Raw genomic sequence first — 135492 nt, 5'->3', positions numbered from 1 at the left:
CTATCGTCTCTATCTCTCTCACAATTATGTCAGACTGTGAATTAACTTGCTGCTTTGTTCTCCATCTGACAGGACTGACTTCCCAGGGAGGAGGTAAGGAGGAAAAGGAACATTATTACAATTTTATATAAATTGTCACTATATTAAGTGCCTCATTATGGAGTTCATTTGGGATTCATGGAAATAGGTTAATCATAGTTAGGGCCAGACTAAGACAAAATCATGGAGTTTGGCACCCTGAACCTTCTCTTTTTGTCCTTTTCTCCCTAAGGGCTCCCTCCTCCCTTCCCCTTCCTCCCCCATCAAAGCCTGCTCTCTGGAAAAGTCCAGATGTCATCCTTTATACTTCAACTTGAAGGTAAAACACTAGGTTCTCTCTTTCAGCCAGGATTTACAAGTTAAGGCTGATCTCTAACAGTGGAGTAAAAAGGCCATATCCCTAGGCATTAGGTGGAAGCTGGAAGAGGTGGATCTGGAGCAAGAGTTGCCCTAGGGGAGGGTCCCAGTGGATGCAATGTGGTACTGTGAAAAGAAGGCTGTATTTCAACTCAAAAGTCCTGAGTTTGAATCCCCATTCTATCATTTATTATCTGTACAACCTTGGGCAAATCGCTTCATTTCCTAGGCCTTGGTTCCCTCCTCTGACCTCTAAGGTCCCTCTCAGATCTACAATTCTGTGACCCAGAAGTCACTTCAGGTAGGAAATCACCCATTCCACCTACCCCTAAGACTGGCCCAGCTTCATAGTGATTCCCTTTGTTCTAGGGTAAAGGTAGGATCTCACATTGTTCTGGCTCAGACCAGTGGGAGCCACAAGTGACCAACCACCACCAATCTACTTCTTAATGTCTTTTGTTTTAACTGATAGCATTTCTTTCTCTCTCTCTTTTTTTTTTGGGGGGGAGGGGCGGAACGGTGCTTTATCCACTGTGTGACCTAGCATTCCACCAATCTATTTCTAATTTGGTTGACACTTGGATTACCTTTACCTCCTATCACAGTCTGAGCCCCAGAAACAAGCATGGAATTCCCCTCCAGCTACAAGTCTGCAGACCTAGGCATCACCTAGCATAGTGCCTGATACATGGTAAGCATTTAATAAATGCTTGTAGACACTGATTACCAGTAGGATCTCCCCAAAGGCTCTCTGCTCTCCCGGGGAAGACAGCTCTCACTTGAAGCAACATTCATAGTGCTGGACTTGGGCACGTACAAATCACAGCGCGAGGGAGAACAAGGACTGGATCCTCCAGGTAGGACAGCTCTTGGACAAACCCTCCTTTATGTATGACGGTACAGAGTGGAACCAGTGCTTGGAACACCCTCAGCAAATGTGGCAGCTATCACTGCAGGTGTAACAGATGTGCAAGTGGATGGGAACCACCTGCTGGCCCCACTAATACCTGGTTTTCCCATCACAGAGATGTGTCCTCTCAGGTCAGAGCAGCAGCTCCCAGCACCCATTGCAAGTGGACCCCACAGCAGCCGGGTGCTCAACAGACCAGGCCAGCATGAGAAAACCCAGCCCAATGAGAGCTGGGGGTGGGGATGGTACAGTCCCAGAGCTCAGGGCCGAGGAGGTCCATAACAGCAAGTTCCTTTATATAGAGGACTTTCAGGTCTTCATGCATATGACTAAACATTGACTACTGGCCCTCCCATGATGCTGCTCCATTAACATGGACAAAAAAAAAAACAAAAACAAAAAACCAACTCCAAACACAAGAGTTCTTCCCAAAAGACACTTACCCTAAAACATGTCCCCTCCTCTTCCCTCACACCCATCAAGCAGAAATGCTTAGAGATTCCTTCTGGGAACTTCACTTTTTTTGTGTCATGGGACCCTCTGGGAGCATGGTGAAGGCTGTAAACCCCTTCTTAGAATAATGTTTTTAAATGCTTAAAATAAAATATGCAGGATAACTAAGGAAACCAGTTATGAAATAGATTATCAATTTTTAAAAACTATCAGGGTTAAGGAATTAAATTTCCAGAAATAGCCTGTTAAAAGGCAAATGCTTCTGGGAAATGTTAATTCAATATGAGCCATTAGTAGAGTAATAATAATTTACATTTATAAGCCCTTCTTTGTATCTCCAGTACTTGGCACTGTGCTCAGCACATAGTAGGCATTTAACAAATTCTAGTTGACTAATTGTAACCTTAGAGAAAGTATCTATTCTTCTGGGTCTCTATTATCTCATCTCTTAAAGGAGGGCAGTCAGACCAGATGATCACTAATATTCCTTCTTCTAACTCTAAGACTCAATAATACAATGATCTGATAGTGGTGGTTTCACATAAATTATCTCATGGGATTACTTATAACAGCCCTGTGAGGTAAGGTGGTAAAGGTAGTATCATCTTCATCTTACAAATAAGGAAACTGAGGGTAGGACAGGTGACATGATTTCCTCAAGGTCACGCTAGTAAATGTGGGAGCTCAAACTAGAGCACTTGTCTTCCAACTCTCAAACAAATGCTCTTTTCCATTCAACAATCAGTCAACAAGTATCTGTCAAGCACCTACTGTGCACCAAGTGCTGGGCTAAGTTCTGGAGATGCATTGAAAGGCAGAAACAGGGGCAGCTAGGTGGCGAAGTGGATAGAGCACAGGTCCTGGAGTCAGGAGTACCTGAGTTCAAATCCGGCCTCAGACACTTAACACTTACTAGCTGTGTGACCCTGGGCAAGTCACTTAACCCCAATTGCCTCACTTAAAAAAAAAAGAAGAAGAAAAAGAAATGCAGAAACAGTCCCAGACCTTGTGGTGAGCAAAACTATACGTGGTCGGGGCAGCTAGGTGGCTCAGTGGATAGAGCATCAGCCCCGGATTCAGGAGTACCTGAGTTCAAATCCAGCCTCAGATAATTAATACTTACTAGCTGTGTGACCCTGGGTAAGTCACTTAACCCCAACTGCCTCACCAAAAGAAAAAAAACAACTATATGTGATCGCCCTATTACTGTCCCAAGTGTAGAGAAAATTAGCTGGGGTTTATCATATATTTGTTACTTAGAAATTGGAGGCTACTGTATTAGTTTGGGGGCATTAAGCATTTATTAAAGCATATTAAATATTAGTAAAGAGAGTGCACATGGCTCTGAAAGTTAGGAAAGCCTAGCTAGGAAATAGAAAAGAGAAAACAGGGAACCCTAGTGGGCTGTGTCTTCTCTCACCAAGTTCCTGGGCCAAAAGAGGAAGTGTCTGTGCAAGCTCGCTGAGGACAGGAGCAGAGCCATATACATTGTTCAAAGCTCATTGGCTAGCATCACTTAAATCTATTGGTTCACTGGATTTGAGGGTGGTTCAGCACAGTCGTGCTGAAGTCAGAGCCCAAAGAACTGATCCTCTGTAGGGAACAAGGCTTTCAGGTAGGTGTGGTTTTGAGTGAGGTAACTTCCTGACTCTGGGCTGACCTTAAGAAAGGTCAGGGGCAGCTAGGTGGCACAGTGGATAGAGCACCAGCCCTGGATTCAGGAGGACCTGAGTTCAAATCTGGCCTCAGACACTTAACACTTACTAGCTGTGTGACCCTGGGCAAGTCACTTAACCCCAATTGCCTCACCAAATTAAAAAAAAAAAAAAAAAAAAAGAAAGGTCAGGCCCAGCTCTCTGGGGAGGGGGGGGTGCACCCTGGGAGTCCCCAAACCCCTATTATTAATAATTTTCTCACAACCTTAAGTTTACATTCTACTGTAAGAGATAGTAAGAAGATCATCAGGAACATACAAAGATATAGAGAAGATAGAAGGTGACCTGAGAAGGGAAGACATTAATAGCTGGGAAGACAGGGAAAAGTCTTCTGTGGAAGGTAGGATTGGAACTAAATTTGGATACAAACCAGGGATTCTATGAGGCAGAAGTGAAGGGGGCAGAGCATCCTCCACATGGGACACAGCCAATTAAAGGTATGAAGAAATGGCAAAGGTATGATGGGAGATGAAGAGTAGTCTACAATGAACAAGAAGGCCAGTCTAGCTCAATTGTAGAATGAATAAAAAGAAATAAAACAAAAGAGCCAGTTAGGCAGAACAGTGGATTGAGAGTCTGGAGTCAGAAAGACCTGAGTTCAAGACCAGCTTCAGACATTTACCAACTGTGTGATCTTGGGCAAGTCACTAAACCTCTGCAATGGGGATGATAACAGTACCTACCTCCCAGGATTGTTATGAGGATCAAATGAGATAATATTTATAAAGTGCTTTTCACAGTGCCTGGCACATAGTAGGCATTATATAAATGCTAGCTATTATTAGATGTTGCTTTGCTGCATGTGTGGAGGTTAAACTCATTGAGTTTATTTCTGGCTCAGCTGAAATTCTTGGCTACCTCTTCAAGAGAGCTGGTGAGATTGTGCTCCTTTAACTTAAAGCTCATAGGGTTTTTCTTACTACATTAAACTCTTTTAGAAAAGGCAGAGACTTGTGTCTTGAACCAGCCAAAAGCCTAGGTTTCCTTGTCTTGTTTCCTTTTGAGTCTTGGCCAAGTCTCTCCTCTCCAATAGAGGATTCTCAGCCCAAGATCCAAATTCTTTAGAACAAAAAAGCAGGGTCTACCTGGCCAGTAAGTTAATAACATCAATCTTAATCTTTTCTTCTGTTTTTTTTTTCATCCCCCATTCCCACCACCCTCCCCCACCCCACCTAGGTTCAGAGACATGGGTTTCTCTGTCAAAGACCTCTCCCTATAATATTCTATGTGCTTCCCTACACTTCATAATCCCATTTGAGGTTTTCTTGGCAAAGATACAGGGCTGTTTGCTCTTTCTTTCTCCAGTTCATCTTACAGATGATGAAAGTGAAGCAAACTGGGTTAAGTGACTTACCCAAGAACACATAGCTAGTAAGTGTCTGAGGCAAGATTTGAATTCATGAAAAGGAGTCTTCCTGATTCCAAGCCCAGTGTTCTATCCACTGCACCACCTAGCAGGTCTCCTTTTTCTTTTCTTTTCTTTTTTTAATTTTATTTTCAATGAATAAAACAAAAACAAGCATTTCCATAACACAGTACAATAAAAAATATGATAGCACATGAAATTGCAAATTTACCATATAACTTGGTATTCCCTCCAAAAATAAAGTAGAAATAGAAAAAATCATGGTTCATATTCATAGGAAGAGAGTGAGATAAAAAAAAAAAACCACACTCCTACCCCAAAGAGTAATGGGAAACAATCACAAGCCCAAAAAGATCTCTTGGAAGACATTAAAAAGGAATTCAAAAATCAAATAAGACAGATCGAGGAAAATTAGGAAAAAAATAAAATCAATCCGGGGCAGCTAGGTGACACAATGGATAAAGAACTGGCCCTGGATCCAAGAGGACCTGAGTTCAAATCCAGCCTCAGACACTTGATACTTACTAGCTGTGTGATCCTGGGCAAGTCACTTAGCCCTCACTGCCCTGCAAATCACCACCACCACCATCATCATCATCAATCCAAGAAAAGTATGAAGAGAAAGATAACAATTGGAAAATGAGGTACATAATCTTAAGGAAGAAAATAACTTCTTGAATACTAAAATTGGGCAAGAGGAGTTGAATGACATAAGACACCAAGAAATAATTAAACTAGAAAAAATAGAAGAGAATTTGAAACATCTCATTAGAAAAACAACTGATCGGAGAAACAGATCAAGGAGAGACAATGTAAGAATTGTCGGACTACCTGAAAGTTATGATCATAAAAGAATCTAAATATAATATTAGAAGAAAATGTTAGGATCTCCTTTTTCAAAAAGATGTTCTTGTTCAGGGTATGGTTTCATTGTGTCTCCCTTGCATCTGTGACCCTGGAATGGAATCAACTTCTACTCTTCCTGACTTTATGATTCAGCCTTAGTGAATCTCTACACAGAGAAGAAACCTTTCCCCAAATCCAGTGGTAAATGCAATGTTTAACAATTGGCTTTTGGGATGGAGATGGTGCGGGGCAGGAAATGTAATGAATAACATGCAAAGTTTAAACTAAAACTTAACTAAACATTTTTTCCATCACTTAAGGTCTGGACAACAGAAAAAGCAATATCAAGCTCTGATTTGTGGCATTTTGGAAATTTCTGGGGTATAAATGTTCATACTGAAAATTTAATAACCAGGTCTCTTGGGAGCCAGTTTGAGCTGGTTCTAGCACATTCCTACAATCTACTTCTACCAGCTTTCATCACTCAGACAAGTGTGAGAAAACAATTATTAATAATTGGGGTTTTTTTTTGGGGGGGAGGGACCCAGGGACCACCCCCACACCCCACTCAGAAACTCTGGCTGGTTTCTCAGAGCCATCCCAGAGACAATAGAAATGGAAATCAAACTCTCAGTAGAGAGTCTTGTCTTTCATTAGACCTTGAGCTCAGCACAGTACAGCTCATTTTGATATGGACCACCCTCAGGTCCCGTAAACCAATAGAATTGAATGATGCTAGTCAATTAGCTTTGAGCAGTGTGTAAGAGCTGCCTCTCCTCTGGGCTGAGGGAAGCTTACGTTCTCTTGCCCTGGGAACCCCTAGGGAATCAGCCACGAGTTCTCGGCTCTCTCCCTCTAGGTAATGTAGGGCTTCTGAACTCAACTCTGGAGCCATGTGCTCTTACTTCTCTTGCTCTCTAGCACCAGGACCCCCTTGAACTAGGCACGGGCTTCTCTTCTTGCCCCATCTCTCCCAGATTCTGACTTATCTTATTATTACCTTACCTGGGAACTAACTCTTCCCAGTCCCCCCATCCCCCATTCTATGCTGGGTTTACACGTGGTCAAATGAATAATAAATGTTTGCTGACAAAACTGGTACAATAGTCTCTAATTTATAAGTGGCAATATATTAGAAACTCCAATAATTTAGAACAGAGACAGACTTCTCCACAATATTTCAAACGACACACAATGATTGGTGACCACCAGATGTTCTTTTATATAAAATATAAAATAAAGTTGTTGTCCCTTTTATATGAAAATAAAGTAAGCAATGGGGAGAAAATTGCTTTGGATCAGAAGGCTATTAAAGACAATCAATTTCTCCTTCCTTTAATTTTTACTTCATGGCAAGGAAGGAGACACAAAAACCTCAGAGAAGCTGGACAGATAATGGGGAGCTTCTCCTTCCCCCAAGATAGAAGCATCAGGTAAAGTTCAACATTTGAGCAAGGGACTTCCTTGGATTTTCTCACTAACCATAATTCTTGACTCTTGAAATTCTTTTGGTACCTAAATAATCCCATGGCTCCGTCCATAGCAGCAGCACACCAAAGTCTTGGAGGAGGAGAAGGCAAATTCTGAGATTAGCTGTACCATTTGATCCTGTCTGCCCTCAGTTTCTGTTCCAGCTTCCTCTCCCAGAATTCTCCAAAAATACAGTCCCACAGAGAACATTAGGGCAGCTAGATAGCACAGCAGATACATCAGGTCTGGAGTCAGGAAGATGAGTCTTCCTGAATATATATATATATATATATATATATATATATATATATATATATATATATATAAACTGTAGTGGCAGCCACTGTAGTGGCAGCCACTGTAGTGGCAGCCTGATAGGGCTGAGTTCAGTCAGGGATGCTCTGGCCCAGAGGGGACACTATGATCATAGAGAAATGTGGTTGATCAGCTTATTGGGGTCAGTTAAAGATTACTCTTTCCTTGGAGAAACAAAGTAGTCGATTAACCAGGTAGTGGTTGGTCAAACAGATAATAAGGCAGCCAACCAGAAAGCTGCTGGGCTGCTTGAATTTACAACATGAGTTTAGTTGGGAGCCAGTCGTGTTTGCTATGTGAGTAGAACCAGGTAGTGACAATAATCTCAAGTTAGAAATGTGGAATTTTTATTATCCATATATCCAAATAGCTAACATCATCGTTTTCCAACTGCTGTAACTTTTCAGTCTTAGGTCTCTATCCCCACCCCCTTCTCGCCTCTGTAAAATTGTGATCTTTTCCTTTGTTCTGGGAGTTGAAGTTAGACTTCTTCTCCCAGCCATACCTATATGTGCTGTCTGATTAAGGAACATGCCATAAACCTGTACCTCCCTAGGAGTTGAAGTTAGACTTCTTTCCTGGCCATGCCTCTGTGTGCTAAATAATAATAAAAACTTTTACTTAAATTTTGATTGGATTGTCTGGGCGAGTAATTCTTTGAAAGAAGAATGTTTGGGGGGGCAGCTAGGTGCAGTGGATAAAGCACCAGTCCTGGATTCAGGAGGATCTGAGTTCGAATCCAGACTCAGACACTTACTACCTGTGTGACCCTGGGCAAGTCACTTAACACGCATCGCCCTACACAAAAACACAAACAAGACAAAAGAAAGAAAGTGGTATCATTCACAAGAATCCAGGCCAAGGTGCCAAAACAGAAAATGAACCTGGCCCAAATAGCAGAGAAATGTGAGTGAGAATCAGGAACATTAGCTCATGTTTCTTTGACGCAGTAAGATTTACAAACCAGGAGGGCAGCTAGGTGGCGCAGTGGATAAAGCACTGGCCCTGGATTCAGGAGGACCTGAATTCGAATTCAGACTCAGACACTTACTAGCTGTGTGACCCTGGGCAAGTCACTTAACCCCCATTTCAGGGGGGGGGGGGATAGATTTACAAACCAGGTAGACATAGACATGCATACATAATTACCTAACTTTACACAAATACACAACCCTGACATATATTTGAACATATATGCACAAATATGCATGTGGGTACATGCATACACACTCTCACACAAGGAGCTCCAGTGCACACATACATTTGATTCATTAAATTAATAAAGATCTGTAAGGTGCCTACTATGTGCCAGGCACTGTGATAGATGCTGGAGACACAAAACCAAAACCAAAATAGTCTTTGGGTCTCCAAAAGGTAATATTCTACCAGAAGGATAGAACATGATAAGTAAATACAAGGCAATTTGAGGAGAGAAAGAAATACTAACAATTGGGATGATTAAAGAAGGCTTTGTGGAGGCCATAAAGATTCTGAAAGTGCATTCTAGACGGTGAGGGTGGCCTGTGTGAAGGAAGGCGTGGAGACTGGAGATAGAATGCCAAGTTTAGTGAATAGATGATAGTCATTTGGCTTGAATGTAAAGTGTTTGAAGAGAAATGTGAAATAAGGCTGTAAAGGCAAATTGAAGCTAGAAAGTGAAAGACTTAATGACTTTATGCATACACATATTTACTTCTACATTGTGGTAAAAATTATTGGAGTTTAGCCGACTCATTTGGGAGGGGGCACACCTGACCCACCCTGAAGTAACGTGTGCTATTGAGGTCAGAAGGAGAAACCCCTCCATAGGCAGTTTTTGAAGGACCTCCCCTTTTTGGGGGAGGAAGATTGAACGCTAGCTGAGGGGAGGCTGAGTCGCTTCTGAAACACTGGCTCTCTTCTCTCTCTTCTGCCCTTCAGCTAGAGCAGATGTCCCAGGTGATGAGTTAACACAAAAGCCCTGTTTTCTTTTGAATTAGCTTAACTGGAAGCAATTTGGGGATTGTATAGACTTAGGTTAGAGCTAGGAGAATTTATCTGTACTTCTTTTTCCCTACTTCCTTATCTTTGCTTTTTATTAATTTCACCTTTGTTGTTTAATTAATTCCCAAGTAACAAAATCTGATCCTTTTGTGGAAAAGAAACTGTAAGGCTCCTTTCTTATTGGCCTGCGAGAAATATCTAAAAGGGCAGTTTGGAGGGGAGGGAGCTTTAAACCTAGAGGTCCCTCATTATTTTGGCGTCACCCAATTAACTCTCCATATATTAAATTTGACCCTCACAACATACATTTAGGCACAAGGAAATATATACTTAAAATGCATATATTCACAATCCTGACATACACATCAATATAGACACATATCTATTTAACTTCCCCCAAACTCATAATATGTACACCAAATGCCCTGAAACACAGACATGGATCCTCTTTGTTCCCTATTCACAGTCATTCCTGATACCCTTGACCTATTTCCATAGGATTTACTCCCTGGAGACAAATAACAGCTGCTTTTTACAACTCTGTCCTATGAGTAGCTGAAATGAGATTTTGTTCATCTGCCAACCCTATGACCTCCCCTCCCCTTGAAAGTGGCCAGCTTCCAAGACACTTGCAGTGGGCCAGAGTCCTCCTCTCTTCCAAGTTTCCTCATTCCTACTCCCATCCAAGGTACTACATTCATATTCATAGGGGATGGGCAGGAAGAAATAGATGGACTTGTGGCTCAAAGAACTCTCAGGTGAGAAAGCCAATAGAGAGAACTGGAAAAGTGAGAATATATGGGTGGAGCACAGGGAACCTTATCCCTGATTTAGAGAGGGGAAAGGATGTAGGTAAAGGAACCTGAGCTATTAGGAAGTTAGGCTCCATGGCCTTTGCCTTTTATATTTTTTGGTTTTAGTTTTGTTTTGGGGTGGGGCAGTGGGGATTAAGTGACTTGCCCAGGGTCACACAGCTAGTAAGTGTCAAGTGTCTGAGGTCGGATTTGAACTCAGGTCCTCCTGAATCCAGGGCCTGTGCTTTATCCACTGTGCCACCTAGCTGCCCTGCCTTTTACAACATATATTAATATATACACTCTCTGTGTGTGTATGAGAGAGAGAGAGAGATGTCAACATTAGTGCTGATTATAGGTACTAGAAATATAACAAAGTAAGAAGAAAAAAAAACAAAAAAAGTAGTTTGGTTGAATAAAAGTAATGTCAATACTGATCATAGAAATACTCAGAGCTAGATGGGACCTTAAATACCATTTAGTTTAACTCTGTCACTTTACAGATTCAGAAACTGATGGCCACAGAAGGTTTTTTCCCAGCTAGTAAATGACAGAGACTGAATTTGAACTCAAGTGCTCTGCCTCCAAATTCAGGACTCCTGCCACACCACACTGCCTGTTACTAATTCATATCAGCACAGTAACAATTATGTATAAAGGGCTCAAATAAATTTTAAGAACTTGTGAGGGTATGAGCCTTTATTTGTGACTTGGAAGCTTTCTATGGATGATATAGATGGTTTCCCTGACAGTCTTGAAAGATTAGGGTATGTATGCCCTGTAACACTTCATTGAAATGAAGATTTGTCTTAAGTCTCATCTATGGGGATTGAATTGACTTATTTGGACTGGATTGGAGATTAATTGGTTAGTTTAGATGGAATTACCCTTTTTTGCTAAGCAGGCTTTTAGCAGACTCTGATCTGTTTTCCGTTCTTAGCATGGATCTGAGAGGTGAGAATGAACCCAATTTGTCTGGGGAGTGGGGGGAGTGGGGACGTGTACCACCCTTCCCTCCCAAGGACTGAAGCACCATCATCGTCTCAGACATCCTCTCAGCCCAAGAGATGACAGCAGGCAGGGTAGTACTGGGGTTTTGAGTTCCTGGATCCTTAGTGAGAGAATGTACATGGAATGCTGGAACTCAGCCCTGGAGAAGCAATAATAAAGGCACACTTTCAGCCAGCAGCCTCCTGCATAGAGGAGGAGAGATTTTGAGTTATTCAGATAGTTCAGGTCCAATGAGAAGGGAGTTGGCTCTTTAGCAAACCCAAGCAAGTCTCTTTTGGGGGAAGAGTCCAAGACTAGAGTCTTAAGTATTAACTGGATAGTCATTCTTCCGTGGAACCTCCATTAAGTTTCCAAACTGCAATGAACTGGGACACAAGTGAAACACCTTTATAAGCATATTATCTCCATTTAATGTCACAGTTAGCTAGTAGTCAGAAAATGGTTGCATACAGTTAGTTTTGTGGTTGCATTTATCAAGGAATCTTGTATGGCCTGTAACGATTGGAATGACGCCACCTGCTGGATACTTACTGTAGAAGAGTTCTGCCCATGAAGCGAAGGTCTTTGAGGGCAAGACCAGGAGTCTTTTCTTTGGCATCAGGAAGTGACGCGGGCTAGTGGGAGGAGGAAGGAAGAGACTGGCGCTCAGTCTCGAGCTCTCTTTCCTCTGGACTCTGGTGGAGAAGGGAGCTAGAAATGTGCTCTCCCTTTAATAGATAGGAATCTAGGCCTTTCTCTCTCTCTTTACCAAATTCTTATTCTCCTTAATAAATGCTTAAAAGTCTAACTCTTGCTAAAGCTTGTAATTGATTGGCGACCACTCATTAGATATTTTAGACAGACTAGCTAGAATTTTAACCCTTAACAGGCCTTAATAAATACATGAGAAACTCATTTCTGGGGGAGAGCCTAAAAGCCAAATTCTGTTCTGCAGCATCTAGGTGAAACAGTGGATAGAGCACTTGGCCTGAAGTCAGGAAGACTTGAGTTCAAATCGTCTCAGACCCTTACTAGCTGTGTGACCCTGGGCAAGTCATTTAACCTCTGTTTGCCACAGATTCTCCCCCTATAAAATGGGGATAATAACAGCAACTTCCTCCCAGAGTTATTGTGAGGATCAAATGAGATAATATTTGCAAAGTGTTTAACACATTGTCTGGCATATAGTAAGCATTACATAAATGTTCACTATTATTATTAGAGCTTGAGTTCCCAACCTTTTTTAGTCCTTGTACCTCTTAGCTTCCTCTATTCAATATGAAAGGAAATATATATTAGGGTTTGTATGCATACATAGATAACTGAGTATATTTTTCATAAAAAATTTTATTTGGTATATAAAAACATTTTAACAAAAGCATTTGTTAGTTGTTTATCTGAAGACAAATAAATTAGTGAGACCTTTCATTCTATTTCTTGTCAACTAAGTTTTATTCTTTTATTGTTTTTAGCTTTTTGGGGGGGGGGCAATGAGGGTTAAATGATTTACCCAGGGTCACACAGCTAGTAAGTGTCAAGTGTCTGAGGCTGGATTTGAACTCAGGTTTCCTGAATCCAAGGCCAGTGCTTTATCCACTGCACCACCTAGCTGCCCCCATCTTGTATTGGGTTTTTGTTTCGTTTTGTTTTTGTTTGTTTGTTTTGCAGGGCAATGGGGGTTAAGTGACTTGCCCAGGGTCACACAGCTAGTAAGTGTCAACTGTCTGAGGCCAGATTTGAACTCAGGTCCTCCTGAATCCAGGGCCGGTGCTTTATCCACTTTATCCACTACGACACCTAGCTGCCCCCTTGTTTTTGAAAGAGATACTTCAGCCTCCAGTTTGCTTCTTGCTTTGGACTTGATTAAAAACGGGACTGAGAAAATGGGTATGTGATTTAGACACAAAGGGTGATGCCATAAGCAAATTAGGGGAACATGAAATAGTTTATCTGTTATCTTTGGATAAGGGAGGAGTTTAGGACCAAACAAGAGACAGAGAGCATTACAAGAGTTAAAACATTTTTGCACAAACAAAACTAATACAACCATGATTAGAGGGAAAACAGAAAGCTGGGGGGGGGGGAATTTACAGCAAGTGTCTCTGATAAAGGCCTTGTTAGAAACGCAGCTAACAGCTCAAATAGTGTTGCACAGCTCAAGTGTTTACAGCTCACAGCTTAAAGAATCCAAGCTGGCAGCAGAGGGTGGGTGAAGGCTTCTTTATTCATCTTTTTGAAGATGGGCACTCTTCTGAATGTGCAGGAGAGTGCACTGAAGTGAGGTCCCTCACCATGATTTATACCCAGCAAGGGTCCCTCTTGACCAATCACATTACAGTTCCCATTTACACACAGCATTACAGAAACAACCAATAAAGTACCAACCTCCCATATATGGTGACTATAACAACAAATTAGATTGTATCAATTGACCAACCAGATTATATCAATCAACCAATCAGACTGCCCCATTAATGAATGCTCAGATTGCTCCAGTTGACCAATCAGATTGTGAGACTAGGCTTTAACTTTATTTTGGGCAAGAATGTCCATTCCTCACTAGAACAGTGCTGTGCTAACATGCATAAACATACATAACTTTTCAAGAAACAAAACTTAAGTCAGGGTTTGCACACCAGGGTCTTGTGGGAATCACCTCAGGAGCCTTGAGGTGAACTCCCAGTTTAGCTTGGTTCCCATAAAACACAGATCCCGTTCCAGGCCCTGCTCTGGCCTAAGGCCCAGGGGCCTTGGCTTCTCAGAGCCTTGTATGCCAGGCAGCCCCCTACTGGGAAGTTCAGGCAACAAAGTTGTGGGACTTGAAACTAAACCCACTCTCTGCCCTTAGGGCTCTAAGAAGAGTCCAAATAGGGTCTTTTCTCTCAGGCCTTATTTCTCAAATATGTAGAGAACTGAGTCAAATTGACAAAAATACAACTGATAAATGGTCAAAGGATATAAACAAACAGTTTTCAGACAAAGAAAGCAAAGCTATTTATTGCCATATGAAAAAATGCACTAAATCACTCTTGATTAGAGAAATGCAAATTAAAACTTCTCTGAGGTACCACCTTATACCTATCAGATTATCTAATATGACAGAACCAGGAGAACATTGTACACAGTAATAGCAATACTGTGTGATGATCAGCTATGAATGATTTAGCTATTCACAGCAATACAAAGATCCAAGACAGTTCTGAAGGACTTATGATGAAAAATGCTACCCGCCTCCAGAGAAAGTACTGATTGAATCTGAATGCAGATCAAAGCATACTATTTTTTACTTTCCTTCTTCTTTTTTGGTTCCAGTTTTCTTCCACAAAATGACTAATATGGAAATGTTTTACATGATTGCACATGTATAACCTGTATCAGATTGCTTACTGTCTCAAAGAGGGGGGGGGGGGGAAAGAAAGATGGAGAGAGAAAATTCGGAACTCAAAATTTTAAAATGTTGAAAATTGGTTTTTACTTGTAATTGGAGGAAAATAAAATATTATTCAAAAAACAGGACTGAGAATCTCTATTCACAGAAATCAAATGTTATAAGTGGAGTTAAATTCTAATGAATCATGTTTAGTGTGAATGGGAGATGCTTTTTTAAATATATAACAATATTGGGGGCAGCTAGGTGGCGCAGTGGATAGAGCACTGGCCTTAGATTCAGGAGGACCTGAGTTCAAATCCGAACTCAGACACTTGACATTCACTAGCTGTGTGACCCTGGAAAAGTCACTTAACCCTCATTGCCCTGCAAACAACAAAATAAAACATATATATACAATACTTTTGTAACTTCACTGACTAGAAATCAATTTGGAGTTTCTGGTTATTCTGGAAATCAATTAGTTCATATTTCACTGGGAATATTGCTACTGACTTTTTTTCTAGCTTAGTATGAAAAGGGTTTCATACCCAAATTTCATTTGGATGATCCATAGGAATTATTCCTTCAAGTTTCTCATTCAATTTTTTTAGATACACTATAATATTCATTCTCTTTTCCCATCCCATCTCTGACTCCTCACTATTCTCTCTCCAATCCATATTTTTAAAGAAAAATACTATTTTAAATACTTAAATAGGATAACAGTTATTTCCCAAACATTACTCATGTTCCTTGACAAGCTTCTCATAACTTGAGGGGTATGTATCCCTGAGTTTGGGAATTTGGGCTCCCAAATAATAAGTTTTGATTTGTTTTGGACAGTGTGTGTGTGTGTGTGTGTGTGTGTGTGTGTGTGTGTGTGTGTATGTGTGTGTGTGCATGTGTGGGGTTTTTTAAAATTATTTTAAGTTTTTTTGCATGTGTGGTTTAAAAAAATACTTACTATGTTATTTTTCCCCAATTACATGTAAATTTTTGACATTAATTTTTAAAATTTTGAGTTCTAAATTCTCTCCCTTCTTCCCTCCCATTAAGATGGCAAGTGATTTGACATAAATTGTACATGTGTATTTAGTCATGCAAAACATTTCCATATTAGTCATATTGTGAAAGAAAACATAGTCCAAAAAAAAATCAAGAAAAATCAAGTAAAAAAATATATGCTTCAATCTGTATTCAGACACCATCATCAGTTCTTTCTTTGGGGATGGATAGCATTTTTCATCATAAGTCCTTTAGAGTTGTCTTGGATCATTGTATTGTTGAGAATAGCTAAGTCACTCATTGCTGATCATCTTATAATATTGCTTCCTTTGTACACAGTACATTTCATTTTGCATCAGCTCATGTAAGTCTTTCCAGGTTTTTCTGAGAGCATTTGGTCATCATTTCTTATAGCACAATAATATTTCATCATAATCACATGCCACAATTTGTTCAGCCATTCCCCAATTGATGAACATTCATTCCCTCTATTTCCAATTCTTTGCCACCAGAAGAGAGCTGCTAAAAGTATTTTTTGTACATATAGGTCTTTTTCATTTTGGGGTTTTTATCTCTTTTTGGATACAGACCTAGTAGTGGTATTGCTAGGTCAAAGGGCATGCATGCTTTTATAGCCCTTTGGGCACAGTTCCAAATTGCTCTACAGAATTGTTGAATCAGTTCACAACTCCACTAACAATTCATTAATGTCTCATTTTCCCCACATCCCCTCCTCTGTTTTTTAACCACAAGTACCATGTAATTGCTACATCTTTCAGTTAACTGTGTGAACTGCTATAGAAAGTAATTTCTGAAAGCTCACCTGTTTCTTTTTCATATTTTCATCAAGGATAGCTTCCATATGTGTGTGGATCAATATCTTTAATATTTTGGAGATGAGAAAACAAATAAGCACTCCCTTTTTGCATAACAATATCTCTGGTGATTTCCCACCCAGCCCCCAATTCTTCTGATATCTTCTCTACCTTTAATCTTTTTAAATTGCAATCAATGCTTTCAAGATCAATGCTTTTCAAGATTGTGTCACCATAAGTGTGGGTGTTCTGGGCTGTGTACTTGGTCTGTTAAGCTAATGTTTATGCAAAGTCTAAAGACAGCATGGACAGCTAGGCACAGTGGATAGAGGAAGACTCCCCTTCCTGAGTTTAAATCAGACCTCAGACACTAGTTGTATGACTCTGGGCTAGTCACTTACCCCTGTTTCCCTCAGTTTTCTCATCTATAAAATGAGCTGGAGAAGGAAGTGACAAAGCACTTCTGTATCTTTGCCAAGAAAACCCCAAATGGTGTCATGAAGAGTTAGACATAGCTGAAATGACTGAACAAGAACCAAGACAGCATGATTCCGAGGTTGAGGGCGATACCTCCTGGAGAGATATGGTATATCTGTACAACACTGTGGCCTTTTTTCCGAGGGTGACCTCTACTCAATGCCTCTGTATATGTGCTGTCTAAGGGACATCACCGAGAATAAATACAATTAGAAAAGGTGATAGTCCAGTCATGTAGAAAAGTCAGGGGATAATGGCAGAATAGTCAATGTTCCAGTGGTCCTAATGAGACATAAAAAGAAGCAGAGAAAGTTTTCCAATATATTGGTTGCATTATCTGGGGAGGATCTTTGGAAAAACAAAGGCAAAAAATTATACATGATGAGCAGGCACACACGGGATGCTCCCTGTACCAATGAAGGGAATATACACATCAGTGAGATCACAAATTCACTGAAATGTTACAACATAAGGAAATATTTAGGCAAGTTTGAATTTCTGTGAGTTTTTGTTTTGGAACAAAATAAATACCATGAGGTCAAAATGCCATTCTAATGTCTGAATTTTTTCAGTTAAATGCAAGACTCTAAAGATGTGGAATGCTATGGAAAAACTTTTTTTTACATTATGAAAGTATTTTATTTTCCAGTTACATGTAGAGATAGTTTTCAACATTTGTTTTTATAATATTTCTAGTTTCAAATTTTTTCCCTCCCTCCCCTCCCTCCCCCCTCCCCAAGACAGCAAATAATCTGATATAGGTTATATATGTACAATAACATTAAACATATTTCTGCATTAGTCATGTAATGAGAGAAGAATCAGAGCAAAAAGGAAAAACCTCAAAAAAGAAAAACAACAGCACCCAAAACAAAAGAAATAGTATGATTCAGTCTGTATCCATATTCCACAGTTCTTTTTTTTCCCTGGATTTGGAGAGCCTTTTCTATCATGAGTCCTTTGGAACTATCTTGGACCATTGTATTGCTGAGAAGAATCAAGTCTATCACAGTTGATCAACACATAATGTTGATGATACTGTGTATAATGTTCTTCTGGTTCTGCTCATCATCAGTTCATGCAAGTCCTTCCAGGTTTCTCTGAACTCTTCCTGCTCATCATTTCTTACAGCACAATAGTATTCCATTACATTCATATACCACAACTTGTTCAGCCATTCCCCAATTAATGGGCAGCCCCTCAATTTCCAATTCCTTGCCACCACAAAAAGAGCAGCTGTAAATATTTTTGTAAATGTGGGTCCTTTTCCATTTTTTATGATCTCTTTGGGAAAAAGACCCAATAGTGGTATTGCTGGGTCAAAGGGTATGCACAGCTTTATAGCACTTTGGGCATAATTCCAAAGTGCTCTCCAGAATGGTTGGATCAGTTCACAACTCCACCAATGATACATTAGTGTTCCAATTTGGAAAAACATTTCTTAAAGCCTTCCTGTTCCTTTCTCATGTTTTCATCAGTTATATACTCTGCAGTGCATAGGGTATTGGGCCTGGAGTCAGAAAAACTCACTTTCTTGAGTTTTAATCTGGCCTCAGACAATTACTAGATGTGTGACCCTAGACAAGTCACTTAATCCTGTCTATCTCAATTTCCTTATCTGTAAAATGAGCTGGAGAAGAAAATGGCAAACTACTCCAGGATCTTTGCCAAGAAAACACCAAATAGTATCAGAAAGAGTTGGACATAATTGAAAAACAACTGAACAATAACAACAAAATACTCTGTACCTAGGGGCAGCTAGGTGGCGCAGTGGATAGAGCACCGGCCCTGGAGTCAGGAGGACCTGAGTTCAAATCCAGCCTCAGACACTTACCACTTACTAGCTGTGTGACCCTGGGCAAGTCACTTAACCCCAATTGCCTCACTAAAAAAAAAAAATACTCTGTACCTACTCAACTCCCATGACCTCCTCCCCCTTCACTCTATTTTAGCTGATCACAGGGCTCACTCTTGATTTTGCTGTCATCTACAGTGTTCCACTTATACTGTCAAGAACTCTGAAATTATTTCTTTAACTTAATCTCCTGTGATTCCATAGCTCCCTATGCCTTATTCCTCCTAAATCTTTTCTTTATCCTCACTGTGATCTCCAATCCTTCCATCCTTCAGTACTTTTCCAGTACAGTCTTTGCTGTAGTGTCCCTTTCTACCCTTTCCCAGTCTCCACCCATTAATCAATTCATCCCTCTTCTCTCTAATCTCTTGCTCCTTTGTCCTACTGACACTCACTCCTTGCCAGGCTTCAACTTCCGATTACTGCTCCTACCTATGTGCTTTTGGACAGAGCTAGATGTAATCTTGCAACCTTACTAACTGGGTGCACTACAAATGTCTATTATCTGATCTCAACTGTTATCACCACGAAAAGGCAAGCTTTTCACTCCTACTCCCCATACTGGTTGTTGGAAAGCTTCTCTGTTCTCCTCAGGCTTTCTTTACCATCCTCTCTCCTCACTCTCCCAACTGAGGCTTTCATCTCATACTTTATTGAGGAAAATATAGACCATCCACCATAAGTATCCTCTTCTTTTCTCTACACATTCTCACAAACCCTTAACATTATCCTCCATCCTTTCCATCTTTTCTTTAGTCTCTAATAAAGTGGTGGCCCTTCTCATTGCCAGGGTCAACTCCTCTACATGTATACTTGACCTCATATTTTCCTAAAAGATTGCCCCATGGGGCGGCTAGGTGGCGCAGTGGATAAAGCACCGGCCCTGGATTCAGGAGTACCTGAGTTCAAATCTGGCCTCAGACACTTGACACTTACTAGCTGTGTGACCCTGGGCAAGTCACTTAACCCCCATTGCCCCGCAAAAACAAAAACAAAAAATTGCCCCTTCTCCCTCCCTCCCTCCCTCCCTCTCTTTCTCTCTCTCTTCCTCCCTCCCTGTCTCCCCTCTCCCTTCTTTCTCTCTCTCTCCTGGATCCTTCCCTTTCATCAAGCATACTCAAATCTGCCCTATCCATAAAAAGCCTTCACTAGACCCTACCCTTTTCTCAATTTATCATGCTTTACCTCTCATTCCTTTCTCAAGCAAACTTCAAGAGAAGGCTATCTATACAGATTGCCACCACTGTCTCTCCTCTCACTTTACTCCTCAACCCCTTTATAGCCTGGCTTCTTATCTTACCAATCAACTGAAACTACTCTCTCCAAAGTCATGATCTCTTAATTTCCAAATCCGATGGGATTTTCTCAATACTCATCCTATTTGACCCATCTGCTATATTTCACACTATTGACCATCCTTTCCTCCTAGAGACTCTCTCCTCTCTGAGATTCGATGGCACATATCTCTCCTCGTTTTCTCTTATCTATCTCACCATTACTCCCTAGACTCCTTTACTGGATCATCATTGGTATCACAGACCCAAATGTAGGTGTTCCTCAAGGCTCTGTCGTGGGCTCTTCCCTCCCTCTCTCTCTCTCTCTCTCTCTCCCTGGCAAGTAGGTGTTATTATTATCCCCATGTTATAGATGAGAAAATCAAGGCTGAGAGATTTCAAGTGACTTACCCAGGGTCATACAGCTAACAAGTATCTAAGGCTGGATTTGAATTCAAGTCTTCCTGAATCCAGATTCAGCACCCTATCCATTGAGTGGCCGTAACTACCTCAGCTAGTATTAATTCTCTTCACATTTATTCTTTTTTTTTTTTTTTTTGGTTGGGCAATGAGGGTTAAGTGACTTGCCAGAGGTCACACAGCTAGTAAGTGTCAAGTGTCTAAGGTCAGATTTGAACTCAGGTCCTCCTGAATCCAGGGCCAGTGCTTTATCCACTATGCCACCTAGCTGCCCCCTACATTTATTTATTTTTTTTTTTAAGTGACAAAGGCTTTATTTTCTTCTCATGAGGAGGCACCCTAGTGTGCAGCTAGTGGGTGCCCAGAAACGGGGCTTGCAGGCCCTCTTTTATACCCTAGTTCATAACGTGAATGGACCCTCCCCTTTTTCATCACTGGTGGGGTTACAATCTATGCGCAAAAACAAGCTAATCAGAACGCAGTATTCCCACCCCTCTTCCTTGTATGGGCATAACTCAGGAGTGGACCTTATACTTCCTTATATAGACACAACTCTGGAGCAGACCTTACTGAGACCAGGGCTCCTTGAACCATGTGACCTTGCTAACCTGAGGGGGAGGAGGGGATCTGAGACCTTTGTCCTACAAATAGGTCAGGGGGAGTATGACTGACTGTTATATCCTCATTGAGAGGAGACAACTACCCATTTCTCACAATCCCTCCTCTTTATTTTTGACTATTTGGCTCCTCTCATTCCATTTATTGAATATCTCCTCTGCCTGTTGGTCTAAATCTGTGAATCCTATGCTATCTAGGCAGATTAGAGCATCAGATTACCCTTTTTGCCCTTCTGGGCTGTGTTTATTTCTTGATTTAGACTCAGATTCGGAGAAATGCTCAGATGCCATGGTAAAGGGGGTGGCCAGTCACACTAACCCACAAGTCCCAGCCCAGTTAGGGGGTAAGGTTGATCTTCCACCACAATACCACCATACGTCAGCTCAGAGGAGGATCAGGGATGAAAAATCTACCAAGTTGTTCTCGGTTACTTCCCATGTTTGGACACAACTCATATTACCCAAGACCAGAAAACCTCTCACCCATCTGGAGAGACAGGCAGGATGGTTTCCTGGGACTCCAACAAAAGTGGGTATGATCTTTTCTGCTGTTCTTTTTATTACAGGGAAGAGTGGCTCCAAATTCCTGCAACTCTCACCCTCTGCCAACCCGTTCTGGTATAATCGAAGGAGACACTGGAACCCCTTCATGCTAAAATGTGGACTTAGAGAATGGGCAGCTAGTCTTCCTAAAGCGTTGACCCATTCCATCTGAGCATTTGAATCTCCAAACCCAGTCTCTGTCTCCACTGTCTGTCTTACATCCTTAACTTCACTGGCCTGTAATGCAGGAGTTTCAGGGTTTCCTAATTTTCCTTCTGGACTTGGAGAGGTTATTTCTGGAGTCTTAAGAGGATAGGGGGATATAGGATCCATGAGATTTTCAAATGATATTCCTTTTCTGCCTATGGGATCAGTTCCTCCTTCAGATGCCCATATACCAAATCCTTTTTGCTCCTCCACTACTTGTTTGCCTGAGCAGCTCCCACTACCCCAAAATGTTACCTCCCTTCCCCCTTTTTGTACCAGGCTTGGTATATTATACATTAAAGTCTTCTTAAACTTCACCCTCGGTTGATCAGATTCCTTATTAACAGTCCACTGCTCATTATTTGGCTCTTTTTCTTCTGGAAAAGGTGCCCCTTTTACTTGAGAGTAGTGCATTGTGAGTCCAGTTTTGCTCCTTGGTCCTCACTGCAATGTCAGTGAAAAGTAACACCACGAACGGCCCTTCCCAATCAGGTTCCAACTTGTTGCTCTTCCAGGCTCTTATTGGTGAGCTGAAAACTCGAGAGGAGTCTGGGCCAGAAGTCCCTTCCCCTTGGTGAACATGCTCCACCCTGCGTTTCTACTGAGTTCCTCGGACTCAGGAGTGTGTGTGGTGGGGGGGGGGGGCCCCCTCTGGGCTCCAACCATCACTGGCAAAGAGCGCTGGGAGTGCTGGAACACAGAGAGAGAGTCCCCCCAGCTCCTTACATCTCAGTAGAACCTCCAATTGTGAGGGAAAAATCCATCCTCTTCTCAATAATTCTCAGGAACTCAGCAGCGAAGTGACTAAGGCTTTATTTTCTTCTCATGAGGAGGCACCCTAGTGTGCAGCTAGTGGGTGCCCACATTTATTCTTATTACACTTGTTGATGTACACGCTATTTTCCTGTTTGAATATAAGCTATTTATGAATAGGCATTATTTCATTCTTTGTATTTGTAACCCAAAGTCTAAGTTCTTAATAAATTCTTATTGGTTGGTTGATGATTCCCTGATCAATAAATCTGGGTCTAGTCTCTCTTCAGAGCTCCAGGTCTAGATCACAAGCCAACTTTTGAATGTTTCCAGTTGGATGTGCTTAGACATATTACATCCAGCATGTCCAAAACAAAATCGAGTTTCTCTCAAACCCACTTGTCATAGGCCCAGCCTGATGCAGACCAATCTGCTGCTTTAGGTTCAGAATTAAAATGAAATAAGATAATCTCCTAGATCATCTAGGGGCAGGGACAGCTAGGTGGCACAGTGGATAGAGTGTTGGACCTGGAGTCAGGAAGCCCTGAGTTCAGATATGAACTCAGAAGCTAACTAGCTGTGTGACCCTGGGCAAGTCACTTCACCCTGTTTACCTCATCTGTAAAATGAGCTGGAGAAGGAAATGACAAACCACTCCAGTATCTTTTCCAAGAAAGCCCCAAATGGTGTTATGAAGAGTCACACACGACTGAAAAAAATGACTAAACAATTGAATAGATCATCTAACAGTTAACAAAAAGAAGTTTACTTATCTGTAGCATAGAAGGGCTCCTCAACAAGGATATAACATTTAGCTAGGATAAATCCAACCATTCTCATCTCTAACAGAAACTCACTGTACCCCACCCCAGTCAATAGAGCAAGTTGTGTTGTCTTGGGATATCCATAAAGTCTGAAGGACCCTGACTCTATGTGGATGGGCCTCTTATATGCCCTTAAGTGACCAGAAAGCTGTGTCAACACTCCAAGCCCTAATTCTCTAAGCAAACCAAATCTTAGAACAGTTTAAATACCTTTTAAGGAAAAACTAGTGTAGCCCTGTGGGAGAGGACTCTCATAACATAATATTGTACCTATCACATCGGCACTCTTCTAAAGTTTCCAATTACAGATGCAGCTAGGTAGAGCAGTAGATTAGACCACCAGCCTTGGAGTCAGGAAGACCTGAGTAGAAATCTGGTCTCAGACACTTACTAGCTGTGTGACCCTGAGCAAGTCACCTAACTCCGATTACCTTAAAAATTAAAAAAAAGACTAAACTTTTCCATTTACTGTTGAGGAAATCATCATCCTCCCACTCACCCAGGTTCAGAACATCAGTGTGATCCTCACTCTACCTTACCCCACATTTCTTTTTTTGTTTTTTTGCAGGATGATGGGGGTTAAGTGACTTGCCCAGGGTCACATAGCTAGTAAGTGTGAAATGTCTGAGGCCAGATTTGAACTCAGGTACTCCTGAATCCAGGGCCGGTGCTTCATCCACTGTGCCACCTAGCTGCCCTACCCCACATTTCTAATCAGTTGCCAATCTTGCATCTCCAAATTCCTCTCAGCAGAAATCTCTGCTTCATATTTTATAGAAATATCTCTTGTATTCACCCCATACTCTCCATTAACTCAGCCACCACTACACTAGTTTGGACCCTCATCACCTCTTACCTGGCCTCTCCTGCTAGAATGCAAAATCTTTATAAGTAGGGATGGTTCCATTCATTGTATTGGTATCTCATGCCAAACACCCAGCTAGGTCTGTTCTCAATAAATACACATTGATTTGTAAGGTTTTTATCTTAGCAGCCTCCTAACTGGCCTCCTTGTCTCAGGCATCCTCCACACAGCTTTCAAAATGATTTCCTAACACACATGTCTGGTCATGTCACTGCCTGCTCAATTAAACTCCCGTACTTTCCTATCTCCTCTAAGATTAACTGTTTGACATTTAAATTCCTTCACAACCTGGCCTCAATCTAACTTTTCCAGGATTATTACACTCCCCTTCAAGTACCCAAGAGAACTGGACTTCCTATCATTCCCCAGCTATAACATCCATTTCTCATCTCTGTCCCACATGCCTGGAATTCTCTCCTTCCTTCCCTCTACCTCTCAGAAGGTCTAATTCCTTTCAAGGCTCAGTTTGAATACTGCCTTGGGCCTGAATCATTTCCTGATTCTGGCAACTATTAATGCCCTCAAGTAATCCTGCACTCATTTTGTGTATATTTAACACATACTTGCGGCATCTAAGCAGCACAGTGAATAAAGCACCTGCCAGCCCTGGATTAAGGAAGACCTAAATTCAAATCTGGCCTCAGACACTTGACACTAAAGTAGCTGTGTGACCCTGGGCAAGTCACTTAACCCTCATTGCCCTGCAAAACAAAACAAAACAAAACAAAAAAACCCATATACTTGTCTATGTAAAATGTATGTGCCCATGCAAGCTATAGTTATGCCCATGGGTTATCTTAACATTGAGAAGAGAGGCTCTTGGGAGACATGGATTGATATATTTGTAAATGTTCCATTAACTCTCTCTTCTTCCTTCTCAGCACCATTATTGATCTTTCCCTTCCCCACTTTGTAGTTGCTGTTCAGTTATTTTTCAGTCGTGTCAAACTCTTTATGATCCCATTTGGGGTTTTCTTAGCAAACTTACTGGAGTAGTTTGCCATTTTCTTCTCAAGATCATTTCTACAGATGAGGAAACTGAGGTAAACACGGTTAGGTGTTGTTAATACCTGAAAGAAATTCAAATTTTAATCAATAAAAATTTAAATCTTTGAAGAAAAGAATCAGTGAATAATCTTAAGGAATTGGTAGTTAGTTCAAAGAACAAATCATAAAAGAAGTATATAATTTCATTTAAGAAAATTGTACTCTGCACAGTGCAAAGAATTTAGAAACTTGAGGGAAAAAGTGGGAGGAATATACCAGCACTTGAAGAGCTTGCTGCAATTTAAGGTGCACCAAGTGCTCACCTGCAATTTCGAGGTCTGTGAATTCAGGGGGGGGGGGAATAGAGAGTAATTGAGTTTGATTGGAAAACTGAAATACTGTTAAAATACTGTTGTTTTAAAGTTACTTTTAAATTGACATGTGTGTGTGTTAAAATTAGGAACAACTGTAAATTATGGGATTCCTACCTATTTTTGTTAAGACTATTAATTGTTTTGTTTCCTCTAAAACACAGAGGAAAGCACTGGAAGAATTTTGGAACTAAGGGTATTAAGTTGGTAAATTATTACACAGAAGAAAAAGACCTTCTAGACTTCTTTTAATTTGTAAATTTTCCAGAAAAGAGCTTATTATGGGTTGTGAAACATAGAAGTAATTTCTAATGATTGATCTTTACACCAGGATAAAGTTTAAACTTGAGAAGAAGGAAAGAAAAACCAAGCAACACGTGTATGTCTCCTGTTAACTTTTTTTTTTTTTTTGCTCATTGCAACTGCATGAGAGTAGAGGTTTGCTATTTAAGATAAAATATTGTGGGACCGTAATTTGTATTGTTTTGAGTTTTGAATTCAGGTATAATTGTCTGGATCATTAAGCCAGGAATCCACTGGAGAGAATGTCACAAATCAATGCCACAAGAGGGAATGTGCTGCTTACAGGTAGAGGTATCTGGGAAACAGCCGAAAGGACAATCTGGGTCTCATCCGAGGTAAGATCCTTCTGACTCAGCTCCCATTGTGTTTACAGGAAAATTTCCCCACCTGACTATCCCTGAATCTGTTACTGCATGACTGTGGTCTTATCTGAAATCAAACAGAGCTAAAGATATTTTATCCTAGGCATTATGATCATGTCCCTGATTTTTCTTTTATAGCGGATTTCTTTCTTTTTTTTTTTTTTTGTGAGGCAATTGGGGTTAAATGACTTGCCCACGGTCACACAGCTAGTAAGTGTTAAGGGTCTGAGGCTGGATTTGAATCCAGGTCCTCCTGAATCCAGGGCCCGTGCTCTATCCACTGTGCCACCTAGCTGCCCCATAGCAGATTTCTATAATCAGAGCAAGTAGTCAGGAGAAAATATGAGCACAATGCAAATATGTAAGATCTTACTGTTTTTAGTCAAAATGTATGGTCACTTGATGTGCCAAACAGCTAACTATATTAATATTCGGGTTTTCCACCTGCCTGCAGATGTTTATACGGTATCATGTTAAGGTTAAATTAACTGGGTATCCTGCTGGGAAAACTGGAAGATAGTATGGCAGAAATTAGGCATAGACCAACATCTTACACCTTATACTAAAATAAGGTCAAAATGGATACATGATTTAGACATAAGAGGTGATACCATAGGTAAATTAGGAGAGAAAGGAATAGTGTACCTATCAGATCTTTGGAAAGGAGAACAGTTTTTGACCAAACAAGAGATAGAGTATATTATAAAATGTAAAGTGGATGATTTTGATTATATTAAATTAAAAAATTTTTGTACAAACAGAAGCAATGCATCCAAAATTGGAAGGGAGGCAGAAAACTGGGAAACAATTTTTGAGGCCAGTGCTTCTGATAAAGGCCTCATCTCTAAAATATATAGGGAATTAAATCAAATTTATAAGAATCCAAGTCATTCCCCAATTGAGAAATGGTCAAAGGATATGAACAGGCAGTTTTCTGATGAAGAAACCAAAGCTATCTATTCCCATATGAAAAAATGCTCTAAATCTCTAATGATTAGAGAGATGCAAATTAAAACAACTCTGAGGTACCACCTGACACCTATCAGATTGGCTAAAATAACAAAAAAGGAAGATAATAAATGTTGGAGAGGCTGTGGGAAAATTGGAACACTAATGCATTGTTGGTGGAGCTGTGAGCTGATCCGGCCATTCTGGAGAGCAATTTGGAATTATGCCCAAAGGGCAATAAAGCTGTGCATACCCTTTGACCCAGCAATTCCACTTTTAGGTCTTTTGCCCAAAGAAATCATGGAAGGGGGAAAGGGACCCACATGTACAAAAATATTTATAGCTGCTCTTTACATGGTAGCAAGGAATTGGAAGTTGAGGGGGTGCCCATCAATTGGGGAATGGCTGGACAAGTTGTGGTATATGAATACAATGGAATACTATTGTGCTGTAAGAAATGATGAGCAGGAAGAGTTCAGAGAAACCTGGAGGGTCTTACGTGAGCTGATGATGAGTGAGATGAGCAGAACCAGAAGAACATTGTACACAGTATCATCAACATTGAGTGTTGACCTACTGTGATGGACTATATTCTTCCCACCAATGCAATGGTATAGAAGAGTTCCAGGGAACTCATGATAGAAGAGGATCTCCAAATCCAAGAAAAAAAAAAGAAAGAAAGAACTGTGGAGTATAGATGCTGATTGAACCATATTATTTCTTTTGTTTTGGGTGCTGTTTTTTTTTTTTCTATTTTGAGGTTTTGCATCACTGCTCTGATTTTTTCTCTTGTAACAGGATTAATGCAGAAATAGGATTAATGTTACTATGTGTATATATATATATGTGTGTATATATATATATATGTATATGTATATGTATATAGATATATAGATATAACCTATATCAGATTACCTGCTGTCTAGGGGAGGGGGGAGGGAGGGGAGGGAGGGAGAAAAATCTGAAATTGTAAAGCTTGTATAAACAAAAGTTGAGAACTATCTTTACATATAACAGAAAAAAATAAAATACCTTATACATTAAAAAAAAAATTAACTGGGTATCTTTTTTGGTTTAAAAGAAAGTGAAATTCCTCCCCATTGCAAAGAGGGAGGATGGTAACTAGGAAACAGTTATGCATTAAAGAAAGGGGACTTACTTGAGGCCGTAAATCTGACCTGTCAGATCTCTGTTATACACTGCCCCTGGCACCAAGCTATCAACTCCATTGCATAAAGGAATCTAGCAGACCTTGCTGCTAGATTGGTTGCCAGGTTCATTCACCTGCCACCATAGCCTTGGTCCCCTTGCACCCTATTGTGCCCCAAGGCATCTCCCCTTCCTATACCAAGGAGGAGACTAAACAGGCTAAAATTCAAGGTTTTGTTCCTGAGATATAGGCTCTCATGGTTTTGCTGCTTGCCGCCCAGGAATCCACTCACCTGGGTAGGAAAGCTCTAACCACTTTAGTAAAGCCTCTCTTTATAGGCAAGGGCATCTCTAAGACTATCTGGGATGTCTGCAATTCCTGTGCCCTCTGCCTCACCACTGGGCCCCTCAAACCTCCCCCTCCTTAAATCAATCCAAGGACAGGGGAACTACCAGGGGGAAGATTGGCTGATAGATTTTACACACGTCTCTCTATGTCAAGGAGAGTTAGAAGGAGAACCGGGGATAATTTACTTTGGTCAGTCTGGAAAACTGCTGCCCCGACTATACCCTGGGTTGGGTAAAGTGTGCTTACAAATTTAACTTTGGCAATAGAACAAATTTCTAATCCTATTGCATTAGGGTTACAAGAATTGGAAGAGTCCTTAAATTCACTGGCATATGTGGTCCTTAGGGGCAGCTAGGTGGCGCAGTGGATAGAGCACTGGCCTTGGATTCAGGAGAACCTGAGTTCAAATCCAGCCTCAGACACTTAACACCTACTAGCTGTCTCACCAAAAAAAAAAAGATTGCCCTGGAGAGAGGTTGCACGATGTCTTCACTTGGATGGCTGACAACTGTTTGCTTTGTCCAGTTTTTCATGGACCTCTTGTATTTATTCTGTATTCTGTTGCCCCCTTGGTCTGTTAATCATTTGTGTTTTTTTGTTGTGGCCCTTGCATCTGTACTCTAGCTCCTAGATCTCCCTCAGCTCATAGACCCCAGTGGGCCCTTATGTTGCCCCCCCCCCACTCAGCAGGAAGTAGATACAGAAGAAACGATCTTTGTCCCTTTTCCCAGGGTATATGAAAGGGGGGGAGTGATGGAGAAGGCTAAAGAGGGTTAAAAGACAAACTAAGACCCGAGCTCTAAAAGGGGCTAATAGATAACCTATCAACTATAGCTAAAAGGGCTAGCAGATTACCTAAGACTTGGGTTCTTATCAATAGTACTTAAAAGGGTTAACAGAGAAACTGAGGTTTGTGTTCTTATCAACAGGACTGTAACCAAGAGGGTTCAAAAGTCCCTATCAACCAATACCATCAACAGAGACAGTAACCAGGGACCAGATGACAGGACACCTAGAAACCAGATCTTAAGTAAAGAGGTATCATAAACACAGAGACCCTCTGGGTCTGACAAGTTTAAGCATGTCTTTAGGAACATGCACAGAAAGGACCAGATGTGTGTCCTTCAGTTCACCTTATGATGTGTAAACCCCAAAAACACACCTCCAAGGAAAAAGGTGCCTGCCTTGGAGGTTGTCTTAGGACCCCAGGAAGTCCAAATTAGGATAAGACCTCCCATGTACCTCCTTAAAGAGGAGATTAAGATGAGGAGATAACCTACTTTTTCTCAATATATATAACCATTTCCATCTCCCAAATCGAGACACTTCCCTGGTACTCTCCCAGTAGTTATCAGTCTTTCAATAAAACTTAGGAAACTGAGTCACTGAGGCTTGTAATTCTTTGGGATGCCTCATGATCAATTTGATCAATTAAATCCATCCCCCACATCAAAGTGACTTACCCAGGGTCACACAGTTAGTAAATGTCTGCTGCCAGATTTGAACTCAGCAAGGTGAGGCTTCCTGACTCCAGATCTGGCACTCTACTTACTATGCCACCTAGCCCCTCTCTGACTATATTTCCCCCCTCCCCCACACATAAAAAAGCTGAGCTATTTAAAATTTTTTCTTTGTTATATTGGTTGCCATAGCCACATAACTCATCATGTAGTAGCCAACATACAAGAAGCCTCACTACAAGGTCCTCAAATAGCACACTCAATCTTTTCCTGGGACAATAGCTGAGAACTTTCCAATGTGGTAGAACTTACACCCTACTAGCCTACCCTTCAAAAACCCAGGATCCTTTCTGTCTCAAATAAAGAATTTGACTACTCTAGTAGCATTTTTTGTAGGCATCCTTAAAGGAGAACTCCTTCACATCCTCTTTCATCAGCTTCCAAATCCCATCCTCAAATATGTCATACTCATTATATCCCAAGGAGAGAGTCTTGGTACTGTCAGCCCCCATTCAAGAGACCAGGAGCAAATTACAGGATTTAGAGCTGAGAAGGACCTTAGAGATCATGTAGTCCAGTCCCCCCATTTTACAGATGATGAAACTGAAACCCAAAAAAAAGAAGTGACTTATCAAGGACATAAACACCTGGACTCAAACTCAGGTTTTCTAATCTTGTTCTCAAGATGCCCAAACATCACTAGTAAAAAGCAAATAGGAAGTTAGTCTAGACTAAGGGATAGGACCTGCATGTGTAGAAGGGAGGAAACAACACTGACAGTAAGACTAGGATTTATGGGTGGGTTATATCCTAGCCTGGAGGAGACCCTGTTTATCTTCGTGGAATGAAGACCCTGGGAGGCAATTGGGGTTAAGTGACTTGCCCAGGGTCACACAGCTAGTAAGTGTTAAGTGTCTGAGGCAGGATTTGAACTCAGTTACTCCTGACTCCAGGGCTGGTGCTCTATCCACTGCGACATCTAGCTGCCCCCCTGGGATATTCATTTTTTTTTTTTTTTTTTTTTTTTTTTAGTGAGGCAATTGGGGTTAAGTGACTTGCCCAGGGTCACACAGCTAGTACGTGTCAAGTGTCTGAGGCCGGATTTGAACTCAGGTACTCCTGAATCCAGGGCCGGTGCTTTAACCACTGCGACATCTAGCTGCCCCCCTGGGATATTCTTTTTTGTTTGTTTGTTTTTTTTGTTTGTTTTTTTGTTTTTTTGAGGGGCAATTGGGGTTGACTTGCCCAGGGTCACACAGCTAGTAAGTGTTAAGTGTCTGAGGCCAGATTTGAACTCAGATACTCCTGAATCCAGGGCCGGTGCTCTATCCACTGCGCCATCTAGCTGCCCCGGGATATTCTTAAAAGATAACTGGTTCTAGGGGCAGGTAGGTGGCACAGTGCATAGAGCACCAGTCCTGGAGTCAGGAGTACCTGAGTTCAAATCCGGCCTCAGACACTTAACACCTACTAGCTGTGTGACCCTGGGCAAGTCACTTAACCCCAATTGCGAAGAAGAAGAAGAGGAGGAGGACGACGACGACGACTGGTTCTAACACTTAGGACAAGAATTGTGTCTTCTGGACCCATGAACACTGCCTGCCTGTTAGCAAGCAAGGCCTTCTGGAAATAATCACCCCAGATCTGCTGCCACAAAGCAAGCTTATAGGAGATGTGTCTGGGCCTGCCCTCATTCTGGAGATTCAAAGAACTAACCAGGCCTCTAGTGGCAGTGTGCCCTAGTGGACAGAGCGTTGGAGTTGGAGTCCAAGGACCTGGGGGTTTGAACCCCAGCTCTGCTGCTGGTGTGATTTTTAAAACAAATGACTAACTTCCTGGCCTCAATTTCTTCAAAGGTTAGATGATCTGGTTTGAACTAGAAGGTCCACAAATTCTCTCTGTAGCTCATAGATTTAGAGCTACAAGGGAGAAAGAAATTAAGTGAAGCTCACAGAGATTAAGTGATTTGCCCAGGGACATCTGGGGCCGGGCAGGCAGGCAAGGAGGCAACAGATATTCATTAAACACTTACAATGTGCAACACTAGGATTTAAACCCTAGGCCTTGGACTCCAAATACATCATTCTTTCTCTTACAGGACACTTTCTCCTTCTGGCTCTAAAGCCTATGAACAAAACTATGCCCAGGGTCTTCTCAAATGCTCAACAGTGACTCAATGGGGGGAAAAAAGTCCTTTGCTGCCATTGGAAGAAATCTGATTCTAAGCACACATCCTACAGAGAGTGGGTCAGTGAGATCATAGGACTTAGAACTAACAGCCTCCTTAGAAATCATCTAATCCATCCCCAAGCCTAAATTTGTGGTTTTTTGGGTTTTTTGCGGGGCAAAGGGGGTTAAGTGACTTGCCCAGGGTGACACAGCTAGTAAATGTCAAGTGTCTGAGGCTGGATTTGAACTTGGGTACTTCTGAATCCATGGCCGGTGCTTTATCCACTACGCCACCTAGCTACCCCGCCCTCAAACCTAAATTTAATATATGAAGAAACTGAGGACCAGGAAGTCATTATTTGCTCATGGACACACAAGTAGTAGAGCCTAGATTTGAACAGAAGTTTTGTTATTTCTCTCTCGAAATCTACCTATTACCTCGCCTCTTCCTCCCATATAAAGGGCAATGGACAATTACTTGGTGCCCATAAGGGATGTTACCCTGTTCTGGCTAGTGTCAGGTATACAAGGCTTTTAGCTAAAATCAATCCCTCAAAGAAGTACATGCTCTGGGAAAAGCCACCATCACGTTAGGGAATGCATTCAGAATTCACAGACCTTTCTACACAGACCACAGGGAGCCTGTGTCATGGCATGGAATTTTAAGTTATGTTTCTGAATCCAGGCCTTACTCCTCTTTTTAGCTCCCTGTCTCAGCCTGCATGTTCTCAGAGAAACTATACTGGCTTGAAACCTCTGTGCATGTGTTTGTTTCTTTCTAATTTCAGTTGGTTTGAGGCCATCTGGTGCAGTTAGTGTGGTTTTCTATACTTCATTAACTCTGGTTTGTTTCAAATCACTTTGAACATTTTCCTTCTACCCCTCCAGCCAGTCTCCTTTGCTCCTGCCGCTAGCTCCTCTAAGGAAATGAGGCTACAGCACCTCTCAGTCTCCCCTAAGGACTACTCCTAAATAAATACTAAGAACAAGTCCCCATATAAATAGCCAGACTGAAAGCAGATCTCTGTGTTGCTAACAGCTTGGTTCCTAGGGGAAGGCATCAAGTGTTGACTGTTCCCTCACCATCACCCTCCAGCCAACACATGCATACACACTATCAAATAGCCAGTTTGCTCAAATGTGGCCTGGGGATCTAGAATACCCATTGGGCTGAATTCAGTTCAGAGTTGGAATTTTTCTTTGCTTCTCAGAGGGAACTGTATAAAAAGGATACTTTGGACTGTGGCAAACAAGTGGACCCCACTTTAAACAGTTCCCAGTAGAAGCAAAGCCAAACCTGGAAGTGGTAGAATTGTGAATCGATCAAGTCTATCTCCAGGCCCCCAGCTTCCCCTTTCTAAAGCTTTTATGTCAGGCCCCCCTCACCTCCCAGGGTCCCCCTAAAATGTTCTCATGCTGCTCCATGCCTTTTAACCCAGAAAAAAAGTGTCTGCTAAAGTCATTCATTCATACTTACGACTAGTTGTACCTTCATTCATCCTTGACTCACTGGTTGAGGCAGGAGAATTGGAATATCCCTTGCTCCCCATTGCACTTTCAGGCTCTCCCCTTTCCTCCATCACTCAGTAACCTTTCTTCCATTAAGGTTCACACTATTAATATCTACCACCCAATCAACATCTTGGTAGCTATTATCTACAGATCATCAGGTCACTCCCCTTCCTTTCTCAATGAGGTCAGTACCTGGCTTACAATGTTTCTCTTCTCCCTAACTCATGCACTCATATTAAGGAACTTCAACATGCATATTGATTTTCCCTCAAATAAACTAACCATTCAGTTTCACAATCTACTCACCTCCCTTGCAATTGGGGTTAAGTGATTTGCCCAGGGTCACACAGCTAGTAAGTGTCAAGTGTCTGAGGCCGGATTTGAACTCAGGTCCTCCTGACTCCAGGGCCAGTGCTCTATCCACTGCAACACCTAGCTGCCCGTGTCCTCTTCTCTTGAATCCCTAGCCCCCTTATCATAATGTTGATTATGCCTTGGGTTACTCCCACCAATCATCACCTTTGTACCCACACACATGCTGCTGAACCAACATGCAGAAAATCACACAACCATTCTGCCTGAGTACACTACAATTGTATGTTACATAACCTCAACAGGGCCCTCACTGCTGCTAGGCAATCCTACTTCACTACTTTATCAACTTGCTCTCCCACTCTCCATATTGGTTTTTCCAAACATCTTCATCCCTCCTCAAAACTCCCGTGGTTTTCTCACCCTCAACTCTTTGCTGAAATCTCTGCCTCATATTTCACAGAAAAAAAAAAAAATAAAAGCCATTTGCTGGGAGCTCCTCCCCTCTTCCTCATCTCTTATCACTCAGATGTCTCCTGCCATTTTCTCCTCCTTCACCTGTTTCATATGATGAATTGACCTTACTTCTTACTGAGGTAAATGCCTCTCCCTGTTCAAGTGATGCCATTCCATCTTATCTCCTCCCATAGACTGCTCTCTCTGTCATCCCCACTTGTTCACTTATTTTCAATCTCTCTCTACTGGCTCATTTCCTTCTGCCTTTGAACATACTCATGTCTCCCCTATCCTGAAAAAAACCTTCACTTGAACCTTCCCTCATCACTGTCATCCTATATCTCTTCTGCTCCTTTATAAAAGCTAAACTTAAGACAGCTATCTGTGGGGCAGCTAGGTGGTGCAGTGGATAAAGCACCAGCCTGGAATTCAGGAGTACCTGTATTCAAATCCAGCCTCAGACTCTTGACACTTACTAGCTGTGTGACCCTGGGCAAGTCACTTAACCCCTCATTGCTTTGCAATCAATAAATAAAAAGCTATCTGCAATAGGTGCCTCTACTTTCTCTTCTCACCCACTTCTTAAACCCTTACAATCTAGCTTCTGACCTTACAATTCCATTGAAGCCACTCTTTCCAAAGTTGTCAAATCCAATGACCTTTTCTCAATCCTCATTTTCCCTGACCTCTCTGAAACTTTTGAAACTGTTGATCACTCTCTCCTCCTTGATAGTCTCTTCTCTCTACGTTTTCAGGACACCACAGTCTTGATTGGCTTCGTACCTATCTGACCATCCCTTCTCTGTCTCTTTTGTTGAATCCTCCTCCAAATTATACCCTCTAATGTAGGTGTCCCTCAGGGTTCTTCCTGGGCCCTCTTCTCTTCTTGCTCTATACTACTTCACTTGATGATCTCATCTGCTTCCATGGATTAAATTACCACCTCTATGCTGATGATTCTCAAATCTACCCATCCTGCCCCAGCCTCTGTGCTGAACTCCAATCTTTCATTTCCAACTGCCTCTCAGACATCTCAAACTGGATGTTCAGTAGACATCTTTTTGTTGTTGTTGTTTTTTGTTTGTTTTGTTTTAATGAAGCAATTGGGGTTAAGTGACTTACCCAGGGTCACACAGCTAGTAAGTGTTGAGTGTCTGAGGCCGGATTTGAACCCAAGTCCTCCTGACTCCAGGACTGGTGCTCTATCCAGTGCACCACCTAGCTGCCCCTCTAGTAGACATCTTAAACTCAGTATGTCTAAAACAGAGCTCATCTTGTTCCCTAAATGCACCACTGCCACCACCCCTGCCATCTTCCCTGTTACTGTGGACAGCAACATCATTCTCCTAAGACCACCAGGCTCGAAACTCAGGAGTCATTCTGAATTCCTTTGTGAGAAAATAATGGGCTTTGCCAATGCCCAAAGGCCCCAGCTCACAAGGGGATTGATTTGGAGTGACTGAATTGAGTGAGACTGACGATGCTGATTAAAGTTAATTCAGTTGAAGCCACAGCTGCCTGGGCCTCAAGAGAGTATTGTTCTCAGAAGCTGTGGACTCTGACCTCAACACAGGACCACCCTCAACTCCAGTGAACCAATGGATTTGGATGAGGCTAGCCAATTAGCTTGAAGCAGGGTAGAAGGACCGCCTCTCCTTGGGACAAAGAGGAAGTTTGCTCTTTCAGTTCTTGTGGGGAACAAGCTTGTGGTAGAACTTGAGAACTCTAGGTTAGATAGGCCTTTTCTTGACTTTCTGACCCAGCTGTTCTCTTTTTACTAATAAATGCTTAAGGCCCAAAACTTGGTGCTAAAGCTCCTAATTTATAAGTAAACCCTGGCTAGTTTTCCCTATACTTGGGGGATTATTATTAATTAGAGAGATTAATAAAATTAAAAGTAAAAATACCATTGAACTAATAAATAGAACTAGGAGCTTTGGGGGGGGCAGAAACAATGAAATAGATAAATCATTGGTTGATTTGATTTTTTAAAAAGGAAACTAAATTACTAGCATAAAAAATGAAAAAGGTAATTATGACATCAATGAAGATAAAATTAAAGCAAATATTAGGAGCTGTTTTGCCCAATTATATGCCAATAAAACTGACAATCTAAGTGAAATGGGTGAATATTTTTAAAAAAAATATATAAACTGTTCCAGGGAGGAGCCAAGATGGCGGAGGAAATGCAGTGAGCTCTTGAACTCATAAGACGATTGCTCCAAAAAACATCCAAATAACGCCATAGGAAAATGCCCGGAGCAGCAAAACTCACAGAAGAAGGTGCTGAAATCATCTTCTAACCAAGAATGGCTTGGAAGGTCAGAAGACAGGAAATGCTGTGCTGATACAGAAATCGAGCCCAACCCCACAGTCACCCTGGCACAGATCCAGTCCCAGGAAGGCCTCACCAGAGAAGCAGACCCCCAGAGCCTCTGAATCAGCTGAAGCACCAGTGTCGTCTGGAACTAAGCTCACAGTCTGGTGAGAGGGTTGAGCCCTGGGCAAGGGGGAGACTACAGGGGTCTATGCTGGTGCTGAGGCAGAACTTGGATTTTTCACCCCTGCTGAGAAGCAAGAGGTAGGCTTGAGTAGCAGTGGCCCAGGTAGGGGAGGGGCACAGGCTAGTCAGAGCTAACAACCACAACACACAAAGCTGATTGATTAGCAAGTTGGTCTGGGATCATCTACAGACCAGGGAACAGGCCAGGTGAATGAAGAACCTGATCCTCCTTAAATCATACCACCTGGGACTTCTGAAGCTTGGGATACTGCAGCCTGGAAATAGTGCCCCACTTTAAGGAGCTAAAAGTCTAGTAAAAGAAAGGCAAGATGAGCAGACAGAGAAAGGTAAGGACCATAGAAAGTTTCTTTAGTAACAAGGAAGACCAAGGGGCACCCTCAGAGAAAGATGTCAACATCAGGACCCCTATATCTAAAGCTTCCAAGAAAAATATGAATTGGTCTCAGGCCATAAGGTGCTCAAAAAGAACTTTGAAGATAAAGTTAGAGAGGTAGAGGAAAAAATGGAAAGAGAAATGAGGGTGATGCAGGAAAGACATGAGAAAAAAGTCAACAGCTTGAAAAGCCAAATGGAAAAGCTCTCTGATGAAAATAATTGCCTAAGAATTAGGACTGAACAAATGGAAGCCAGTGACTTTATGAGAAACCAAGACAAAATAAAGCAAATCCAAATGAATAAAAAAATAGAGGGCAATGTGAAATATCTTCTGGGAAAAACTGCTGACCTGGAAAATAGGTCCAGGAGAGATAATTTGAAAATTATTGGTCTACCTGAAAATCATGATCAAGGAAAGAGCTTAGACATCATCTTCCAAGAAATTCTCAAGGAAAATCCCCTGAAATTCTAGAAGAAGCTAAAATAGAAATTGAAAGAATCCACCAATCACCTCCAAAAAGAGATCCCAAAAGGAAAACTCCTAGGAATATTATATCCAAATTCCAGAGCTCTCAGGTCAAGGAGAAAATATTGCAAGCTGCCAAAAAGAAAGAATTCAAGTACTGTGGAGCCCCAATCAGGATAACACAAGATCTAGCAACTTCTGCATTAAAGAACCAGAGGGCATGGAATATGATATTCCAGAGGGCAAAGGAATTGGGATTACAACCAAGCATCACCTACCCAGCAAAACTCAGCATTATCTTTCAGCAGAAAAAAATGGGACTTTAATGAAAAAGAGCACTTTCTGGGGCAGCTAGGTGGCGCAGTGGATAGAGCACTGGCCCTGGAGTCAGGAGTACCTGAGTTCAAATCCTGCCTCAGACACTTAACACTTACTAGCTGTGTGACCCTGGGCAAGTCACTTAACCCCAATTGCCTCACTTAAAAAAAAAAAAAGAAAAAAGAGCACTTTCAGATATTTGTGATGAAAAGACCTGAACTGAATGGCAAATTTGACTTTCAAATACAAGACCCTAGAGAACTATAAAAAATTGGAGTTGGGGGACATGCCTGGGGTCATACAGTGGGTGACTGTCTTGAGTCTGAGGCCAGGTTTTGGCTGGGATCCCCCTGGGTCCAGGGATGATGCTTTGTCCACTGTGTCACCTAGCTGCCTCATGATGACATCTTTAGGGTTAAATTGAGGGGTGAGGGGAATGCACTGGGGGAGGGGGAAGGGCAGAGGTGAAATCCTACATGAAAGAAACAGGAAAAGGCTTATGGAGTACGGAGAGGAGCAGGGCAGTAAATGAATTTTACACTCATCAGAAAAGGCTCAAAGACCTTAAACTCATCAGAGTTGCCTCAAGGAGGGACTAACAGACACACCCAACTGGGTGGAGTAATCTTTTTAATCTGGGCATAAATGAGCCTAACACTCATCAGAATTGGTTCAAAGACCTCAATCTCATTAGAATTGGCTCAAGGGGCAGCTAGGTGTCACAGTGGATAAAGCACTGGCTTTGGATTCAGGAGGACCTGAGTTCAAATTCAGCCTCAGACACTTGACACTTACTAGCTGTGTGACCCTGGGCAAGTCACTTAACCCTCCTTGCCCTGTCCAAAAAAAAAAAAAAAAAAAGAATTGGCTCAAGGAGGGATTAATGTACACACTCAATTGGGTGGAGTAATCTCTCTAACCCTACAGGAAAATAGGGGAAGGGGATAAAGAGAGGGGTAAAAGAAGGAAGGGCAGAGTGGGGGAGGGGACAGACAGAAGCAAATCCCTTTTGAAGAGTGATAGGATGAAAGAAGGGGGAGAATAGAATAAATATTATGGGGAAGGGAAAGAGTTAACAATTGTAATCATGAAAAAGAGAAAGGGGGGAAAATTGTACAAAAAATATTTATAGCAACTCTTGGTGGAGGCTAAGAATTGAGAATCAAGGGAATGTCCATCAATTGAGGAATGATGGAAGAAGATGTGCTATATGATTGTGGTGGAATGGTCTTGTGCTATAAGAAATGACAAACAGGATGATCCCAGAAAAACCTGGAAAGACTCATGAACTGATATATAGTGAAGTGAGCAGAGCTGGGAGGACATTGTGTGTAGTGACAGCAGTATTGTTCAATGAGCAATTGTGAATGACTTAACTATTCTCAGCAGTGCAATGATCCAAGACAATCCCAAGGAACTAATGAGGAAGCTTACTATCCACCCCCATAGAAAGAACTGATAAAAAGAACACTTGTGGATTGTACATATATAACCTGGTTGCAATCTTGTGGAGGGGGGAGGAAAGGGAGGAAGGAAGGGAGAAAAATTTGGAACTCTAAATTTTAGGAAAATGAATGTTGAAAATTACCCTTACATGTAACTGGAAAAAAATATAATAAATGTTTGTTGCTAAAAGAAAAAAAAATAAACCAAAAAAAATACAAACTGCCCAGATTAACAGAAGAAGAAATAGAACACTAAAATAGAATAAATAAATAAATAAATAAGCCATAAAAGAGTTCCCTAAGGGAAAAAAAACCCAGGTCTGGATGGATTTATAAGTGAATTCTACCAAACATTTAAAGAACAATTAATTCTAATACCATATAAACTATCTTTAAAAATAGGTAGAGTCCTACCAAATTCCTTCTATGACACAAATATGGTTTTGATACTTAAACCAGGGAGAGCAAAAACAAAGAAAACCATAGACCAGTTTCCCTAATGAACATTGATTAAAAAAAAATTAAATAAAAAATAAGGAAGGAGATTATAGCAATATATTACAAAGATCATACTCTATGACTAGGTGGGATTTATACCAGGAATGCAGAGCTAGTTCAATATTATGAAAACTATCAGTATAATTGACCATATCAATAACAAAAACAACAAAAATCATATTATTTCAATAAATGCAGATAAAGCTTTTGACAAAATATATAATCAACATTTCTATATATTACCAACAAAAAAAGCAGGAAAAGATAGAGAAATTCCATTTAAAATAACTGCAGACTACATAAATACTTAGGAGTCTATCTGACAAGATAAATGCAGGAACTATATGAACACAATTGCAAGATACTTTTCACACAAATAAAGAGAGATCTTAACACCTGGAGAAGGTCATTGCCCATGGGTAGTCCAAGCCAATATAATAAAAATGATGAATCTACCTAAATTAATTTACTTATTTAGTGTCATACTAATGAAACCACCAAAGAATTATTTTATAGAGCTAGAAAAACTCATAACAAAATTCACCTGGGAAAACAAAAGGCCAAGAATACCAAGGGAATCAATTTTTTTAAATGCAGTCTAGCAGTACCAGGTTTTAAATTATATTACAAAATAGTAATCATCAAAAAAATCTAGTACTGGCTAAAAAAATCTAGTTGGTGGATCACTGGAATTGATTAGGTACATAATACACAGTAGTAAGCAACCATAGTAATCTAATGTTTGTTAAACCCAAAGATCCAAGGTATTTTTTGTTTGTTTTTTGTTTTTTGGGGGGGGAGGTGGGGGCACGCTCACTATTTGACCAAAATTTCTGGGACGACTGCAAAGTGGTTTGGCAGAAACTAGGCACAGACCAACATTTCACATGGTATACCAAAACAAGATCAATATGACAACATGATTTAGACATAAAGAGTGATATCATAAGCAAATCAGGGGAGTATGAAAAACTTTACCTATCAGATCTACAGAAGAGGAATATAAAGAAATGAGATAGGGGCAGCTAGGTGGCGCAGTGGATAGAGCACCGGCCCTGGAGTCAGGAGGACCTGAGTTCAAATCTGGCCTCAGACACTTAATACTTACTAGCTGTGTGAACCTGGGCAAGTCACTTAACCCCAATTGCCTCACTAAAAAAAAAAAAAAAAGAAATGAGATAGAAAGATATTAAATGGATAATTTTTATTACATGAAATTAAAAAGAAGTATAAAAACAAAACCAATACAACCAAGATTAGAAGGAAAGCAACAAACTGGTGGAAAATTTTTACATCAAGTTTCTCTGATGAAGGCTTCATTTCTCAAATATTTAGGGAACTGAGTCAAATTTGTGAAAATAAGAGCCATTCCCCAATGATCAAAGGATATTGTGATGTTTAAAATCTAAATTGTGGTCGCCTTAAATTAGAAGCTTTAGCACCAATCTTTGGGCATTAAGCATTTATTAAAGCATACCAGGTATTCACATGGAGTTCAGAAAGTTAAGAAAAGATGTATATAGCCTAGAGTTCCAGCCTGGTCTGGTTCTTCCTCAAGTCCTCCACCATGAGGTTAAATGACTTGGTCAGGGTCACATAGCGAGTAAGTGTCTGAGGCCAGATTTGAACTCAGGTCTCCCTGACTCCAGGCCCAGTGTTCTGTAAGGGCCAAAATTTAGTAAGGAAAGAGTTAATTGGGTGGCTCGGCATAATATTGGGGTAAGAAAGGAGATTAACAACCTTTTTCAAAAAACAAAACGGGGTTTATTAATGGGAACAAATGTAAACACAAGTAAGGTTAATAGAACTAGGGACAATGAAAAAGGGAATAGGAGAAGGAAAAAAAATACAACCCGCAAACTTACCACCACTCAAAAATAGCAGTTTCAAAGAGAATCAGCTGTGCAGCGTCCTTCTCCCTCTCTCGCTTGCCCGAAGTGTACTCTCCTCCCTTCTCTCTCCCACAAGCCCCCTCTCCCACAGGAAACAGGGCTGACCGCACACACAACCCCAAGCTAATTGACTGGCAGTCCTGATTGACAAAACTAACAAGCATGTCTACAGAGACGAGTTCCGGATGCCAAAGACAACCTGACCTGTCCTCACCAGGCTTCCTGTCATGGCAGGGCTAACCTCATTTTAATTTGGCCAGGCCCATGCAGGCACCCAGGTGTCTGGCTTGAGGCCAGTGCTCATGAGCGCATGCTGGGACCTCCAATCCCAGCCAAAGATGGGGGTCACAGAAACCCCAAATCACAACCAATTCCTTACAGTTCTATTATTGAAGAAACAAAGGGGGGACTGCAACGATTGGAATGATGCCAGCTGCTGGAGACTTACTGTAGAAAAGCTCCGCCAAGAGGACAAGGCCTCTTGAGGGCAAGCCATGCGGTCAAGGTCCTTGGCATCAGGAAGTGACGTTTGCTCATGGGTACTATCTATCAAAGCTACCAGCCAATCAACTTAAGGAACCTCTCATTTCTGGGAGGAGGACAGAAGGAGGAAGTGGATGCTGGTGGGACAGTGCTTCCTCTTTGGCTGCAAGACATCGGCATGGTGGCAGGAAACTTCAGAAGTGGGAGATTAGGAAGGCTAGGATTTCCAGGTTATAAGAAATCTCTTCTCAGTCTTTCTCTTTCTTTTACTATCTTTCAATAAACCCTTAAGAAATTCTAAACTCATTTATCAGTGATTTTAGTCAGTTTCCCCCCAAAACTGGGGGGGACAGATTAGAACCCACATTTAGAATTTTAAATTACACAGTCACTATGTATGTGCTTCCGATATAAAATGAGCTGAGCCCAGAACTAAGTAGGAGGAAAAAGACTGGCTGGATTATATTCAGGAAATTGTTCATGCTTTCAATGATCGCTAAGTACTCACTGCTTCAAAACCAAAAATCACCAGCACCAATATATTCCCACTGACGCTACTTTGATATTGAAATAGCACAAGTTCGGAAGAACTCAAATGACAAATAACCCCAAATGGAAAGAACAATGGTGGGTATAAATGGTCTGTAGCATATTATTAAAGATGACTCATGTAAAACAGTGACATATACACTTCATTAATGACCTGAAAAAGGAATCTAATTGATCACATAGGAAAGAGAAGCAATAGATGGACAGCCTGAGTGCTATTACTGACAACCAGGAAATGCCAAAAGAGTTGAAGACTTCCAGCATGTTGGGTAAATTATCTGAGAAAATAGATGCATGAGATAGGGAATGACTGCTGGAACTATGTTCTGAGTGGGGCAGGAGAGGATGTGATCATGGGGCATGGGATGAGAGATGCAATTTCACAAGGACTAAGGATACCTGTCCATCTGAGAAAGGAGGAAAGAATGCTGGACAGGGGGCAGCTGGGTGGTGCAGTGGATAGAGCACTGGCCCTGGATTCAGGAGGACCTGAGTTCAAATTTGGCCTCAGACACTTGACACATACTAGCTTTGTGACCCTGGGCAAGTCACTTAACCCCAACTGCCCCCCCCCCACAAAGAATGCTAGACAAAGCTTCAAATCCAGCCTTTATCATTTAAAAGTTGTGAAAATGGGGCAGCTAGGTGGCGCAGTAGAGCACCGGCCCTGGAGTCAGGAGGACCTGAGTTCAAATCCAGCCTCAGACACTTGACACTTAGTAGCTGTGTGACCCTGGGCAAGTCACTTAACCCCAACTGCCTCACTAAAAAAAAAAAAAAAGTTGTGAAAATGATGGGTAAAACCAAAACAAAACCAAAACACTTACCTTCTCAGAATCTCAGCTTCCTCATCTGCAAAATGGATATGCTAATACATGTACTAGATGTACTAGGGACAGCTGGTGGCACTCCAAGCTGGGCCTGGAGTGCCAGGCCCATAGTAGGTGCTATATAAATGTTTCCCCTTCCCTTGTACCACCTACCTCATAGATCACTTTGCAAACCTTAAATAGAATTGGTCTGCAAAGTTTAAAGACGAGAACATTGAAATGGCCATTGAATTTAATGAGGAAAGGAAGAGTATTGCTGAGTAGGAGTGAGGGTCCAGCCAATGTCATATCAGTTGTGTCGGGATGTCCTTCAGCAAATAATCAGCAGCAGGAGAGAAGCAGAAGAACAATGGGATATATAATATATAACATATGTAATAAGGGTTACTCAGAGATGAACATGAGCAGGTAGAGAATGAGGGGCACAAGGAACTTTAGGTTGCTGGTCAGCAAATCATTAAATTGGCAAAGCTGGGAATACAAAGCAGTGATGTAAGTCATTATGGGAAAGATGGCTGTAGGATAAAGTGGATGGAAGCTATATCCCACAGAACATGTATATGCATGTAAGTATATGCATTTGTACATATGGGACAGAAGGATAGAGAGATCATATAATGAGTGAAATGAAGGCTGAATAAAAGAGGAGAGATGGGAGGAGTGGGGGTGGTGTTCAGAGAATACAATTATTATTGCTGTTGAACTTCAAGGGGAATGAAAGCAGAGTCTAGTCTTTCCTGGACATGTTCTCTCCCTTCTCCTCCTCCCATACCCGCCTCCCTCTACAGAGAATCTTAACCTGGGGTGTGTGAAATTTTTAAAAAATGTTATATTTGCGTTTCAATATAAGTGGTTCCCTTTGTAAGCCTATGTATTTGTGCATTTAAAAACATCATCTGAGAAAGGTTCCCTAGGCTTTATCAGATTCCCCAAAGGATCCATGACACATAAGAAGGTTAAGACCTTGCTCCAGGAGGTTTTGAAGTGTGGTTGGTCTCCAAGCTGCTACTCAGTGAAGCAGGATAGTTACAAATGACCCTACTGGCACCCAGTATTCATGGGCCTTGAATCTGCAATACAGGAGGTCCCCCAGGGACCCAGGCTCCGATTTTGTTTGGGGTGGGGAAGGTGAGGGCACACCAACTATGGAATGGTGGCTCCACTCCTAGCCCTGCTATTCACCAACAATGTCCCTGATCAAGCAGAACACAAATATGCTTTCAGAAACAATTCAAGTCACAGTAGCTATCAGCATAAGATTTTAAACATTTTGAGAATTCAAGGTTTGATCATTCTCTCTTGAAAGAAGTATTAAGCGTTTATGCCTTTATTTTTTTAAAGCAAGTGATTCAACTTTTGTGTGCCGAGTACTTGCTGTAAGGTTGAGTTGCCCTAGGTTTCTGCACCTAGTCGTACAAGCTGTTCTCTCCTGCCTAGATGATTATACTCTTTATTCCCTTGCCTGGAAATGCATTGTCTGGGGATCACTCACTCAGCTTTTGGCACCATTCTCTTCAAGAAGCAAGGCACGACGGTCAGATCTGATCAATTTGGACTTTGTCCATTCTGAAACGGTGAGCGACTAAGTTTGGATTGGTTGTAATACCCTCTATTTCTCTTTTCCCCTTAAAAGAGGCGAAAAGGATGAAAAGCTCTTTTAGCAAACAGTGCAAATTAGATCCATGCCTGAGGTGGGTTAAGCCTATCTGGTTCATTTTATTCCATGCTTATTACTACTGCCAGGCACTGTCCTAAGTAAGTACCGTGGATACAAAGGCAAAATAGTTTTTGACCTCAAGGACCTCACATTCTAATGGTGGAAGGAGGAAACTATAACTAACTATATACACTATATATATATATATATATATATATATGTATAAATTAAGGAGATACAAGATCTATAGAGTAGATCAAAGTGAATCCGACATGTGAAAGATACTACTAGCAGCTGCAGGGAACAGTAAAGGCTCCCTTTACAGAAGGTGGGATTTGAGTCGTCTGGGAAAAATTAAGGGAAACTAAGGGGCCCCGTGGAAGTGAGAATTACATATATGCAAGGGTGCAAAGGCAGCATCAGAAGTGGCAAAGACTTCAGGTATGGAGAACAGCAAATAGGTTAATGCAGCTGAATCAGACTGAATGAAGATATGTGAAGTTTAAGAAAGCTAGAAGCGTAGAAAGGGGGCATATTGTGAATGGCTATCTGCTTTCTCAGCCAAAGGCTGATTCCCACTGGAGTAGAGGTCAGGTAGGTTTGGATAGGTGTTGTTTTAGCAGTTCCACAGTTGGAGGGCCAAAGCCTGGGTTTTTCAGATGCTAAATTCTATCAGGCTTTAAGGCAGGTGCTTGATCAGGTAAGCTGGGGGTCATACTGGGAGATGAGGCCCGTCTGGAAGGCAAGATTACTTTCTTGGGACAGGTCTATCAAGCAGACAAATTCTTTGGTGGGAATGGAAGGGGAGTGAATGAATGTACAGAGAAGCTTGTTCATGAACCAGAGATGCTTAGTGTGCAGGCAGATAGGAATCAGGATGAGACCAAATTCAACAGCCAGGAATCTCCTGTAACAAAATGAGTTGTGCAAGCTAGACCTTCTGGTTTAGCCTCTCTTAAACAGTTCTGTTCTGCTGATCTCCACTGTAGGGGAGTTCTGTCTCTCAAGGCCCAAACTCCAAACATTAGTGTCTTTTCTTTTGACTAGTATTCGTACCAAACCTAGATTCCCCAGTCCCAGCTGAATCAGATAAGGAAAGTTGTGCTACATCCTCAGAACAAGATATAAGACCTCCAATATGATCTCTCCCCAGTTCTTGTGGCCTCACTGATCCACCTGGGGATGGGGTGCTTCTCTGGTGCACTGACAATCAATCAGAAAACAATTCCTAACTCATCTTAATTACAAATGTTAAGTACTTCGAAAACATTCATTTGCATACAACTTTTATGCTAAGTATAACATCCATATTTATTCAAAGTTATCTATTAAGGTCCCTCAAATCTTGGACTTAAAAAACTTAGGCGTTAGTTTCTGAAAGTATTTAAAAGTATAAAAAATACATTTTATTAAAATTGTTCCCTAATTTAGACTCAGACCGGTCTTTCAGTCAGCCTATATTCACTAGGTTTGACTTTATCAAGGAATTAGTGCATGTAGTTGATCTCAGGAAGATGGAAACCTGGTTCCATCAAAGAAAGAAAACACAAGGAATGTATATCGCATTGGTCAATGAAGGGCAATGTCAGCAAGAAGGAAAGTCTACCTTTGTAGCCAGGCTCTGTTCTCCCAGTCTATTAATTACTGGTTGCAGTTCAAATCTCCAGAGTTAAGTACGAAGCAGTATTTATTAAAACAGCAATATTGGATCAAAGGGGCAAAAAAATCTGGGCAAATGCAACACACAAAAGTTCCAGGTGTCAGAGATTAATTGCAGGCCCTCATTTACTCCATGCAGAAATTCACATGACACAAAGGCCCCAGGAATACCTTGAGGATTTTCTTATTCTCACAACTCACCACTCCTACACAGGAAATGCTAAATACTCCTCAGTGGTCTAAGATGAACTCTCCTTTTGCAAACTTGGTGCCCTAATATGGATCATAGAAAGCTCTTAAAATATATTTCAGATAGGGTGTAGCATGCCTAGCACAAAGAAAGTGCTTAATAATGTTTTCATTCAATTGATTGTGGGTAGGGGCCATTTCATATGGCTGGGGTAAAAAACTGAGTTTTGGATTTGGAGTGAAGACTAGGATTCAACTGCTACGCTACCTCTGTGAAACCCTGGGCAAGCCACCTAACTATAAGTCTTAGTTTCTTCATTCATAAATGGGCTATCTATGGCACTTGCTTCAAAGGGATATCTTGATCAAATGAATTAATGCACATTAAGGCACTTAGCAAACCTTAAAATGCCACATGACTGGAAACTATTACTATTATTAGAAGGTTACTTTATAGGTTTTCCCAAGAAATCCTAGTTCATCTATTGTTTAGTGCCTAGGACAGTCACATAGGATTGGTTGTAATACCCTTAAAAGAGGAGAAAAGGATGAAAAGTACTTTTAGCAAACAGTGCAAATTAGATCGATGCCTGAGGTGGGCTAAGCCTATCTGGTTCATTTTATTCCGTGCTTATTACTACTGCCAGGCACTGTCCTAAGTAAGCACTGTGGATACAAAGGCAAAATGGTTTTTGACCTCAAGGACCTCACATTCTAATGGTGGAAGGAGGAAACTATAACTAACTATATATATTTATATATAAACTAAGAAGATACAAGATCTATAGGAAAAGTGACCTGGGGAAAAAACAATCTACTCAATTGGGAGTCAGAAGACCTGTGCTTGAGTCCTTAACACTTGGTAACTGAGATATCATTTGGTGTAGTGACACCCTCCAGTGATTCACATTACAGCTCTTTTAGTACTTCTCTACAGCTCTTTGTGACTGAAGTAGAAAAAAAAAATCACTTAGTAGTCAACCTTTGGGTGTGGGCATTCTCAAAATTAGGCTGGTCATCACACTAAACTTGAAGACTTGCACTCTGCTGCTCAGCCTTCTAGAACCCACTATGAAGAAGATTCAAATAGATATCTGAGGGAAAAGCAGATTAGCATTATAAACTTCTAAACTTGATTCTTTCTCTCAAGATTAGGAATAAGCAACAATCACATTAGTAAGTGATCCCCCAGCTTTTAAACTGACATTTAGAACAATTTAACTTCATGTGTATATACACATATATTTCTTTAATATATAAATATATAGGGGCAGCTAGGTGGCACAGTGGATAGAGCACCCACCCTGGAGTCAGGAGGACCTGAGTTCAAATCTGGCCTCAAACACTTGATACTTACTAGCTGTGTGACCCTGGGCAAGTCACTTAACCCTCACTGCCCTGCCCTGCCCTGCCCCCGAAAAAAATTGATTATCCTGTATTTAAAGGCAGGGATAAATTATTTATATGATCTAACATAGGAAATTCCCTGTTTGAGGAAACTCCCTCAACTAATATAGGTCAACACCTTTGTAGTTTTAAGAGTTGACAAAGGCACAGCTAGGTGGCGAAGTGGATAAAGCACCAGCCCTGGATTCAGGAGTACCTGAGTTCAAATCTGGCCTCAGACACTTGACACTTACTAGCTGTGTGACCCTGGGCAAGTCACTTAATCCTCACTGCCCTGCCCCCCAAAAAGTAAAATTAATTATCCTGTATTTAAACACAGGGATAAATTATTCATATGATCTAACATAGGAAATTCCCTGTTTGAAGAAATTCCCTATAAATTATTTATATGATCTAACATAGGAAATTCTGTTTGAGGCAACCCCCTCAATTAATATAGGTCAACACCTTTGTAGTTTTAAGAGTTGACAAAGGGACGGCTAGGTGGCACAGTGGATAAAGCACTGGCCCTGGATTCAGGAGTACCTGAGTTAAAATCCGGCCTCAGACACTTGACACTTACTAGCTGTGTGACCCTGGGCAAGTCACTTAACCTGCATTGCCCTGCAAAAAAAAAAAAAAAGTCGACAAGAAGAAAGCTTCTTAAACTGTGGGTCATAACCCTATTTGGGATCATGTAACTGAATGAAGGTAGTAGTTGTGAAAAATATGGCATCAGTAAAAGGTTATGTCTTTCTTTGTTGAAAAGGGGTCATGAATGGGAAGTTTAAGAAGCCCTGCACTAGAACACTGAGAGCAACTTGACCGGGGTTGCCCAGATAGCCTACGTCATAAGTAAGACTTGAAACCAAGTCTTCCTGATTGATTCTAAGGTTACTTCTCTATCATGCCATGCTGCCTCCCTATACTATGCTTCTATTATCAAAATACTTTCCATTTTATTTGCAAACATGTAGATAAATTAGTCAATACCAAGCAGAGCAAAGCAAAAAAGTTTTAGAACATCCGCCTACCCAAAGAAAGCATACTTTTCTTCTTACTTGGACATGATAACTCTGCTTTGGTCCTTCCCAACTAAAGCAGAAAAGAATAGAGAACTAAGTCTCCCCAATGATTGATCATTATACTCACACAATGGCTCAGGTTCATGTGGTTTGCTTCTGACTTAATTCTTCAGAGGAGTGAGACTTTTCTCTGGACTTCCTGGAAGTATTCCCCAATGGAAGAGCCTGGAGCAACCTTTCTTTAAAACCCTGAAACAAGGGGCAGCTAGGTGGCGCAGTGGATAGAGCACCAGCCCTGGAGTCAGGAGTACCTGAGTTCAAATCCGACCTCAGACACTTAACACACTTACTAAGCTGTGTGACCCTGGCAAGTCACTTAACCCCAATTGCCTCACCAAAAAAAAAGAAAAAGAAAAAAAAAAACCTGAAACAAGTCTCCCTTCTAAAGCAATAATCTCCTAATTTTCACATTAGAGGTATGCAGTGATGTCATTCTGCCTCATCTGTTTTACAAGATTTTCTAAAGGCAAAAGAATTACTCTTTTAGAGGTACTGAATTATCCCTCTGCAACTAATATAGGTTATATAGGAGACAAGACTGGAGTCAGAAGGGAAAGATTTCACCTATGGCTTATGAAAATGAGTTATTTTGCTGGGAAAACTGGAAGATAGTATGGCAGAAACTAGGCACAGACGAACATCTTACACCATATACTAAAATAAGGTCAAAATGGGTACATGATTTAGACATAAAGGGTGATACCATAGGTAAATTAGGACCGGAAGGAATAGTTTACCTCTCAGATTTATGGAGAGAACAATTTATGCCCAAACAAGAGATAGAGAATATTATGAAATGTAAAATGGATGATTTTGATTACATTAAAAAGGTTTTGTACAAACAAAAGCAATGCAGCCAAAATGAGAAGGGAAGCAGAAAACTGGGAAACAATTTTTATAGCCAGTGTTTCTGATAAAAGCCTCATTTCTCAAATATATAGGGAACTAAATCAAATTTATAAGAATGCAAATCATTCCCCAATTGAGAAATGTTCAAAGGATATGGCAGTTTTCAGATGAAGAAATCAATGCTATCTATTGCCATATGAAAAAAAAAATGCTCTAAATCACTATTAGAGAAATGCAAATTAAAACAACTCCAAGGTACCACCTCACACCTATCAGATTGACTAATATGACAAAAAAGGAAAATAATAAATGTTGAAGCAGCTGTGGAAAAATTGGAACACTAATGCATTATTGGCAGAGTTGTGACCTGATTCAACCAATTGGAATTATGCCCAAAGGGCTATGGGGCTGTGCATATCCTTTGATCCAGTAATACCACTACTAGATCTGTATCCCAAAGAGATCATAAAGGGGGAAGCTAGGTTGGTGCAATGGATAAGGCACTGGCCTTGGATTCAGGAGGACCCGAGTTCAAATCCAGCCTCAGAAACTTGACACTTACTAGCTCTGTGATGCTGGGTAAGTCACTTATTCCCCCATTGCCCAACAAAAATAAACAAAAAAACAACAAAACCAAAGAGATCATAAAAAAGGGAAAAGGACCCATATGTACAATAATATTTATAGCAGCTCTCTTTGTGGTGGCAAAAAAATTGGAAATGGAGGAAATGTTCATCAGTTGGGGAATGGCTAAATAAGTTATGGCATATGAATGTAATGGAATACTACTGTGATATAAGAAATGATGAGCAAGCAGATTTCAGAAAAACCTGGAAAACCTTAAGTGGACTGATGCTGAATGAAGTGAGCAGAACCAGGAGAACATTGTACACAGCAACAGCAACGTTATGTGATGATCAACTGTGATAGACTTAGCTCTTCTCAGCAGTACAGTGAGCCAAGAGAATTCCAAAGAACTCATGATGAAAAATGTTCTCCACATCCAAAAAAAAGAACTGTGGATTCTGAATACAGATTAAACCATACTGTTTCTACTTTTGTTTTTACTTTTTTGAGGATTTTCCCTTTTGTTCTGATTCTTTTCACAAGACTAATGCAGAAATATATTTAATGTGATTGTACATATATAGCCTATATCAGATTGTTTTGTCTTGGGAAGGGGAGAGGGAGAAAAATTTGGAACTAAAAATCTTATGAACACAAATGGTGAAAACTATCTTTACATGTAACTGGAAAATAATAAAATACTCTTATGATTTAAAAAAAAGTTATTTTTATAAAGTCACACACGGTTAGATCCACATACATTTCTTCAAAACTTTTATGCTAGTGACTCCCAATACTGTTAACTCTAAGCCTAGTCTTTAGTTGCATATTCCCAACAAAATACTTGATGTTTCCACCTTTTATAAACTGCTCTATCAGTCATCACTTGGGGACAGGCTCCTGTCTTCATTCAAAATGTGTCACCATAAACTCAACTGGGTTTATCATCTTTCCCTGAAAACTAGCCTTGCCCCCTCCCAAATTCTCATTAATAGTCTCTCAATCTGGGGCAACCTAGCGCAGTGGATAAAGCACCGGCCCTGGATTCAGGAGTACCTGAGTTCAAATATGGCTTCAGGACACTTGACCACTTACTAGCTAGGTGAACCTGGGCAAGTCACTTAACTCCCTATTGCCCCCCCCCCAAAAGGTCCCAATCACCTAGTCACAAAACTTGTTTTGTCCCTTTTCTCCATTTCCCTTATATCAGTTTCCAAATCCTTGATTCTCCCTTTAAAGAATCTCAAAATTTCATCCTCGAGTACCATCCATGTACAATTCATATCCCACTTTCACATGCATTATAAAGCTGATCTTCCCCACGTCCCAGTTTCAGTTCTTTCCAATCCATCCTAGCACGACATTGGCACATTACCAGATCCTGTGTCATTCCTTAACTCCCAACTGAAAGCAACTCCTTATTTTATACTGTATGAAGTGTAAGCTTCCCTTTTAGGCTGCCATGGTCTTCTGAAATTCACCTATGATCTATCTCTCAAACTTTATTTGCTACTACACCCACCACATGTACCCCTACTCCCGGCCCTAAGATCTAATGTCCAAGCATGACCATTCCTGGAACACATCCTTAGAAATTTGTTACTTCTGGCCTTCATGAGGTTCTTGGAATGGTATTCCTCTCTTCTCCATCCAACTCATGCCACTCTTTCAATATCACTTCCTCCATTTAGACTTTGTTTCACTGAGCTCACCCTCTTTTCTAAAGCTCAACTTCACATTTAATTATTTCCTGTCATACTGATCTTCCTTCTGCTTCATGAGTTATTTACTAATAGTGCCAACTAAAACACCAGCTCCTTGAAGGCAGCAGCCATGCCTTATCCCTGGCATGTAACAAAGTACACATTATGCAGAAGACTCAAGTATTTTTCAAATGAATTCTATTTACACGCCCACTTCAGAATGGGGGATGCTCAGGAGGATGGGGGAAAGACACAACTGTCTATTTAAAGGACTGTCCATTGAAGAGGAATATCAAACTTGTTCTGCATGGCAGCAGAAGGGAGAGGGCAAAAAATAGGTAGAGGTTGCATTAAGGAAAAATTAAGCATGATATAAATTACAACTTTTTTTTGTTTCGTTTTGGTTTTGGGGGACAATGAGGGTTAAGTGACTTGTCCAGGGTCACACAGCTACTAAGTGTCAAGTGTCTGAGGCTGGATTTGAACTCAGGTCCTCCTGAATCCAAGGCTGATCTTATGCACAACACCACCTAGCTGCTCCTAAATTACAACTTCTAAAAGTGGAATGGCCTGACACAGCAGATAATGGGTTGCCTCTCATAAGCAAAATATTAAATGCGTATGTACTGAGTGATAGAGGTATCCTTATTCAAGTACAGATTGAACTAGATGGCCTCTTAACAATCCCCTTCATTAGAAGAACTTAGAATTATATTCAGAAGGTGAAACACCAAATGGGAATAGTATGAAATAGCAAAAATGGAAAAACACTAATGCAAGTTTTTCAAATTCAGGAATCAACCGTAAGAGCCAAGGAAACATCCAGACATGAATTTCTAGAAGTCATTTCTTTTAACCTACCGTAAACCTGTTGGTTAAATGAAGAGCAAATTATCGTTAACATTCTAAAAGGTGACAGAATGGTAAACAATATACATCATGTTTTATTAAACAAACTGTCAGACAAACTGGGATACCACTACTATCTGATTACAAAGTTAGAAGACAGACAAGGCAGCTGTAAATAAGTGAAGCATCTGGCATGGTGCCCCAAGAAGGCTTCTTGGAAAAGCAATATTAGTTTCTGTTTTGAAACAAAATTGTCACATGGATGGGGAAACCTGCTGAAGGAGCATGATATAGTAATGAAAAGAAGTTGTGAATAACAATTGGTGTTTGCTTCATTATATTTCACATCTTCTATATCCATTCCCAAGAGGTCATATGGTGTTTACCACCATAGTTGAAGCCCTGAAAATTAATCTATAAGCTACCTAAAATTAAATCTGTACAAACTTAATATAACCCACAAAAGAAATTAAGCAAAGCCCACAAGTAGTGAATACGTGGTAAAATACTTGCAAAAATCAACCTGGGACAGTGGTGAGCTTCTCAAGCCACAAGGAAAGAATTGAGTACAAATTAATCTCCTCGGGACTCAGTTTCCAAATCCATAAAATGAGGGGAAGTGAACTAGATGGCTCCTGTTGGCTCTATATCCACGACCCTATGAACCCAGTCATTCATCTGCAGTGGACTATTTTACAGACTTTTCCCTCTGACCCTGGTTAAGACATGCTAAGAGTCCACAGGTACTCATTAAGGCACCTCAGTTTTAGAAAAAGATTAGTCGATTGTATGGCAGTCAAAGAAGAGATTTAGTTTCAAAGTTAGGTGGAATGACTGCATCTTAGAAAAGAAAAACACACAAACTAAAGAATAGTATTTGAAGTAATTTAAATCCTTGAGAACCAACAACTTGCTCAAGTTAATTAAATTAAACAAAGAACATGATGCTGTTTCCAAAGAAAGTTAATTAAAGGTTATGGGTACCAAATTTAGCAAGTGGAAAAACCAAGTTCTTTGAATTATTTTCAACTAAACAAAGGAAACAAATATCCTACAGCAAACTAGCTTCTTAGGGCAGGAAAAAAACGTGCCTGTAGGCTCTCAAAGGTTTCAGTGTTAGCGTTGCCTTCCTGAGCACTAGAGTGAAAATGGATCTCTGTATCCTATACCATAAAATGAAAGAGAAAACACAGCTTTTGCAAACAAATTCAGATTTCTTATTCTCAACTCTCCCTAATATCCCGCTACATTCCAAACTTTTCACAAAAAGGGAAACTATCTTAGTTTATAACATTCAATCAATATTACCAAACTCCTTTAGTCCATCCACAAAAGTTGTGACTGAACTGTTTTTAGTCCATAGCTGTATAGTATTTCCTTTTTGAGAAAACAAATAAAACTCCAAAAGGTGGCACGAAGTACCAGGAATGTACATCCACTAACAGTAAAACATATTATGCCTAGAGCAGAATTTGCAGTGATCTCTCTATAGAATAAAAAATGTCCAAATACCAGAATTTCATTTTGCATTCATAAGCAATACTACAGTGTCAATGACAATCTGGGGAAAATGAGACCTTTCCTTTGGATAGAAAGAGAAGTTGTAACAGCATAAGTAAGCCAGGATTTTCACAAGGATTCCTTCAAGTCAAAGTTAGATCTGTGAAATACTCATTCAGCAAAGCAGACTCTCACATAGACTGTGTGGCGTACATTTTTCTAGAATAGTTAATTGCCTTTTATTAGAAAAAAATTTGACTATTTACATAATTTTATTGCTGTGTATTACAACAAAAACTTACTTTTAACCAGTTTGTAGAATCCATCCAGCAACAAAAGAAACTGAAACCATTTTTAAAAGATGGCAACTTTGGCTGAATATATTTGATACTCAGTATTTTATGAATAAGAAAAAAAAAATCCTTCAAAGCTATTTACTTCTTGCTGCACATAATCTTTTTTTTCATTTTCAGAAGGTAACAGATCCATTTGTCTTCAATAAATATCAACCTAACTGGCAATAAAATCGATTCCATGGACCAGAGATGCACGAAAGAGCAGCGCTGGCTAATTATTCCTGTAGTCCAATGAGTCCTTTTTAGTCCAAAGAGATTATGTCTGGAATGTTGTTCCCACTGCTGGTAATAACCCCAGCTCACTCCTGCTTGATGAACTAACATGAGTGGCTGCTTTCCTGGGGGCTTGTGGATGTGATGATGTTTCCAGCTGTGCTGCGTGTTGACAGGGTTGAGGGAAAGACTATCCAAAAACATGGGAGGACAGTACTGCTTGAAACAAACAATGATGACAATGATGAGAAAGAGATTACACTGGTTTTAAACGAAATATTGACTTTTACATTATCTCAGTGGTCTCTATCTAATACATGCAGAGGTGAAAATTTTCCTAATGCTTCATAAGGTGGCTTTAATGTACATATCTTGTTCTTAAGTAATGCTTAAACTAAATGATAAAGTCCTAAATTCATCAATGACTAGTTTACCTTAAAATACAAAATAGACACTGAACAAAATACTTGTTCCTTGAGTATAGCCAAATAATTCTGGATAATGTTAACCTTGAGAAACAGAGAAGAGTTGCTAATTAACATGGCTTTAAAGGAGTATCTCACATATTCTGGAAGAGTTAATACACATTAATTTTCAATGATGCTAATTAAGTAAGAGGCCTTCTATTCTTTTAGAACCTGATGGAGGTCAAATCTGGAGTATCAGTCCTCCTTTTCCCAACTGTCGAATCCACTAAGAAGCTTTAAAGCCTCCCTCAAATGCAACCTTCCCTAGGAAGCTTTCCCCAATTCCCACATTAATAATGGACCGTCCCTCTTGGATCTCAAATAGGATTTGTTTCTATATTATAAGACTGTGCTCCTTGAAGGCAGGAATCAACATGTTCTACATACATTCAGTACTTAACAAACGTAACTAAATTTAACCGAATATTACAACCATATCTTCTAGTTAAGGCTGTGTGTGACATGACCCCAGAGGGCCCTCTCAGGGGGCCCCCCTTCTCCGCCATCCTCTACTCACACTCTCATTGCCTTCTCATATTTGCTCTCTGAAAGCCCCTAAGGCAAAAAGCACTCCCACACTTAGAACATGACTGGGCTTCCATACTTCACTATAACAAACTGATACTATCTGAATGGATGGTCACCTCTTCTATTACAACATTCCTAGACCATTCTCCATATTCTCCATTTCCCCTCTTATCTCAAGAAAAAGGCATCCACCCCTCCCTATACTTTGTGGATGATCCCTCCACTTGAGCCTTTGCTCCTATCTATCCTAACATTTCATGAAGCAGGGCACTGTTGTAGCTAAACTTGGTACCTTCCCCAATGACCATTATTACAGAGTAGATATTTAATAAATATGTAATGTACTGGAAGGCCTGGTCAGCTGACTTCAGTTTTGACATATAATATTTACTGACACAAAATGACTAAACTACTTTTAAAATAAATGTCCACTGAGTACTACATAGTAAGAGCAAAAATGTTTAAAAGCATATGACCTGGGGGCAGCTAGGTGGCACAGTGGATAGAGCACCGGCCCTGGAGTCAAGAGTAACTGAGTTCAAATCCGGCCATCAGACACTTAACACTTACTAGCTGTGTGACCCTGGGCAAAGTCACTTAACCCCAATTGCCTCACTAAAAAAAAAAAAAGAAAGAAAGGCATATGGCCTGTCTTTATAACTATAAGGAATAGTTTTAGTCAAATAAAAATCTAAAATACAATGAATAGGGAGATACCCTAGATTTACTGCAAGTATAAAGATGTTCTGAAAGGAAATATGTTGGCTACCTTACAAGTGTTATTCCTGCCCTGCATAGGACCTATTTTTAAGAAAGGAACATTTTCACTATTTAGAAATATCTAAGCTCACCAAAAAAAATGATCAGATACATGGTGAATTTATAAAGTTTTTAGTAGCTTCTCCAAAACCCATAAATGCAACAATCAAGTATTTTAAAAGACAGAAGAACATAGGGAAAAAATTAACTCCCAATTTCTCAACTCATAGGGATAAAAATCGTCAAATGTCACAATGTCTTTGTATTCCTCAAGCCTTAACTCTACTATTAAAGCTCCCTTCTTTAAAAATCTACTTTAATAAAAGTAGTGTCATCCTTCATTTGCAAAATGGTTGCTATGGATGTTATTAGCACATCACATTTAATTTTTCTCCATTACTGGAAATGGGTTTGTGGTGATCTAGCCATTTAACTTTGTTTCTCTTGTTAACCCTTGCAATGGAATGTATTTTACTTTTAAAAGAGCTATGCATTAACTGTACAGTAAGGATAGTGAAACAACAATGTCGACTGGTTTATATGAAAGAAAATTAACCTTCAATATGACCAAACAAGACCATCAGCCACAAAGTTTATTCAATAGAGTTTAGGAATTTATTTTCTTTCTCTAGAGCTGATTAGTATCATCCAAAAAGATGTTCACAATAAGATGCATAATCCCCTCAAGTCTAAAGGATAACCTAGGAATGTACATAGATGATTTTGCCTCAGAACTTACTAATACAGTAATTACTAGAAAGTGAAAACTCCTCCTATAGGGAATGATTTAGATTTCATTTGACTTTAATTGCTTCTAAGCATAGGTTCTTTGTTCCCACTGTTCAAACTTGACAGTCAAGTACACGATATCAAAGTAAAAGAGAGGAAAATCTTATGTCCTTGTTTAACTGAGTTGTTGTTTGTCCTTCATTCTCAAAGAGGACAATGACATCAGGGTGATGTCATGACTTGCAGTGAACTGGATTTAAGTGAGGGAGGGCTGTACCAAGTCACCAACCACTTTCTCCTCCAGAGTCATCTGTGTGCAGTGACAAGATATACATCAGGATAACTGGAGATGGCCCTGGATGTTTACAGCAATTGGTGTTTAAGAGATTTGCCCAAGGTCCCACAGCTAGTAAGTGTCTGAGGTGAGATTTGAACAAGTCCTCCCAACTCAAGGTCAGTAACTCTACCCACTGCACCACCTAGCTGCCCTAGGTGTAACTGAGTAAGAGCACTTGGTCTATTCACTAATTCTTACTAACTTGAGCAATGCTCTCCTTCCGGGTCTTATCTTCTTTTCTTTTGCTGAAGCCCTTAAGGATTGAGCAAGCATGGTTAAGTGCTATGCCTGGACTGGGACAATCTAGCAGAGAGGTTCCTTGCTATCTTAAATAGAACAAACAGTGATGACCATACACACACACACACACACACACACACACACACACACATCAAGGTTGGTCTACTATAATTTACATGACAGCTTTATAAACATCTGTCACTTCTTTGTGCACTATGTGATGGTGTATTTATTTCTACTCCTAGGGTCAGCTTTGCCGGCCATGTAGGATACCCTCAAAGCTACATTCCATCATCTTCCTGGCTCCTTCATTCTCAGGAAACACACACATCTTTAAGCTAAGGATATAATGTTTAAAATTACAGAACATATTCTGAAGGTTAAATTAGCTCAATTAGTGTAAATAAGTGAGTACCAGCTCTAATGTTATTAATACTTGTCAAAATAACAAATTCAGCTCTCTTAAATTAAATATCATAACTAATAAAATGCAATTAATTGCTAAATTGAGGTAACATACCTGTGGATCAAACTGGAATTAAGGAAAGGAAATCCAAACCTAAAATGAAAATGATATGTTAGCAGTATACTTTCTATTTGGAAAATAGGAATTAATTCCAAGAATTCTCTTGTTTTATTAGGCATTTATATTAAGTGAAAGTAGGAGGCCCTAGATGACTCAGTGGATAAAGCCTGGCCTGGAGTCAGGAAGACCTGGGTTTAAATCTGGCTTCAGACACTTACTTACTAGCTGTGTGACTCTGAGCAAGTAATGTAACCTGTTTGCCATATCCACTGGAGAACGAAATTGCAAACCACTCCAATATCTTTGCCAGAAAAACCTAACAAACCGTATAGTCCAGAGGGTTGAGAGGAGTTGGACATAACTAAACAACAACTACATTAAAACTGATCTATATTTCACCTAATAGAACTGGCACATTATTCTCTGCACTACTTTACAAATAGGCATAAATATGTACAAGTTCCCCCACACAAGTGACATATGCATCTCCCTGCCCAAATGTTTCAACTTAGAAACTGTTATTGTTAATTTTTATGTAGAGCATATCAGGTAGGTAGGTCAGTCATTGACACAATGCATTTAAATTAATACAAGCCACGAGCAAATGAATCTGGAGAAAATTAATGATGAATAAATGACAATTATATTAAAAAATTACTGGGGGCGGCTAGGTGCGCAGTGGATAAAGCACCGGCCCTGGATCAGGAGGACCTGAGTTCAAATCCAGCCTCAGACACTTGACACTTACTAGCTGTGTGACCCTGGGCAAGTCACTTAACCCCCATTGCCCTGCCAAAAAAAAAAAAAAGAAAAAAAAAAAGAAATTAAAAAAAATTACAAGATTGAAAGAGCCACCTGCCAGACCTGTTTATCTTCCATTCATTTTCATTCACCAAAAAAAAAAAAAAAAGTTAATGGCCATGGCTGTTCTCAAGGGACATTGCATGTACCATTGTAGCCTTAGCACTTAGCTTTGCAGGTAATAATTGCTTAATAAATGGCCCATGGCCATTAACTTTAAAGGTAGCACCAAAAGGGCAGCTAGTTGGCACAGTGGATAAAGCACCGACCCTGGATTCAGGAGGACCTGAGTTCAAATGCAGCCTCAGACACTTGACACTTACTAGCTATGTGACCCTGGGCAAGTCACTTAACCCTCATCACCCCACAAAAAGATAAAAATAAAAATAAAGTAGCACCAGACAAGGGCAGTTTAACTGGTTTACACTAAGGCCCTTCATGTACTGTCACTCAGGATCTAGAGATGTAAGGGACTAACATGGGGCATATAGAAAAAAACATTTCACCTTTACACATCTAATGCACATAGCGTTCAATATATTTATGTATGTTATTAGCACACATGTGTGTATGGTGTATGCATGTCTGTTAAACACTGTGGCTTCCATTCAAATCACAGTATTTTTCATTGATATTTATATAACTGGTGAAGATGACCAAATTTTAAGTTATAGTCTAATTTTCTGCTATGCATATAATTTCAGCAGCTTTAAATGATACCCTACTAGGAAGAAGTGCTATCAATTTTCAGTCCTTGAAAAGACTCAGTCCAATCCTCTCATGAAGCTGTCCAAATCATATTGGGCCTGAGCAACAAAAATTGAACAAATCCTTTAATAAAACACCATGACAGAAACTGAGGAGAAAGTTGGTACTTAGGATACAATAAAACCTCATGTTTTTTTTGTTCTGCAGTTGTTTCAGTGTGTTTGATTCTTTATGACCCCATTTGAGGTTTTTTTGGCCAAGATAATTAAGCGGTTTGCCATTTCCTTCTCCAGCTCATTTGACAGATGAGGAAACAGAGGTAAAGAGGGATAAGTGACTTGCTCAGGTTAAGTGTCTGAGGCTGGATCTGAACTAAAATATCCTGACTACAGGCCCGGTTGCTCTGTCCACCACACCACCAAAAACTTCATTAGAACAAAACAAAAACTTAGGCCAGATCATTTTCATGTTCTTTCAACAGTGGAAAGAAAGAGAACAAGAACCATAGCTCATCAAATGTATCCTGGAAGAGGAAGAAAGACAGGATAAGTAGTAGTAACTTATGCAAAACTGGAAGAAAAACAAGATATTATCTGACAACTCTGTGTGTGCTTTGAGTGGGGAGCAATTTGAGGAGGGCAGCATTCATTTGAAAATATGAATTTCACCTGGAAATCTTATTACTCAGACAATTTAAGCAGCCTCAGTTTCATTTCTCAATGTTATAGTTAACATTCACAGAAAAGACAAACTTAAATGTCAAGCATTTTGACTGTGAAACCAGCTGGTACATACTACCCCTTTTAAGAAAACAGGATGAACAGAATAAAGCTGGAGGGGGGGAAATAAAACAGTACTTGTACAGTCTTGATAATGAATAAAAAATATGCTGACACATTCTACTGATAATACAAACACTTGTTCCATATCCTATATAGCTAGCCAGTAAATTCATGATAGAGGATATGTGTCTTATAAATCTCTCTCTGTTGCGTATGTAATGTACCCTCAAGCAGGAAGTTATTTCTGTTCCAAAAGCTCTGGGAAGACAGCGGTGATAGTAGCTTACACTAAACATAACATTTTCCATCTATTACTTTAATCTTTGGACCACCCCTGTAAGCTAGGCAAGATAAATATAATTGACTGCTCTACGGATGAGATTGAGTGACTTATATAAGGTCATACAAGTTATATATGGAAGACTTGAGACTGAACCCAAGTCATTTGACTTTAAGTACAGTCTCTTCCCACTACTTCACTTGCCTTCCTTCAAACACGATCAGAATATGACCTGTTAAAATGACTAAGAGATGTCATCTATAAACATGAAAATTTTATTCATGTAATATTATTAACAGACTATCATTTAGGGAAGAAGGGAAGAACATTTATTAAGTGCTTACTATGTGCCAGTACTGTGCCCAACATTTTCCAAATATTATCTTATATAATCCTTGCAATAACTCTGGAGATTGGTGACAATTTTAAACCCATTTTACAATAGAGGAAACTGAGACAGGTGAAAATTAAATGACTGGCCCGGGGTCAGATAGCTAAAAGCTAATGGTCCTACTTAAAATCTAGATCACAGATCCATTGAAGAATAAAGTTTAAAATTTAAAATTACACATGATACAGCTGTTTTAAAAGTATTCAGGAATTCAGGAGGACCTGAGTTCAATGCAGCCTCAGACACTTGCACTTACTAGCCGTGTGACCCTGGGCAAGTCACTTAACTCTCATTGCCCTGCAAAAAAAAAAAAAAAGTAGGTTGGAGGGGCAGCTAGGTGACTCAGTGGATAAGCACTGTCCCTGGATTCAGGAGGACCTTACTCAAATCTGGCCTCAGACACTTGACACTTGCTAGCTTAACCTTCATTGCCCTGGGGTGGGGGGTAGGTTTGTTTTAAAATATACTTTAAAGTAAGAGAGGAAAATCTCATAAAATACATACCTGGCAAATCTGTTGAAATACTGATATTGGTGTGTGGTGGAATGGCACTGCGTAATCTGTTAATGAAGTGGAATAGCAGCATTCGGCAGTTCACACTGGGCACCCTGACGGGCACAGATGTTGATACATGAGAACCCTGTTTTAAACATGCACAAAAATTACAACGCAATCTCGCTGTTAGTTATTAGGAGAGAAGAGCTGCACCAATGGTCATTGTCAGTGCAACACAACTATATAGTGGCTACTCACAAACATTGTACTGCATTCTAATCTCATCTTTCATAAGTCTTCATTATAAACATGAATGATCTTGTTTCTCAACAGCAGCTGTGACATAAGAGCAAGTTGGCATTAAAATAAAGTACAGTGCTGGAGTCATCATATTTTCATCCAAAAATATAAACATATAAAGGCCATATACATACACAACTTTTTAGAGATATATGCTTTTACGTATGTGTGTGTGTGTGTGTGTGTGTGTGTGTGTGTAAGGAAATTTAGAAATAACATGAAGGAACTGTTCAGGTTGAATTAACCCAAGACCGTCTCCAAAGAGTATGTGGAAGTGATGGCCTTCTCTGAATAGCACAGCCAGAAGAAGACTTGCTCAATTCTGACCAAACTGCTTAAACAGCAGTTCTGATCCTAGCCTAGTGAAAGAGATCTGAGTTTCTTCAGAGAGTTGAGAAACCCAAACTCACATGGTTTGACACAATGAATGCTAAACATGACATCCATGTTGGACTAATGTTTGAGGCCCAATGGCTGATAAGCCTGGTACAAGAACCTCATGTGCCATTTAGTCTTCTGAGAGATCTGCACTTTTCAAATAAACTGTTTTTGGCTATTAAAAATACACATCAATAAATAATCACATTACTGTCATTTCAGTATAAGCACAGTTCAAACAACTATAGTTTAACTAGATTTTCTGTTTATTCCTTAAACTCTTGATAACTATTTTCCTAGTATTATCTAATGAAAACACATTCTCATTTAAGTCATAACAATCATTGGACATTCACAAGCAAGAAATACATCTCAAATATCAAAAGCTTCACAATTATTTTTTGACCACAAAACTAGTGGCAACCATCAATTGTCAATAACTGACACTGCTAGAGACAAAAGTATCAAACGAATTACAAAATGCTGTCAGGCAATTGCTATTAGAATTAGTTAGTTCTAAGGACAGCTAGATGGCACAGTGGATAGAAGCACCGGCCCTGGAGTCAGGAGGATCTGAGTTCAAATATGGTCTCAGACACTTGACACTTAACTACCACCTGTGTGACCTTGGCAAGTCACTTAAACCCAATTGCCTCACCAAAAGAAAAAAAAAATTTAGTGAACCCTGGAATAAGGAATCTTAAAGATCTAGCCAAGCCCATATTTTCTAAAAAAGGATATTTGAGGTCATGAGTAGCAGCAAAATGGTTTGACCAAAGTCACAAAGCTAAGTTAGCAGCAAAGCTGAACCCAGACCCCAACGTATCTTGTCCAGAGTTCCTACCATAGCACTACATTGATTTGTGACTAGTTTTAATTATTAAATGATGAAGGTAAGAATCAAGAGATTTTATAGAGTGCTTTTCATGTTCAAAGAACTTTACAAAACAATTGTGATACATAAGCTGATTTAATTTATTTTATGATGTTACTATGAACTTCAAATTTATTTTTGAACCTAGAAGAAATGTTTTGCAAGTTTTTACTACTCTAAGGAAGTCATCTCGGCAAACATAGTTACAACCAGTGTAGTAGTCCACTTAAAATGAAATGAAGTGCATCTCTAGTGGTGACAGCAAAAATAGCGCCAGGACCCGCTTTGAAAAAAGTAGCTTGGGGCAGTTAGGTGGCACAGTAGACAAAGCACTAGCCATGGATTCAGGAGGACCTGAGTTCAAATCTGACCTCAGACAATTGACATTTGCTAGCTGTGTGACCCTGGGCAAGTCAATTAACCCCCACTGCCTTGCAAAAAGAAAAAGAAAGAAAAAAGTAGCTTGCAGATCACACAAATACTTAGGTGAATTCTTTCAACTAGCTTCTGTTAAGCACCTCCTACATGCACAGCACTGTGGTAGCACTGGGGATAAAAAGATAGAAGAAAAACCAGTCAAGGAACTCAAATTCCACTGGTTGTACAAACCATTCGTAGAAAGTATGCAGTAGAATTTTCTTAAGGTAAGACCAAAATACCAGTGGCAACAGGCAAACCTTCTAGGGGATGAGAGCAAAGGTCACCTTCCAAATATAAACCTTGCTTACTTAGAATGAAGAGATTTCATGGATTTTGGATGCCATTTAATGATCTGCTGAGAAGAATGCACTATGATGAGGTCATAATGAACAAGGTAGAAAAGTGATAGGGTTGAGAGAACGTGGAGATGGAGTTAACTAAGCATACTTATGTTAAAGCTCATTTTTTTCTTTCTTGAGGCATTTAAAGGTCAATATTAGAGAACAAGCTGAAATTAAATAAATTTTAATGCTTAAAGAACTTGGACTTACTTAAAAAATTCTCAACAGCCTATCAAATGAGATACTCCATTATGTAGAACTTTTTTTCATTTTTTTTGCAGGGCAATGGGGGTTAAGTGACTTGCCCGGGGTCACACAGCTAGTAAGTGTCAAGTGTCTGTGGCCACATTTGAACTCAGGTCCTCCTGAATCCAGTGCTTTATCCACTGGCCACCTAACTGTCCCCCATTATGTAGAACTTTTAACAAAAATCTCTGGGTATTATGCGGTATAATAATTTATCTTAATTTCTCTTCCTTTACTTCGTTCCTCATAAGCTAGAGGAGTTTTTCTTTCAATCAAGGTCTCAGCCTAAACATCTTAGCTTTTTTTATGCAACAACCACTCTTCCTCCCTCACATTGGCCTTTCTTCTGTAAACTGTAGAAATGACAGTACTGTGGCAACACGCTGAACTGGATGATCTCTATGGAATACTGTGAACACCTGCACCTTTATTTGATGTTGTGCTTTTGGGACACATATATCACACACATTATATGTGTCAAAGTTAAATAATGTTTGAGCTTCTGGCTACACTACTAAATGTGGCATGCATTAGTTTGGGTAAAAAGGCATGTCTCAGCCTGGGGGCACAAGTTACTTGAGTATAACCCTAATACTTGAAAAAATTTGGGACCGGTTCCTCAATACTGGCCTTTTCAAATGGTGATGGATGAGGTAGCAATGTCATCACACAGACAGAAGAGTAGTAGAATGCAATTCAAAAGGCCCAGGTTGTAGGCATCCTCTGCTACTACTTTTCTGTGTGCCAGTGGACAAATCATTTTACCTCTGGGCCTCAGTTTCAATCATCTATCAAGTGAGAGGGTGGACTAGATGATTCCCCTAAAGTCTTTTAAAGCTCTGATAGTATACCTTTCAGTATTCTAAAGTACAGTATATTCTATGGCCAGAATGAGGTGGGAAAGCTACTAACAATAAGATGAGAATTTTTGTTTAGATCAGAATTTTTACAAGAACTCTATCAAGATATACAAGGACACCCACAAGGACAATGAAAGTATGTGATGTATATGATGGTCCGTGGTAGATTACCCTATGTAAATTTTCCACACTTAAATGGCATTCCATCTATCAGAAAGCAGTTTGCTACTGGCCTATTAATGCATTACATTGGCCGTGAAATGAGAGCTTGAGTTGCTTCAAGAGCTTCTCCAACACTGGTCATCTTCCACAGAATCGATGTTGTAAATAAAAGTCTCATTCCTACATGGCCCTTAATGTCCTTTTGATTCTTGGTTTCTATAAATCTGGGAAATGAAACTCCTTATATCCTTTCTGCCAACTTGACTCTCTCCACAATGCCAAGAAGGCTGCCAAAATACTTCCACCAGAGGGTGCTGTACTTTCATGGAAAAAGCCTAGGCTCTATTTCTGTTCATTAGGTGATAAGACATATTCTAACTATTGAGTGGAAACTGATATACTAGTATGCCCCAAAGTACTGGGTCACTGACAATCTATTCAGATGAGAATAGTACTTGGAAAAGCCACAAGGAAGCTGTTCAGGCTAATAAGGAAACAGAATGAAATGCTTCCTTCCATGCTTTGGTATAATGCCTTAAAATTAAAATAGATGTGAGAGCGTCTCTGAAAAATAAAAAATTTTAATGCTTATAAAATTACTCTTACTTCATGAAGTTGATGATAATTACTAGTACTAGGAAATACAAACTAGCCCAGTAGTTTGCATGAGATCAGAGAGTATAAACAATAAAGATGCCTGTTTAGGGACTTTTCATGGAGGCCCTACAAAGAAAAAAATAGAGGGGGCAGAGAGGTGGGGAGAAAGAGGGGAAGAGGAAGAAAGACCTGGGGAGGGATGACTCCAAAACTCAAGCTGAGAGAGGATAAAGGGAGAGGAACTCTCGACTGAGGCCATAGTTCTGTCTTATTCAGAATTTAGTCTTGGGTTTGTTTTGTTTTTTGTTTTGTTTTTTTTTTTTGGGGGGGGGGCACCTAAGCTGTGTCTCTCTCATTCATTTAATTTCTGCATTCCTGGCTCTTTCCACCCCTTTCCCTCAATACACTGTCCCCAACTGAAACGACTGTTCAGATATGTTCACTTTATCCTTTCAACGCAACTCAACTTTGTTCAATCTCATTACCTTTATCAGTGCTACTTCAGAACTTAAGTTAAAACCAAGGGTGGGAAGTGGGGACTTATTTTGGCCCCTGACATACTGTGTTATAATTTCCTCATAACTTTGAAGTTCAGGAATGGCTTTCCCCAAATCAGGCATCTTTACCTACTTAAGAAAAGAGAGCTTTACTTTTCAGCAAATCTACTCCTCCATGCAACATGTGTTGCTAATGATGCTCTGGTTGATTTTTAAAATGATTTTCAACCCTATAGCTTCCCTGTTAAATTCCAACACAAATAAAAACTATAAAAAACAATATCAGGTCCAAAGCCAGAACAAAAGAGGTAATATAACCAAGGTAATTCAATATAATATGTCTAGCCTGTCTTTAACTTTCTTCAGGGAGGTCGATAAACCATCGTGACTTTCAAGATGGGCACAAAGGTAAGCTCATCAAGAAACCTGATGAAATTTGACATATGACAAGTATAGTCTATAACCATTTAAAAAAGGGTCACCACAGATCAGAATGGGTTTATCAAGAACAATTCCAACCAATTCCATTTCTTTTTTTTGGACAGGATTACTACACTTGGAAATAGTATAGATATCAGGGAAATTGTATAGTCAGTGCATTAGCTGGATTCAATAAGACATCATTTCTAGGGGACAGCTAGTGCTGCAGTGGATGAAGCACCAGCCCTGGATCAGGAGGACCTGAGTTCAAATCTGACCTCAGACACTTGACATTTACTAGCTGTGTAACCCTGGGCAAGTCACTTAATCCTCATTGCCGCCCCCCCCCCAATAATAATTTCTCTTCATAGAAATGATGGAGAGAAATGGGCTTTATAATGGATTGATATGAATACTGTAGAATGTAAGATTCTTGAAGACAGGGACCATTGGGGGGGGTGGGGGGGGGGTTTGGCGCCGGCCGCAGGTCTGTTCTCTAAAGCCTACCACAGTACTATGCATATACTAGGTGCTTGAAACAGAACTGAACCTGGAAAGAGGCTTCTAGAAAGAGGGTGTCTTAAAGACTGCCTTTGGCTCTGGGAAGGTCATCATTTTTATTAATGACCTGGATGAAAATCATATCAAACTTTAGTAACATGATGGATGATAGAGCTAGAAACAAAAACAAAAAACCCGGCAGTCTAGAGCAATGAATTGTGAGAAAATTATTACAGGTGGCTCCCATGCTAAGAACCTGGCTGACCTTTTTAAGTCAGCCAGTGTCAGGAAGTTTACCTCACTAAGTCTCTAGATCCTAACTAGGCTTTCCTACCTTTAATAGGCACGTGTTCTCTCTTTATATACTTTAATAAATGCTTAATGCCCAAACCTTAGCTAGTTTTCCCTACACTTGGGACAAAGATAGACCACCACACATTTACTGTTTTATTCATCACAGTTGGCAACCACCAAGTGGGTAACTGAACGGCTCAATCTTCTGATCTTCCCTGTAAAAGAAGTTGGGTAAGAAATTTTATGTTTGTAGGTTTCTACCTATTTTCACTGATTTTATATGCCTGTCCCTTTAAATTTCAAAGTACATCCTAAATACCCGATTTTTTCCCTTTAAATTTCCAATGGGTTTATTCAGCATCCTAAGACCCTTTTTTCTAACTTTAGTCTGGTTAATCAGACAAACAGAGATAAAGATCATGCTAATACTTGGTCCTTTTGAATGTGATATTTTATTACTATTTTATTTTTGCTTTTTTCGTGTTATTAAGTTATTTAAATCTTAAATTTTTGAATTACAAGAATGGAATTAGAAATAGCATAACACATGAAATTCCCCAGGACCCTCCATCAGGAAAGCTACTCATGGATTGGGATTAGGGAAAATTTACAGTGCAATCATGTATGACCAGCAGAACTGTGTTTTATGTGGCATAGCATATAAGAGGAAGAATGGACAGAATATGGGTCACTGGATCCCCAAACATTGAGGCATTTGCAAACAATGCTATGCCACTGGCCACCTAAACAGTTACTTTATTGGAAAGTCTGGAGCAAAGCAAGCAAGGAACTGACACAAGGGGATACAAGAGAAGGGGGATCCAAGCCTGAGTTTGAATCTGAGACTGTTTGTCAGGCTAGAACGCCAAATGGCCCAACTCTCTGTGCAGCAGGCCAAGAGGAGAACAACCTATATCACCTTTTGAGATGCTTTTTGGACACCCCCCCCATCCAAGTAAAACCTTTTCCCCCTGTATATACATCATTAGTGGGGGGAGATACTTGTATTGCTTCCTATATACAGGAATTACAAGCTAGGCTACGTGAACTCCACGAGGCAAGAGCAGCAGTACAGGCTTCTTACATGATTTGAGACCAGGAGACAGTGTATATATCAAAACTTTTCAGTGGATTAGTGGGACCCAGCCAGCTTGGGAAGGTCCTCTCCAAGTATTGCTAACAACTCCGACTGCCATCAAAATGGGAGAGAAGGAGGACTCTTGGGTCCATTGCTTCCACGTAAAACCAGTACCAACACTTGACGAATAATGCATTCATGGAAATGATGTAATAATGTCAGTTCAAATGTTCCATAAGGGTTTCTTTTTTATGCTATTGCATCTACATTTTGAAATTAATAGTATGGGTTTATTTTCATAGAGATTTTCATTTTTTTAAGATTGTGTTTTAACTTGTATTAAAATATGTTCTGATTTTTCACAAAGGTAATTGTATACTTAGCTTTAAAAAGTTGTTATTTGGAATTATTGCATATTGTATATTATATCCTGAGTCAAAGCAAATTCACATATTTTGCTATCATCCTCAGTTGTTAAATCCATATGAGCCGAGGATTATGGGAATTTAGGATTTGAGACATTAATTGCCTTTATTCTGAGTTATCAGATCTGAGTAGCCAAGATGCCAGCCATCCATGAGAGGAATACATGTAAGAGCAAGCACTGAACTGTCACAGAAGGGGAGACACGCACGAAGTCCAGGCACTGTACTGCCTTGGAAAGGCTGAGAGAATGGCCATTGACAAGAGCTGAGGTTGATTTCTCTTGGTTTAATCTCTCACTCACAAACACACACACACACACACACCACCAGATGGTCCAGCATGCCATCTCATTCTTCGCCTGACTTTGATTCCCCCCTCCTATATGCCTGATGCCATGGACATCCTATGCATCTAATTAAGCCTGACTCATTTCCCCTCAACATACTGCACTGGCTGCCTGCAGAGTCACAAAGTTTGGTAATGCTCATTTCTCTTCCTCTCTGTTCTGTTATGTAACCCCATAATTATCTCAGATTGTCATGATAAACACTATGTTGAATTTGGCCTTGACATCTGCCAGTTATATTAGATTCTTTAATTTCTCATAATGGCATGAGGATAATTAGCAGATGATGCGAAAAGTGATGAAACAAAAGTAAAAAATTATTTTCTTAATTAATATCACAATTGTCTTAGCCCTGCATTAAAGAAGGGTATACCAGCATAACTTGTGTACTCTCTTGCAAGTAACATAAGGAGACATCCACTTTTGTTAGAAGTTACATCTTCTCAATTTATTCTCAACAGGGTAATATTAAGTTAAAAAAACAAACAAAAAAAAGTTTCAATTTTTGTTTTTATTATATCTCTAAAGATTCTGAATTTCCTTCGACATATATTTTGAGAACTCTCATGGTTTGATTTGGCTACTGGCAAAGCTATATAAACTTGTATTAATATCAATCTAATAGGAAACTTTTCAGCTGATCATCAGTATCTGAAACACCTGAGAAGACTTCTATACACCCACACCCAAAACTCTCCAGCTGAGACTTGCTAGCTGATCATCAGAATCCACACCTGAAAGACTTTAACTCTACAACTATACCCAGACGACATTCAAAGAATCACCTGAGAAAAGACTTCCAAAGACTTAAATGGACAGTTTCCTGTTTCCATTTTCCACTGCATACCTATTTATAATATTCACCTCCTAAAGGGAGTTGACCCTTTAGTTTGTTTGTAATGTCCACCTACTAAAAGGGACTTCCCCCTTTAGTTTTTGTCAATGCGTCCTTCAATTTCTTTTCTTTTCATTCCCTTTACATTGTTAGTCATAAGTAAGGTAACATCTGTAATGTTATTGCTTCATTTAAGGAAAACTATTTTCTTAATGAAACACAGGGGGGAGTGTGAGAAATTATTAACAGGGGGCCCCTTGCTGAAAAAGCCTGTCTGACTTTTTTTAAGGCAGCCACGTGTCAGGAATTTACCTCACTAAGCCTTGTCCCCCTCCCAGAGGACCTGAACTATGACCTCAGCATGTTCTACTTCATGGACTACCTTCAAATCTTGTCAATCAATGGACTTGAATGCTACCAGCCAAAAATTAGCTTGGAGCATTGGGTTAGGGACGCACCTTCTTCTGGACCACAGGGAGTTGGTGCTCTCCCAAGCACAGGAGTTCCTCTTATTGGCCTGAGACTCGTAGGTGAGGGCAGCTTTTTCTCTTCTCTCTCCCCCCTTGAATTGTAGCTAGGCTTTCCTATCTTTCAGAGCACGTGTTCTCTCTTTACTAACATCTAATATACTTTAATAAAGGCTAAATACCCAAAACTGGTAGTAAAGCTTCTAATTTATAAGTAAAACCCTATTTAGTTTTCCCTACACTGGGACAGAGATAGCCACCACACATTTAGTTTACATGTCACCAAAGTATAAATGTTTCCACATCCATAAAATTAAGAAGTTGGACTAAATCACTTCTATGGTTCCTTCTTAAACTAACTCTATGATTCTGGGTTCAAGAAAATTAACTGACAAAATGCAGGATGTGGGAAATGTGGCTGTAAGATAGTTCATGTGCATGTGAAAAAGACCTAGGGGTTTGAAACAGATTGTAAGCTCACTGAGTGAACTGTGATGTGGCCAACAAAGCTGTCAAGGAAACCTAAAGGAGACATGGAGGGAAAGGATTAAACTAAAAGCCATCAGAAGACAACTGTGAGATTCTATGTCAACCATAAAGATTAAAACAAAAACATTTCAATGTATTTAATAGGCACAATGCATTTATCCATTTTATAAAGGCTTAGCTATTAATATTTTCAACCTTACTTGCTACCTTCTCAAGAAAATAAATCCTACTTTACTATCAGATGCATAAAAAGCAGTATCTTATTTGTCCCAAAATTCCCTCTTTGAATTGTTATGGGGATACTCACCATTTCTAATTTATTGGGATTTGACAGATCTGTGTTCACCTACCCAATGAATCATTACAATATTTTAGCTTTTGTTTATTCATTCACCTGAGTCCTTATTGAAAGCTGCTATGCTCAAGGCTGAGGAGGCCTATCTTTAGAGTCTGCTCATATGACAGCCCCCACCTCTCTTTTCTTCATTTTACTTGTCCTCTGGTCTCCTATAGCTCAATTGTCTTCCCTGAAAGCAGTGACCAGAGAATTACCTACTGCACAGGTATGTTATACACAAAGTTCTTTGTAAACCTCAAATAAATGTGAGCTTTTACATTCATTATTCTAGAAATAGTTGCACAACACCATGGCTCTGGAACAAGGTTCCAGGAATTCTGACAATACCTGGCACTTCACTGGCCTTTGTGGCCATAGCAGCCTATCAGGTTGAAATAGTCAAAAAAAACCCAGAAATTGACAAAGATGTCTAAGTTCCTTTCCTGAATCATAATCAAAGCCTAGAGCTCTTCATTCGGTATATGTGGTTTCAAATATTTTTCTTTAACTGAATTACTTTGCTCGTATTAAAATGTATATGTTGGGGCAGCTAGGTGGCACTGGCCTTGGATTCAGGAAGACCTGAGTTCAAATCCAGCCTCAAACACCTGACAGACACATACTAGCTGTGTGACCCTGGGCAAGTCACTTAATTCTCATTGCCTTGCCGCCGCCCCCCCCCAAAGTATATGCCATTCTCTCCAAAAGATAACAAAATGCCAAAATAGGTAAAACTATTGACACTAACTACAAATTGCAGAGGTGTCATGGTTACTTTCTCTTCCTAACTATCTTCACTTACTTTATTCCACCTAGAAATATCTTTCCTGTGTATTTTATTCTGCCATTAAGCCACCCCACAATAATCACTACAATTCCATGATTAGTCAACTTTTTTTGTTGCCTTTGGCAAGAAAACTTGTCAAAGACTTTTAAAGGGTCTAAATATATTGCATTCAATGGTTCTTACTTATGATTACATACTTCCTTATAGAGGTCTAATAACAGGTAAGTCAGACACGATTTTTCCTTGATATAGAACAAGCTATCTTTCTCCCAACATGACATGCTTAAGTATTTGGTGATCCTACCTATTATCAGAGATTCCATCCATTTGTATTCTATGCAAGGGACAAAGTGCTTTGAAAAAAAAGCTCTTTAATGTATTTTCAACTCAAAACAATAATTTCTTAATTCCTCTCTTCCTTATCTCTCCATTTATCCCCCAAAGTGAAATCATTATATTGCCCTTTTTATATAAAACGCAACAAAACAAAAATTAAATAGGAAAGATCATGGCAAGACCCATTAGAAAACATTCAATTAATATATTCTCTTTCAATTTTTGCTCAAAAATTCATGAAGTGTCAATTGTCTTTTTCAAAAAGGCAACATTCACTCAGGATCTTTAAAAAGTCTCTTTTTTTTTTAACTCATCAAGTCTTATGCTAAACAAATGTATAAAATCAAATGTTTGTCCTACTCGTGTGATAAAGATTCTAATATTCAAACTGACAAGATTTTTAGTGGCATAGAAGGCAGTTTAAAATATTCTGGTTTCCACAACTGATTAAAAAGTAAAATGCAGAAATGATTCCAAGAAACTAAAACACTAAGACACCAACACAGACTAAGTTTTTCAAGTCTGTTTTCTTAGCTGGTGTAAAGAATTCTGGGACTCCCTTCAGTATCCCAAGTTCAGAGTCTCCAAAAAGAATCTACTGGTGAATATTGTTATCTAGATAGCTCTTACTTTACAGTAGGTGAGGAATGGTTTGTATCAGATATGCAGAAAAGGAAATTGATGTTATCTATATTCTTAAATACCCTTCTCTTTTTTTTATTTTTTGGCGGGGCAATGAGGGTTAAGTGACTTGCTCAGGATCACACAGCTAGTGAGTGTCAAGTGTCTGAGGCTGGATTTGAACTCAGGTCCTCCTAAATCCAGGGCCAGTGCTTTATCCACTGCGCTACCAAGCTGCCCCATCTCTTATTTTGATGACTCCTGGTAGAATTCCTAAAAATTTTCAAAAGATATATCAGCATAAGCTCTCCTTTTGTTTTTTTTTGTTTGGTTTTTTTAGTGAGGCAATTGGGGTTAAGTGACTTGCCCAGGGTCACACAGCTAGTAAGTGTTAAGTGTCTGAGGCCGGATTTGAACTCAGGTACTCCTGACTCCAGGGCCAGTGCTCTATCCACTGCGCCATCTAGCTGCCCCAGCATAAGCTCTCAAGGAGCAAGCCAGAAAAGCTTTTTGAGTACAGAACCAGAAGCAGATTAAGTGTCTATCAGTCAATCATCCAAGGACCAAACTTGCCAAGTTTACAAAAGGTCATCAATAGATGGGTTATCTAATAGGTAATATATATTTTTGGGCACAGCAACTAATCAAGACTTTCTACTAGAGTATGGAAGGGTTATGATTGGAAATGGTGGAAAACAGCATGTAGCACTCTTGATCAAGTAGCTTTCCTTATTTTTCCCTGGGAGAAAGTAGCCATTTTAAAAAGAAAAAATGTTTTTTGAGCTGTCAAATTCACTAAAGGAAAGAAGCAATTTATCACACACTCTGTAATAAAAAGCCCCCCCCAATCCCACTTCCCTTGACATGAGGTTCTTAGTGGGTCACAACATCTTCTTCCTCAAGAATAACTTCGCAGCATGTGCAGCAAAACTGCTTTGAACACACTGCACCTAGACAAAGGCACATTAAAATATCCTTCAGGAAACAAATGACACCAAACATCAAATTATGAACTGTAGTCCATAGTGGTGCTTACAAGTGTCAAGCTCACTTTGAAGAGTTAAAGAAAAGTAATAAAGTTTAAATGAACAAACCCTTTGGTTGGACTGCTTGGTGTCTCTGCCATAAATATGCATTTCCTCTTAGCAGGAGGCTCTTCTTCATCATCAGAAGAGCTCTCTACTGTTAAGTCAATAACATCTACTTTTTTCTTGCTTGTTTCACTGGCTATGGTCACAGAACAGGGTTTACTGAGGACACTTGAACCTAGACAGAAAAGAGGAAAAGAAATCAAGGTTTTAAAAGGGAAAAAAGGCCCTAGTCCCAAAAGACAGGCTGCTTAGCTCAGTATGAGAACAGTGCCAACTCATCCATAATCACAAATTTAATTATCATGTGAATCATATTTATCTGTTGGTAAATGAGCATTAGCCCAAAAGTACTAAATGAATAGGTAGATGAGGAAAGTTCCATGAATGTTGAGAAAAACACACCTTCATATAAAAAAATAAACTATTTTGTCTCAAACATAAAAATCAAGGAATCTCAACTACCAAAATTATTTTATACATTTTTAAAAGCTGTGATTATTATAGTAATATGACTGGGTTTGGCTGTTATCCATTAATAAGGACTAATTATAGTGGTATTAATTCCCTTATTTTTTCCTTTCTATTTTACGCAATGTGATTCCTTACAAGCAGGGTAATGAACATTATTCTACTGAATATTATCTCCATCAAAATTTAGGTCGGAAAAATGGGAAGGAAGAGAATTAAAATTAATCAATTTTGGTACTTACTAGATGTGGGACCCAAATTTATTAACTAAGCTGAAATAATGAGAATAATGGAAGATTTCAGTTCATCTAAGATATCCTTTCTTTTTCTCAATTAGTTCAAAGAGCAGAAATACAGCATAATTTAGGACATCGAGAGTCATAACTGAATTTAGTCATAATGGGGACTACTTAAAAACAAACAAGGTAAATTCTTTGTCAATACCACTATCAATAAAAACTCTAAATTATTCTTTACTTATAAATTTTTTTAAAAAGTCAGAAGACACACTGGTCCTTACATCTAACCTTCAAGTTGAATTGGATTATTTCCCTTGAAATTCTGGAGTAAAATAAAGACATTTGTACGGTCTCCTTTATTTTCTTTTTTCACTCTATAACAAGCAAAAGGAATGGAGATGAATATGAGGGGAATGGAATAGGTAGCCCTTAAGATCCATGCCAGGTCTAAAGCCCTCATCCTATGTGTCTGTATTGTTTCTTTAAATGTGAAGCAAATGCAAAAATGTATTCACAGCTTGGGATACACACTTGTAACGATTGGAATGACGCCACCTGCTGGAGACTTACTGTAGAAGAGTTCCACCCATGAAGCGAAGGTCTTTGAGGGCAAGACCAGGAGTCTTTTCTTTGGCGTCAGGAAGTGACACAGGCTAGTGGGAGGAGGAAAGAAGAGACTGGCGCTCGGTCTCATGCTTTTGTGCTCTCCCTTTAATAGATAGGAATCTAGGCCTTTCTCTCTCTCTTTACCAAACTCTTATTCTCCTTAATAAATGCTTAAAAGTCTAATTCTTGCTAAAGCTTATAATTTATTGGCGACCACTCATTAGACATTTTAGACAGAATAGCTAGAATTTTAGCCCTTAACACACTTAAGCATAAAATAATTTTGATTTACAAATGGAAATCCAAACTGAGATCTGGTAACCAAAGGGAAAAAACTGTAGGACAAGTCCCTGATTTTTAAAAAATTAAGTATTCTGTACTTACTTTCTATTTTTGTACACTGTGGGCTTGAAACTTTCAGTGCTTCTTTCTTCGGTCTCATAGGGCACCAAGAACCATCTTCTTGGAATTTAATCTCATCCACATCAGAACACTTATTGAGAATTTCCATGAAGAGCCTTTAAGCCAAAAAAGGGTGAAAAAAACCTAAACTTAAGTATAATACAAATTTTTGTTTACCAGTGAGACAATAAAGAAAGTGATAAAAGTTATGCTGTTGACTAGAACTATGATGATAATGAGTGGCATTTTCCAGGGTCTTTCCTTTCAAAGTATTTTCTTCCTGTTTTCTTAAATGAAATAGCAAAGAAAGATTAATCAGGTTATTCAGATATATGGAAAAAGTGAGAAAAGAATACTGTGGTATCTCTAGGCTTGTAACAGCATTCCCTAAAAAATTATCTGCCTCAAGTCAACAAACAAAAACTGGAAAAACATTAATACTTTTCTTTTTAAAATATAGAACACTTCATAAATTTGTGTGTCACCCTTACTCAGGGGCCATGCTAACCTTATTTGTATTGTTTCAATTTTAATGTACATGCTACCAAAGCAAGCACAATAGTTACTTTTCTAACCTTCATTTACTAACATGGCTTTCTCAAAGCAACTCTTTTTTTTCAAACCTTTCAATGTGGCAGTTTATAAAATATGACCAAGGTTAGTACAGTAAACAAGGAAAGAGGGCTCAACCAAATTAAAGGAAATATATGTCTAACCCCATTTTAACCAATAAACATTACCAATAAAAAAATCACAAAATGTCAAGACAATTTAGTTTAGAAATAGTTAATGTAAAAAAAAAAAATTCATCATTTCTTAATGATCTCTCTCAAAAGAACAGTCTTTACAATGCAGGATTATTGAAATCTTGACCCTTACAATACTTATTAAAATAAAAAAGAGAGTGTTTGGTTTCATGGCAGAGAATGAAAAGTGTAAATTATATAATGAAAAATAAATGTTATAAGCATCCTCAAATTTAATAAAACTACATGAGTTATATTTCCCTCCAAAATGCAAAAGAACGCAACAACTGGTAGAGTGATGCAATGGAAAGAACACTGGATCTGAAGTCGTAGGATATGAGTCTGACTCCTGGCTTGTCATTTACTACCTGGTTTCCTTATCCCTTATCTTTAAGAACTCAGGAGTTCCTGAGTTCAAATCCGGCCTCAGACACTTGACACTTACTAGCTGTGTGACCTTGGGCAAGTCACTTAAGCCCCATTGCCCAGCAAAAAAAAAAAGATGAAGAGAGACTAGATGCTCACTAAGGTTCCTCACAGCTTTGAATGATCCACCCAACATAATAAAGTAAAAATATAAAATCTGTTGTATAATAAACATTTCCTTTTCCCCCAACTACAAATCAAGAGACTAAGTTGTAGAACTCTAAAATTAGCATCAATGTACTAACAATTATGATGGTATTCCCGGTACAGACTATGGTTAAAACATTTCAAACTACTTCATACTCTATAAATTAGCTCAATAAAGACACAGACCAAGTCAATTTTCTTTGTCTCTCCCCAATACCAAACACATTAGTTAGCTTATAGCAGGCATTTAGAAATGTCTGATGAATAAACAGGAAAAAGTAGGCCTAAACACAAATATAAAATACAAAATACAAAGCATGACCTGTCTAGGAGAAATATAGAAAGAAAGGACTATAGTACACTATGTACTGAATATATCACCACTACAACATCACTACTAAAAAAGTGACAGATGACCTTGTTATATAAACAGGAATATTACAATATTAGCAACGGCTCTTGCTTGTCTTTAGATTCTTTTTTTTTTTTTTTAATTTTTTGCAGGGCAATGGGGGTTAAGTGACTTGCCCAGGGTCACACAGCTAGTAAGTGTTTGAGGCCGGATTGAACTCAGGTACTCCTGAATCCAGGGCCAGTGCTTTATCCACTGTGACACCTAGCTGCCCCCTTGTCTTTAGATTCTTAAAAGATAATCTAAATTGGTCTCTCCTGAGAGTTATCGTAAAGAAACTTAAAATGGCCAAGATTAAATAAACAAACAAACAAAAAACTCTCAAAAAAAAAAAAAAAGCATTCACAAACCAGTGGTGGAGGGGGGAAGGGATGAAAGTAGGGTGAAGCAGCCATAAATATTCAGTAGCTTTTGAGAGCCATGAGGAAAAAAATATACTTCATTTTATCTTACATAGTTTAGACAGAATAAATTAGGAGTTTGTTCAGTGTTTAGGATTTTATTACTGAGCACTGAATAAAATTAGCTTAATTACATTGGGAATTCAAAGCCCTGGCTTGTGCAAAAAATTAAGAAAACTAATTAATAAAAGAAACTACGGAAGTGACAAAAGGATTCGTGACGCCAATTAAGCCACGATCTTTATTATGGGATCCTCTTATACTCCCTGTCATCACCACTAATGTGTTCTACTTTAAAATATAAGCTCCATGAAGCCAGACACTGTCATTTTTGCTTTTATTTGTATTCCCAGCACCTAGGGCAGCGCTTGACACATAAGCACTTAATAAATGTTTCTTGCCTGCGTGTTTATGAAGGCATCACCAAAGAGAAAGGATGATTCTACCTTGTACCAAAATCTATCAACAATCTATATGTGTCTATAGAGATCAGCTAATTACTGATTTTTTAGGCTTGAATCTCCTTGACTCTGGGGAAATTACCAATTATTGGAATAAGAGGGATATTAAGAAGCCAATGAGTTTGGATTTCTTTTTTTGGTCAAAGTTTCTTGGTAACATCCCCTAGTTAAGACTGCTACTTGCGTTTCAGAAATTTATGTAATAGGCAGACAACTGTTATTTTTTTTGGGGGGGGGGGGGGGCAGAGCAATGAGGGTTAAGGGATTTGCCCAGGGTCACACAGCTAGTAAGTGTCAAGTGTCTGAGGCAACATTTGAACTCAGGTCCTCCTGAATCCAGGGCCAGTGCTTCACCTACTGTGCCACCTAGCTGCTCCCAACAACTGTTAATTATTAATTACACCTGAGAACAGGTGAGTAGAAGAAGAGCAACACAAAAATTTGATGGCTATAAAAATCCAAGGTTTGGCTATTAAGACCTTTTTCTTTTCTTTTTAAAAGAAAGCATTTAACCATATGCATTTAACCAGCAGCGAAAAATAACAAAAACTTCAACTGCACAACTGAGAGGGTGAGGACTTTTTTTTGAAATGGCAGATGGGAGGAGCTAGGTGGCTCAGTGGATAGAGGACCAGCCCTCGGCGTCAGGAGTACCTGAGTTCAAATCTGGCCTCAGACACTTCACACATACTTACTAGCTATGTGACCCTCGGCAAGTTCACTTAACGTCAATTGCCTCACTAAAAAAAGAAAAAAGAAAAAAAATGTGCAGAGATTGTACCAAAAAAAGGTCCGTTTGTTCTGTTTTCAGCACTAAACAAGCATGTGGAGTACTGGGCTATATGCAAACTTGTCTCCTTCCTAGAAATACATCTGAAGAACAAACTTCTTGCTATGAAGAATATCAAGGAAGAGTAACAGCTTACCCAGAAAGTTGGGGGTGTTTCAGGCCTTTCCTGGAAGAAGATAAAGAATGAAAAAAAAGAAAAACTATAGAAAGAAAGGGAGTATAAACCTGGGACACAAGTCCTAAGGGAGTAGAAGAATCAACCCAGATGAAGTAATGAAAGACTATCGAGTTTCTGAATATATGTGTGTATAATGATTTTCATCCCCCCCAAATGGGGTCTTTTTTTCATTATAAATGAAGGCTCACTGAGACAGATAGGGGTATGTGTACAGAAAGAATTGTTTTAGAAAAACAAGGGCATCGATAAAACTTAAATAAAACCAAGTATTTTTAAAATGAAAAAGCAAAACAGACTAGGGAAAATACCCCTAAACTAAGGAATCCAATCTTCAGGATGTATGATGCCAAAGGCTGTTCTCTCTTCAAACAAGAGAAGAAAGGAAGGGTTTTAGCCAATAGGTAACCTAAATATGGTTTAACTGAAAGACCTGGTCAATAGCTGAGATATAATCATGGAGGATAGAGGTGTTTTTTTTTCAAATCTACTGTTTAGTCCAACACAAATATAACATGTTCTATGGTAAGGAGACCTTAAAAACCATTCCCAAAGAAGGACCCAGCTGGAGTTCCATACAACAGGATACAATAACAGTGAAGGAACCAGGCATAAATAGCATTCCCCATCTATAATACTTGGTGGTAACAAAGGTGGTAACTGTAGTAACAAGGAAAAGAAGTCCTGAGGATGCTAATGACAAAAAGGAGCAGGAGGCAGCCACTTCAAATAGTGTCCCTTCTTTTGTGGGATTTGAATGTACCATTTTCCCATAGACCAAAAAAATTGCTCCCCAGTCAAACAGGAAACCCTTAGGAATGTTTAGGAATGTTCCAGCATATCCCATATCAAGCTGTTTTTTCCTTTCTAGTATATCAATTACCAAGAGAATAGTTTTCATTGCCTATACAAATGGCAGTCTACTGCCAAATATGCCTTCATTAAGTATTAAAGAATTTGGTGGTAAGAAAAAGATAAAGCATAGTAGTTTCTCAGATCCATAATAAAACAAGGCAAAATGGGTACCTGCCTCCAGAAGTATCTCTGCCTTATTACCAAGATGGCAGACAAAAGTAAAAAAAAAAAAAAATTGGAGAAAGAGCTACAATATTTAGAGAAAAAAAATGAAAAAACAATAGGAATGAGGAAGAGCACTTTCAGACTTCAAACTGTATGATAAAATAACAGTCATCAAAAGCATTTAAAAAATTGAGAAGTAGGGGCAGCTAGGTGGCACAGTGGATAAAGCACTGGCCCTGGATTTAGGAGGACCTGAGTTCAAATCTGACCTCAGACACTTGACACTAGCTGTGTGACCCCGGGAAAGTCACTTAACCATCACTGCCCCACAAAAAAACAAAAACAAACAAAAACCCCCCACCATAATAAAATTAGAGAAGTAGACCAATAGAACAAATTAGAAAAGGAGAATCAGAAATAGTAGCATTCAACAACTTAGTATTTGGTAAACCCAAAAACATTTACTTAAGAAAGAATTCTAAATCTGGTAAGAACTACTGGGACAGCTGGAAAGCAGTGTGGTAGAAATTAGGCTAGGACCAACATCTTATGCCACATTCCAAAATAAACTTGAAATGAGCATGTGACCTACAAATTAAAGGTCAAACAAAAAAAATTCAGAAAAGCTGACCATATATCTTTCACAGCTATAGGTAGGCATTCTTTTTTTTTTAGTGAGGCAATTGGGGTTAAGTGACTTGCCCAGGGTCACACAGCTAGTAAGTGTTAAGTGTCTGAGGCTGGATTTGAACTCAGGTCCTTCTGAATCCAGGGCCTTTTTTTGGGGGGCGGGGCAATGGGGGTTAAGTGACTTGCCCAGGGTCTTAAATCCCTTCTTCATCAGTACTATTATCATCACTGCCTCCATTCCTCAGTATGCAGAACACCAACCTGCCTGGATTTACTTTCCCCCCTTCTCAATCTTGACAATATAGTTAACTAGTTCAATTCTACATTGTTCTCTACTATTTTTTTTTGGGGGGGGGGGGCCAGAAATGAGGGTTGAGTGACTTGCCCAGGGTCACACAGCTAGTGAGTGTCAAGTGTCTGAGGCCGGATTTGAACTCAGGTCCTCCTGAATCCAGGGCCGGTGCTCTATCCACTGCGCCACCTAGCTGCCCCTGTCCTCTATTTCCAAATCCCTTTTTCATTTGTCAACATGTTGAATCAGGATACCAAGAGCAATATCTAACTATCTATCTATCTCAAAAGATAATTAAAAGACCCAAACATGAGAGAAATATAGTTAGAAAACACAATGATCCACACTAGACATTCTCATTCAATTCACTTTATCTGATTTCCACTGCTATAATACAGTACAGTTTAAGTTATCTTGGGACGAACAAAAGGTGCTATGTTTTAAGTTTATATAATCAAAAGTGTAGGGGGCAGCTAGGTGGTGCAGTGGATAAAGCACTGGCCCTGGATGCAGGAGGACCTGAGTTCAAATCCAGCCTTGGACACCTGACACTTACTAGCTGTATGACCCTGGGCAAGTCACTTAACCTTCACTGCCCCATCCCCCAAAAAAGGTGTATAGGCAGGCTGAACAGAGATGGTTAATAAATCCCAGAATAATATACTGTACCTCTTATAGCCTGAAAAGGATAGGTTTAGGGGAAAAAAAGTTTAAGTCAAATACTATTTAGCACAACAAATTTATTTAACTCACTACTCCCAAAAATGTACAGGCTGAAATATAAATAGATTTAAAATTAGGCTTAGATAAATGAATGTATAACAAACTTCTTCTCAGTTTCTATGGGGAACTAAGATGTTTTTGTATACATATCTATTGCTCCAAGAATGGTATTAGAAATGGTAGTTGTGCCTTCTCATACAACTTGACACTAAGCTTGAGAGAGAATATTGGATTGGATAGGCTCTGGGTCCTAACTAGTATGACATTTCTTATATTTTATTCTTAAATTTAACAGTCGCTCTCATTTCATCAATTGCCATTTGAGTACTTATACATTTAAGAGAGGTAGTAAAATCCAGTCTTACAAGGGTTCTAATATGCTCTATATGCTTTCAATAATAATATGGGTTTCTCTGTACAAGGAAACAGGAAGTGTAATAGATACCATGATTGTTTTTCCTTTTACTATATATTGGGAAATGTGACTTTCCTAAGTACAGAGAAAGGAAGCTTCATGTCAAAAAAAAAAACTTTAAAAAAATGTAAATATAATAAAGAAATTCTTAAATTAGCTGGATTATATACATGAGAAGGCTCTTTTTGCCAGGCTTTTTCTGCCTTGGTCAGTGGGTTGTACAGAAAGGAGAAATGTCAATAAGGTAAAAGACAGGATTAGACTTACCCATCTAGTATTAGACTTTCATAGGCAGCCTTTTTGTCACACACAGGACAAATCCAGGTAGGTTTCTTTTCATTCATTTGTAGGTAAAGAAAAGCATCAAAACATTGCAGATGTGTGCATGTCACTGCACGACATGGAATGTTCAGCCTCATCTTTCCTAGCTAAAGGGTAATACAAAATGGAAAACACATTTCAGAAACAAAGTTGTCTGGGTTTTTTTTTTTTAAGGAATAGTTATAAGAGAAATCCAATATGTTAAGTAAAATTCAACTTCAGCAAAGCAATATACAACAGGATTTTGCCAAGTTTACCATCCTAATAAATAGCAATACACGTTTAACTAAAATAAGTAAATCAAAAGAATTATCTACCCATTCAGCAATATATATTTAGGATTATATTTAAACCCAAAAAACTATAAAAACTTCACAGCCTAGTAGCATACTATTCAATGCAATGGTAAACAACTAATGAAGAACAACAAAAGGCCCTCACTATCTCCAGTAACCATTCAGAACTGCTTTATATTTCCCCTCTTTATTATTCTTACTTCCCCTCTTTCTTCTACAACTTCTTCCATCTCATCTTCCTTCTTTCCCTCCCACCCAGACCCTCTGTCTACTTTAGGCTTTCCAGTGGCACCTGATGGAAACATAGGGGTGCCACATTTAGCACCCTAAATGTTGATCAGAACTTAAAAAATAAAAAGGTTATTGGCGTTTTATTTACTGTCCTTATTTAATGCACTGAAATAGCTTTCATTTTTTTTCCTCTAGTGTTCTGTAAATACAAATCCCTAAACTGTCTAAATTACTACAAGATGCCTCACTATAGGATAAAAATAACCCTGTACTGGGGCAGCTAGGTGGCATAGTAGATAAAACACTGGCCCTGGATTCAGGAGGACCCGAGTTCAAATTTGGCCTCAGACACTTAACGCTTACTGGCTGTGTGACCCTGGGCAAGTCACTTAACCTCAACTGCCTCACCAAAAAAAACCCAAAAAACCCAAACCAAACCACAAACAAACCCTGGAGTCTCAAAGGCAGGATCATAGGAACAAGCTAACACCAATCCTTTAACCTTGGAATGCTCAACGATTCCTGAACACTTTTGAGAGTGTGGTAAAGTCCACTGCTCCCTTCTCAGTGTACTATTTTTAAATGCTTGCAATTCCAAAGGAAAACAAATATATTTAAATATCAATATTATCAAGATATGCTAAGAACAAGTTCAGAGGCCTCAGGTTTCTAAGAACTCCTTAAGTGAAGGGTAACAAATCCTATATGATTACTAGATAATTAAATGTTGCCCCTAATAAACCATAAATAGGAAAAAATGCAAAATGACCTTCAAGCATTTATCAAGTCTGTTTCGTTTCCTAAGTAACAGTGGCAGAGTGGTCACATCAGTTTTAGACCATCCACACACACTACATTAACTATCATTACAGAATCTCTGTCCAAAGACTAATAAATTAGGGACAGCTAGGTGGCGCAGTGGATAAAGCACCAGCCCTGAATTCAAGAGTACCTGAGTTCAAATCTGTCCTCAGACACTTGACACTTCCTAGCTGTGTGATCCTGGGCAAGTCACTTAACCCCTCATTGCCTTGCAAAGAAAGAAGAAACCAAAGACTAATAAATTGATACACTATTAAAAGAACAGAAGATTCATACTATCATTCATATTATGAAGCCAGAAAAAAGGAAGGAGCCAAAGCTAAATATAATGAAAGCTCAAGACATCTTTGATCCATCATTCATTTTTCATGACTTCAAGATCAATAATCTCTCTTATTGCACCATACAGGTTGATGTGCTGATGTTTTATGACTGGCATAGCAATGTTTTGTCTAAAAGAAGCATGGTTTGGTAGGGGGAGCACTAGATTTGGAGCCAGAAGAAACATGGATTCAAATGCTAGTTTTGATCCCTATTAGGTGTGTGGTAAGCAAGCTATTAATAACCTTTCTGAATTTTTCTCATATGTAAAATGGAATCATTACTGATAGTATCTACCACACAGAATTGCTAGCAAAGAAAAAACTGGACTCCCCCAAAATATGTCAAGTTATCAATATATATATACATATGGTCTTATCTCCCAAGCTAGGTGTCTTAAACTGTTCCTTGAGGGTTGCAGCTATATCCTGTAAAATGTACATGGTAGCATTTGAATCATTAACAGAATCATTAATTTCTCAGTACTATTTTGCAGTTTCTTACACTGAACTTTGTTATACACATACCAACTAATCTTGGTGAGGTAAGTCACATAAAGCATTTTGCAAATTTTAAAGCATCTATTATTGCAATATTAACAAATATGACAGGGTTCATTTGAAGGTCAGCTGGCGAGGCACATACTAAGAAAAAAAATTCATCATAAAGATAAAAATTCTTGATAAAAGCAAGCTTATTAGGAGAACAAAAATATATCTTGCTTCTTCAGGAATTCTGCAGGATTTTCAAAAGCTAAAAAACAGAATAATCAAGAATAGTTAGGGTGCACTGAACCTTAAGCAACAGTCCAGAAATGGACATGATGATTTCCCTGAGAGAAAATCTCCACAGACCAGCCTTGTCATGACAGACAATCACATATTCACTCTGTTTTTGCTGCTGGCATCTCAGATGTGCAGAGACCTAGACTCCAGCCTCATCATGCCTGGCTAGATTAAGTTCAGCTCCAGGTTATAAATTGTGATGGAAGGACATCATAGAAAAATTCATTTGCACAAAATTCTGTAATACTATGAAGTGTTCAGTGAACCGTCTGAAACACTTCACCCCACAAGCAAAGAACCCAAAGGTTGATCTGTGAAAGGTTACCTGGAAAAGTAACCTCTCCAAGGCAGAGGATGAAAAGAACAAGAAAGGAGTCTTAAATGAGTGGCAACAGCTGCCCTCAGGAGAACCCCAGGTTGCATGGTAACAATACTTTAACCTACATGTAATGTCAGCAATCATGCTTAATGTTAGTATGCAAAGAGCTCTTACAAAGCCCACAGTGTAAATCTGTGTATTCTTTAGCTAGGTGCACTGAGAGCCAAATTAAATTTTCTTTATCTATTTTTTTTTAAAAAGTGCCACAAAACTGAATGCCATAAAATTTTAATGACCAAGTTTGATCCCAATGAGATATTACCTACCCCAACTTTGTTTTTGTTTTATTTTTGTAGAAATGGAGGACTATGGATATGGCTTACATTTGTTGGACTTTTTACATTTGTTGATTCATTTTCCTGAACTCTTTCCTCCCCTCTTTTAAAAATGTTTTGCTATAAGGGATAGCCCTCTGGGAAGAGAAAGGGAACAAGATATGGGGGAAGGATGCACTGGAAAATTTGGTGATATAAAAATGAAAGACCACCATAAACATTTATATTTTAAAATTTCAATAGACTATTCTTTTAAAACTCAAAGTTGGTCTCAGCCTGTCTCTCCTTCCACCCTCTACAATACTCTTTTAGGTCATCACCTCCTCTAGTCAGGCTATCCTCAAATAATCTGTTTGAATATTAACTCCAGCAAAGAATAATTAAAATCTGCTGCACACCCCTAACTCATAGCTAATCCACGCATTACTCCCCTCTTTTACAGTAGATAAATATTAGATTTCTCAAAAAACAAGAAATCTTAATAACTTGTCAAAAGTTTCAGAATGCTCTTATTTTGTATTAGATGCCTTATAATCAATGAAAAATAAAAATTCTATCAATGTAAGAGTACCATGCTTGGCAAGGAATTGGAAATTGAAGGGATTTCCATCAATTGGGAAATGGTTGAACGAGTTGTGGTATATGAATGTGATGGAATTCTATTGTACTATAAGAAACGATGAGCAGGTAAAGTTCAGAGAAACCTGGAAGGACTTGCATGAACTGATGATAAGTGAGATGAGCAGAACCAGGAGAACATACACAGTATCATCAACATTATGTGTTGATCAACTGTGATAGATTAGATTCTTCTCACCAATCCAACAGAACAAGAACGTTCCAAAGGACTCATGATGGAAAAGGCTCTCCAAATCCAGGGGGAAAAAAAAGGAACTGTGGAATATGGATGCTGATTTTACCATACTATTTCTTTTGTTTTTGATGCTGTTGGTTTTCTGATTTCAGGTTTTTCCTTTGTACTCTGATCCTTCTCATATAACATGACTAATATAGGAAAAAAAAAAAAAAAGAGTACCATGCTTAACACTGTTAAACCGGGAATTCCATGGGGAAAAAACTGGTCCTAGATTTTAAAACACTTAAGAACTCTAATCACTATGATGATCATCAACTATGATTCCAGAGGAATGACAATGAATTATGTTGCTCACCCTGAAAAAGAGGTGTTAGATTTAAATGCAGAAAGATATGTACATTTCTGAACAGGGACAATGTGGAAATTTGTTTTGCTTTATTTTGCATCTATGGTAACAAGTGTCCCACACCCCACCCCCAATTGTGGGGGTGAGAGAATAAATGCTTGTTATTATTTTTTGTTTGTTTAGTAAGGCAATTGGGGTTAAGTGACTTGCCCAGGGTCACACAGCTAGTAAGTGTTAAGTGTCTGAGACCGGATTTGAACTCAGGTACTCCTGAATCCAGGGCCGGTGCTCTAACCACTGTGCCATCTAGCTGTCCCAAATGCTTGTTATTGAAAAACAGAAATAAATGTTTAAAATTGGTGTTAGAGAAAACAATGTTATAGGGGAGGAGTTAGTTCCACAGGAACAGAACTAAACCAAGTAGAATGAATTAGGTAGTTAGGAATGCTTATATAGTGAAGCTGATCAAAATGGGGAGCCATAACAGCAGAGAAGGCTGGGAGTTATAGCTTTCTATCTGAGGGTAGGATGTTATTATAGTGCACGGCTACATCTTAAGAAAGTTAATGGTTGTAATCACATGGAGAAATATATGCCTGCAATCTCTCCACAAAGTAAAGCTTTTCAGAATATTTTGTAGTTTCACTTACGGGACACATCATCGATACCCGAAGACTGGTTGTAGCAATTTCACTGTCAGGATCTGCAGTGAGCTTCTCTTTAACTTGAAAAACACAAAAAGAAACCAATGTTAACCAGACCCATTCTTCCTCAGCCTATAAACAGAAACTTCCAAATACTGCCAAAAGGTAAAAAGAGAACTAAAAGAAATGCTGACAATGTGACATGGTTTTTAATGTCAGTCACAACTCCAGAATTAACTTTTTAAATAAGTAAGTTAAAATTCAAATCCTTCAGGGTAGCTAGGTGGCACAATGGATAGAGCACTGGCCTTGGATTTGGGAGGACCTGAATTCAAATCCGGCCCCAGACACTTAACACTAGCTGTGTGACCCTGGGCAAGTCACTTAACCCCAAATGCCTCACCCAAAAAAAGACTTTCAAGATGGTATACAGGTCACAGGCTGTGAGACACAGAACAGAAACAAGTAGACACTGAGAACGAGCCTTTTCAGGGGCAGCTAGGTGGTGCAGTGGATAAAGCACTGGCCCTGGATTCAGGAGGACCTGAGTTCAAATTTGACTGCAGACACTTACGCTTCCTAGCTGAGTGACCCTGGACGAGTCACTTAACCCTCATTACCACCCCCCCAAAAGAGAATGAGCCTTTTCTCATATAAGTATGCTTGAAATTGTCTTTACTATTTCCTTATGTTAAGTTAAATTCCATACTAGAATCCAAAAGTTACTAAATTTCTCAAAGGAAGGGGCACCTGGGGTGGGAAGGAAAAAATACAGATATGAAAATAAAACAATTTAAAAAAAATTTTTAAACTTAATAAAAATATTGTTACCTTTCTATTAAATCAGTGTATAGTAAGGTAAAGAAAACCATTCTCATTAAATAACATAATTCTCCCCCAAATATCCAAGGGATGCCAAATACACACTGTTCCCTTTTATTCAACTTAGGTCCATAATTCATTGAAGCCCTACTGATTCTCCACTTAGTCTATCACTGCCAAAAACAGCTGGATCCCAGGCAGCTGGGCAGAGAAGGAACAAAGTGAGAATAAATTTTTCTGATCTTTAGAGAACTAAGCATGTTCACATGTGGGTAAGAAAGTCAACATTGCAATGATGCAAAACTCAGGGAATAGCATCCTGTCTGGTTGACCTCATAGCACTCCACACCACAGGGTTCTGTTTTCGCATCATAGAGCCTTCACCCTTCATTGGTCTAATGCACAATTCTAATCAAGAGTAGGTGAAAAATCCTCCTTCATTAGGAAAGAAAAACAAATCTAATCTGCAGCAATGGTCATTTGTAAACATTGGCTGGGAGTAATCTCCAAAAACCTCCAAAGAATAACAAATAACTCAAATAATGAACACTATTAAAATGGCTACTTGGAAAACAAACACATTTTTGTGCACTAAATTCATTTGTAATACTGACTAATGGGAGATAAAATTATTTCTGCCTAATACTATCATGAGAGCAAAATTAAGAATTATATATAGCAAGAAGCAAATATTTTTATTTACTGGTCAATATGACTTTAAAAGGAAAATTGTTCCTGTCAGTTATTCACTACAGTGTCATTAAATAAGCTGCTCTTTTCAGGATTTTTAATTCTTAAGAAATTAAGAATCTACAGAGTCAAAATCATCATTACAATAGGCCTTCTTCAAAACAGGTCAAAGGCTAATCCCTAATTTTCCTTCAGATCAGACCTGATATTTAACACAAGTTTTAAACTGCTTAGTTACTCTGGAGGAGGGTTCCCTTAATACTATCCTCCCCTTTGCTGTTCTTCACAGGATTGAGAGCTCTAAAGGGAACTGACAGACCATGTAGTCAAATCTCCTCATTTTAGAGATGAGGGAATCAAGTCCCATAGAAGTTCCAAGTCTTACTAGGGGTCATACATATTACATATAGAAGTGAGTAGCAGAGCCAGGATTCCAATTCAATTCTTCTTGCTCTAAATTCAAACCTCTTTCTACCCACCCCATCACACTGTGACTCATAAAAATAAATAAATAAATAGATCGATAGATAGATAGATAAATAAATAAGTATATAAATAAATAAATAAATAGAGTCCCATAAATGTTGCATACATTCAGCTATGAATTACTTACTTAGTGCTCTGGAATGATCAGGGTTTCGAATACCTTTCATTTTTAACCTCTGTAATAACATGGCTGATGTCAGCTGTCGTACAAGATATACAGACATGGAGTAATTCTACAAAAAAGATAATCTTAGTTAAAGATGAAAAGAAAATTCTCATAATTACATGTTCAAAATTAGTCTTTCATGAAACCATGACAACTCAGGCAAAAAAAGAAAGAAAAGAGAAAAGCAAAGAGTAGAGTAAAAAAGAAAAAAGGAAAAAGAAAATAACTCAAAGGAACTAAGATCTCAATAAAATCACAGATGCGTCACATTCAATTGCCAATATATCCGTGAAAGGCAAAATGGTCTAAATGGGGACCATACATTATGGGCCACAAAATGATTTAGTTTTTAAATGTACTGTTATTGATGTTTTATTATCTTTTTGTTTGTTTTGCTAAATATTTCCCAATTACATTTTAATCTGGTTCAAGTTCATAGCAGTTAGGAGTGCTATGGGCTGCATTTAGCCCTGGGTCACATGTTTCACACTTCTGGTATAGTACTGCAAGTCCAGAATTGCAAGTTATAATTCTGACAATAATGACTATCTGCTACAAGCCCTAGGATATGTATCATTTAATCAAATCTTGATCTTGGCTTCCTCATGAGGAATGAAAGTGACAGACCAAGCACAGGTTAAAACAGGAAGAAGTAGAGAGGAATATAACTAAGCACCAAACAATAACTTGGTTAAATCTGGTTATCCTGACATGGGTACAGAGAATTCTTACCCATAGGGGCTGTGACTTGCTTTTTCTTTTCTTTCATATATACAGGGTATCCCAAAAGTTTTAGATTTTGGGGATATCATATATAACGTACTACATGTGTGTGTGTGTGTGTGTATGTATGTATGTATGTACGTACGTATCCACACACACACACACATATATAATTACATTTAAAAATTCACTGATATCACTAACAAAAAGTCAAAATTTGAAAATAAAGATGATAAACAAGTTGTCACAAAGGTTAAATAATAAAGGCTGAGCAGGGGCAACTAGGTGGCACAGTGGATAGAGCACCAGCCCTGGAGTCAGGAGAACCTGAGTTCAAATCTGACCTCAGACACTTAACACTTACTAGCTGTGTGACCCTGGGGCAAGTCACTTAACCCCAATTGCCTCACCAAAAAAAAAAAAAAAAAAAGAATAAAGGCTGAGCAAGACTATCCCAATTCCATTACAAAACTGTCCAGTATAGAATTATTCAATCACCTACACACTGATACACCTACACTTACATATGATAATTTGTTGATTTTATTATATGCTTAAAGAAAAATATAAGATGCTCATCATACAGATTCAGGGCTTTATGAAAATGTTCACCTTATTCAATAACGACGTTCTGAGTAAATAAAAAGTTGATTATTTAACTATATTTAAGTTTATAGTTTTTTACAAAATTGTATTTTCTCTGTTCACATCTTGAAATGTCTGTCGATGAAAGCTGAAGTTCATGATAATTTTTTAAATAAACTGACCACTGATAAGATTGGTACATTCAAAGCATTAATTTCATAATCAGTCTTGAAGACATCATCTTACCTATCAATCAATAATCCTGGGTAACAAGCAAGAGCAGAAATTTACAAATGGAAGTGAAGGGAGAAAGTGAATGCATGGTTTAAGAAAACACACAATTAAAAAAAAAAAGACAAAAGAAAACACACAATTGGGGCAGCTAGGTGGCACAGTGGATAGAGCACCGGCCCTGGATTCAGGAGGACCTGAGTTCAAATTCGGCCTCAGATACTTGACACTTACTAGCTGTGTGATCCTGGGCAAGTCACTTAACCCCAATTACCTCACAAAAAACAAACAAACAAAAGAAAACAAAAAACCCCCACACAATGATATTCTAATAGTACAATGATTAAGTACTAAGAGTAAATTTTCCTATTTTCATCTTTGATAATATCTTCCTGGGGAAAAATTCTTCAACAATAATATCACAATTTCTCCACCTAAAAAATGGGAACACCACTCTCCTTGTCCCACCATAGATTCAGAGAGCACAGTATTATTCAAGTTAATTCTAAAATGAAAATCTTTTTTTTTTTTTGGGGGGGGGGGGGGGCTGCGGGGCAATGGGGGTCAAGTATCTGAGGCTGAGTTTGAACTCAGGTACTCCTGAATCCAGGGCTGATGCTTTATCCACTGTGCCACCTAGCCGCCCCTAAAATGAAAATCTTAAACATCAGTTTCATGGAAATGAATTTAAGACTGTAATGCAAGCTGGGATAGTAAAAAAAAAAAAAAAAAAATCAGCACATCTGGCCAGTTATCATCTCCATAAAGGAATGGTATTCTGAGTAAACATACTCCTAAAATGATATCCTCTAAAGCCACATTTTAAATGTAACAGATACTTGGTAGTCTAAAGAACTGATAAAACGAATATTTCTTTTTTTTTTTTTGGTGGGGCAATGAGGTTAAGTGACTTGCCCAAGGTCACACAGCTAGTGTCAAGTGTCTGAGGCTGGATTATTTATGTTAACATGTAACTGATTTATTATTGTTGTTTTTTAAAGGATTCAGAGTCCAAAAAGTTTGAGAACTGCTGCCATACATTAATAAACTCAAGGTTTGGATAAAACAAAACAAAGGAAAATTTTACCTTTCCAATTTCAGATGCCCATGAAATGGAAATCTGGTTTGGCACAGCAGAAGATAACCTAACAAGCGATGTAATATTTAGTGGGCGTCCCTGGCGTTTCTGTTCAATTCCATTTTTTGGAGGTGGTGCATAACCCTGCAATAATGAGAAAAATAAATTGAATTCTCGGGGGGGGGGGGGGGAGAGAAGAAGCATCCTTTCTTAACTATTTAAGTATGTTACAAGTAAGTCCTTATTACCCAACAAGAATGAATGACTAAAATTTAGACATTCCCTTTTCAAAATGAAATATAAATGGAGGAAAGGAAAGAAATTAGAGATTACCCCCATAGTTTCCCCCCCCCAAAATATACTTCTGTTCTTCCAAGGTTCCTGTCACAAAAGCAATTAACTGGTTTAATACTGAGCATGTGGTGGGTAGATATGATAGGAAATAGAGGATATTTAAAGGGGGAAAACAAACACAAAGAGCAGTTATTCATTATATGTATATAAAGAAAATGAAGGACTAAATTTTCCTTGGAGTACTGGCTATGAAATAAAAAACAGGCAAAAACACATCAATGAATGTGTTTTATCTTATAAATTTTATGGAGATTTGGAACTATGCCCAAAGGGCTATGGGACTGTTCATACCCTTTGACCCAGTGGTACCACTGCTAGGTCTGTATCCCAAAGAGATCATACAAAAGGGAAAAGGACCCACATAGACAAAAATATTTATAGCAGCCCTCTTTGTGGTGGCAAAAATTGGAAATCAAAGGAATGCCCATCAATAGGGGAATGGCTAAACAAGTTGTGGTATATGAATGTAATGGAATACTATCGTGCTGTAAGAAACGATGAGCAGGAGGAGTTAGAGAAACCTGGAAGGACTTATATGAACTGATGCTGACTGAGAGGAGCAGAACCAAGAGAACACTGTACACAGTAACAGCAACATTATGTGATGAACAATGGTGATAGACTTGGCTCTTCTCAGCAGTGAAACAATCCAAAACAGTTTCAGAGAATTTGTAATAGAAAATGTTCTCAACATCCAGAAAAAAGAACTGTGGATTATGAATGCAGATTGAATCATACTGTTTCTACTTTTGCATTGTTTGGATTTTTCCCTTCTTGTTTGAGGTTTTTGCTTGTACTCTGATTCTTCTTTCACAAGATGACTAATGTAGAAATATAAAGTACAATAATGTAGAAATGACTAATGTTTGATGTGATTGTACATATACAACCTGTATCAGATTGCTTTCCATCTTGGGGAGGAGGGAGGGAAGAAAAATTTGGAACTAAAAATCCAGTGAAAACAAATGTTGAAAACTATCCTTATATGTAATATGTAACTGGGAAATAATAAAATTAAATTAAAAAAAATTTTTATGGAGATCCATAAAATTTAGACACAACATTAAGGTTAACTCTCTGAAGAAAAACTAGGTTTCTGTTGTGCCTCCCTCTCCCAAGCCTATCTAGGACATTTTAGCCTTTAATAATCAGATTGAGAACAGCTTCTTTCCTTTACTAGGTGTGCTACTTCATCCAAATACTTCAAACTATCCTCATCAAACTGTGTTCACAGATCAACACCTCAAAGTCTAGGCAGTTTCTTGCTTAAGAGAGAAATCAAGGGCATAATTTTTGAATCCTATGTTCACTGAAAGAATCCAAAATAGCATGTTTGAGGGGGAGGGGCAGTGTAGGGAAAGAAAAACTGTTTGAAAGAAGCTAGCTTCTGTTCCTCTCTGTACAAGTTTTATTGTTGTGAGACTGGCACAACACACTAATCATTGCCCACCATATCCCAATCCCAGTCTGCTGCAAGCACAGAAGAACATGCACTAAATAGTCCTTTCCCCTTTGCCTTGACTTTCTAACAGCAGAGGTGAGGAGTAGTTTCTAAAAAATAAGTCATTTATTTAAGCTTTTGTTGTCTGAATTTGAGCCACTCCAGCACATATCTAACAATAAGAACTCCATTCCTTAAGGACTAGTTGCCTTCTATGCTATCATTTTGTTCTAAATGGCTCTTCATGGAACCAATGAACAACACTGAATTGAATGAGCCTATAGTCAGCTCTTAGGCAAGCATGCAGCCTACAGGAGCACTCATAAGGAGCTCCTACTTAATGCCCAAGAGGCATCTGAGGAAGACATTAACTGGTTTTCATGGGCTAACAAAGTTATCAAAGCCTACAGATTGGCCACTAAAAGCTGGGAAGAATGTTCACTGAAGATGATGGAAAAGGAATGGAGAAAGAAATGAGAAAGCAGATAAGAGCAAAAAAGTATCAACAAATAATTGAGTTGAGCTTTGAGCTCAAATCACATAGCAAACTCCTCAATGAAGCCTTCCTTGAAAACCCCACCTTGGATCTGATCTCATGATATTCTGTATTCCTTTAAAGCATTTATCATATTCCAATTTGTATTATATAACCTTCTAGATTACAAACTCCTTGAGAACAATCATTTCTTCATTTACTGTCTCTTCCAATGCTTCACATAGTATATACTGCATCACAGTATACAGACGATGTTTCTTGACTAAATAAATATTTGATTTGGGTAAAGAATACTAACTTTTCAATATTTTATTTATCTTATAGTAGCAAAAACCCCTGAACAAACACAGAAAATAGAAATATTATATTTGGAAGTGAATGTCACATATGGATTTCCCTAAATAACAATGTACCATAAAAGACTTTGGGGGAAAAACCTCACATATAAGGGGGTAGGATAGCATAGAGATGTTATTTTATTTCTAAATACTATAAAAATAAAATGCCATACTGATTGAAACACAGACAACTTCTCTAGGAATAGACAATAAATCTGGTGAAAGAAAAAGGCACACAAATTAGACTAAAATAATAATTTTAAGTACTGAAATTTAAGAAAAATTGGATTTAAGTATCATCTATAACCTGCATATCTGTTAATTTCTATAAATGAGGTTCACATGAATTAATTCAAGAAAATATTTCACAAAAAGTATAAATGTTTATAGTACAAAGTTTTTAGTTAAAACTTTGGAAAGAAAAAATTGTAACACTAAAAGCTTTTTTCATTCCATATGATCCTATGAATTTAACTTCATTCAGTTATCCAGATCAAATTTCCACACTAATTGCTACTTAAAACCTATTTCATAATTTTTGCCCATACTGTCATGATTTTCCACCTAATCACGCGGACATATTTTAACACACATTACATGGATTATAAAAAACAAAACCGGAATCTGAATACTCCAACTTACTGGCAAAGGAACAGCTTCCCATTTACTTTTATGCACAGACTATTGGGATAATTATCCTCTTGAGGACAGCTAGTCTCTGCTAGGCACAATCTGTATTCAAAGAGAAATCATTCTTTTAAAGTGTAATCAAACATTTAAAACAAGCTGCAAAATGATGTTTTAGGCAAGTGTAAAAAATATTGCTGTAACAATATCAAAATCACCTTAGTTCTGTACTTGGACAGTGTAATCTCTTCTACCACCTGGCAAAAATCCCTGTTGGACAGAAAGAACCTTGGTTAAGGAAGTACAGCTGATTTTTTTCCAGACTATTTCTTATATTAAAACATTTAACACGAGAGCATATTCTTCCAATGACATTTCATTCTCTCCCACAGACAGCCTCATTAGCCAAATAATCCATACCTATCCAGTAAATCAAAACCATGTTCATTTACTTGGAAATTTGAAAGATGCCTTAATTACAGAAGAGTGGACACTCTAGGACGCTTAAGTGTGACCAGTATTTAAGGAAAAACCCTTAGGCTCAAAAAAATTTTATTTAGCATTTCCAAAATACCCATTTGCTCAACAGTCACAAAATTCATTGTTAATGCTGCCTCACAAAAAGCATGTTGTTGGTCCACAGACAGCTGTACACGACAACGTGGTGTTAGTCGAAATAAATGGTCACCACTCTTAGAAATTCAAGTCAAAGCAAAAGTCCTATGGATGATGAGTCACTTGCTTATCTTCTATTAAAGTATGTGACCAATAATGTAGTTTCTAAATGAAAGCCTGATGCAGGCCCTAGATAATCACCACCCCTAAAGAATGAAACTCCTGGGCAACCACAACTAGTGTCATTGTAAGGGTCCTCTTTACCAACATGGAAAGAATGTTAAGTAATTTTTTACTCAGAAATTCTTAAGTAGCCTCACTTTCTCCTCCATTATAAATGAGTCTTAATAACCCTTCACTAACCCAAAATTGTTCCTGCCTTTACAATGTTTCACCTGACAATAATGCCTACTTATTATCCAAATATTCCCTATTGTTCAATACTCATCTGAGCCAACACTGTTATCATCTTCCTTTTCTGGCCACTGATACTATTATTTGTTCTTATATTTGATACCTTAGGGATTGAAGTATAAGACATATACACAAGACCTTATGACATACTGTTTTGCACTGTTTTTATTTGTGTGCTGTATTAATTCTTGTTTTCCCAACAATAATGGAAAGTCATAAGGGCAAGGTAAAGTCATATATTTCAATTTTATCTTTAAGTATACTTGGTGTTAATAAAATACTTACTGAAAATGAATCAGGACAAAAAGCAAACTGTCACTAACTCCCTATATATGGCATATATAATCAAGGAAGAAGTGGTAATAAGAGCAAGAGCTCATCCTTAACAATGATAAAAACCAAAAACTGGTTTTATTAAAATTTCATTTAAAAATTTATTAATACTTTGAGGCAACTTTCTATTAGTTATACCTAGGGGATTTATTTCTGTGTCTTTCAAGTCAAGTCCAGAAGGATTTATTAAGTGGCAAATGCCTGCCACTTAAAAAGTTTCCTGTCTCAAAGAGCTCACAATGTAATATGTAAAGGAGACAATATGCAAAACAAGCTACACACAAGATAAAACCAGAAATCATTTCAGAGGGAAAGCACTAACATAAGCCAGAAAGAGGAAAGTTTCTTGCAAATGGAGCTTCAAGGAAGTCTCCAATGGATTTACTTTACAAATTGAAGTAATTTATTTTCTTCCTGTCATAACAGTCCTAAGAAGCTGCTGATATCTCATAGACTAGGGAGTTCTTAACTGGTTCAATGAATTGGTTAAAAAAAAAACCCACAACTAATAACACTTTCGATTTAATTGTTTCCTTTGTTACCATGCAGATTTTATGTCATGCATTTAAAAATATTCTGAGAATGAGTCCAAAAAGCTTCACCAAACTGTCCAGAGTCCACACTAAAAATTAAAGGGGGGGAAAAAAAAGGATAAAGACTTCTTGCTTAGACAGATAAGTATTCGAGGTCATAACCAAAGAAAGAATTAAATTGCATTTGAATTGTTCTGGGTTAGTGATTAGAAGTATGAAAGTCTCTCATATTAGATGTAAGAACATAGTTACTTAATTTTTAAATGCACTTAAAATTTAAAATATACTTAAAATACACCAAAAATAAAATATAGGCAATGAAAATCTCACCATTTGCTCTTATGTAGCAAAATAATCTCTACTGAACAAAAAGGGATTATGACCAACGAAGGGACTCCCTACACCAAGGTCTCAAGATTTCTGTGTTTAAAAATATACATTGATGTGGTTTTACATATTTTCAATCACCACAAATTGAAATCTTAGAAGTTTCCCTGTGGAAGAAGATTACCTTTAAGATCCAAATTATTATAAATCCCTCAATGAGAAGAATGAAAAAGTGAATTAGACTGGAAGACAGACCCTCATCTTGGTCAGGTGGTTCTGTGAGATTAGGGGAAGAGTTGAGAAAAGCTAAAGGGTGCCTGTTAGAAAAATAAAGGCACATATGCATGTGAGGGGGGAACAGATAGAAGAGGAGGGGATCTACTACTGGGTCAGTCTTAAGTAACAGAACCTAGAGAGACCCTGTAACAGCTATAAAAACACCAAGACTACTCAGGCAGAGATCAGAGATACAAAAGCTTACTTTGATAAGAGAGTTGTCTTAAGAAACATTAACCAGACCAAAAAGTCAAGTAGGGTTATATTGAAGGCACCACCTTAAGTAAAGAACCTTACTGTTCAAGATGAAAGGGGAGCTCAAGATTGGTAGTCAGAACCTGGGACTTAGGTGAAAGCTGTGTAGATAAGCAACTATAAACCCAGGATCAGACAATAGGGGAAGGAATGAAGACTAAAGGAGAATCATGACATGAAAGCCTAGGAGATGATTGTTAGGTTCTTGACCTGAACAAAACTGAAGAAAAACCATGGAGAAGTTCACATTGTGATAGTCCTCCCAATTTTAGAATCTACACCCCAATTTCTCTCACATAGTAGTAGAATTTAATTGTGGAATCTGAGCAGCTGTGTGCTGGTTCAAAGAGGGGAGGAAAAAAAGAAATCCTGCTAAACTCAGGGAACCAAGAGGGAAAAAGCCCAGGGGCTAATTAAACAAAACAAAACATTTCTTTTGATGCTTCAATAGTGTTATCTATATTACACGTGATTCTGCCACACTTTATAATAAACATATAAGGTTTAGTTTTGAATTTTCTATGGCTATAAATAAGAATGTTACATCTTAGCTTCAGATTGATAGCAGGGAGGAGACAGGATTATTTTGCACATGCACAGTGCCTAAATGCTCAAGTTGATCTGCACCATATGCACCATTAAATTGGTATGCCCAATGAATCCCTTAGAGAATCTTCACCAGACATACTCTAGGCAAAGTAAATACTGACTTCCCAAACTTTTACAATACTGCAAGTATGCTACCTACTACTAGTTTCTTTTCACATAATCACAGAATGTTAGATAGAGCTAGAAGGACTTTACAGACTATCTAGTCTAACACACTAATTTTACTGGCAAAAAAACTAATTGGCAGTGATGTTTGTCACAAGTAAGTCATGCCAAATAAACATCTGTGGAAACCAGTCCAGCAAAACCAAGAATGTTAAACTCAGAAATTCAGGGAAGTTGCCTCAGAAATGTGTCCTTTGGAGTAATTCATCTTACTTCTATTCTAATTTCCCTATAATGTAAAAGAAAAAAGAAAAGTAAGGTAAAATGTCAAATGAGTATGATGTTTCCTGAGGCAAATAGTAATGTCAATCCTAGATTCTCTATGGAGAGGCCCCATTGATAAACAGATATAAATTAATTCACAGATAATATAAATACTTCTTTTTAGCCATTAGCCCAAATCTCCCTGACCAAAGCTGCTATCAGAGCAGCCAAGTGAACTGATTTTAGGTTCACCCTCTTGTCCTAGCTCTTGGATGGGCTAAGCAGAAATGAATGACCTGCAAGAATGCAACAAAAAGAAACAGCTAAATACCAAACTTATAAAACCTTTGAATGATGGAGGTTTTGCTTGGGGCTGGTATAATAAATGCAAAGTCACTTGGGGAATGTGAAGTGAGGATTTTTTATGGGTTAAGCTTTTATGTCATTTATCTTGAAAAATAAACAGGACCCTTATCACCTAGATTAATGTACAGTCTCTCCACAATTCCTTGCCTCCGGCTTCTCCTTTCTCTCACATTATCATTTGCAGCCAGATTACTTCTATAACATCAGTAACTTTACTGTTGTAGGGGGGTCCTGTCACCAACTTAAAATGCCTTAGCAAGCAATCTTGAAAAGCATCTGCAGCCAAAATACTTTATTACTTGTGAACAGCCTTCTGGTGTGAGCCTCACCAAATTAAGCAAGTCCTCAGATAACAACATCCAGTTCATTGCTTCACTGGTACATAAAAGCTTGTTCAGCTTGCACTGAACCATACCAAGATGGATCAATGGAATAGGACTTTAGGTGAGAAACAGCTACACAATTATCCCAAAACACTACATTGTATATATGACTGCACTACTCAGCAACCTTCAATAACAAGAGTAAATCCGAACCTGCAAATTAACAATCCTTTATCAAGCATCTATAAGAGCTTGACACTGATCAGGCAATGGAATACTAAGACAAAGGCAAAAACAGTCAATGCCCTCAAAAGTTTCACCCTATTTGTATGTATTAAGCCAGGCATTCAAGTTTCTTCACACTCTGGTCTCAATCTCTCCCACTGTTCCCCTTTACACAAATGATCCATTTCAAGTAGAAATGGTCTACAATTCTTGAAGCAAACATGTTTAAAACTTATTGCTCAGTCTTGCCTTCTGAGGATGCTTAGCTAGCCTCATTTCTGCTTCAACCCAAGTAAAATATACCCTCTGTGAAAACTTCTCAATTCATCACAGGTCTCTACCTTCACTGAACATCCACATTACTTAATAGCTACAATCCTAATTTGACATTTGTCATATGAAAGCTTATATTCTTAGTTAACTTTTTATATAAAAGTATACATGAGTTCTCCACAAATAAGCTATGTTGCATTGCATTTTTATTCATTCTGTTAAATATTTCCCAATTATATTTTAATCTGGTTTGGGCCTCACTAAGGAATTTTGTTGGCCAAGACACCTCTGTTATATAGACCCCTGCACCTATTACAGTTTTCCAGTGGGGAGAAGGGTGGGGAAGACACACAGAAGGAAACAGAATACTTCAATATGAGCTACCAGATGGATAACTGACTACAAAGAAAAACTCAAAACATTAAATCACTTTAACCTCCCTAGGCTTCAGTGTCCTCATCTATAAAATGAATAGGTTGGATTAAATGACCTCTCCAGTTCTACCTCAGTGATCCTATGATATAAATTGCATAACCCTCAATGTATTTATTTTCCTCATTCCATGAAATTGAAAGGTTTTCCAATAATGAAACTTAATTTTAATGTCTTATAGCTAGTAAAGAGCCAAATTCTATCCTAACAGTACCATTTGAAATTCATCAAAAGACAAACTAGCCATTCTCAATGTTTCTTTAGCCTTTATTAAGCCCCCTCAACAGAGATAGAAAATTAAATTCTTTGTGGAATTTGAAGAACATTTAGAAGTGATGTGAATGCTGAAAACATCTGGAGTAGAGGCAAAAAAAAATACTTAGATACACATATCTCTATACTAAGCCTTTTTAAAACTTGGTTTTCCCTCTTAGTCTATAAATATTTTTTAAAAGTTTCATAATATTGGAAAATTCATTTTAATGTCATATCTAGTAAAAAACAATTTTTTCTAAATTTGTGCTATGAAGCTACTTCTATATCTGTTACCACCGGAAAGTCATTTAACCTTTGAGTAGCTTACTTCTCTTATTCTAGGTCTTTAAAAAGGCCACAATCTATGAATCTCTATAGCACAACATCAGTGACGCGAATGGTACATTTCAGTAGAAATGATCAGCAATCCTTGAGATAAACATGCTCAAAACTTATGCTCAGTTTCACCTTCTGAGGAAGATTAGCTACCTTATTTCTTCTTAATTTAAATAACAACATAATAATTAATTTAAAATAATTTAATTTATTAATTTTTAAAATAACATACTTTAAAAAACATAATAGTATATTTTCCAGATTTCCCTTGCTCACTTTTTATATCCACTTAATTTTACTATTTAAAAACCTGTTTCACTAGCTGTGTGACCCTGGGCAAGTCACTTAACCCCCATTGCCCCGAAAAAAAAAAAAAAACCCCAAACAAACAAAAAAAAAGTGTTTCTACTTTAAGCATCTGCTATTTTTGTTGTTCCCCAATTATTCTTTCAGCAATTTCTGTTAATCTCTCAAATTTTCTCTTTATTGTATTTCTATTAACCAGGTCACTGAACTCACTGAAATAATAACACAAAAATCACAGCACTTTATTTATTGAGTCTTGGGCATTAAAAAGAAATGCTTCTGTCTACACCTCCAAATAGATTTACATACATATATAAACTAGTCATATGGCTAATAATAAGGGAATTTTAGTATGCTATCTCTAAAGAAAAAAGAACCCCACACCCACTGAAATGTATTTCAAACCCTCCTCTTACCTGGAAATGCATATTTCTCTTACTTGTTGAGGTGTCAATGCAAAAATAAAAAACTTCTCTTGAAATCTCTGAATACTGCTCTGAACTGGAGAGAAAAAAATACAATGAAAGATGACCTTTCAATATAATTCTGAGAATATAAAAGCCAGTAATAGCCAGATAGTGTAGCACCTACGAAATTCTTAGATTTATTACTGAAACACACTCATTAAGAAGTGGCCAGAATGAATGCAATTCATGGTGGGAAAATAAGGGTGTGAGTCTTTGAAAAGCTGTTTGTAGGAAATTTAGTATTCAATTATTCCTCATCCTCGAAGCACAGAAGAAAGCACAGAGTTAAAATATCCATAATATAGACTCCTTCAAGGTAGTACTATTTCATCTCTAGCTATGGTGCCATCTAATGAAAATAGCTACATTATTATGTAGCAAAGCTAGCAGGAAACAAATGATCTGATATACAGGAGTTCTATTCATTAGGAGATTTCTCTGGTGCCTTATATTCAATTGTATTTTGCTGGAAAAAAATGTGAAAAATAAACCCCCTTGGATCCACCTAATGTAGTGATTAAAATGCACAACAAACCAGTAGCAAAATCCGAACTATTAGTTCAATGATAAGAGTGAAAGATTGATCAGAGAAGCTATACTTTTTGATAGAGTCACTGACATTACTGAAGACTTGGGAGTCTGTTTAGGATTCCAAGAACTGTTCCCAAAGAAGCATTTTACTGCGTCTATTCAAAGGAGAAAATACTAAATCTAAATGCTACAAAGGGCCCAAAGACTGCAAAAACAAAATGCTGCTCTGTAGCTAGATGGCACAGTGAGCTGGGCCTGGAGTCAGGAAGACCTGAGTTCAAACCTGGACTCTCACATTAATTAAGTAGTCATGTGACCCTGAGCAAACCACAACCTCCATCTGTCTTGGCTTCTTCAAATGCCAAATGGGGATAATAAAAGCACCTACTTCCCAAGGTTGTTATGAGCATCAAATGAAATGTGTATTGTGAAGTGTTTAGCACAGTGGCTGGCACTTATGCCTGTTCCCTTCTTCTCCCCCGCCCCCAATTCCCACTCTCTCCTATTCCTACAATAGAGCCTAAGGGAAGGAGAGAGCTGCCCATGCTGCCCAATACATGTGAGCACCATAAAAAATAGACATCAGGAATATCAATCACAAACCAAAACATTCGGCCAGAAAATCTAGGTACAAATACCACAGAAAACTAGCTGCATGGCCCTGGGCAAACCACTTCACTGCTCTGTGCCTCAGTTTCTTCATTTGTAAAATAAAGGGATCAGACTCAATAGCCTTTAAGGTCGATCTCTATGTTCCTCCATTGTAGAAAACTGTCTTAAAGCAGGTCATATTTCCCCAAAGGTAAACTACTATAAGTGGGAGTTATTCTTGAGAACAAACACTGAGCATCATTCAAGCTAAGATATGACCAAGAATGTTTTTTTAAAATCCCAAGAATATTACTATAAACTCCTATTCCATTTAAAAAATAATATAGAAGATATACTTAGAATGAGTTCTAGAGAACACACACACACACACACACATATATATATATGTATCATATAAGTTAATAATACAGGGAGTTGAATTCTGAATCTAAGTACTATTATTGACAAGGGCAGACAGAACACAAGTCAAAAGAGAATTCTAAGGGAGATGATCCTCAAGTTCAATCACCAGGTGGTGTTCATTACCTTGTTCCTTTTAGAACAGACATTGTACCTCTTCCTCTTGGCACCAAAAAAAAAAAAAAAGTGACTTCAAGGGCTGCCTCAGTTTCCTCATCTGCGTCTGGAAGACCCGGGTTCAAGTTCTACCTCAACATATACATCACATTCTGGTTGTGTACCCCTTTCATTTGTTATCATTCATCACTTAACCCCTCAATGCCCTAGGGAACTATCTAACAGCACAAAGCTGCTGAACAGTTACCAATCTGTAGCAGTGGAGGAAATTTCCTAATTGGGAGTCCAAAACACCAATAAAATCTTCCATACACACACACACACACACACACACACACACACACACACACACACACACGTGTATTTATATGTGCATTATTTAATGTTTTGTATATGGGGATAGGGCTGTTCCTGAAATTTCATCAGTATAGAGAGCTCCTAGCTCCTGGGTAAGGAAATTCCCTGGTGGTACCTTCCCTGCAACTTAAGAGAGCCTAGCTTCTTAAACTGTGGGTCATGACCCCATATGGGGTCACTAAGCTGAATGTGGGGGGTAGAGAAAAATTTGGCAACAGTAAAAGGTCATGGGGGGCAGCTAGGTGGTACAGTAGATAAAGCACCAGCCCTGGATTAAGGAGGTTCTGATTTCAAATCCAGCTTCAGACACTTGACACTTACTAGCTGTCTGACCTGGGGCAAGTCACTTAACACTCACTGTCCAACAACCAAAAAAAAGTTATGTATACCTATTTTATATACTTATGTACCCCAGGTCACAAAAATTTCTTGGGCAAAAAGGGGTTGAGTGGAAAATGTTCAAGAAGCCTTGGTCTAGAACACTGGGAGCCAATGCATGCTGGCATGTGTGAGTAGGTATGTATATAAATAGGTACAGATGTATACAATACCTATACACTACAGACATACATACACATACTACATAGATGCATGCATGCGTATCAATCACGCTCTCTACTCATTGACTTTTTTCTCTTTAGGTTTTTGTGATACCACTCTTATCTTGTTTTCTTTCTACCTCTATGACCAGCCCTTCTCTTCTCCATTGCTTGACCCTCCTCCAGATCATGCTCTAATCACAAGTGTCCCTAAGGGTCCTGTCCTGGGCCCTCTTCTCTTCTTCCTCTATATACTTGATGGTGATCTCATTAGCTCTCATGGATTTAATTACCATCTCTAGGCTGATGTTGAAAACATCTCTATTTTCAAATCTACCTTATCCTGCACTAACCCTTCTACTGACCTCCAATCTTGCATCTCCAACTACCTTTCAGACATCCCAAAATGGAGAGCCAGTACACATCTTAAACTCGATGTATCTAAAAGAGAACGTATTATCTTTTCCCCTAAATCCTCCATAAGTCCAACCTTCCCTATTACTGTAGAGGGCAAAACCAATCTCCCAATCACTCAGTTTTCCAACTTAGTTGTCATTTCTGACTCCTCACTCTCTCTCATATCCAACATATTGCCTAAGACTTGTCAATTTCACCTATGCGCCATCTCTCCAATATGCTCCCTTTTCTCCTCTGACAGTGAAAACACCCTGGCACTGGCATTTATCACCTCATACCTGGACTATTGCAATAAGGGCCTGCTGGTGGGTCTGCCTGCCTCTAGGCTCTCCCCACTCTAACTCCATTTAGCCACCAAAATCATTTGCCTAATGCACAGGTTTGCCGATGCCACCAACCTTCCTGATAAGACTCCAGTGGCTCTCTATCACCTCCACACCTAAATAGAAAACGCTGTTTGGCATTTAAAGTCCTTCATAACCCAGCCCCTCCTACCTTTTGAGACTTCTTTCATCTTGCTCCTCGACACATACCCAAGTGATACTGGCCTCTTGGCTGTGTAACAAACAAGACACACCATCTCTTGGTTCCAGGCATTTTCTCTGGCTATCCTTCACACCTAGAATGCTCTCCCCTCCTTACCTTGGCTTACTGGCTTCAAGTCCCAACTTCAATCCCATGTTCTACAAGAAGCCTCCTTTCCCAACTCCTCTTAATTCTAGTGCCTTCTTTCTCAGGTTTAATTCCTATTTATCCTGTGTAACTTGTTTGTACTTATCTGTTTGCATATTATCTCCCCCATTAGATTCTAAGCTCCTTGAAGGCAGAGACTTGTTCTTTTGCCACTTTTTGTATCCCCAGAGCTTATTACAGTGTCTACATGTTTAATGTATATATGTGTATACACATATATACATACATGTATAGATATAAATATAAATGTAAATATAGCTCTAGACAGCTCTCTAAGTTGCAGAGAAGATACCCACCTGCTTTAGTAGAGGGAGTTTCCTTGCCCAGGAGCTCTCTATACTAATGAAATTTCAGGTCTACACCCATATACAAAAAACATTAAATAAAGCACATCAATTAAACTTGACCTAAAAAAAACATTAATAAACATTCAACATATTAATTAACAACATTTGCCTTCTTAAAATTAGGAAGGAATTTTGAGGAATGATAATCATGGTTAAATTTTCTTTCTAAAGAAACCCTCAGAAGTTTGAACAGATGCCCTTTTTCCTTCTCAATGTTTCCTCATAGCTGTAGAAATTCTGACAAATTAATCTAATATCAGTCCCCTCAAAGAGAGCTTAATAAGGAAACTTCTTCCTCTCACTAGAGGGGTTGAGGGATTATGATTAGAAATATAGTACGGAAGATCTGTCAGCTGGCTTTGCCAAAAATTAGTCATTGTTACAAGAAAGAGTTCAATATAGGAGGTAGGAAGGGAAAATGACCATGGTGTAACACAAAAGGCAACAATAAAACCTAAACCCTAAAATAAAAAAATATTATTTCCTTATAGCAAACAGATTCAAAATTATTCCACTAACCTTGGAGCTGCAGTCAAAGTAGTACAACAGATTCACAGGATCACAGATTTAGAAGTGGAAGGAAACTCAGATTACTGAATCCTTAATTTTACAGATAAAGAAACCTGAGAAGTAACTTACACAAGCCCACAGAACTAGTATCTGATGCTGAATTCAAAACTACATCTTCCTGTCTCCAAATTTTTTGCTCTAGTCACCACACCAAACAATTTTTTTCTCCAGTGGAAAAAGCTAAAAAAAATTTTTTTTCATAGTTAACTATCCATCTTTCCTCTTTACTAACCACGCAAACATTAACCAAAGTCACAGGATAGAATTAATAGATCAACAATAACTACTGTTCTGTCGATTTATTCTTTTTGTTACCCTCACTGAAACGAGTCTCTCCGTGACACCTTGTTATCTGCTATCAGAACAAGCCACACAGGAAAAGGCACAGAAACTTAGTTACTAGCACAGAATCTTCAAAATACAGTGCACATTTACTAAGCTAGGGAGGCATTAGTCAGCATCCTTCCTGTAGTACAGAAGAGCAATGAACAAAAGACTCAGCACACTGATAAACTAGTTTGCCATTTACTTAGGGGTATGACCTAGTTCTCTAAACCTCTAAGAATGTCAGTTGAGAAATAATAAATTAATATCATTATAGGTTAACATGAGCTATTCCCACTATACTATAATTCATCCTACAAACCAAAGAATATAATCCTATTATACAAGTCTGATGACATCCCTCTCCTCTTATTAAAATCTTCAATAGCTCCTAAAATACAAGCCCAAATTCCTCAGCCTTCTCCAAGGCCCAACAGAAGGGCTCCATTCTGCCTTTTTAGCTTCATCTTATATTACTGCCCCTTATATTAATCTCCCAAACACATCCTGAAATTTCCAGCCCCTATGGAATATCCCCTACTTTTAGAATACAATTTTCACCCATTGTCCATACTCCAATCATCCCTGTCTATTGACATACTACATACAATCACCATAAGTCCTCCTCTATGAAATGTACTTGTGACAGCACTCTCCCCCCAACAATGTCATCTGAGTGGAGTACTCGTTATTCTTCCTATGCACTTAAACCATATTGTAATTTGTATTATTGTTTCTTATACTAGATTATGTTACTCTTTCCCAAAACCTACCACAATTCTGGAAGGAGAAACTTAATAATATTTGATGAATGACTGAAAAATGCAATAATAATAATGATATAAAGGAACTTCAAAAAACTTAAAGTCACATAAGAACAGAAGGAATCATTATGGTTATCTGTGGTTCAAACACTGGTGGAAACTTCAGATAAAATCAATGAAAATTGTTACAGGTTTAAAAAAAAAAAAATTTCCTGAGGTACTGAAATGCTGACACTTACCTATCCCCTTAAAAGTACTCCTGGGAGCAGCAGTGGATAAAACACGGGCCCTGGATTCAGGAGGACATGAGTTCAAATCCAATCTCAGACACTTGACACTTACTAGCTGTGTGACCCTGGGCAAGTCACTTAACCCTTACTGCCCTGCGCCTTCCCCCCCCAAAAAAGTACTCCCAATCCCTTCTGGTTCAAGTATAAGAGAGATATGAGCCAATGTTAATTAATAGAAGATTTTTAACACAGGTTACCAGTTGAAGCATGGTACCATTTATAAAAACAAGAAACAATAAAGTGAAGTAGATTTGGGGTAGAGTTGACCCTACAGTAGAATTTTAAAAAATTTGTTGAAAGGAACTGAATTGACTATTATTAAATTTTAAGTACAAATAAGAAATCCAAGTGTTAGAAGGCAGTTCTTTTTTTTGGAGAAGTGTGAGACTACGCATGTAGAATGCATTTATTGGCATGTTGGTTTATTTTACCAGATTTTTTTTTTTAATCCATCTTTGTAATGTATAGGGTTAGCATTCAGGAGGTCCAAGCTGGAGAGAGGGATTTAGAAGTCATTTTTTGTTTTGTTTTGTTTTTGCAAAGAAATCAGGCTTAAGTGACTTGCCCAGAGTCACACATCTAGTGTTAAGTGTGTGAGGCTGGATTTGAACTCAGGTCTTCCAGACTCCAGAGCCCATACTCTATCCACTGTACCACCTGACTGGCCCAGGAGTCACTTTTATAGAGATGACTGCTTAAACTATGGGAAAGGATGAAAACTTAGTGGAACAACATAACACCTAAATTCATATACCTAATCTCTTAAATATTCTCAAATTTTTTTGTAGCAGCCAAAATTTAAATTTCAGCAGAATTTGAACAGTAAAAATCTTTTAAAATTATTTTAAGTGCCTATTATTAATTGTACCAAAACCACAAATTTCTTTAAAATTTTACTTTCCAATCACTTTTATTCTAAATCTAACATTACAAATAAGTAAGAATGTTTTTATTTTTTGCTATCTATAAGCTGTAATCAATAGTGGAATGGCAACCGTATGCCATTTTTGCATTTAAGCCATAATAATGTAGTTTTTGTTCCTGTTTATCTTGAAAATGACAATTCATGCAACTGTACAGCTATAAAGAGGAATGACTTATTTATTCAATTTTTGACATACAAGGAAACTCAAGCAGCCCAAAAGTGAAAAGATTTGCAATCCTGTCTTACAAAAATAAGTCAAGAGATATTCCTCTCTGTTCAAGTTAATCTCATTACTTGGAAATGATGCCATCTTTATTTCTGTCTCTAGGGCTACAATCATGTTGTTTTCTACATGTAAAAAATGATCACCTTTCCCTTCAACATATCCAAATCCTACTCATCCTTCAAGGCCCTGTTCAAAAACTACATCCATTATGAAGCCTTCTCCAATAAATACCATGTATTTTTTAGTGCTTTAACTGTTTGGAAAGCACCTTCCTCACAACAACCTATGAGGTGGATACTGCAGTGTGTACTTTTAATCCTGCTAATAGTTCTCAATGAAGGGACCTTCATCCAAAAGAAACTGGCACCTTTCCCATAACTTCATCTTAGAGAGATGGATGCCTAGGGTGCCAAGGATAAGAGGCTTACCTAAAGACACATGGGTAAGAAATGACAGGGCAAGGACTCTACATTCTTCCAAATTCAATACTCAGGCCACTATGATGATGCTTCAAGTTCAGAAGGGCAGTATCAGTAAGAGCCTCCTGCTCTCACAGCTATCTTCCTTCTCTGAATTTCTAACAGTAGTCTATATCCTACTTTTAAAAACTATTCTATATTGTTTATATTTTTCACTATTTCTTTTATGTGGATTAGTCATGTTTCTTTTATTTATTTATTTATCTATTTATTGGTGGGGCAATGGGGGTTAAGTGACTTGCCCAGGGTCACACAGCTAGTAAGTGACAAGTGTCTGAGGTCGAATTTGAACTCAGGTCCTACTGAATCCAGGGCCAATGCTGTATCCACTGCACCACCTAGCTGCCCCCTCATGTTTCTTTAATTAGAACATAAACTACTTATGAAGAAAGGAGCCATAGTTTATGCTTCTAATAGTTTATGCATCACAGTGTCAAATTATTAAGAATCATATGAAAAAAAACATATGAATGCTATCAGAAGTGTTACACATTCGAAATTAACAAAACACTACCTGATGGTGAGCAGTTTTTACATGCCTATGTATCAAAAATTTCCCCAAACGAAACAAACATTGATGGTTATAAATTTCTGAAAAAAGCACACTAGAAAAGGTAAAAGTCTTCTGCCTTATTATATGAAGGCAAACAGGTTAAACAGTTTTAGAAACCAAGTATATCAAAAAGAAAATAAGTCATCTTTTTATCATCTAAAATGAGTATGTTTCCATGTGTCTGAGTGTATGTATGGATTTATCAATGCTAAACTTTTCTGTTAATAAAAACTTCACCAAAATTTCATTTTGAATGTAATTTATCCTTTTCCTCTAATACTTTGAGATACGGGACAGAATACAAAAGTTACAATTTTCAGTTTAAGTGTAAAATGTAAAATTAAAAAAAAATAAGTTCCAATGGGGCAGCTAGGTGGCATAGTGGATACAGCACTGACCCTGGATTCAGGAAGACCTGAGTTCAAATCTGGCCTCAGACACTTGACACTTGCTAACTGTATGACCCTGGGCAAATCACTTAACCCTCATTGCCCCACAAAATACATAGATAGATAAATAGACAGATAGATGAATGAATAAATAATGAATGAATGGATTGATTAGTTAAAAGAAATAGGAATAAGTTCCAAAACTGTAAAATGCATTTCAACCAACTCAAAATATTTACAAAATTACTAAATTTGTCACTGATGCCGTCCAATGGAAAATAACCGTGAGATTATGTCTAAGCCAAATCAAGTCATCAATATTCACACTTATGTCACTGAAAAGTGACATATAATGGGCTATTTTTAAAATTCTGTAAGGTAAAATCATGTGGCTTAGATCAGGGCTTCAACTCTTTCCACTTATGACCCCTTTTCACATGAGAAATTTTTATGTGAGCCCAGGTATAGGTACATAAAATAGGTATACATAACCTTTGTTTTTTGTGGGACAATGGGGGTTAAGTGACTTGCCCAGGGTCACACAGCCAGTTTCAAGTGTCTAAGGCCGGATTTGAACTCAGGAACTCCTGAATCCAGGGCTGGTGCTTTATCCACTGTGCCACCTAGCTGCCCCCCGTAACCTTTTACTGTTGCTAAATTTTTCATGACTCCCACATTCAGTTATGTGACCCCATATGGGGTCACAACCCACAATTTAAGAAGCTTTGACCTAGATAACCTCTAAAATCCTATGATCCTAAGTGGTGGCACTTCATTACATAAATGCTTTGCTTTTGTAACCATCCTCTTTTTCCCCGCTATGGGGCAATGGGGTTAAGTGACTTGCCCAGGGTCACACAGCTAGTAAGTATCAAGTATCTAAAAGCTAGGATTTGAACTCAGGTCCTCCTGAATCCAAGCCCAATGCTTTATCCACTGTGCCACCTAGTGCCCCCGAAACTATGCTCTTTTTAAGAAAAAGAAAATGACACTTCTGCAGTAGCATAACAAGGATAAGAAAACTTTCCTTAACTTTACCCTCAGACTTCTCTCATAATCATTCCTCACTGGAAAATGAAGGGCATTCCAAGAATACATTTTCCTCTTTTCCCTAGACTTTTAGTCTTGTTTCTCAGGACAACTCTAGATCTGGAGTGCCTCCACTTCCTCCTAATGCTAGTTTATACTCTTCTGGAATCATCCTCTCAATGACCACTTGGCAGGACGCCAAAACTACAGCCGCTGTCAATAGCCAGAGCAATGCTAGATCAAAATGCTTAAAAACAAATAGGCAATACTCTTCAGAAACAAAAAGGACTCTGTCAAACACCTAGCAGGTATACATTTTAAAATAGTATACTTAGAAAAAATTGACCAGAAACTTAAAATCATATTCTAAAACAAATGTCTTCCAAACTAACCTAGGGTTCCTAGGTCATGGTGTAAAAAAAACAAAGACAAAACCAAAGGTTTTGCAAAAGGTTAGCAAAAGATGACATTATACAAATAAAACTCAGGTTAGAATGTGATGAAAGCGTAATAAAATGAATAGTCAAGCAATAGAGAAAAAAAATCTACAGAAAACCTACATTAATCATTTGGGGTAAGAGCAACTAATGACTCACTTGTACAGGAATACCAATCCATTTAATCAATAACTTATTCTATTTAATTTCTGACCAAAAGAAATAAAACTTACCTAAACTTGTGGGTTTGATAAGAACATCAAGAACATCATAGAAGGGAAGGCTTTTCAGCTGAACATCAGGATGGACTGGAGGAATTGGGGGAGATGGCTGCTGCATCTCAAATGAAGGCTTAGTATCTTGGAGGAGCACTGAACCAACAGGTGAGGAAGGAGACTGAGGTGTGACCGAAGTAGAAGGCAATGAGTGGATTCCAGCAACAGTCAAGTCGGGTTCCACAGGTGATGAGCTACTGTCCAAATTGAAAACTGAAGGTTTTATCGTGGACAAATCAGAAAGACCTTCAATTGTCCGTGGGTAACGCCGTCTATAAAGTTCTCTGATTTTAATCTGAACTGCTGGGCTACAGCCACTCTTCAATAAATGCAAAGCCCTCATCAGGAGGTCATGCTTGCGTCCACTTTTATTACGTCCGGCAAAGCCTAACAATACTTGTAGCTCAGAAACCCGAAAACTTGAAACCATATTCTAAAAAGGAAAAAGGAAAAATACATAAGCCAACAGTCCCTTCTCATGAAAACAAAAATGCCAAATACAAAATACACTGTAGCCTGGTTTATCTTCTAGACATTAACCAGCATTTTCACACACCCACTATATGCCATCACTACTTTTATAGTATTCTAAGGAATTAAAAGATCCTGAAGTACTCCAAAATCAGTGCTAAATCAAATTGTATTCCAAAATTTGAGCATGAAATAATTCTGATGAAGAATAGTTCTTTAATGTTCCAATCCATATGATAGTTCTATGCTAAACTGCTACTCACATAGAACCACTCCACCTTGACCTCAACGTTTTGAATATTTGCTATATCAAACAGCATCTCAACCTGGGCCTAGCCCTAGCTTCAAGGCACTTTGAACAAGCTTTTCTATTTACCACTACCTAGAGCTCTTTCCCTTCCCCACCTCTCTCCTTCCACCAAAAGCAGCATTTTTCTATTTTAGACTTTGAAATAGCATAACACCCTATAAAGAAGTTAGCCTCCTAGTCAGACTATATCAGGACTGTACTCATTTGGGGAAGTTCAACAAGCACACTGATGAGCTGGAGGGCTTAAAAAGAAAATCAACCAGGGTGGTGAAGGACCTTGATTCCATGCCACATGAAGGTCAGTTGAGAAACTGGAGATGTTTAACCTGGGCACTAGAAGAGTCAGGAGGAAGATGACAGCTGTCTTCAGTATTTGAAAAGTTATCGTGTGGAAAATTTGACTGTTTGACCCCAGACAGAAGAACAGGGAACAAGAGGTGGAAGTTTATTTTTCTGGTGTTAGCCACTATCACTGCAGAAACAAAAGGGAATAATAAAAGGACTGAAGAGTTATTCTTTCTGTTTCATGGGGTTTGCCATTCAGCAACAAGTGGCTAGTCCAGTGGTGATAAGCCTTGCCATACTGGGAGAGGCAGATTATTGGAAAGCAGCTATGGTAAGTCTCTTGGCCAGTACCATACTTGAAGCTATCCCCAGGATGACAGAACCTGCCAAAGCTCTTCTTTTCAAAGCTTTCACTATCTCTGCTTTCAAGAACCTAGGCTCAAAAAAAAAAGGGGGGGTGGCGGAGCTACGTGGTGAGTGGATAGAGCACCAGCCCTGGAGTCAGGAGTACCTGAGTTCAAATCCGGCCTCAGACACTTAACACTTACTAGCTGTGTGACCCTGGGCAAGTCACTTAACCCCAATTGCCTCACCAAAAAAAACCCCAAAAAACCTAGGCTCTCTTTCATGTCACAAAGATGCATCAGAGTAGGATTATGTTGAAGAAATATATGTGCTACATTAAGGAAATTTTGTAATTTTTTTAAAAGTTGGGCTAGTCTAAAGTTATGTTTCCCTCTCAAACGCAATTAATAATAATTTATTGAGTAATTGTGATATGCAGGGGACACCACCAAAATAACAATGATGATGATGTCTGTGAGACTATTTTCTTTTTTTTTTTTAAATGAACAATAGTACCTACCTAAGGCTTAAATGAAACATTTCCACCCCCACCTAGAATGAAAAGATCAAATAAAAACTGCTTGATTTCCACTTTTACATATTCTTTCTCTTATATTGAGGGAGTTAAATAAGAAAAGTTGAAGTACTGGGAGATGGGAGAGTGGTTCTGTTCTAAGGGATCAAAAAGGGTAAAAGGACACTAGTGTAGAAAGGATGAAGAAGGGAGAAGAATTTGCTGTTTCTTATGACTGGGAACTTTGAGAATATGAAAACATGGAAGGAGAGGGGATAAGCAGACATCAGATAAACCTCACTCTTATCTGAAACAAAGGATGGTTGAACACACAAACTCCAGAGTTCGGTAAAGAAATACATCAAACTTAATTGGAAAACCAGCAGAGATATGATGGCAAAAGGGATTTTAATACCAGTTATAAGCAAACAAATGTCCTGTTCCTGAATGGGGAAAATTAAAAGAGGAAAAAGAAGAGAATTAGAATCTACAGGATGCCTCAGACTGACTCTTAGACAACTTGAGAATAGCTGAACAAACTGTGACATAGGAATGGAATATTGTTGCACAATAAGAAATGATTTTTGAGAAACCTGTAGTATGAACTGATGGTAGTGGGTAAACTGAGCAGAACCAGGAAAATATCTTATACAAGGACATATGCCTCCCTCTCCCAAAGAGCCATACAATGTTCAAGAGTATTTTTAAAGATAAAGAAGAAAAAGACCAACAAAAACAAGTAAGACGTTGAAAAATTCTGAAACTATAGCTTCAAAACTGTAGTGCAATGCAATACACCTTTGTATCTTATACCAATGCAAAAAAAAAAAAAAATAGTATGAGCCGTGTATCTTTTCTTTGAAGTCGTAGTTGTTCATTGTCCTTCCGCAAATCAATTTTTGAATTTGTTGTGGTTATTCTTTCCACTAATGATATTGTTTTTGCTTACTTCACTCCATGTTTCTCCTTATCATATTCATCACTTCTTACAACAGAATAACATTCCATTATTCACATACCACAACTTGTTCAGCCATTCCCCAATTGATGGGCATCTCCTTTGCTTTCAATTATTTGTTAGTGCAAAAGGTGCTGTTAAAATATTTTAGTGTCTATGGGTTTCTTACCAATAGTCCCTTTGTGGTATAAAAGTAACAGTGAAAATCTCTGGTTTAAAGAGTATGGACACCTTAGTCATGTACTTTGCACAATTCTCAATTATTTTCCAAAATATTATACTGATTCCCAGGACCACTAAAAATGTATTAGTGTGCCTACCATCACATGCAAAAAATCCTTCAAAAATCTGACTGGTCCCATCTTTTGTCTTCTTTGCCAATTTTCCAGCTATAAAATTAAGCCTCCAGGTTGCTATGATTAACATTTCTCTTATTATTTTAGTGACCTATAGCATTCTTTTATTTGGTTATTAATAGTTTTGTAATTCTTTTGAGAACTGTTATGTTCATATCCTTTGGTCATTTATCTAATGGGGAATGACTTTTGGTTATATTTATAAATATATACATACAAATGTTAGTTGTTTACATATCTTCGATACCAAATCTGTATCAAGAGAAATTTGATTTTTCCAATTCAACCACTTCCCTTTTTATGCTAGGTGCATTGTTTGTGTGGAAGATTTTTAGTTTAATATAGTAATGAAAGTTTTCTATTTTATCTCTTGTACTATCCTCTCTATACCTTTTTTTTGGTTAAGAATATATCTCCTCGGGGCAGCTAGGTGGTGTAGTGGATAGAGCACCGGCCCTGGAGTCAGGAGTACCTGAGTTCAAATCCGGTCTCAGACACTTAACACTTACTAGCTGTGTGACCCTGGGCAAGTCACTTAACCCCAATTGCCTCACTAAAAAAAAAAATTAAAAAAAAAAAAAAAAGAATATATCTCCTCTATGGGGCAGCTAGGTGGCGCAGTGGATAAAACACTGGCCCTGGATTCAGGAGGACCTGAGTTCAAATTTGACTTCAAACACTTGACACTTACTGGCTGTATGACCCTGGGGAAGTCACTTAACCCTCACTGCCCTGGGGATTAAAAAAAAAAAAAGAATATATCTCCTCAATATCTAACATGGACTATAAATGCAGTAGCCCAGCATTTTGGATTTTGAGTTTTCTCACTTAAATCATAATTCTAAAGTGTTTTATGGAATTCATGAAAGTATATGAGTTTGATCACTGTGTAATACGCCTTCTTCTAGTGGTATTGTTTGAAACTTAGGGATCATTAACAAACCTCCTGCTTGGACATTGCTTTTGTGACATGTCAGTCTGTAAGTTAACGTTTTCAGGAAATGTGTTGGCCTCAAAAAAATCTAAACAACAATTTTTTAAAAAATTATCTCCTGGAGCAGCTAGGTGGCACAGTAAGTAAAGCACTGACCCTGGATTCAGGAGTACCTGAGTTCAAATCCAGCCTCAGACACTTGACACTCACTAGCTGTGTGACCCTGGGCAAGTCACTTAACCCTCATTGCCCCACAAAAAAAGGGGGGGGGGAGGTAAAAGGTATAATCTGAATTTCTTCTGTTTTTTTCGTAGTGTCATATTAAGTCACATTTTCATTTAGAATATATTATGGACCACAGAGTAAGGAGCTGGTCATCAGCTAATAGGGATATTTTATCTTTAACTATCTTTATTGCCTTCTTTCTTCTTTATTTTGTCTTAACCGGTATTGATAGTAAGAAAATCAAATACCGAGTTTATATTTGATTCCATTCCGTAATTGATTCTATTTTGTGATCAACTAAGCCATGTTTGTTTCTGAGTCAAGTTTGAAAGTTAAGTTTCCCTATAAACCACTTAAATGAAAGAAAACTGTTATCTCTATGCCACTAGCTACACTTGTACAATTAGAAGAAACCTTATCTTTATACCATTACCTATTTTTGGAAGTGAACTAAATCAATCAGTATTTCCTAAATGGAAGGAGATGTTGCAACTAGTCTTGCATCCTGATTTCCAGCCAATCATATTGGTTTCTGACTTTATAACCAATCAGATTGTTTTCCATCTAAATGATGCTTCCTGTTCTTTCTTCTCTTGTACTTCCCCAAAACTATATGAAGAGTATTAAGCTCCAACTCCTGATCTTTTGGCTGGCTGAGGATCTAAGAGACCCCTTTTATTGGTAATTGCTAGGCTTACCAATATAGTAAATGAACTCAGAACTTTATGCTTCAATTTATCTTAATTTCAATGTCAAATCTAGCTTATCTAGAACTACATCAAATAATAGATGGGGGAATAGATATCCTTACATTATTCCTTTATTTATAGGGACAATTTCTAGTATATCCCCATTGTACATGAGAAACGTTTATAGATTTGTTTGTTTGTTTGTGGTTTTTTTGCAGGGCAATGAAGGTTAAGTGACTTTCCCAGGGTCACACAGCTAGTAAGTGTCAAGTGTCTGAGGCAGGCTTTGAACTCAGGTCCTCCTGAATCTAGGGCCCGTGATTCATCCACTGTGCCACCTAGCTGCCCCCTATAGATATTTTTTAAAAAGATCCCAAGCTCAGGTCAGGAACTTACCAAGCTCAGATGGAAGGAAGATAGGAGGAGGAAAAGACTGTCCCCTGGATCAGACCACTTCTGAACAATGAAAACATACATATCTCCAGCTTCAACTGTCCCTGATATCCTAGAATAACACAACACTCTATATCTACAGGATCAGACCTTTTCTCCAGGAGTCTACTGAACTCCACCCCTAACATTAAGTCTGAAGTCAGAAAATCAGCTGGAAGAATGAGCAAACAACAAAACCACCACAAAAAGTTACCATGGTGGCAGCCTCTCAAGACACAACAAAGAATTATTTCTGAACATCTACAAGCTGTGGAATTGAGAACTTTCTTTTGTATCATTGTTATTGTCTGTTGTTTACAGATGAGGAAATTGAGACAAAATTAAATGACTTGCCCAGGGTCACACAGCTTGTGTCTGAGGCTGGATTTGAACTCAGTAAGATGAGTCTTCCTGATTCCAAGTCTGGCATTCTACCCACTGTGCCACCTAGCTGCCCTAATTTACTTATTTTTTTTTTACGGGGCAATGGGGTTAAGTGACTTGCCCAGGGTCACACAGCTAGTAAGTGTTAAGTGTCTGAGGCCGGATTTGAACTCAGGAACTCCTGAATCCAGGGCCGGTGCTTTATCCACTGCACCACCTAGCCACCCCCCTGCCCTAATTTATTATGTACTAATGATCAATCCACTCTGTACTGGTTAACCCTCTTGTTATGTGTTCAAGCTCCCTCAAGCCTCACCTATTGTGAAATTTTAAAATCGATAGTCCATGATTATTTCTCAAATCAGAAGTGTATCTCATAAGAATAAATATTTGTAAATCAAATTCACATTTGATTATACAGCCCCTATTAGTAAAAATTTTAGGAGTTTAACTTCCCTATTCCTATGAACTAAATTTCTAGTAGATGAACTGAGCTCAATTCGACTTTTGTCCATTACTGTTTAGTATCCAAGGAGCAGAAGTGTAGAAGTCATATTTGGGGATGAGGAGAAAAGGACAGATGGGGGAAATTATGGAAAGTAGGACTTATATTTTAGGAATGTAGGAAGGCGGGGGGACAAGAGTATACTGTAATAACTTCAGTGCTCCACCACAACAAAGACGCATGGGGGGGGGGAGTCATACTGTAAAGAAGAGTATGACATAGTAACAGAATGAAAAGTATAACACTGCTGACAAAAATGCCATTATCCTGATACCTACACAACTATTTAAAGAGGCAGAAGGCAACACATATCCTGCCTGCTCTTATCTGGGGAAAGTGTCTTCAGTCATTACAGCCACCCAGGTCTCAGGAAAATGGGGTCACCACTTCAGAAGACACTAAAACTGCCACAGCCTCTCATCACTGGGGTATCTAGAAGAGGAATAAAAAGGCAACATACAACCAAATATACAGGGGACTCCTTTACCAGACAACTCTCTTCACTGCCCTTATCAACATACTCAGCCTTGATACCAATCTGTCTCAATAGAGAAATGTTTGCCTCAACCAGGAAGCACCAGGACTAATAGCAGCCAACATTCTAGACCACTGATCAACTGAAAACAAAATCATCAGATGCTTGAATACTCTCAATTCTTAAATGGGTCGGTGAACTCATTCATTCACAAATGCCTCCCAATGATGCAAATTACAAACTCTTCCACCCATCCTGTGACTCTTGTTCTCTTCCTCCCACAATTCTTCCACAGGAAGTCAAACTCAATGTGCCAGAGGCTTTTCTTGAGTTTTCCAGGTAACAAAATGGTATCAATCCCTTACGGTAGCTGGGGATTTGCCATCCCTTGCCCATACCAAGTGATGGGCCCACTCTCCCTTCTCTGCAAGCATTTCTTGAACACCTCCTGCTCCTATTTTTTGACATACTTTATTATATCATGAAGTCAGCTCAAAAGCATCATGTACCTCTCCAATGCTCTCTGTATAATAATTTTTCATTCTTTGGAAATTATTGTATGCCATGTCTCACTGTGATGTAAGAATATTGGCAAAATACTGGTGTTAATAAATGAATGAAAAAGAATTTATTAATAGCTTACTATGTACAAAAAGCACAGTGAATACAATTAGCAGAGAGGAAACAGTCCCTGCTCTCAGGAAACTCACATTTTAATAGGAGAAACTATATATAAAAGGTTTCAGGTTCAAGTCACATGGCAAGGTTCCATATTCCTTAGGTAGTAGTCACAAAAAGAGACGGCAATGTATCTTCTTTAATATTGTTTCCACTAAAAGAAAAAAATCACGTGTTTCTGATGTTTAATCATTTCATGATGCCAAAAAATTTGAAGGTAAAAAATTTCTTTCTCAAGGTCTTTAGTTGTTGTGGTTGCTAAGGACGAGGAAACTTTAGCACCTGTAGAAGTAGCTCCAGGTGGCATCTCCATAGGGCTTGCGTCCCAGGATGATGGTTGCAGGGGCTCTGCTAAAAGTAGGACCAGTAGTAAATGTGTGGAGGACTACTATTTCCAGGGCTTTTAGGCTCAGGGTCCTAACTTGTTTCCACTGAAGCATGAGAGAAAGTAATGCTTGAGGTGGTGATATGTACTGGATGAACTCACCAGGCGTAGACCACCTCCTGTCTCTCTTTGCTGATCCATGCAGGTTGACTGCCTGCCCTGTGAGCACCTGGTTATCAGTTGGTAGGAATGGCTAGCCCCTTCTCCACAGTAGTTGCTTCCCCAGATGATGTCTTTGTGGACTGAGATGGAGGCATGACTGATGGACTGGGATCAGGATTCTTGGGCTTACCTGCCCATTGGTAACAGATGGTCTTTCCAGACAATGATATAACAACCTCAATGTTAGCATAACTCCCATTCCCCTCTTATGCCCTTCAGGCCAGTGATTCTGCATCTCATCATTTCCCCACAGTCCAGTACCCATATCCTGATCCTCATCCCCCTTAACTCTTTCTATCCCCCTTGTGTCTCACTACAGATTCACCAGCTTCTACTGTGTTCTCTGGAATACCTGCTCTATATTCAACAAACTTTGCTTTCACCTTAAACCTTTTCCTTTTTTTTTTTTTTGAGGGGCAATTGGGGCTAAGTGACTTGCCCAGAGTCACACAGCTAGTAAGTATTAAGTGTCTGAGGCCGGATTTGAACTCAGGTACTCCTGAATCCAGGGCCGGTGCTCTATCCACTGGGCCATCTAGCTGCCCCAACCTTTTCCTTTTTTATTCCCTCAATAGTCTGACTTTTACTGAGACTTGGCTCCATCTGATAACACTGCTTCCTGGGGCCACCTTTCCAGTACTGGTTCCAAGTTCATTTATACCTTCCATCTTAATGTTCATGGCAGAATGGGAATACTCCTCACTCCCCATTCCCAGTGCTAGACTTTCTGCCACCTTCAATCAGTAACTTTTCTATCACCCAATCAAGATTCTGGTAGCTGTCATATAATGATATAGTATAAGCAATGTCCTAAGTCCTTCCTTCCAACCACTAGTTTTTCCTTAAGAGGTATTCAGGTACACAATTACCCCCAAAACAGCAATAAACAACCCCTGGAGCAACAAAACACACAAATAGACATGCTGAGATTATTTTCCAGACAAAGACAGATTAGTGGGGGCCTTGCTGGGTTGCAAGAAAAGCCCAACCTCTCAATTGCGCTGACACAGTCCCCAGACAGGCTGTGCAAGAGAAACTTAACCCCGAGTCTACAAATCAGCTGCAGCACCGGCATCTTCTGGAACTAAGCTTATGTCAGGTGAGAGGGATGAACAGATGGCCTGGTGAGGAAAACACAGGGTGGGGGTGGGGGGGAGAAACACAGGGGTGTCGCAGGACCTAAGGAGGAATTCTATTCCACCCCAGCAGGGAACCAGGAAGAAATCTTGAGCAGCAGGAGGCCCAGATAAGGGAGGGGCACAGGCTCGGCAGAGCTAAGAACCACAGCACACAAAGTTCTGCTGGCTGGTTGGTTTGTTTGAGGTTATCTTTGGACCAGAGAACAGGCCGTGCAAGGGAAAAACCTGCCCTCCCTCAAACCAAAACACCTGGGACCCTCTGAAGCTTGGGACAGTGTAGCTTGGAAGTAGGGCCCCACTGTAAGAGGGAGTTAAAAGTCAAGTAAAAGATGGCAAGATGAGCAAGCAAAGAAAGTTGAGAACTATAGAAAGTTTCTTTAAGCGACAAGGAAAATCAAGGTGCACCCTCAGAAGAGGATAACAACCTCAGGGCCCCTACATCCAAAGCTTCCAAGAAAAATATGATTTGGTCTCAAGCCATGGAAGCATTCAAAAGCGACTTTAAAGAGAAAGTAGGAGATAGAAGGAAGATTTAGAGAGGTGGAGGAAAGAATGGAAAGAGAAATGAGAGCAATGCAGGAGAGTCATGAGAAAAAAGTCAATAGCCTGAAAAGCCAAATGCAAAAGGAGATACAAAAGCTCTCTGAAGAAAATAATTGCCTAAGAATTAGGACTGAACAAATGGAAGCTAGTGACTTTATGGGAAACACAGTAAAGCAAATCCAAATGAATTAAAAAAAAAAGAGGGCAATATGAAATATCTCCTTGGAAAAACAGCTGACCTGGAAAATAGATTCAGGAGGGAGAATATGAAAATCATTGGTCTACCTGAAAATCATGATCAAGGAAAGCGCTTAGATCTCATCTTCCAAGATATTCTCAGGGAAAACTGCCCTGAAGTTCTAGAGGAAGAAGCTAAAATAGACATTGATAGAATCCACCGATCACCTCCAGAAAGAGATCCCAAAAGGAAAACTCCTAGGAATATTATAGCCAAATTCCAGAGCTCTCGGGTCAAGGAGAAAATATTGCAAGCAGTAAAAAAGTAAGAATTCAAGTGCTGTGGAGCCCCAGTCAGGATAGCACAAGATCTAGCAGCTTCTACATTAAAGGACTGGAGGGCATGGAATATGATATTCCAGAGGGCAAAGGAACTAGAACTACTGCCAAGAATCACCTACCCAGCAAAACTATTATCTTCAATGAAAAAGAGGTCTTTCAGGTATTTGTGATGAAAAGACCTGAACTGAATAGAAAATTTGACTTTCATATACAATACAAGAACCTAGAGAAGCATAAAAAGGTAAACAGGAAAAAGAAATCATGAGGGATATTAAAAGACTAAACTGTTTACATTCTTACATGGTAAGATGGTACTGCTAACTCTTAAGAACTTTCTCAGTATTAAGGTAGCTGAAAGGAATACACTTATACAGAGGGAAAAGGTCTGAACTGAATATGAAGGGATGATATCTGTAAAGCATTTATTTTTTGTTTATCCTTATTTTTTGTCGGGCAGGAAGGGTGGGGTGGCTTATGTCTGGGTCTGGTGCTTTGTCCATTGTGTCACCTAGCTAACCCATGATGACATCTTTAAAATAGGGTTGAGGGGTAGGAGGAATGCACTGGGAGAGGGAGAAGGGGAGAGGTGGACTGGGGAGAGGTTGCTCACATGAAGGAAACAAGAAAAAAGCTTATGGAGGGGAGGGAAAGACAAGGAAAGAGTGGGGTTGTGATTGAACCTTACTATCATCAGAATTGGTTCAAAGAGGTAATAACATACATACTCAAGTGGGTATAGTAATATATTTTACCCTGAGGGAAAGTCGGAAGGGAAGCAGATAAGGTTGGGGGGCAGGGGGAAGAAGAGGGGAAGGAAGGAATGGCAGATGGGGGGAGGGAGCAGTAAAAACAAAACACTTTTGAGGAAGGAGAAGATGTTCTGCATAACTGCACATGTATGACTTATATTGAATTGCTTGATTTCATAGGGAGGGTTGAGGAGGGAGGGAGGAAGAAAATAAAATTCTAAACAAAAAAAAAGAGAGAGAGGTATTCATACAGGTCTCAAGATTTGGTTAGCTCAGGGGACAAAGGGACTGTTGCTGGGGCAGCTAGGTGGCGCAGTGGATAGAGCACCAGCCCTGGAGTCAGGAGGACCCGAGTTCAAATCCGGTCTCTGACACTTAATACTAGCTGTGTGACTCTGGGCAAGTCACTTAACCCCAAATGCCTCACAAAAAAACAAAAACCAAAACAAAGGGACTGTTGCTATCACTTCTTTGTTACCTGAGTACAAAGCAGCCACAAGGAGTCAGAGTTTGTCTGGTGGATCATGATGAAGAGCTTCTCTCACCTAAATGAACTCAATTTCTCAACATCTATCCTTGTTGAATAGCCTTTTCCTTTTGTTAACTCTTGAATGACCGACCTGTGTCCCATTTTGTTACAATACTGAACTTCAACTACCAAGGGACATTTTCCTTGTTTTCACAATAAGCTCAAAGCATACCAGGCTCAGTTTCACCACCGACTCCTGTCCTTTTACTAGGAGATTTCAAAATACATAGATACTCAAGTACCCTAACTTATCCAGTTCCTCACTAGACTCACTACCCATGATCTACTTCTCCACTCTACCTCAGGTACTTGTTTGTTTTTCATTCTTGAAGAGGACCATGTGGAGGTGATATGACTGGCACTAAACTGGACTTAAGTGGAGGAATGTGCAAAGTCACTAACCTCACTCTCTCCTCCAGAGCCATCTGGATTCCAGTGGCAAGATATATCATCAGGGGCCATCTCGATAGATAGATAGATAGATAGATAGATAGATAGATAGATAGATAGATAGATAGATAGATAATCAGGACAACTGGAGATGGCCAATTGGTGCTAAGTGACTTGCCCAACATCACACAGTTAATAAGTATCTGAGGTCAAATTTGAACTCAGGTCCTCCCAACTTCAGGGCCAGTGTTCTATCCACTGCATCACCTAGCTGCCCCAGATACACAAAGAAATCATCATACCCTTGATCTTGCCATCACTCACAAAAATGCCATCTCTACCTTCAGGACCTCTGAAATCCCATTACCTGATTATAATATATTTTTTTTTTTATGGGGCAATGGGGTTAAGTGACTTGCCCAGGGTCACACAGCTATTAAGTGTCAAGTGTCTGAGGCCGGATTTGAACTCAGGAACTCCTGAATCCAGGGCTGGTGCTTTATCCACTGAGCCACCTAGCCGCCCTCCTGATTATAATTTTTTAAAAAAACTATTCCAACTTTCCCTCTGCTTTACCATTCCATAACCTTGTTTTTCATACTGAAGGTAACCTTCAATGCTTCCATTCTTGAATTCTTTCTCAGACACCATTACTCTTACACTAGCTACAATCTCCTTCCTTGCTTTGTCTTCTTCCCTTCTCATCTTGCAGGAAGAGATAGACATTCTCTTGACAAGGCACCCTGGTTCCTATTCCATCCTTCTCCAGCAGATTGCCCTGTCTTTAATCATTACTCTCACTAATCTTCACACTCTGCCTTTAACTGACTGCTTCAAAATTGCCTACAAACTTGGCCAAGTCTTCCTAATCCTCAAAAACCATACAACTGATTGAATTACTCTCACCTTATATCTCTCTTCACTGTTTTATGGCTTAACTCCTTGAGTATGTAGTCTACACTGGTTACCATCACTCTATCTCCAAGTTTCCAACCTCATTAATCAACTTAAGCTTCTGTCTTCAGTCACCAATGATCTCTTATATGCTCAATTTAATGGCCTTTTCACAATCCTCATTCTTCTGGGCTTTCCAATGGTCTTTGATGTTGCAGTCACTTTCTTGTACTTGATACTATAGTATTACTTTTTTAGGTTTTCCTAACAGTGTTTCCTTCTAGTTCTCCTCCCACATATCAGACTTACTTTCTTAGTTTCCTTTGCTGGATTTTCAGCCAGGGTCATAATGACCCAACTAAGGAGGCTGGAAGGAAGGGTCAGGCAGGTAGGAGGAATAAGTAAATGCTTACCAAGAATAAGCAGTGTCATGAAAGCCAAGAAAAGACTATGCAAAAAGTGAGGGCGGCCAGCAATGTCAAATGCTGGAGAAGTCAGTCAACAAGCAATTATTAAGCACTTAGGTTCCAAGGATATAAAAAAAAAATAGTAAATACATAGCTCCTATATTCAAACAGCTCATATTCTATCGGGATAGAAAACATTCAAATAACAGTTTAAATAGCCCTGAGTTCAAATCCAGCCTCTGACACTTCACAGTGTGACTCTGGGCAAGTCACTTAACCCTCATTGCCCCGCAAATAAATAAAATTAAAAAAAAAAAAAAAGGACAATGGAAACAAAATAGATACATGATGACTGGAGAATAGCTAAACAAATTATAATCTGAATGAACAAGAATATTACTGAACTGTAAGAAATGATGAACTAGTATAACACAGAAGAATAGGTAAACTTTTATATAAATTGATGCAAAAAAAGGATAAAAAGGAAAACAATATACCTGACTATAAATACAAATGGAAGGAACAACAGAAATCAATGAAACTGAACACAGTGCAATTATAATGGCCCAGACCCACGCTGAAGATAAAAGATCCTATACTCCCCCAACTTCAGATTATAGAAGTAGGGTAAATTATATATATGTTGGACACAGTTGATTTCTTGGCTAATTTTGCTCAACTGTCTCCCCAACTCCCACCCCTTTCTTTTATATTCTTTTGTTATAAAAAGATGGCTCTCTCAGAGAGGGAGAAGAGATACATTAGGAAATACAGGTGATTTTTTAAGTATTAATAGTTATTTTTTTTAATGAGGTCCAACACCTTTATTTTATATATAAGAAAACTGAAGCCCAAAGAGGCTGTCCCAAGTCATAACTAATAAATGGAAGAACTAATATTCAAATCCATTAAGACTGAGTCTTGGGGGCAGCTAGATGGCGCAGTGGATAAAGCACTGGCCTTGGATTCAGGAGTACCCGAGTTCAAATCCAGCCTCAGACATTTGACACTTAACTAGCTGTGTGACCCTGAGCAAGTCACTTAACCCTCACTGCCCTGCAAAAATTAAAAACAAAAACAAAAACAAAAAGACTGAGTCTTAATGCTCTTTCCATTACACTAGGTTCAAAGGACACATCACCACAGGGCTCCTGGAAAGACAGAATTCCAATTCTTATTTTTTAAATTACTATTAACTAAAACAAGGACTCATTATTCACTATGGATTTGTTCCAGGTGATTATAATATCACAGAAATGATGAACAAAAAGGGGCAGAAAGACGAGGGCAGGGATAGTTCCTAAGAATCTTTTTGCCCCAGGAAGGACAATAAATTGATGAAAAGACAGGCATGGACAATAGAGCAAGGAACAATGAGGACTTACAGTAATTGGAAGAAACTATTTAAAGAAAGTATTGTCTCTACCTATTACTATTCTGCCTTAATTATCTTTTTTCTTAGGGAAGGTCAACCCTTTGGATAACAAGATATCTATTTCTATATACATATATAATATCTATCTATGCACAAGTATTTGTGCAAGCATGCATGAACATATATACGTGTATACACACACACACACACACACACACACAGAAATCAATCATTCTCACCCTCTTTTAGCCTGATTTAAAGCCTAGAGCCAATAAAGAAAGCATAATATCTTCAGTCAGCTATAACCTCCAAGAGATGTGCAAAGATAAAATGCATTATAATTCCATTTGGGAAGGGAAAAGTACACAAAGTACCTTGTTTTCACATAGATGAAATTCTATAGATTTTTTTAGACTTATCACTATGTCTGCATGCATATACGGTTAAAATGCACCCTGGCATCTTTCCATAGCACTACCATTATTTTTTAATGGATGTTAGTAAGCCAAGAGGAAGAGGAAGAATCTAATTTACCATGCTCAGAAGATCAGTCATATTCAATCACAGCTTCTATACCTTTGAACAAAAATTCCATAGCAATAGAAACTCTGGAGAGAAAACCAAATTTTTAATTCTTTAAAGTTGAAATCAAATAACTGTGCAATGTCAGGTCTTAAATATCTCACATGTAAGGGTACAGAGGATCTACCAGAAGAAATCTATAGAGTAAAAAAATTTAGAAAAAGTCATTTCTTTGCAATACACAACGAAGTAGAAGGAAAAAGAGATGTAACACATTCCATAACAATTAGAATTGTTCATTTTTATTTTATTAAATCAAAGGCGAAGTTCAACAAAAATATGACATGCATACCTATGTGTGAATATAAGCCACTAAGTGAATTTTTTGAGGTCTCTGGTTCCTATTTCCATGATATTCACAGTAAAGAAAAATTAGAATACAGTTTTTAGAAAACATTTTAACAAAATGGAGATATAAACACTAGTCCCTACTTATATGGAGAGGATCAGAATGAGAACGAACAGAAAGCAGAACAATATAACTAAAAGTTCTGCTTCGAAAAGAGTAATTTTGACCAACATGTCACACAAAGATAATCTCCAACTGGGTATGTGATCATAAGAAAATTAGAGAAACGTGGAAAAAATAACATCGGTTGTAAGGAAAAGCCTATAAGAAAAAATGGATAATTTTGATTACATAAAACTGAAAAGTTTTTACACAAACTTAACAAGGTTAAGATTAAAATGGGAAAAATCTCTGCAGCATGTTTCTGTGATACAGGTCTCACTTCTGAGATTTCTGAGAAATTTATTCAAAATTTTTTGTTTTGTTTTGGCGTGGCAATGAGGGTTAAGTGACTTGCCCAAGATTACACAGCTAGTGTCAAGTGTCTGAGACTGGATTTTAACTCAGGTCCTCCTGAATCCAGAGCCAGTGCTTTATCCACTGTGCCACCTAGCTGCCCCCAATTTATTCAAATTTTTAAAAATAAGAGCCATTCCCCAATTGATAAAAGGTCTAAGGATATGAACAGGCAGTTCAAGTAAAAAATACAATGTATTAAAATTTGATATACTACTCTATTTCATTAAGGATTATTCTCCCTTATTATATGTATTTAATCTCCTTAAACCTGCAACTAAATTTAGTTCCCTATTTTACCCTTATAAGTCACCCACTACCCACTTTTAGGAGCTTAATTAAAAGGTCAAATATATTTCATGAAGCACAGATGACAGATATTCTAGGAAGATGTCGCTGTTACCCCGGGGCTGTACAAAATTCCCATTCTCTGATTCTAAGCAAATATAACTCGATAATGCCCACATTGCTATAGATTGTGTCCCTTTCTTTGCCCTTTTTAGGTTCCTCTTTTATGACTATAAAAGAATAGCCTTGACCGTCAAGGAGGGGTCCTTGGTTACTGAAGACCCTTGCATCCCATTTACTGGCAAATGCTCACTTTGCTAATAAACTGTTTTTATTTGTGATTTCAATCACGACAACACAAAAAAGTTTATAAGCAGCTTTCTTCATAGAAACTAAGAGGGTGCCTATCAATTGGGTAATGGTTTAAGAGGTTGTAGAAGATGAATGCAACATATGTAACGAAATACTATTGTGCCTTAAAAAAAGATGAAAGGGATGGTTCCAGAGAAATCAAAAGACATATGAACTGATGAAGAGTGAAATGAGAACAATTCATAAAGTAACTAACATTGTAAAGAAAAATCACTCTTAATTGCTTTTAAAGATTTAAGAAGTGATGTTAGAATCAAGGAGAATGAGACATGCATTTTCAGCCACAGCACATGTGGGAATCTGTTTTGCCTTTATTACAAGTATGTTGTTTTTCTCTTTTTTTCCCTTTCTTTTTTTAGTTAAGAATTAGGAGATAGGGCCTAGCAATAAGGTGAAAGAAAATAAAGAAAAAATGATCAGTAATTTTTTTTTTTTTTGGTGAGGCAAATGGGCGGTTAAGTGACTTCAGGGTCACACAGCTAGTAATTGTTAAGTGTCTGAGGTTGAATTTTTGTTTGGTTTTTTTGTTTTTTTGCAGGGCAATTGAGGTTAAGTGACTTGCCCAGGGTCACACAGCTAGTAAGTGTCAAGTGTCTGAGGTCAGATTTGAACTCAGGTATACTCCTGAATCCAAAGCCGGTGCTTTATCCACTGTGCCACCTAGCTGCCCCTGAGGTTGAATTTTAACTCAGGTCCTCCTGAATCCAGGGCCGGTGCTCTATCTCCACTGCACCACCTAGCTTCCCCAGTAAATTCTCAAATAAAATGTCCAGAAGAGAAGGCAGGTTAGAGGGTAACACAAACAGAACAGCTTTTAAAATAATTCTATTATATACTTGAAAAACAAATTGTACAAAATAGATTTGGTTTCACGTACAACTATTCTTCTGTCCTCTGTATTGGGAAATGCTCCTACTTTGTGTTTAAGTCCAGAATTTAAGGGGGGTGGGGGAGAAGTAAAAACAAGATTCTAAGTCAAAAGCCACTGCTAAATTTCATGGACCTTTCAACGTTAGGCCTTCCTATGCCAATGAAATCACTGGCATAGACCACACACCCTCTATCCAAAACATAGTTACGCCTAGAAGTGAAATGCACTATTAGATAGTGAAAAGCATAGGCTAAATGGTCGCATTTCAAGGATGTGGTAGAGAAAAGGTAATCATTGCATAAAGGAGTAGATATGGATTCTTGGGCACCACATATTTAACATATCCATAACGTAACTCACAACTTCTCTCCCCATAACCAAGAAATTGCCAAGTCTTGTCATCCATCCCTTTCTCCACTCTTATTGCCAGCACCACAGTTCAGGGCCCTCCCTGCCTCTTATATACTTGCAACAATCTCATAATTGGGAATTCCAGCCTCTTATCCCTCTCAAATCCATCTGCCAAACAGCAGTAAAAATTATCTTTGTAAAGAAAAAGTCTGATCTGTCACTCTCCTGTTCAGGAATGTTCAGTAGGTCTCAATTGCTGATACAAACTCTTCTGTATGGCATTTTAAAACTCTTCACACTCTTGCTCCAGCCTAGCTTTCCTAGCATATTTCACAATACTCCCCTTCAGGTACTATCCAGCCAAACTGGTATACCTGTTTTATGCATCTCTTATTTTGCATAAATGATCATCGATTCCCTTTTCCAAATCCACATTTTAAGAATCTTTAGTTTCCTTCAAGATCAATTTGTGTGCCATCCCCTAAAAAAAGCTTTTCATTATTAGTGTCTGTCTGTCTGTCTTTCTCTCTCCATATATTAATCTTACACAATACTTCCCTGACATAGCCACAACCCTCATGCAAGCCCTCATGACTTCACACCTGGACTACTCAAATGGCCTGCTGGGTGTTATCCCTGACTTATGTCTCTGCCCTCTGTAGTCCAAGCTCTACTTAGGTGTCAACAATTCATCTTCCTAAAGTGCAGCTCTGTCCACATAATCCCCTCCTCTCCATTAGATAAAGAATCCCTAATAAATCTAGGATCAAATATAAAATTCCAGTCATTCAAAGCCATTTATCATCTGGCCCCTTCCCACTTTTCTAATTTTCTCACACCTAACTCCCCTGCAAATACTCTAAGATCCAATGATACTGGCTTCCTTGCAATTCATATAGGATACTCCCTCTCTTGAATGGACATTTTCCCTTCAGATCTAGAATTCTCTCCCTCATCTCACCTCCTAATTGCCTTCAGTAATCAGCTAAAACTCCATCTTTTACAGGAAGCCTTTCCTGATTACCTTAAAAAATAGTACCTCCCCATATACATAGGAGTTTGCAAGTGGTCTCATCCATTAGATAGCGACTTCCTTGAGGGGAGGGACTAGTTCCTTTCAGAATCTCCATTTTAAGGAGGATGTCCAGGGCAGTTTTATATTTATTCCTCTACAGGCTGGTTTCTTAACTCTCTACCAAACTCCCCTAACTCTTCAACTTTTCATCTTTTTCCTTCACCCCTCGCTTTGCAGCTTCCTTTTATGTATTATCTCCATTAAAATATAAGCTCCTAGAGGGCAGGCATTGTCCTCCTTTGTAATGGTATTCCCAGTGCTTTGTATGGTGCAAGGCACATAGTAAGCACTTAAAATTCTAGTGGCCATAAATAATAAAAAATTGGTTGCATCCTTCTAAAATATAAACTAGAGGGATAAACTTTTCATTTGGCTTTTGAATCCCCAGCTCCCATCACAGTGCCTAGGGTACTTTTTTCTGTTCTGAACAACGTTTTTCTTTCCTAGAAGAGAATTTCTAGAACTAATGCAGATTAGCAGCAGTTCAGCAATGTAAAGTCCTGGAGAGAAGCAGGGAGATTGAGAGGTTAAGTGACTTGCCTAAGGTCACCCCAGCATTGTAGGGGAAGAACCTGAATTTAGAACTTCCAGACTCCATACCTGTCCCGAAAGGGGTCAAATCCAGCCTTGGCCAGTTTTTCGCGGGCCAGGGAGCTAAGAACGGTTTTTACATTTAAAAATACAATAAAACTTGATTTTAAAATGTAAACGCCATTCTTAGCTTGCTAGGGCCAAAAAAAGGTGCTAAGCGGTCGGCTGAGAATGTTCCAGAGACCAATGGGTCTCCGCCATGCTGACTCTCAGCCCTACCCACAGTAGGTGCTTAATGGTTGCAGCCTTGGATCGGATGGATGACCTCTAAGGTACCTCTTAGCTCCAATTTTCTAGATTACAATTATTTGTTAGAGTCAAGAGTCAATAACGCTTAAAGCTCGTCCTGGGGGCAGGGTGTGTTCTCCTTGGCCCAGATTTTACCATAAAATCCAAACCCGATTCCAACCAACCTGCCCCGTGGGTCATCACCCTAAGAGGAGGCCGATAGCAAAGTTGTAACCGGGGGTGACCACTCACCATTGGGGTCTCGGGGCTCAGTCTAGCCTCTACAACCGCGGCCACGGGAAGAGGGGTGAAAACACAAAACAACAACAAAGATCTTAATACTCATTTCACCTTCTGGGTACCCAATCTTTCCCCCAAAGAACTGATACAACACACACACACACGCACACACACACGTACTCGAGCGAGCGTCTCCATCCACACACAATGCATGCCCAGATGTGTGCTCGCACTCCCACCCGCAGAGGGGGGGCCGCGCGGGAGGCCCGGCCCCTCCCCCCACACCCCCTTCCACACTCCGGGCTCGTGTCCCCGCCCCCTCCCCCCAACGAGCAGAGCGAGGAGGGGGGCAGCTCGTCCGGGGCACCCCTCCAGGCCCCGTGGCTCGGCCCAGGCTCGGCCCGGGGATGAGGGTCGGCCGGGCCGGGCCGACCCCGCCTCCGAGGTCCGAGTAGGACGTGGCCGCTTCCCGTCCCTCCTCAACTTCTACCGCTGCCCATCCCGGGCTTACCCGCAAGTCCTCAAAATCCGCCATTTTCTACCACCCGCAGGCGCAGGCGAAGGCGCCGCCGCCGCCGCCGCTGCCGCTGCCGCCGCTGTCACCACCACCACAGCCGCCGCCGCCGTTCCTCCTCCCGCAGCCTCTTCAGAAGCCGCCACTGCTACCACCATGGTGCACTGGGCGCCGCGAACGACGCGCCGCCGCTACCGCCGCCGCTTCCACCGCCGCCGCCGCCGGGCCCCCGTCACGTGACGAGGAGCCGTCGGAGCCCCGCCCTCTGCCCGCCCCCCTCCGATCCTTCCCAGCTCTCGTCCTCCCTCGCGGGTCTTCCTCCTCCCTACTCCCCCTCCCCCCCAGTGGCGCTTTCCCCCCCTCCTCTCGGGGCCGGCACCGCTCTTGTCCCTCGTTTTCTTCCTTCTCCTCCTCCCTCAGGCTTCTCTCCTCCTCGTTGCGGCCTCACCTGACTCTCTCCTCCCCTCTCCCCCCAAGTACTCCGTCCGTCCCCTTCCTCTGCGCTCCCTCTCTGGAAGGTCCGGCAGC

At 39.0% G+C, this 135492-nt stretch overlaps 1 protein-coding gene and 1 non-coding gene across 2 annotated transcripts; both read right to left on the bottom strand.

Annotated features, from left to right (window-relative positions):
• Nucleotides 1-54040: 54040 nt before the first annotated feature.
• Nucleotides 54041-135210, bottom strand: PIAS2 (protein inhibitor of activated STAT 2). The gene is given in 19 exon segments (XM_044005597.1): nucleotides 54041-56216; nucleotides 56218-56253; nucleotides 59615-59623; nucleotides 59625-59653; nucleotides 63087-63110; nucleotides 63113-63222; nucleotides 75784-75955; nucleotides 77478-77611; nucleotides 84401-84561; nucleotides 89377-89450; nucleotides 91496-91601; nucleotides 94161-94295; nucleotides 97423-97433; nucleotides 97436-97534; nucleotides 97626-97677; nucleotide 103680; nucleotides 104071-104155; nucleotides 114353-114827; nucleotides 134962-135210. Coding segments are annotated over 19 exon segments (1890 nt in total). The 5' UTR covers nucleotides 134986-135210; the 3' UTR covers nucleotides 54041-56063.
• On the bottom strand, nucleotides 77946-78052 carry LOC122737624. The gene has a single exon (XR_006354441.1). It is a non-coding gene; the product is annotated as a U6 spliceosomal RNA (small nuclear RNA).
• Nucleotides 135211-135492: the final 282 nt, after the last annotated feature.

Source organism: Dromiciops gliroides, chromosome 1, assembly GCF_019393635.1.
Source record: "Dromiciops gliroides isolate mDroGli1 chromosome 1, mDroGli1.pri, whole genome shotgun sequence".
Classification (NCBI taxonomy): domain Eukaryota; kingdom Metazoa; phylum Chordata; class Mammalia; order Microbiotheria; family Microbiotheriidae; genus Dromiciops; species Dromiciops gliroides.
Note: the sequence above shows the minus strand (reverse complement) of the source record. Positions and strands in the feature narration are given on the sequence as shown.